Source organism: Budorcas taxicolor, chromosome 25 (assembly GCF_023091745.1).
Source record: "Budorcas taxicolor isolate Tak-1 chromosome 25, Takin1.1, whole genome shotgun sequence".
Classification (NCBI taxonomy): domain Eukaryota; kingdom Metazoa; phylum Chordata; class Mammalia; order Artiodactyla; family Bovidae; genus Budorcas; species Budorcas taxicolor.
In genome coordinates this window covers 42,768,222-42,912,400 of record NC_068934.1, presented here as the reverse complement: position 1 = coordinate 42,912,400, position 144,179 = coordinate 42,768,222, and the positions used below count along the sequence as shown (strand labels likewise).

At 42.5% G+C, this 144,179-nt stretch overlaps 3 protein-coding genes across 3 annotated transcripts; 2 read left to right on the top strand and 1 right to left on the bottom strand.

Moving 5' to 3' along the window:
- Positions 1–28,558: 28,558 nt before the first annotated feature.
- Positions 28,559–34,361, top strand: ZFTA (zinc finger translocation associated). Its single transcript, XM_052661890.1, has 5 exons — positions 28,559–28,709; positions 30,841–31,338; positions 31,885–32,286; positions 32,660–33,208; positions 33,374–34,361. Exons 1-5 carry the CDS (start codon positions 28,559–28,561, stop codon positions 33,844–33,846), a joined length of 2,073 nt encoding a protein of 690 aa, XP_052517850.1. The 3' UTR covers positions 33,847–34,361.
- Positions 34,362–37,152: 2,791 nt separating this feature from the next.
- RTN3 (reticulon 3) lies at positions 37,153–96,517 on the bottom strand. The gene is made up of 7 exons (XM_052661650.1): positions 96,250–96,517; positions 44,361–44,568; positions 42,324–42,462; positions 41,682–41,751; positions 41,180–41,226; positions 40,335–40,393; positions 37,153–39,271 (listed from the first exon to the last, which is right to left on the bottom strand). The coding sequence occupies exons 1-7, from the start codon at positions 96,392–96,394 to the stop codon at positions 39,226–39,228; spliced, it is 714 nt and encodes a 237-aa protein (XP_052517610.1). The 5' UTR covers positions 96,395–96,517; the 3' UTR covers positions 37,153–39,225.
- Positions 96,518–114,488: 17,971 nt separating this feature from the next.
- ATL3 (atlastin GTPase 3) lies at positions 114,489–143,293 on the top strand. The gene is made up of 13 exons (XM_052661882.1): positions 114,489–114,564; positions 117,316–117,530; positions 117,669–117,812; positions 124,309–124,413; positions 124,915–124,965; positions 127,698–127,754; positions 128,582–128,674; positions 129,631–129,769; positions 139,674–139,801; positions 140,397–140,453; positions 141,532–141,603; positions 141,966–142,397; positions 143,151–143,293. The coding sequence occupies exons 1-13, from the start codon at positions 114,489–114,491 to the stop codon at positions 143,235–143,237; spliced, it is 1,656 nt and encodes a 551-aa protein (XP_052517842.1). The 3' UTR covers positions 143,238–143,293.
- Positions 143,294–144,179: the final 886 nt, after the last annotated feature.

The following is a 144,179-nucleotide window of genomic DNA, read 5'->3' as shown; positions in this document are numbered from 1 at the left end:
GGTTCCATTTCTCCATGTCCTCATCAACACTTATTTCCTTTTTTTGTTTGCTTGTTTGTTAGCAGCCGTCCTAATGGGTGTGAGGTGGTGTCTCACTGTAGTTTTTATTTCCATTTCCCTACTCATCGGTGGTGTGAGCCACTCTCACAGTTTCTGTCCTTTGCTTAGTTCCTTTAGACCACTGACATGCAAAAGCGGTTACTGGCATAGTTGTATTCATATGTACCGTATTTGCTACTGTTTCCTCCTTATTGCCCTCCTTCTTTATTCCTGTTTTTATATTCCATTCTTCTCTTACCTTTCATGATTTTTAACTGAGCATTTTATGATTCCAGTTTCTCTCCTTTCCCAGCATAAAGAAAAGTCTTTTTTTTCTTTAGTTTTTTAGTGGTTGCCCTAGAGTTTGCAATATCCATTTACAACTAATCCAGGTCCATTTTCTTTTTTAAAAATTTCATCTAGTTAGCTTTGTTCCTAGTTGCACTGGGTCTTGGTTGCTGGGTGCGGGCTTTCTCTAGTTGCGGTGAGAGGGCCTAGTCTTCGTTGCAGCGCGCTGGCTTCTCATTGCAGTGGCTTCTCTTGCTGAGGGGCACAGGCTCGAGTTGCAAGGGCTCAGTAGTTGTGGCAAACGGACTTAGTTGCTCCATGGCGTGCGGACTCTTCCTGGACCAAGGATTGAACCCATGGCCCCTGCATTAACAGTCAGATTCTTATCCACTGCACCACCAGAAGTCCGGGTCCACTTTCTAATAACACTGTACAACCTCAAGGGTAATGAGTTTTTCTTTTTCCTTTTTTTTTTTTAGTATTTTTTTAATTTGGCTGTGCCAGGTCTTAGTTGTAGCATTCGGGATCTCCAATCTTCACTGAAGCATGTGGTATCTAGTTCCCTAAGGATCGAAACCCAGGCCCCCTGCCTTAGGAGCCTGGAGTCTTAACTGTTGGACCACCAGGAAGTCTCGGTAACCAGTTTCCTATAAAATCAGAATAATCATAACTTCTCTCCTGTTCCTTCATTGTCATTCATGTCACGTGTATATAAACATATATTATGTCTGTGTGTGTGTATACACTATTAATTTGAGCAAACTGTTATCTGTTAGATCAATTAAGAATAAGAAAAATGAAAGTTTTAATTTTACCTTCATTATTCTTTCTTCCATACTCTTCCTTTCTGTATGTAGATCCAACTTTCTGACCTATATTATTTCCCTTTTCTCTGAAGAACTTCTTTAAACATTTCTTAAAAATGGCAAGTCTACTGGTTTGGAATCTGACATTCATTTGGGGAAAGTCATTGCTGTTTCCAGTATTTCTTCTGCTCCTTTCACTCTTTCTCCTTTTTCTAATATTCCCATTCAGTTCAGTCACTCAGTCATGTCTGACTCTTTGCCAGGCTTCCCTGTCCATCACCAACTCCCGGAGCTTGCTCAAACTCATGTCCGTTGAGTTGGTGATGCCATGGCCTTCCACCCTGAACTGCTAGCGATTCATCAGCTACACTTCAGGTTTCCTTGCCTGGCGTGGGTAGGGCTTCAGCTCGTGGGTTTCTGCTCTGTATTCGCCTGACTGTCTCTCCACCTTGGGGCGTGTCATTTTGCTGCCCTCACTTCTGTGACCTCACTGTCACAGGTCCCTGGCCCTCTGTGACCTTCCGTCACTTGCTGTGACCTCACTTCTTTTACACTTCTAAGAAGAGTTGCTCGTTTCTCAGCTTGCTCAGCTTTCTATTTGCTGTTAGCACAGACTAGCAACTTCCCAAAGGACCATGAACTTTGATACAGATGATCTTATCCTCCACTAGAGGATGTTCTGCATTCACCCTGTGGGGCTCCTGCACCAAGACTGCTCACATTTAGTTAGTTAAGGATTAACTGAATTGGGGATACATTTCAGTTTTATGAATATTCTATCTACTTTTGTTTCATCCTCGTTTCTTAGGCATGAGCATTCTGGGCTTTCGTTTCTGTTCATTATTTTTATTTTTAAAGACTTAATTATATTAAAAAAAAAACTACTTATTTGACTGTGTTGGGTCTTAGTTGCAGCGTGTGGGTTCTCTAGTTGCCCACACCAAGTTAGTTGCCCCACAACATGTGGGATCTAATTCCCTGACCAACACCCTCTGCGTTGTAAGGTAGATTGTTAACCATTGGACCACCAGGGAATTTTCCATTCTGGGGCTTTTGAATGAGACCCTGGAAGGTCTCTGTCTTGGTCTTTGGGCTGTGGGATGTTTTATTCTGCCATTTGGAAGTTTTGAGCTTTAACTCTCCCACTTCCAACAACAACAACACCCCTCTCCCGCCCCACACATCTTTACAACATAGCAAGTGCCCTTTGTTTCAGGCAGTCCCTCTTTCTCTAATTTAGGAGTCTCATGGTCTCCTAAACATATGAGACTGCTGAAGACTTCACTCCCAAGTTTAGGACTTCCAGGAATCTCCAGTTCCTCGTGACCACCAAAAGCTCTGCTGGCTTCTCTTCCTCCCAGAAGTGTTCCTTTGCCTGAGCTAAGCTTTTGTGCCCAGAATTGGCAAATCCCTCCAGAGAGGAATATTTGACCTGTGACTCTCAGCCAAATTAGGAATGAAGGTTCATGTCTGGCATCTTTATCTCATTCATTCATAGCTTTGTGTTCATAACTGCTGATTTCAAAAACATGATTCTTGCAATTTTCTTGTTTTTTTTTTTTTATTTTTCTTCTAATTTCTGCAGTGGGAGCATTGGCCTGCTGAAAATTTCTATATCCTGGTTGCAAACAGAATTCTTTTGATCTTTTCTTATATTCTGTAAATTTACTTTCATTATCTCTTCAAATATTTTTTTCTCCAACTTTATATTTCTCTTTCTGAAATCCTATTATCTGGATATTTTTACTTCTAATTTTACTAACTAAAAATATATATTTTCAATTTTTAAAACCTCTCCCATCTGGGAAAGTTATTCAATCTGGTCTTCCTGTTCACTATCATTTTCTTCAGCAGTATTCACTCTATTTATCCCAACTACCTGGACTGATCAGCACTTCTTGTTTTGAAGAGATACTAAGAATTAATGATTGCTATATTCATTCATTCACATATTCATCAAATATTCACTGAATGCCTACCTTATGCCAGGCTTGGTTTTAGGCATGCGGAATTCAATTACCATCTGTGCAAAGTAGACTTACTAATTTAAACCTCTAGCTCAGATTCACATGTGCACCCAGATACTTGACATCAGAGGCAACTCAACATGTCCAAAATTGAACCAGAGACCTTCCCCTAATCAGCATTCCCTTGGTGGCAAGTCACAGAACTCCAGGTCACATTAATTTAAGCCATAAACCAAAGTTAATGGCTCAGTTAACCGAAGAGTCCAGAGGAAGAATGGCTTGAGGCCTGGCTGATTGATATTAAAAGTTCAATGATATTGACAGGTCTCAGTATCTGTTTTTCCATCTCTTGCTTCATCTTTTTTCTCTGCTGACTTCACTTGTGGGATCTTCCGTCCTGGACCAGAGATTGAACACAGTCCCTCTGCGGTGAAATGCAGAGTCCTAACCACTGGACTGCCAGGGAATCCCCTCTGCTGACTTAACGTCTACGCTTACCCTCCCTCACATGGGGGTGAGATAATCACCAGCAGCAACAGCCTTCCATGCTTCCAGCTCAGCATCTCCAGCAGACAGACAGAGATTTCTCTATCCTGATGATTCCATCATCAGCTCCAGGCTTGCGTCTTGTTGACTCTGCTTGGGTTTGTGCCTAGTTACAACCCAATCATTGTAATTTGGAGAAGGAATCTTTAGACAGGCCAGATCTAGGTCTGAAGCTCACTTTTGCAGCTGAAGTTATGTTCTGCTAGCTTTGCAACCCAGTACAATTTAAAAAGCCTCCTCCCTGAGTGCTCCATCAAATGTTTGAAGGAGGACTCTCATCAGCCTGGCTAGGACTCACGGTCTATTCCAAACCAATGTCTGTGTCCCATTGGTAGGCCTGGATCTGGAGTTCCCAGATTTAGTGAATAAAAATATGAGTATAAAGAAGATCTGGTACATATATACAGTGGAATATTGCTCAGCCATAAGAAGAATCAAATAACATTTTCAGCACCATGGATGGACCTAGAGATTGTCATACTGAGTGGAGTAAGTCAGACAGAGAAAGGATAATATCATAGGATATCTCTTCTATGCAGAGTCTAAAAAGAAATGATACAAATGAACTTATTTATAAGACAGAAACAGACTCACAGTCTTCCAGAAGGAACTTATGGTTGCTGGGGGTAAGGATGAGGGGAATGAATAGTTAGGGAGTTTGGAATGGACAATGTACACACTGCTATATTTAAAATGGATAACCAACAGGGACTTACTGTATAGCAAGGGAACTCTGCTCAATATTATGTGGCTGCCTGGATGGGAGGGGAGTTTCGAGAATAGATACATGTGTATGTATGACTGAGTCGCTCTGCTGTGCACCTGAAACGATCACAATATTGTTAATTGGGTATCAGTTCAGTTCAGCTCAGTCGCTCAGTCGTGTCCGACTCTTTGAGACCCCATGAATCACAGCACGCCAGGCCTCCCTGTCCATCACCAACTCCCGGAGTTCACTCAGACTCACGTCCATCGAGTCAGTGATGCCATCCAGCCATCTCATCCTCTGTCGTCCCCTTCTCCTCCTGCCCCCCTGCCCTCAATCCCTCCCAGCATCAGAGTCTTTTCCAATGAGTCAACTATTTGCATGAGGTGGCCAAAGTACTGGAGTTTCAGCTTTAGCATCATTCCTTCCAAAGATATCCCAGGGCTGATTTCCTTCAGAATGGACTGGTTGGATCTCCTTGCAGTCCAAGGGACTCTCAAGAGTCTTCTCCAACACCACAGTTCAAAAGCATTAATTCTCTGGGGCTCAGCCTTCTTCACAGTCCAACTCTCACATCCATACATGACCACTGGAAAAACCATAGCCTTGACTAGATGGACCTTAGTCGGCAAAGTAATGTCTCTGCTTTTGAATATACTATCTAGGTTGGTCATAACCTTTCTTCCAAGGAGTAAGGGTCTCCTAATTTCATGGCTGCAGTCACCATCTGCAGTGATTTTGGAGCCCCCCAAAATAAAGTCTGACACTGTTTCCACTGTTTCCCCATCTATTTCCCATGAAGTGATGGGACCGGATGCCATGATCTTTGTTTTCTGAATGTTCAGCTTGAAGCCAACTTTTTCACTCTCCTCTTTCACTTTCATCAAGAGGCTTTTTAGCTCCTCTTCACTTTCTGCCATAAGGGTGGTGTCATCTGCATATCTGAGGTTATTGATATTTCTTCCGGCAATCTTGATTCCAGCTTGTGTTTCTTCCAGTCCAGCGTTTCTCATGACGTACTCTGTATATAAGTTAAATAAGCAGGGTGACAATATACAGCCTTGACGGACTCCTTTTCCTATTTGGAACCAGTCTGTTGTTCCATGTTCAGTTCTAACTGTTGCTACTCCAGTATAAAATAAAAAGTTAAAAAAAATGAGACATTCAGGACTTCCCTGATGGCGCAGTGGATAAGAATCTTCCTGTCAATGCTGGGGACATGGATTTGATCCCTTGTGCAGAGTCTAAAAAGTTCCATGTGCAGCCAAGCAGCCAAGCCCATGTGCCACAGCTACTGAGCCCGTGCACCGGGAGCCCAAGCTCTGCGACAAGAGAAGCTCCCACAATGGGAATCCCGTGCACCGCAACTAGAGAATAGCCTTGCTGTTCACCACAAGAGAAAGCCCACATGCAGCCATGCAGACCCAGCACAGACAAAAAATAATAAATAAACAGTGTGTACATGTCAATTAAAAAATTGAAAAATGAGACATTCAGCTGCATTTGAATTTTAGATAAATAATGAATAAAATGTGAAGATCCATATGTCCCAAGTTCGCATCCTGTGCTGGCGACCTCACCTGGGCCACACACCAACCCCACGATGTGGCGGATGAGATCAGCCACACCCAACCACTTAGTTTGGGTATGAGAAGCACAATCTCAAAAGAAAAAGTGGAAGTGCTCTTTCCAGAAAGAAGCATGGATGTGAGCTGCACAGATGATAGCTGACCTTGACACTGTGCACATCCAGTTCACTGTGACCCCAGTAGCCCTCCCCCAGCTCCTTTATGGGCTCCCTTGATTTTAGGAATACAGGCTCTGCCCTCAGCCCTGGGGGATAAATTATGATTACTCTAAACTACCAATGAGATATATATATACCTATATATATATATATATATATATATATTTTTTTTTTTTTTGCCAAATGATTGATGTTAAAGGAAAAGCCATTCATTACATTTGTTGGTGATCATCAGGCGCACTTTTCCAAGGAGCTACTACAATGAGGGTTTGTATTAGGGGTCAACTTCAAACACAATAAAGAAAAGTAGGGATTTATAGCCAAGGATCAGGGTAGGGGTCAGTGGGTGGAAAATTACTAAGTGGAAAACTCAAGGGGTAAGGTCAAGATTCTGGCGAGACCAACCCAACATATTCTTGTTAAAACTGAGCGAAGCAGAGATGAACACAGAAGTCCAAAAGTCAGGGCACAGCTGAGAAGAGGCTTCAAAGGAACTTGATTAGAGTTTGTCAAGGAAGACTTTTTGTCACCAATACAGATCTTCCTAGCTCCCTTTGTGTTCAGCGATGGTCAGGCAGCCAGTTCTGGCCCATGAGAGGCAATGGGAAATTTGATGGGGAGTTTTTGAAGATCTTGCCTTCCAGATAAAAAGACAGAGCCCCTGTACCTCACTTCCTACTTGTAATGCTGGTGTGAGCACATGATATTTGGAGCTAATGTCAGTCATGAGACAACAAACACAGAACTAAAAAACCAGCCCGCAAGAACGGACGGAGCTGAACGGTGGGAAGAGTCTGGGAAAACTCAGGAAACTAATCTCTGGGCTTCTTTTGTAAACAATAGACAGTCTTACAGTTCAGCCTCTGCCTTCTGGTGCTTGCAGACACATGCTCCCCAGTTGATCTGCCCCTCCTCGGTCCCCTCCCCAGCCCCAGGCAGCTTTTCTCCTGATGTCCCAGGGCTCAATGAATAATACCAGCACCTTTCTTTTCCTGCAAACCAAAATTTCAGTGTCATCACTGGAGCCTCCCTCTCCTCCCCCAGTCCTTCCTCGGTTTTGGTTCAATATCCTCAGGGGCTGTGGACTCTGCCTCCTTTTTACATTTCCATGTGTGTTGTTCTATTGCTGGCAGCTCCTCAGTTCTCTCTTGGTCCCATTCAAAGGCTTTCTATCTACCTCCTGCCTCTACTCTTTTTTTCCCTGCAATATATTTTCACAGTTGTCTTTTCAAAATATAAATCTGATAATGTCAACCCCTGCCCCACCCTGACCCCCCGCGAATGTTTAAAACCTCCTCTTGTTGCAGCGAGAGCTTCCCTGGTGGCTCAGAGGTTAAAGCGTCTGCCTGCAATGTGGGAGACCAGGGTTCGATCCCTGGGTCGGGAAGATTCCCCTGGAGAAGGAAATGGCAACCCACTCCAGTATTCTTGCCTGGAGAATCCCATGGACAGAGGACGGTGGGCTACAGTCCACAGGGTCGCAAAGAATTGGACACGACTGAGCGACTTCACTTTCACTTTCTTGTTGCAGCAAGGGGGGTCTCAAAGGGGGCTCATTTCCACTGGGAAATGGATTGTCCAAGGAGATACATGTGCTGACCAAGCAAGAGACTTTATTGGGAAGGGGTCCCTGGGCAGAGAGCAGGAGAGTAAGGCAACCCAGGAGAACTGCTCTGCCGTGTGGCTCATAGTCTCAGGTTTTATATTGATGGGATTAGTTTCCAGGTTGGCTCTGGCCAAGCATTCTGAGTCCTTGATGTTGCGCACGTGGCTCAGCCAAGATGGATGCCAGTGAGACGGATTCTGGGAGGAGGTAGGACATGTGGAGTCTCCTTTTGACTTCTTCCGGATTCTTCCAGTAGGTGGTGGCTTATTATTTCCTAATAGTTTGGAGTTCCTTACCAGGACCTCCTGTTGTAAAATAACTCTTGCAGATGGTGCCTAGTCTGGGTGGGCAATTTCAGTCAGTGTATTTCCCCTAACACTCTTGCTCTTAGGAAAAAGACTAAAATACTTAACAAAGTCTTTAAGACCCTGCGTGCCTAGCCGTGTCTCAAGCCACACCTCACCCATGCTACTTCCCTCTTATATGAGTCTGTCCCCTTCTACTACAGAACCTTTGTACATGCTGGGATGCCTAGAATGGTCTTTTCCACCTCCATTCCCCTTACCCACTCCTGCCTTGCCTTCAGATCTCTCTATTACCCTTGCTTTTCAGGTGAGACTTTTCCTGTCCTCAGAGACCCTCCCATTGCTCTCAACACCTAGGAGATGTTAACAGGTAGTCAGGTATGGATGTGAGAGTTGGACCATAAAGAAAGCTGAGCGCCGAAGAATTGATGCTTTTGAACTGTGGTGTTGGAGAAGGCTCTTGAGAGTCCCTTGAACTGCAGGGAGATCCAACCAGTCCATCCTAAAGGAAATCAGTCCTGAATATTCATTGGAAAGACTGATGCTGAAGCTGAAGTTCTAATACCTTGGTCACCTGATGTGACGAGCTGACTCATTGGAAAAGTCTCTGAGGCTGGGAAAGATTGAAGGCAGGAGGAGAAGGGGACGACAGAGGATGAGATGGTTGGATGACATCACTGACTCAGTGGACATGAGTTTGAGTGAACTCCGGGAGTTGGTGATGGACAGGGAGGCCTGGTGTGCTGTAGTCCATGGGGTCACAAAGAGTCGGACACAACTGAGCAACTGAACTGATAATGAACTGATTTCTTCCCTGCTTCCCCTGGAATCCCACCAGGATTCTCTTCAACAGTTGAGATCCCTCCCCTCTGGAACAATCACGCCACCTTGCTTCTGTGAACCCAAGTCTTCAAATCAGTGACCTGCTAATTCTTCCATAGCAGTGAGAACAAAAGACAAATTAACATTTCAGGACTCGAAAAGAGCACAGGACTCACGACTGAGCATGCACAGGCCCATGGAAATCATCCCAGATGTGGGAGGTCCTTGAACTGCCCTGCTTAGTCACTCAGCCATGTCCAACTCTTCTGTTACTCCGTGGACTGTAGCCCGCCAGGCTCCCTGTCCATGGGATTTCCCAGGCAAGAATACTGGAGTGGGATGCCAGGTCCTTCTCCAGGGATCTTCCAGACACAAGGATCAAACCTACAACTCTCTCCTGAATTGGCAGGCGGATTCTTTACCACTGAGTCACCTGGGAAGCCCAGGGCTTCCCTGGTGGCTCAGAGGTTAAAGCGTCTGCTTGCAATACAGGAGACCTGGGTTCGATCCCTGGGTTGGGAAGATCCCCTGGAGAAGGAAATGGCATCCCACTCCAATATTCTTCCCTGGAGAATCCCATGGATGGAGGAGCCGGGTGGGCTACAGTCCACGGGGTCGCAAAGAATCAGACACGACGGAGTGACTTCATTTTCACCTTCACTTTCACCTGGGAAGCCCTAAAGAATGAGGACGTTGGAATCAGGACAGAGGGAGAAACGCACTCCAGGCAGAGGGCGCTAGCCTCCTCCTTGAGGGGTCCTGGAGTGCTGGTGGTGAGAGACCAGAATAAGGGGTAAGATGGGCTGTGAAGCAGTGGATTCTGATTCTGAGGGCAATGGGAAGCCAGTGGGGGGCTTTAAGCAAGGGAGATACTGCACCAGATTTGCTTTAGGAAGATCATTCTAATGCTGAGTGGAGAGTGGGTTGCAGGGGACGACACTGGGGTAGGGAGACAGAGGAGGACAGATGATGGCGTTAAACGAATTCAACAGGGAGGCCATTAGACTGAGGGGGCTCTAACGCTACACCATCTAAGGAAAGTGAAGTGAGAGTGAAACTCACTCAGTCATATCCAACTCTTTGTGACCCCATGGACTATATGTAGCCCATGGAATTCTCCAGGCCAGAATATTGGAGTGGGTAGCCTTTCCCTTCTCCAGGGGATCTTCCCAACCCAGGGATCGAATCCAAGTCTCCCACATTGCAGGCGGATTCTTTACCAGCTGAGCCACGAGGGAAGCCCACATCATCTACGGAAGCAAAGCCAAATCTAAGCCTGTGAATACATCAAGGTTATGAAAGCAGAACCCAAGGACAAAGAGCCAACTACATTTCAAATTACAGCCAATCGATACTTTGCTTACTTTGCTTCCAGTTTTTCTCTATAAAAGCTTTTCTTCAGCTCCTATCAGCAGAGCACTTCTAACGGCTTCCAGTTTGGCACGGCCTTATTTGAATATATTTTTGCTCAAATAAATTCTCTAAAAATTTAGTATGCCTCAGTTTATCTTTTAACTGTTCTGGTGTCAGAGGTGGGATCCAAAGGAGATGCCAAATTGCCCCAGGAGCAAACAACCAGACAGTTACCCCCTGAGCCCATTGGGCTCACTGCTTTCTTGCTACCTCTGGAAGTTGTAGGTAAGTTACTTTCCCATTTGAGCTTTGCAGTTTTTGTGTCTGAAAGAACTCTCTGAATTTATTTGAAGATTTCTTTCTCTGGACTAGGCCTGGGGATCAGCTGACTTAAAAGGAACTGGACTGGGGGAGTCTTCCCTGGTAGTCCAGTGGTTAAGACTCCTTGCTTCCACTGCAGGGGGCACAAGTTTGATCCCTGGTTGGAGAACTAAGACTCTGCATGCCACATGTCATGGACAAAACATAAAAGAAAAAAAGAGAAAGAGAGAAAGAAAGAAAATTTTCCTTGCGTCTCAAAAATCTGGGACCTCCACATGTGGTCCTGGATATGTATACAATTATGGGCCTTATATTATCTTATCAAAGACAACCTTGAATTACAGTGGCTATAGCAGGAAATTTTTAACATAGATAAGCATATCTTTACAAGGTGCTCCAGAGAAAAAAGAGCTCCCAAAACAGTGTGGTTCATTTTTTTTCACTGGTATTTAGAAGCTTCTTAGAAATGAAAGGAATCAAAATTACCTCTTTAAAAGGTTCTTTACAAGACGCAGTTGAAAACTTTAAGCAACAAGTTGGTGGTGACTCTAAAAAGAAATGCATACTGCCTGACTTGACTCTACTGTTCTTTCTGGTAGCCCTCCCCTCCCGAAATTTCCTGAACCTACTAATCCCTTTACTCAGTTGCCTTCTATTTTCTAAATGTATTTATTTATTAGGCTGCTTCCCTGGTGGCTCAGTGGTAAAAAATCCACCTGCCAACACAGGAGATGGTCCGGAAGATTCTCGGAGAATGAAATGGCAACCCACTTCAGTATTCTTGCCTGGGAAATCCCATGGAGAGCAGAGTCTTGTGGGCTACCGTCCATGGGGTCGCAAAAAGACTCAGACACAATTTAGAGACTAAACAACATCAGCATCAATGTCATGCAGGGAACCGGTCCAGGATTAGGATACATTTATGCCCAGTAGTCTATAGCCTCCTTGGAAGCAAGGGCCGCGTCTATCTTTCTTTTGGGCTTCCCAGGTGGCCCAGTGGTAAAGAATCTGCCTGCCCAACAGAAGATGTGGGCTTGATTCCTGGGTTGGGAAGATCCCCTGGAGGAGGGCATGGCAACCCATTCCAGGATTCTTGGCTGGAGAATTCCATGGACAGAGGAGCAGGGCAGGTTACGGTTCATGGGGTCACAAAGAGTGAGACATAACTGAGCGCGCATGCATGTATTTCTGTGGCTGCACCAGGTCTTGGCTGCGGCACATCGGATCTTTAGTTGTGGCATGGAGGATCTAGTTTCCTGACCAAGGTTTGAACTCAGGCCCCCTGTATTGGGAGCATGGAGTCTTAACCACTGGACACCAGGGAAGTCCCTCAGTGGCCTTTTTTTTAAAAATAACTACTTATTTTTGGCTGTGCTGGGTCTCTGCTGCTGCATGGGCCTTTCCCTAGTTGCAGGGGCTACTCTCTAGTTGCGGTGCATGGACTTCTCATTGCGGTAGTTTCTCTTGTGTGGAACACAGGGTCCAGGGCGCGCGCACTTCAGTAGCTGCACGTCTTGGGCTCTAGAGCACAGGCTCCGTAGTCCTGGTGCATGGGGTTAGTTGTTCCAGCTCATGTGGGATCTTTCCAGATCAAGGATCAAACCTGTGTCTCCTGCGTTGGCAGGTGGATTCTTTGCTGCTGAGCCACCAGGGACGTCCCCTCAATTACCTTTTAAAGTGAGGCCCTTTGCTAAGCCTGGAATACCAGATGTAACCATCTTTTCTCCTGGTCAAAGGCTGAATCCAGGCCATCATCAAAGTTCTTGAGACCCTCAAGAGAATCCTCAAAATTTTTATGAGGAATATAGAAGTCTAACTAGAGCCTACCATACGGGGCTCCTGGACCTCTGCCAGTTTATTTAAATGAATCAGGATGTGGCAATGTCCCAAAACGGATGACTGAAGCCAAATGGTAAGATCCTGAGACTGATGACAAAGACCTACATACAAACTGTGGTTTGCCACGGATGGCCCAGAAGGCACTAGAAAAATAGCTGAAGACCTACTTGAAAGCATGGATAAGGCATTTCCCAGAGAGACTGACTAGTCTATCAGTCTTGCAAACAAACAGGAAAAGAATGAAGCAGTCTCAGATTATAAGACAAAAATTGGAAACCCTGTGTGTGAAACATTCTTTATTAAATGCAGGTTCAGAAAACACTCTTACTTTCTTATTCATTAGGAAGCTCTGGCTGAACCAAGTAGCCTAGTTAGGAGACACAAGCTGGGCTGGGAAGCTACCTTTCTTGCTGAATTAATAGACCTAGCTAAGTATTTTGAAAAAACCTTGGAGAAAGATAAAATTCAAAAAGCCAACCAATTTATGGCCCTGAAGTTATAACAGCTCCAAGGGCCAAGGGGACCTCCACAAACACACTGCAAGCCAGAACCTAGAGATCCCCCATTCAGGAATACTCTGCTCTGAAGTGTCTGCCTGCACTGTAGAGAGCTGGTCACTGAAAAAAGCAATGCCCCCTGCAGATGTCCCCTGAATGCACTGCCCCCCTGAGCCCATTGCTTCATAGACCTCCATTTATGAATCCAGACTGCTTTTCTATTGGGGGAATTCAAAAACTTTGATTACTGAAGTAATAATAAACACTGATGGGGCTCTGAGGGGTCCTCCTGTAAGTTGCTCCCCAGGATTCTTCCAAATGAGCAAACGGAACCTAAGATAAACAGTGGAGAATACTGCACAGTATTGGGCTTTACCATTGCCACTTGATCACTATTAAAACTTCCTTTCATAAAACAGCAACTCCCTTGGAGTAAAGAGAATATTTCCATATTGGGGGTTTCTAACCAAGTGCAAAGGGTATTTGTGTCTAACCTGAACTGCACCAGATGACATTTTTGGGAAACCATACTTTCCTTCTGAGTGACATGGCCCCCCTAAGCCTGTTAGGATGAGGTTTGCTTTCTAAAAATGAAGAGTTATATAAAATTTAACTCAGAAGGCACAACGATCTTAGAATTTTCTGATCCCCCTGAACCTGAGGTGTCCTACTCTCTGCAAGAGGGAACGGATGCAACTGAGACTCTAAAGTATGAAAACCCTTAACTCTCAGAAGTGCCTGAATGCCTGTATGCTTCTTCCTCAAGTGACACAGGCAAAATTAAGAGCACTGAATCAATAAAAAATCCAAACAGAACATTCCAAACTCCTGCCTAAACCAGAAGCTATCCTAGGGCTCTCATCAAATACAGACTTAATTAAGGACGAACTTACAATTCCATGCAGTAGTCTCTGTAACACTCTGATCTTGCTCATCAGAAAACCAAATGAATGAGGCTGGAGATCTGTCCAGGGTCTGCATGCAAATAATAAAATTATGATGCCAAGTTTCCATTCCAAATCCCAAGACCTTGTTATCTAATGTAACTACAAGCTCAAAATGGTTCACAGCAGTGGACCTTAGTTCTGCTTTCTTTAGTATTCCAGGTGACAAGGATAATCAATATTTATTTGTCTTCACTTAGGAAAAACCAACACCATACCTGGACTGTAATGCCACAAAGATTCACTGGAGCCCCATCTTATTTTTCACAGGTTTTACATCAAGACTTGACAATCTTTCCTAAGAACTCTACACTCATTCGCTATGTAGATAACTAACTTATTGCTATGTTCCACTACAAAGGAGAACTCAGAAATAGATTTGAGTTATCTATTACAATAATTAGCTTGTAAAGGCCCTAAGACCTCAAGGAAAATCTCCAATTCTCAAAGGAAGTGGTCTACTATCTAGAACACAGTTGGAGTGCAGAAGGCATTTCCTTTTCACCTGAAAAAAGAGAGATTATCCACAACTCGCCCAGACCGATGACTAAACAACAAATGAGTTTCCTAGGATTTACAGGATATTGTAGATCTTGGGTTCCACATTTTTCTCTGATCACCAAGTCCCCTGTGTGAGCTTGCAAGGATCTCAATGCCAGAGCTTAACACTGGGAAGATAATCATGAGCAAGTTCATCGCCAACTAAAATTAGCCTAGCAATGAACTCCAGCCCTGGGGCCCCCAAACCTTTCAGCTTATTCGTCCATGAGTGATAACCAGGATGCAGAAACTCTAACACAAGAACGTGAAGGAAAACAGAGCTATTGCTTCCTGTAACTTACAGTTAGACCCAGTAGCCAGAGCATATTCAAATTGTTTGAAAGCAGCAGCCACAGCAGCTAAATTAGTGGAAGACTTAGGTGAATAGGTATTAGCATATGACTTATACTTTCAAGTACCTCATGGTGTTCAGTCTATTAAACTCCCATCAGACTCAACAGTTTTCAGCAAGCAGACTCTCATGAGATCCTTCTCCTTTTACTTTCCAAGCATCTTGAGCACCGCAACTTTCTCAGCTCTGCCGCTCTTGCAGATGACGGTACAGATCATGGTAACTTATAGACATGTGGTATGGTTATTTACCCCTTGCACTGACATACAGGATACATCATTAAAAAAAACAAAATTCGGTACTTGTCGCTGGGTCTTATGCTAGGAATGCAGGGGGCAAAACTCAAGCAAGATATGCCATGACAGCTCAATCGGATTTACGGCAAAGGGGAAGCCTTTCCCAATTTAACTCTTCAACCAGCAGAACTATATGCTCTCACTCGGAGTTGTCAGTTATCCAAAGGAAAATCAGTAAACCTTTATACCAACGGCAAATATGCCTTTGGGGTGGTGCATGACTGGTTTATTATGGAAACAGGTTCCTCACTACTAGTGGAAGGCTGATGAAAAATGTGCCCCTTATAAATGAAACTGCTCTCTGTCATTCTATTGTGTAACTGAATTGCAATTATTAAAACTGAGGCTCATACTAGAAAGACAAAACATGATTATCAGGCAAATGCTGTGGCAGGCTTCCTTGCTAAATCAGCCAGCGCTAAAACTGTACCAAGACACAACCTGAATGAATTCTGCAAGATCAAATCTAACCAAATTATTTATGATAATTTATATAAAAGACAAACTCAGGCATCTGAGCTGGAGCAACAATCTTGGGACCAACAAGCATGCAAATTTGACATTATACAAGAATTTACTGAGGGCCTGGACAGTTGCTTCATTCTTCCTGAATCCTTGAAAATGCCATTACTAAAAGCCCTACAATCTGCATCTCATCATGGCACAGATAAAATGATCTGAATTATGAAAAAGAATTGGTGGAATGACTACTCCAAGGTTACAAATCTGGTTTACGGCCAAGGTCTGATTTGTCAAATCCATAATCCTGGCAAGACTATTAAGGTATTAGATGGGGCATTCCTATCATCTACTAAGCAGGCCATTTGAACACTTACAAACAGATTTAATTCAATTGCTTCTCTCAATGAGTTATCAATTGTTGTTGTTCAGTTGCTAAATCATGTCCGACTCTGTATGACCCCATGGATTGAGCATGCCAGGCTCCTCTGTCCTTCACTATTTCCTGGAGTTTGCTCACATTTGTGTCCATTGAGTCGGTGATGCTGTCTAACCCTCTCCTCTGCCATCCCCTTCTCGTTTTGACTTCAGTATTTCTCAGCATCAGAATCTCTTCCGAGTCGGCTCTTCACATGAGATGGCCAAAGTACTGGAGCTTCAGTCTTAGCGTCAGTCCTTCCAATGAATATTTAGGACTGATTTCCTTTAGGATTGTCTGGTTTGATCTTCCTGCAGTCCAAGGGACTCTCAAGAGTCTTCTCCAGCACAATTCGAAAGCATCAATTCTTTGGCACTCAGCCTTCTTTATGGTCCTGCTCTCACATTCATGCATGACTACTGGGAAGACCATAGCTTTGACTATATGGACGTTTATCAATATGTTCTTGTAATTGCTTGTATGTTCTCAGGATGGACTGAAGCCTTCCTACGCAGAAAGGCTGATGCCACAACTGTAGCTGAGAAACTTATAGAAAATATATTTCCTTCATGGGGCTTCCCCAGAGAAATCTCCAATGAAAGGGGAACTCATTTCCTCAGACAAATAATTAAACAAATAAAGCACTGCTGACTCAAAGGTATTATCATTGTCCTTAGTGACCTGGAGAAGTTGAACAAATAAATGGTATCTTAAAACTAAAGCTAGCTAGGGCTTTGCTGGTGGTCCAGTGGTTGAGAATTTGCTGTGCAATGCAGGGGACAAGGGTTCAATCCCTAGTCAGGGAACTAAGATCCCACATGCTGGGAAGCAATCAAACCCCTGAGCCACAGCTAGAGTCTGGGTGCTGTAACAAAAAGATCCCATGTGCTGCAACCAAGCCCTGACACAGCTAAATAAATAAAATACACATTAAAAACATACTGAATCTAGCTAAATTAATGGAATCAATTGGACAGCCCTTGCCTAGAATTCCAGTATTGGAGATAAAGACCTTGATCTGTGATCTTGGAAGAGCTGTCTACCACCTCAAGATGTCATTTGCCTCTGGGGAGGAATCTTCTGGGCATGGTGATTAGATCAACACCTATGGGAAAGGATAAAGGAAAGCTTTATGAAATAGTAATGGGAAGACTGATACCCTTGATGATAGAATCACATCTGTCTCCTGGACTCAAATTCTGATATGATTCAGTATTGTAAAGCTTTAACGCAAATTTCCACCTGGTAAAAGAAGCTTTCCATGACTTGTCTACAGATGGTTGAGGCTTCTACATTTTAGAACCTGGAGGGTGGGTATTCTGGAAACATCTAAGAAAGACTGGCCTTGAACCTCATTAGCAGAGACAATCTATATTTGCCTCATTACCCAGATAGTAGTTACACTTCAGGGACTCTAACCCTAGGTCCACATCTCCCAGCTGTAAAGTCCCAGAGTCTTGGAACTACATTCTAGCCAGAGATGTAAAGCTAAAATTGACCAGGGAGATCCCTCCCCAGAAGCTATTGACATCTTGAGATAAACAGCTCTCTCTAGATTCAGTTCAGTTCAGTTCAGTTCAGTCGCTCAGTCGTATTTGACTCTGGGACCCCATGAATTGCAGCACGCCAGGCCTCCCTGTCTATCACCAACTCCCGGAGTTCACCCAGACTTACGTCCATCGAGTCCGTGATGCCATCCAGCCATCTCATCGTGGGTCGTCCCCTTCTCCTCCTGCTCTCAATCTCTCCCAGCATCAGAGTCTTTTCCAATGAGTCAACTCTTTGCATGAGGTGGCCAAAGTACTGGAGCTTCAGCTTTAGCATCATTCCTTCCAAAGAAATCCCAGGGCTGATCACCTTCAGAATGGACTGGTTGGATCTCCTTGCAGTCCAAGGGACCCTCAAGAACCTTCTCCAACACCACAGTTCAAAAGCATCAATTCTTCGGTGCTCAGCCTTCTTCACAGTCCAACTCTCACATCCATACACGACCACTGGAAAAACCATAGCCTTGACTAGATGGACCTTAGTCGGCAAAGTAATGTCTCTGCTTTTGAACATACTATCTAGGTTGGTCATAACTTTTCTTCCAAGGAGTAAGCTTCTTTTAATTTCATGGCTGCAGTCACCATCTGCAGTGATTTTGGAGCCCAAAAAAATAAAGTCTGACACTGTTTCTACTGTTTCCCCATCTATTTCCCATGAAGTGATGGGACCAGATGCCATGATCTTAGTTTTCTGAATATTGAGCTTTAAGCCAACTTTTTCACTTTCCTCTTTTACTTTCATCAAGAGGCTTTTTAGCTCCTCTTCACTTTCTGCCATAAGGGTGGTGTCATCTGTATTTCTGAGGTTATTGATATTTCTCCCAGCAATCTTGATTCCAGCTTGTGTTTCTTCCAGTCCAGCAATTCTCATGATGTACTCTGCATATAAGTTAAATAAGCAGGGTGACAATATACAGCCTTGACGGACTCCTTTTCCTATTTGGAACCAGTCTGTTGTTCCATGTCCAGTTCTAACTGTTGCTTCCTGACCTGCATACAGATTTCTCAAGAGGCAGGTTAGGTGGTCTGGTATTCCCATCTCTTTCAGAATTTTCCACAGTTTATTGTGATCTACACAGTCAAAGGCTTTGGCATAGTCAATAAAGCAGAAATAGATGTTTTTCTGGAACTCTCTTTTGCTTTTTCCATGATCCAGCGGATGTTGGTTGGCAATTTGATCCGTGGTTCCTCTGCCTTTTCTAAAACCAGCTTGAACATCAGGGAGTTCACGGTTCACGTATTGCTGAAGTCTGGCTTGGAGAATTTGGAGCATTATTTTACTAGCATGTGAGATGAGTGCAATTGTGCGGTAGTTTGAGCATTCTTTGGCGGCTGCAAGCCGGCTCACTAAGCGCAGCGGAGCGGAGGTACCCCACGTCCGAGGGGAGGGCCGGCAGCCGGGAGGAGCCACCCGAGGAGCGGTGGCTGCGCGGGCGCAGGAGGGCCTAGAGGAGCTATCCCACGTTGAAGGTCAGGAACGGTGGCGGTAAGGAGATACCCCTCGTCCAAGGTAAGGAACAGTGGCTGTGCTTTGCTGGAGCAGCCGTGAAGAGATACCCCATGCCCAAGGTAAGAGAAACCCAAGTAAGACGATAAGTGTTGCAAGAGGGCATCAGAGGGCAGACACACTGAAACCATATTCACAGAAAACTAGTCAATCTAATCACACTAGGACCACAGCCTTGTCTAACTCAGTGAAACCAAGCCATGCCTGCGGGGCAACCCAAGATGGGCGGGTCATGGTGGAGAGGCCTGACAGAATGTGGTCCGCTGGAGAAGGGAATGGCAAGCCACTTCAGTATTCTTGCCTTGAGAATCCCATGAACAGTAGGAAAAGGCAAAATGATAGGATACCAAAAGAGGAACTCCCCAGGTCATTAGGTGCCCAATATGCTACTGGAGATCAGTGGAGAAATAACTCCAGAAAGAATGAAGGCATGGAGCCAAAGCAAAAACAATACCCAGTTGTGGATGTGACTGGTGATAGAAGCAAGATCCGATGCTGTAAAGAGCAATATTGCATAGGAACCTGGAATGTTAGGTCCATGAATCAAGGCAAATTGGAAGTGGTCAAACAGGAGATGGCAAGGGTGAACGTCGACATTCTAGGAATCAGCGAACTAAAATGGACTGGAATGGGTGAATTTAACTCAGATGACCATTATATCTACTACTGTGGGCAGGAATCCCTCAGAAGAAATGGAGTAGCCATCATGGTCAACAAAAGAATCTGAAATGCAGTACTTGGATACGATCTCAAAAACGACAGAATGATCTCTGTTTGTCTCCAAGGCAAACCATTCAATATCACAGTACTCCAAGTCTATGCCCCAACCAGTAACGCTAAAGAAACTGAAGTTGAACCGTTTTATGAAGACCTACAAGATCTTTTAGAACTAACACCCAAAAAAGATGTCCTTTTCATTATAGGGGACTGGAATGCAAAAGTAGGAAGTCAAGAAATACCTGTAGTAACAGGCAAATTTGGCCTTGGAATGTGGAATGAAGCAGGGCAAAGACTAATAGAGTTTTGCTAAGAAAATGCACTGGTCATAGCAAACACCCTCTCTCTAGATTACAGATCAAAATATATATCTCCAATATGAAGTCTTTATCTCTTTTGCCTATTTGTTGTCTGCTTTCTCTCTATTTATGCATGGGAAGATGATACTATAATTAGGATTTCACCAACAATAGCTACTGCAGGAAACTGAACTAACTGCTAGATTTTTCATGTTAAACCAAAATCAGCCCATGAACGGAGAAACCCCTCAGTTTACCCTATAAGTAATTTCACTGGAATCCCAAATGCCACTGTGTACCTAACTTGTTCCAGAGGTCCTTTTTATAAAGTTAAAATACTAATTCCACATATTCCTGTTTCTTGCCTCAATTTAACCCAATCTTGGGATGGAAAATGAGGGTTTAGATGCTAACCAACCAATGAGTCCACAAATGATAATACTTATGGAGCAGTCCTAGGTATTCCTCCTGGCTTTGTATGCATAAGTTTTGGTATTAGCCCTCATGCTTGAGCAGCTCATTGTCTTGACAGCTGGAGAATGAAACGGCACCATGTTCTTGCTGCATTTACTATTTCATTATCCCTTTATAATACCTCAGAAACTCAACACTGGCCCACTCCCTTGAACTTATACTATAGACAGAAAAGAAGTTTGTCAGCAGATGTTAATATCTCCCGATGGGGATTATTTGGACAGTCCCTTCTTCCACGGCTCAGAGTTAGTACAAACAGACATATGATTAGAAGCTTATCTTTAACTCTGGCTGCACAACAGAAGTACCTCGGCTTTCTAGCTAAGGTGATTTCAGATAGTAAGAACTGCTTTAGATTATCTGTTGACTGAACAAAGGGACTGCACCATAGCTAATACCTCCAGCCGTCCCTGAATTAACACCTCTGGTACTGTAAAAACTCAAATACAAGAAATTAACAAACAAGCTACTTGGTTAAAATGGATTGGTACCACATCAGGTACATTCTTTGATTTATTTGATACTGGGTTCATGGGGCCCTGGCTAAGAAGTACACTTCGGTCTTTTGGTATTATCCCCTAGTAGTCATCATTATTTGTAGAAGGGAATGGCAATCCACTCCAGTATTCTTGCCTGGAGAATTCCATGGACAGAGGAACCTTGCAGGCTACAGTCCATGGGGTTGCAGAGAGTTGGATACGACTGGGCGATGAACACAGTCATCATTATAGTCTCCCTGGTGGCCTGTGTTGTGTCAGAGATCTCAAATGCATATTTGCAACCAACAGCAGCAAATCAGATGGTCTCACTGAGCTTGGAGAAACAGAAACAAGATACACAATGCGATAAACAGCAAAGGCAATTCACCTATGGATCTGACATCATTAACTTATAATAGCAATTTAACTCTCATAGTGACTGAGATCGGGGCTAACAGCAAACTCTTGTTCATCCTCTGAATGACCAAAAGGGGGAATTGTTAAATTAAACAAGGAGGCCATTGGACTGAAGTGGCTCCAATGTCTCAGCGCCTATGTAAGCAAACCAAAATGTAAACCTGTAAATACCTCAAGGTTATGTAAACAAAACCTAACAACCAATCATTAATAGCATAATACCAATCATGAATAGCATAAACTAGCATTTCAACTAGAGGCAATCGATAATTTCTTTACTTTGCTCCCACCTTTTCTCTAGAAAAGCTTTGCCCCAGCTCCCATCGATGGAGTGCTTCTAACCACTTCCACTTGACGACGACCAGTTCAAACGGATTTTTGCTCAAATGAATTTCTAAAATTTTAATATGCCTCCGTATCTTTTAACAAAGGACTGTGCAATGGGTTTGGTCAGTAGGGAAGAGAAGCTTAGGAGTTAGAATCTAAAAGCATTTGTGTGATCGAATGCTGGGGACAATTGACATTCTCCAACATTATAAAACCGGTAGGACCTCTCCCCCTCAAAGGATGTGAATGTCCCCAGTAGTTCAAGTGGCAGCTTCTAGGTATCCCTGCTCTGCCGTCAGCTTTGCACACTCGGTGAGTCCTCAATTATAGAGAAAATGACATTGGAGGGCTGCTGTTTCATAGAACTTCTTGAAAGCCACATACCAGTAATAGCAATTGGGTATATACCACAGGAGTAAGGAGAGAGATAGTCAGAAAAGTGCCTCTTTCCCTAAGAGTTGGGCGATATAACCTAATGACATACAATGACTTTTTTAGTGAACAGTTAAGGAGAAGAAAGAAAACAGATAAATAGACAGGAGGAAGCATGCCCAATGGGCAGGGTGCTGAGTGCCCAAGGGGGTAGAGTTGCCCGCCTGCCCACAAGTCAGCCCCAGTAGCCTCCCCACAGCTCCAGCTCTTCCTACTCTTCCCATTTGTCTCATAATAATATTTTATTGAATAACTTAATCCTCTGTCTTACTTTTATTACTTTTATACACATAGCTCTACCTCATTTTTTTTTACTGCCACATAATATTTATAGCATGAACATTCTCTGGCTTATTTAGCTCTTTCCCTACCAAAGGACAGTTAGGTAATTCCCGAGTTGTCATTACCTGCCATGCTGCAAGGAACACCCTTTATTCATGATTCCTGCACATGTATGTTTCTCTAGTATACAGTTGCTGGATCAGAGGATATGGGCATTTTTGCAAATAAAATTTTAAAAAATTTTGGAACAATTTTAGATTTACAGAAAAGTTGTAAGAGTATTGACAGTCCCCATATATCCTTCACCCAGTTTCCTTTAATGTTATTATCTTACATTATCATGATACATGGATCAAGACTAAGAAACCCAACATTTGCATATTACTGTGAACTAAACGCCAGGCTTTAGTTTGATTTCTTTCCTTTTTTTTTTTTTTTTTTAAATATTTATTTATGTGGCTGCACCAAGTCTTAGTGTAGCACTCGGGATCTTTTTAGTTGTGGCATGCAGGCTTTTCATGTGGGGCATGCAAACTCTTGTGGGATCTAGTCCCCTGACCAGGGATGGAACCTGGGTCCCTTGCATTAGGAGTGTGGAGTCTCAGCCACTGGGCCACCAGCGAGGTCCCTATTTGAATTCCACTAGTTGTATTATCTTCTCAGGCTGCCATAATAGAATATCATAGATTTAGGTGACTTAAGCAACATACATTTCTTTTCTCACAGTTCTGAAGGCTGAAGTCTGAGATTAGGGCGCCTCCAGGGTTGGTGTTTTATGAGGTCTCTCTCCTTGGCTTGCAGACGGCCACCTTCTCACTGCATCTTCAGATGGCTTTTCTTCTGTGCACACCTGCATGGGAAGAGTGAGCGGGCGCTTTGGTGTCTCTTCCTCTTAGAGGGCACTAGTGCCATGGGATTAGGACTCCGTCCTTACGACCTCATTGACCTTAACTACCTCTCTCAAGGTTGTATCCACACACAGTCACACTGGAGGTTAGGTCTTCAACAGATGAATTTAGGAGGGGACACAATTCAGTCCGTAGCACTGGCTTTTCCACTAATGTCCTTTATCTGTTCCATCATCCAATCCAGGATACCACGTTGCCTTTGGGAGTATGCTCATTTTTAGATTTATTAATAAATCAATTTGGCCAAATTGCTTTCCAAAGTGGCCCTACTAGTTGTCACATTCTCAGCTGGGTGTCCCCCTTTCTTCATACGCTTCCCATTTCTGATAGTATCAAACTTTAAAATATTTGCCAAGCAGATAGGTGGCTAGTAGTATCTTGCTGTTTGTTTATTTATTTACTTGCTACACTGCGCAGTATGTGGAACTTCCCCAACCAAGGATCAAATCTGTGCCCCCTGCAGGTGGACGTGCAGAGTCTCAATCATTGGAACGCCAGGGAAGTCCTCTTGCTGTTTAATCAGAAATTCGCTGAACGCAAGTAAAGCCAAGCTACTCTTAGCTGGCCACCGGTCATTCCTTGACGGTGAATTGCCTATTCTTAACCTTTGACCTTTTTTTTCTTCTTTAAACTGTATGATGGATTTTTCTTACTGTATTGTAAGAAAATTGTACTTTTGTGAGGGGAGGGGCTATGTCTTATAGTCACTGCTGGCACATAATAGGTGCTTTTTTGTTCTAAGAACCAGAAACTACTTTGAGGAAATGAAAAATGTGTCCCAGGAAACCGAAATAGGAGAGTAAGGAGGCTTCTTCAGGGTTTGGAAATGGGAAGGGTACACGGCCTCTTCTCCCCTTTCCACAGTCTAGCTCTGCTCACTCAGTTCCTCACAGTGCGAGAGGTGAGTACACCCTCTGACATCATCCAGCTGCCTGGAAATCCTGAAAAGTGTTAGGAGAGAGAATCTGATTGGCCTTGCATAGGTCGGGGTGACACTCCTGCTGGACTCCTACTTCTAGGCTCTTAAGCTGGAACGTGTGGAGGAAAGATGGTTGCTGGGAGCTCCCACTCTGGGTGGGGAGGGGTGAGCTGTGCAGATAGCCAAAGAAGAGCCAGGTCCAGCAGGACTGTGAGGGATAGAACAGGAGACATGACCCCTGCATGTGCCTTGCCCCCCAAATGTACCTCATCCTTGTCTTGCTAGTAGCTGGAATGACAGTGTATCCTCAACATGAGTGACTAGACATCTGTCATTTCCGTTGTTCAGCATCCCTTCTTTTGTTAACTTCATATGGTTTTTCTTTACGACATCTGCCCATCTCAGGCCACATGCTGATCCTCTGGGAATGGGTGTCTGCTCTCAGGCATAGGGGAATGGCACATCCCGTGGGCCACAGCGACCGGTTGAGGGATAAGTATGTGACTAAGCACGCGATCCAGTTCAGGCCAATGAGAGTTAGCCCTGAGATTTTGTTCACACTGCTGGAGAAAGGAAGATCTGTTTCTTTTCTGAGGGCCTTGGCGTGGTGAAGTCATACATCTGGAGCTGCTAGGGGCCATTGTTTGAAAGACCTGTCTGAAAGGGAACTGATCGAGGGGGAAGCAGGGTAAAAGCAAAGAGACACAGACAAACACAGAGGTCATGGTGACACTGCTGAGCCTTGGGTCAAGTCACATCTGAAGATACCTCTTCTGTAGTGGTCAGTCCCGTGAACAAATACACGCCTTCCCCTCCTTAAAAAAAATACTGATCCAATTTGTGTCTTCCATCATTTACCCCCTCAAAGTGTGCTGACTCATACTGAGACAGAATAATGAAACAGGTAGCATTTCACATCCCCCTCTGGCCCCCTGTGTGCAGTAAAGACGGCACCATGCTATGCTGCGACCCTGCTCAAATCTTTGGCTTCTTCTCCATCAGCCCTGCAGCTGCTGCCTTTCTGTGGCTGGTGTGGATGGCTCCAGCTGTGCCCAATCTCTCTCTCTTCACTCCCTCCTCCCTTGTAGTCTCAGGGCTGCCTCCTGACTGCCCAGTGCCCTGGCTCCAGGCACTTTTCAAACCTCGGGGACAAACTCAAAGGCTTGCAGCAAGGCACCCCAGGCTCTTGTCCCCGCTCTTTCCATTTCTTCTTCAGCCTTGTGAAACTTTCCTTCACCCTAGATCTTCCTTGCCTCTGTTTCTCATCCTGGCAACACGTCCTGGTCTTTCAAGACTTGGCTCAAGCCATACCTTGCCTAAAAGTCTTCCCTAGTTGGTTGGAGACCTCTTCCTTGCCACGTGTCACCCCGTTATTGTATCTAGGCTGGCTAGCCTTTGGGCACTGGGAACATAGTGCCCAGAGTCCTCAATAATCTTAGAGGGTCATGAGAATGTTTTAACGCATTTAAAAATCAGAAGAAAAAAAGCATTTTAAGGGTCAAAGAAAATGTTATTTTTTCTCACATCAGAAAAAAAAATTTGTTGGGCCCATAAAAATCCACTAAACCATTTTAAAAATTTTCTTTAGAAGATTCCCACGGAGGCAAACGCTTCCCAGGTGGTGCTAATGGTAGAGAAATCTGCCTGCCAATGCAGAAGACACAAGAGATGCGGGTTCCATCTCTGGGTCAGGAAGATCCCCTGGAGATGGAAATGGCAAACCACTCCAGTATTTTTGCCTGGGAAATTCCATGGACAGAGGAGCCTGGTGGGTTGTAGTCCATGGGGTTGCAAAGAATCAGACACGACTGAACACACACACACACTCGGAGACAAAAGTTCCTAGGCCCAACAAGAGTCATAATGTGATCGGGATTGCGTTGTCTTCCCAGAGTAGACTCAGTAGACCGAGAGCTCCTAGGAAGTGGGGAACAGAACGTTCCAGGGCTGTGTTACGTAATTTTAAAACCTCTGTATCCCTAGTCCAGTGCTTGGCACGCAGGACAGGCTCAGGCAATGCTTTCTGAATAAGTGGATAAGCAAATGAACGAATGGCCTTGAGTGAGACTCTAGACTCTGAGCCTCCATTTCTTCATCGTCTTCGTGGATGGCTGTGAGGATTAAATGTGGGTGGAAGATGGCTTGGAACCATGGACTTGGAGCTGGTCCTGAAGCTATGCTCACAAATGGGAGCAAGGAGAGGAGCCAGAGGTTGTTAAAAATGCCTCTAGGTGGTGTCCATACCTTTTTGTTGATAACAAATAAGATTATCCTATTTATACTTGGAGAAAAAGAACCAGGACATTTACCAAAAGCGTATCACAGTGGTCAGCCCTGAGCATGGGTTATCTTCATAATTAAAAAAAAAAAAAATACTTGGAGGACTTCCCTCCTGGTCCAGTGGCTCAGACTCTGTGCTCCCAATGCAAGGGACGGGGGTTCGATCCCTGGTCGAGGAACTAGAGCCCACGTGCTGCAACCAAGACCTGGCACAGTCAAATAAATAAAAATATTTACCTTTAAAAAAATATAAAATAAAAACCATACTTAGGAACAGGTGAAGGCCAGTTCGGTGTCTTATTTCACCTTTGTGTCCCTGGCCTGGCAGAGGTAAAGAACGCATGAATGAGGGAATCCCTCATCACATGGCCCCGTCTGGCACTGCATTAGCATCAGGGCCCCTGCCCTTGTGTAAGTCAGGGAGCGCAGGAAGGCCAGCAGCGGACAGAATAGCCTTGCAGGAGGGAGGCCGTGTTCACCCAAGGAGATGTCATCATGGGGAATGAGGAAGAGATGGGACGTCTCCCGCGGTGACAGCCACCTTTGAGACACTACAGAAATTTTAGTTCCCAGCCCCTCTTCACATTCAGGAGACGGGCTTCCTGTGCTGCAAGTAATTTAGAATTTCCCATGGCTCCCCAAGGGGACCGTTTTCTTTTCATAAGCCGTGGGTGCTAAGTCAGTATCAGACTTGTGGGTCTTGCTCCCTGCTGTCTGCCCAGCGCCTAGGGGCATGCTGGCACACAGTAGGTGTGGAGTGAGCAAAGGAATGTGTGTCAAGCGTGACTTTAACGGATTGCTGGGCACATCCCCGAAAAAGAGAATAAAACCCACCTCGAGATAATAAGACCCTGCACGGCCTCCCGCACCCTGTAATTTGGATCTCTAGGAATCGCCTTTGTTGTGGGCGACCAACCACAGGCAAAGAAAGCACCTGCTCCTCCAGCCGGTCCTCGAGGAAGGACCCCGGGCTGCCGAGCCCCTGGCTGCTTTTCAGGGCCCCTTTTCTCCGCTTCCCGGGACCTGGGGGCTCCGAGGCATCCCGGGGCTCGCACGCAGGGTCAGCCCCAGCGCTTCCCAGCCGTGGTGGGGCGCGTCCCCGGGTGCCGACACCTCGCTCGGGGTCAGCGTTCTTTGCCTCCTCGTGCCGGCCAGAGGGTCCAGGGCCGCGTCTGCCACCCCCAGGCCTGCGAGGGTAGGAGCCAGAGACGACCGCGGCGCAACGCCTCTCTTCCCGGCTTCCATCCTGGGGCCCCCAACGCCCAGCGGCGTCGGGCCTTGGCGCGGCCGGCTCTCCGCGGTCTCCTGCGCGCCCCCTCTCTTCGGCCTGGATCTCCGAGGCCGCGGTCCCCGCCCCGGCCAGCTCCGAGGGCGCTCGGCTCGTCCGCCCTCCAGGGCTGAAGCCTGAGCTCTCAGCGCTCCCCGGCGGCTCCCCCGGGAGGGGGCGCGGCCGCCCCCGCGGCTCCACCCTCTCCGCGGGGCCGCGGCCATCTGGGGCCCCTGCCATTCGTGTCCGCTCTGGGGCCCGCGCCGAGCTCGCGCGGGAGGCAGCCCCTGGCAGGGGCCCGGGCCTCCCCACCGGGCGACCCCCTTTGCCAGCGCGGGTGCGGGAAGCCGGGCGCTGACATGCCCCGAGGGGGCAGTGGCTGCGAGCCGAGCCTGGGTGGAAGCGCGTCGCAACGGACGCTGCGCCCCTGGCCACCTCGGTGACCCTCCAGAAGCCGGGACCCGAGCCCCGCAGGCGGCAGCGCGGGCCCGCGAGGACGGCGAGGTCCGTGCTCCTAACGTCCGCGGCGAGCGCCGGATACGGAGCCTCGGTCGGGCTCTTAGCCTCCCGACGCTCCCCCCAGCCCCCCGCGAGCTGGCAGGAGGAAATAGCGCGCGGCCCCTTTAAATTTACCCAGGAGCCCTTAAAGGAGCCCCAGGGGCCCCAGACAGGAATCCCCACCCCGGTCCAGCCCGCGCCGCCGAGCGAGCCGCCTGCCGTCCGTGCTGCCGGCCGCCCTGTGCATGCGCCCCGCGCCCCGGGGCCCCGCGCACCGAGCGCCGCGCGCCGGCCGCCGCCGGCCCCGCGGCCCCGCGCCCTGCCGCCCCGGGGCCCCGCGCCGCAGCGCAGCGCATGGAGCCTGGCGGGGACCACCGGAGCCGGAGCGGCGGCGGCGGCGGCGGCGGCAGGGGCGGCCCCGGGCCAGCAGCGGCCTCGGCACGGGGCCGACGGCTGCCGCCCGCCGGATCGAGCGGCAGCGCGGAACCCGAGGAGGACGACGGCGGTAAGAGCTGGCTGGGGCCGGCGGCTCGGGCGGGGGCCCCGGCGTGGGGGAGGGGAGGGCTGCGGCTCCGGGCTCCGGGCCCCTCTTCGCCGCCGAACAAAGCGGGGGACGCGGGCAGGGCGGGCGGGGGCGCCACCTGGCGGGCGCGGATTGTGGCTGCAGCGCCAGCGGCGGAGCCCCCCGCCCAGCTCCCGGGCTTGGCCTGCGGGGCTCGGGCGGATCCCCTCCCCCTTAAAGGGCCCCGCGGCCCCCGCCACGGAGGCCGAGCTGGAGGGGCCCCAAAGGACCAGGCCTGGCGCCGCGGGGCGCGCGCTCTAGGCTGTTGGGACTTGCGTCCCCCGTCCCTTTCTCTTTCAGACTCCCAGGTGGTCTCCCTTAACCGGCTGTCTCTTAAAAAGTCTGCCCAGACCTTGGGTCCCTTTCCGGGGCTTCCCTCCAGAAGAACTGAGCTGGGGACTCCGCTGCTCTAAGTTGGGCTGTCTTCTCCTCTGGGGCCTCGCCTAGAGAAGGGCACCTTTTTTCTTTTTTCCCTATGTTCTCCCTGGAAGAGAGCATGGGTTGCGCCTCTTGGGGACCTATCAGTACCTTCCCCACGGGCGGGCAGTTTTTAAAGAGATGGGCTCGCCCACAATGGCATTCACTTCCCTTGTATCCGCGCGTTACCCCTCCCATCTTTTCAGAAATTTTGCCACAATTTGTCAGCTATAGCGGGACCAGCCAGTCCTCCCCGTTTGCTCTCAAAGGAGGCTGTTTCTCTATGCGGGGTCAACGGCTCAAGAGCCCTGAAGCTTTCGTCCAGGCTCTGGAGCTTCACCCCTCATGCCAGAGCTCCCCTCCTAGAAATTCCCCATCCCCTTTTGTTTTTAAAGACTCCCAGCTCCTCCCCTTTTTTCGGCTCTTAAAGGGCCAGTCCACCTTAGACTAACAGATCCGGCGCTGGAAGGATGCTGAGAGACCCGCTAGCTATCCAGTGCCTTGGCAGACAAAGACACTCAGGCCCAGAGAGCGGACATCACCTACCAAAGGTCACAGAGCAAGTTACCAGTGAAGCCCGGAGTCAAACCCAGGTTTCTGACTCTGAAACTAGCGCTTTCTTTTTCTTCTATGTACTTAAAACCAAACAAAAACCAAACAGGGTGACAGGAGCCCCCTCTGATCCTGGCTTTTGTTTTCCATACGGTGAGTTTCTCTGCTGGGAGGGTGACCACACCTGTCTATTTAGCCTATTTGGCCAGGAGACCCTTTTCTAAATGAAATACGGTCCAAACTGTAGGGAAAGTGGGAGGGACTGCTCAGGGTCTCTGTTTGGCAAAAGGGGACACCACTGGGTTGGTGGCCTCTCCACTGCCTGCCCGCTGATTGCTGGGCAGTGGCCAGCTCCGGGCCAGAGCGAAAAATAAATCCCCAGAAAGACTTAATGGATTCCAGTGGGTGGTGGCCACTGCCTGCTGCAGTATCTTCAGTAGCCACTCTGGTGGCCCTCCTGCCAGCCCCTTCCAGTCATCAGCTCTCCCAGACTCTAGTCCTAAAAACTCCTTTCTCTGGAGGTGCTGACAGCTTTATCATGGGGTTCCTTAATTTGGGGACCTGACAGTGCTTAGTACCCCTTAAAATGGGCCTCTTAGGAGGGTGTATTTGAGGCATTATTGCAGAAAGGGAAAAAGATCATCTTTGGGTGGGGCCCTCCGGGCTGGGGCCTCGGGCGGTGGGTCCTGTGTGCAGACAGATGCCCCCTTTGTTCTCTGGCCCGGCTGCCCGCTCTGCTCTGGCTATAACCGCCGCAGCAGGCTGCTGCCCTGGCTTTACCCGGACAGTGCTCATCCAGAAGGGGTGCCTTGCCGAACCTGCTGCCTCCTTGGCCTTCACGTTCGTTTTTTGAAAAAAATTAGAGCTGTGCCCTGCATTCTTTTGTTCCTGATCCTCTCTTAAAGGGGTCTCACTCTTTGTAAAGGACCAATGTTTTGACTCCCTGCTCTGCCACCTCCCTTTGACTGCTCTTGCAGTCCCTTTCCTGCCCCTGAACAGACCTCTCGCCCACCTCCATTCTCTTGCAAAATGGAAGCCCTAGGTTCTTTCCCTGGAAATCTTAGAGATTGAGAAACTGTCTCCCTTTCCCCCCCCTCCTCTTCAGGGCAAGATCTTCAGCTGGAAGGGGGTGCCTTAGGGTCCTGGGGGAGTGCCCCCCTGCCCTCCTCCAGGGCCAGGGGACCAGCATCTTCAGGCAGGAAATACTCAGACCACTGTGAGGCCCGGGCCTCGAGGCCTGGAAAAAGCCGCATTCCTGGCCGTGACCATCGTCGCTACTACCATGACCACTGGCGGCTGGAGTACCTGATGGACTTCAACCCTGCCCGGCACGGCATGGTGTGCATGGTGTGCGGCAGCTCCCTGGCCACCCTCAAGCTCAGCACCATCAAGCGACACATCCGTCAAAAGCACCCTTACTCCCTGCACTGGAGTCCCCGGGAGAAGGAAGTCATCAGCAACAGCTGGGATGCCCACTTGGGGCTGGGGGCCTGCGGAGAGGCCGAGGGGCTGGGGGCCCAGGGGCCTGAGGAGGAGGAGGACGACGAGGAGGAGGAGGAGGAGGAAGGGGCTGGCCTCCAGGCTAGCCTGCCCAAGGGCCCAGGTAATGTCCGACTTGGGGAAGCTGGGGCCTAGGTGGTGGATGGGGCCAGGTGGGGCCAGCCCGGGCTTCCTAGCCAACTAGCTGGTTTCCTGGAGCAAGCTACTGCTCCTTTTTGGGGTGAGCTCTGCTTATTGGACAGCAGTGGGTGAGGGACCGTGGGAGAAGATCTCCAGTATCATAGACAGTTTTGACATTCTGTAGTTTTAGAAGGATCCAGGGAGTGGAGGCTGGAGAGAGGCCTGGGAGCGGAGGGTACTGGAAAGGTATGACAGTGAAGTTTAGGGAAGGGGCTAGAATCTGGACCTGGGGGGAACTGGAGAATCTGGACCTGGGGGGGAGTCGGGTCGGGCTGAGGGTTTGTGTGCAGGCGGATTAGGAAATGAAGGAGTTAAGACATGAGGGGAGAGGAAGGGAAGGGCAAAGGTTAGGCACAGGGCTCAGAGTCAGAGTGAGGGAGAGGCCTGTGGCTGGAGGTCCTGGCTGTGGTGGGGGGGCTCTCCCAGAGGGCCAGCATCTCAGTCCCTTCCCTCCCTCCAACCCTTTCAGGCAAAGCCCCAGCTGGTGGGGGCAGCCGGCGCCAGAGGCGAGGGGGCCCAGGGGCACCCCGGGCTCGGCGTGGGTGCCTCTCTGCCTCCCGGAGGGCTGGGGGCAGCAGGGGGCTGGGTGCCCGGCGGCTGGAGCGGAGGCTGAAGGAGTCCCTGCAGAACTGGTTCCGGGCAGAGTGTCTCATGGACTATGACCCGCGGGGGAACCGGCTGGTGTGCATGGCCTGTGGCCGGGCACTGCCCAGCTTGCAGCTGGATGACATCCGTGCCCACGTGCTGGAGGTGCACCCCAGCTGCCTGGGGCTCCGTGGCCCCCAGCGCAGGGACCCCCAGCGTAGCGCCCTGCTGCAGGCCTGGGGTGGCCAGCCGGAGGCGCTGTCTGAGCTCACCCAGTCCCCACCAGGTGCGAGGCCCCTCCCATGGCCAGGACCCCTTCATATAAGGGCTGCAAAGTGAGGTCTGTGGCCAAAACTGGGAGGGACTCATCTCTCCCTGACTCCACATAGATACACACACACGCCCCTCCCCCTACATAGACACCCACACCTCCCAGACACAAACACACACACACAGGTTCTGGTTGGGGGGGACTCATCTCTACTCCCCCAACATAGACACACACACACCCCCCTGACGCCACCCCCATAGACACGCACACAGATTCTGGTGGGGCTTCTAGCTTAGGGCTGGGATGAGCAGCAAGGGACCCCCTCTTCGTGGGTAAGGGCAACCCAGCCAGCAAGCTGAGCCCCTCTCCCTCACCCCTTCCCCAACAGACGATGACCTCGTCCCCCAGGACCTGACCAGCAAGAGCCGGGACCCGGCCCCCGCTGCTGGAGCCCAGTCCTCTCAGGATCTCAGCCCCCCAGACGTAAAGGAAGAGGCTGGCTGGGTCCCTGAGAGGGTGCCCGGGCCGGCAGGGGAGGAGGAGCCGGAGGGCGAGAGGGTGGGGGCCCCTGGCCGATCTGCGCGGGGCCGCGACCCCCGCCGCCACTGCCCGGAGCGCTGGCGGCTGGAGTACCTCCTGGAGCTGGACGGCGGCCGGCGCGGCCTGGTGTGCTTGGCGTGCGGGGGCGCGCTGGCCTCGCTCAAGATGAGCACCATCAAGCGGCACATCCGCCGGCGCCACCCGGGCTCGGCGCGCCTGGGCGGGCCAGTCGGGGCCCTCATCGCCCAGGAGTGGAGCGAGGCCGCCCACCTGCTGGCCCTGGGGCTGCCCTGCCCGGAATCGCCCGGGGACCCCGCCGCCCCCAGCACAGCCGCAGCCTCCGAGGAGGGGGGAGGGGCAGAGGAGGAGCAGCCAGAGGAGGAGGAGGAGTGGTGGGGTGAGCTGGGTCAGAGCAGGTGGAGAGGGAGAGGGGCTAGGGGTAGAAGGCGGGTGGGCACAGTGGAAGGTCGAAGGGGAGACGGGAGGCTGGCAGCACCGGAGGGCACGGGTGGGAGGGTCACGAGGCCGGGACGCTCCAGCGTGGTCCTTTGTTCCGTCCTAGGCGACGTCCCGCTCTCCCCCGGGGAACCGTCGGAGCGGCAGGCGGAGGAAGAGGAGGACGACGAGGACGGCCCGGATCCCGGGGCGCTCGCCTTCCCTCCGCCGCCGCCGCCGCCGCCGCCGCCGCCGCCCCCCCCACCTCCTCCGCCCCGCAGCCGAGAGCAGCGGCGGAACTACCAGCCGCGCTGGCGGGGCGAGTACCTGATGGACTACGACGGCAGCCGGCGCGGCCTGGTGTGCATGGTGTGCGGGGGCGCGCTGGCCACGCTCAAGGTCAGCACCATCAAGCGGCACATCCTGCAGGTGCACCCCTTCTCCATGGACTTCACGCCCGAGGAACGCCAGACCATCCTGGAGGCCTACGAGGAGGCGGCGCTGCGCTGCTACGGTCACGAGGGCTTCGGGCCGCCCGCCCCGGCGGCGCCGCGCGACGGCGGCGCGGACCTCAAGGCGGGCGCCGTGTGTCGGGCGTAGATCACTCAAGGGGGAGGGCGGCGGTGCCGAGCCGGCTCCCCGGTTCCCCGCGGCCCTGGCTGCTGCCCACCCCCGCTGGCCGGGCAGGGTGGAGACTCGGGACTGGGGTGGGGTGGCGGGTTCAAGCTAGTGCGGTCGCCGCGGGAAGCGCGCTCTCCTCGCTCAAGGCGGCGAGTTCCTGGGAAGCCTCAGTCTGTGCACGGAGAATTTTCGGCCCCCGGTCGCACCCCGCCAGGCCAGGCTTGGGTGGGCGGGGCGCCGTCAGTATTAGGGTCCCAAGTGGGTGTAGCGGAGGGGGTGCAGAAGGGACGCGCCGGTCCCTTTTCCTTGGCTGGGGGGCGCCCAGGTTTCACAGAGGCACGCCGGCAGGCACGGCTCTCGGGGGTCGGGGCCGGCCCCCAGCCGTTCGTTACTGGCGGTCGCGGCTGCTCCGTGGCCTGGACTGCGGACGAGGGCCTTCCTCGGGGGAGGGGCAGTGGGGCCTGGGAGCCAGCCGGCCCGCGGGCGGGCGGGCGGGGCCAATCCCGAGCCCCGCCCACGGGGCGGGCTCTGTGCGGGCCGCCCCACCCTCCTTCCCTGCCACGGGCCCTTGCCACGCCCGCCGGCGCCGCGATCTTGTAAAGGGATTAGCACTTTGCTCGCCTGCTCCGAAGGTTTCCCTGTACCCCTAAGCTCAGTCAGGCGCGCCTGCTTCAAGCGCCCTCAGTCCGAGTCCGGGACACTGGAGGTCCCGGCAGTTGGCGTTCTGTTCCCGTCCCCTCCCTGCCCCCTCCCCCTTTTGTACACCGTGGACGTGCCACCCATTCGCAGCCCTCTGGGCCTGGGGCCGGGCCTCGGCCTTCCTTTCTCTCCTCTCCGCGGCAGAGCCAGGCCGCGAGGGGCCGGGAACGGGCCCCGCGATCTCCCAGGCAGGTCCGAGAGGGATGTGTACATTCATTCTCCTGTGGAGAACAGGTGGCCCCGGGATCAGGCCCATTTTGCTCTTTGTATTTTATTTTGAAACTGTATTTAATGCTTTTATATGAGAGGGGGAGGGGCGGGAAGAGAGCTGTCCGTCACCCTTATGTGCAAATGTCTTATTTATTATGCGTGTATCAGAGATAAGCTGTGAGGTGGTGGAGGAAGGACCTAAAGGTAGGAGAGAGGAGGCGCGGACGGGAGGACCCCAAACATCATAGACTAATGTGTGCCTCATCAGGTTCCTCCGAGGAGTCTCTAGTAACCCACTGGTGCTCTTCACATAGCCCGGCCGGTTCCTTTGGTCTTCAAGGCTGAGTGGGGAGATCAGCGGGTGGGGGACTTCTGGGCTGGGTCTGGAGGGGTAGCGGCTCTGGCAGCCGCCTCTGTGGATGGGAAAGCAGAGAGCAGAGAAGAAAGCCTTTCTTATCTCAGTGCTCCCAGGCCAGAGCCCAAGGTTCAAGTGCCTCAGGCCCAGTCCCCTTGACTTCTGATTGGGAATTGAATTTTATACCACGGATTTTATAGCATTTTTTTATATAACTCAAGATTGTCTGAGCTGGAAAGACCTTGGAGATCAACCAGTACCTGCCCCCACCCCTTTCACAGTTAGGTAAGATGGAGTCCAGGAACTGAAAGTATCACACACCAGGTAGGAGCAGTACTAGGACTAGAATAAAAACCTCAACTCCCAGTTCAGTGTTCTTTGCACTACACCACATGGCCTCCCCATCTCTGATAAGTTAAATTTCTTTTACGGTTAGGCCTGCCGAAGGATGGCGTGTGCAGCTGGGCTCTGCAGGCCCTCCCAGTGCAATTGTGGGCTCCTGGGAGTGGCAAAGAGCAGCACACTCCAGGAACAAGTATTCAACAGGGCAGTTCTGCCACCACTGGCTTCAGCTGGAGGGTGCCAGCAGCAGCTTTCCTGACCAGAACTGCAGAAGTAGGGCTGACTGCCACCTAGCCCAAGGCCTCCCTGCTGAGCAAAGGCTCTGGCATTGTTTTGTTGATGCCACCAGGGGTTCAGGAAATATTGCATGGGCTGTCACTCGTCTGAAAAGTTAATTCCTAGCATGTTTGAACCTCCAGGTTTTTTGAGACAGTATTAAAAGAGCAGGGATTATGGATGGCCCCAGGTTGGGTACTGCCATTCTTTTATTTTCCTTCATGCATGTTGTTTTCAGATCCAGAAGGACTGCTCTGCCACTTTTGCTACTCTATTCAAAAACAGGCAGACTGGGCAACTATCATAGTCATCCACACCCTCTGCCGAAGTTCAGGTAAGCCAGGGTGGAGAGCAGGGTGAGAATGGTTTTTGCTCTCGATAGGCAGGGAGAGGCCTTATGAGGGCAGCAGTGGATGTCTTCATTGAGAAGCAGCCCCAAGCACTCCACTGGTTCTCAAAAGTGTAGCCAACAGAAATTAGGAAGTAAGTAGGAATGCAGATTATTGGGCAGCACCTTATGGATCAGAAACTGGCGTGGAGCCTAGGAATCTGTTTTGCTAAGCCCTCCAGTGGTCACAAGGCACGCTTAAGTTCTGAGCACCAGTGAACTACGCAGTGGCACGTAGTCATCACTACTTTGCAGCCTCTTGAGTTAAGTCAGGAGATGAGGTGGTTCTCATCTCTAGGTGCCTCCTCCTTGCCTTGGGAGTCTGATATGAACAGGTGAAGTTTCTTCATGAATTTTTTTTGTTAATGGTATGCTTGCTATTATGGCCAATATGTAAATGTTACTCTGAATACATATTTATATACCATGTTAGTGACATTATTTGAACATTTGTATGCGTATTTGTGAAGTTGTTTGCATCAGTTACTTTTTAAAAATTTCAGCCTAAGTTTTCTAAGAGGTATGTTGAATAAAAAAAAATCAGCTTAAGGGTCATGGCAGCCTTAGTTTTGGGAAACAGCAAAGACCTGATGGAAAAGTTTCCATTTTCCATGGTGACTGAGTCTCATTTTAAGTACATTGTGACTGTGTGGGAGTTACAGGCTGCTTCATGTTGCAGGTGGGGGAACCCTCTTAGGTTGGTGTGAACTGGGACAACAGACCCCCCTGGCCCCTTCCACTCATCATCTTTCTCCTATGGTCACCTCTTAAGAGGGTCTCTTATTTTCTTTCAGAAACCAAATGCACAGCTTTGTTCTACTATGGAAATTCTGCAATCTTGGAAAGCATTACTAGTATCAAGTATTAGTCACTTTTTAAAGCCTCAAAAGTGGAATGGGGATGGGGGCCAGTGGAAGCCTTGTTTGGTTCTTACTTTACCCAAACTGTGTATAAAGAATAAAGTTAGCAGAATGACAGCACACACTGTTCTTTTTTCTTCTTTTTTATTAATACCACATCAATTTGCATTTTACAGGAACCAAGATTCAAGCTCCTTAAGTGCTACTGTACTTTTATGTTGCACGGACATACACGCACACAGTTCCATTAGTAATTTTTCACCTATAGATTTTTCTTAAAAAAAAAAAAAATTCCTGTGTGGCACAAAGATCTGTCCAATCAATCTGAACACAGCAGTGACAAAACAAAAGCTAGGTGTGGAGGCTTCCAGTGCAGGGAAAGGTCCTTTGGAGGGGAAGCCCAAAAAGACAATCAGTGCACTGACTTCCTGGGAGGGCAAAGGAGTGGAGATGGAGAGTGCATTTCCTACCATGACATGAAATGAGTTAAAGCATTCAAAAGGAAAGGGGGCTAAGAAAATAAGAGTGGAGTAAGGCAAGGTACCTTTTACCCATCTAAATTCCTAAGTAATTTCCTCAACAAAGTAGAAAGAAAAGGTCCTTCCACTACCTTCTACAGAGCTGCACTGCTTTGGGACCGTCAAAGATTATAGCCCTTACTTTAAAGTCACCAGTGCATATTCCGTCTGGATTATCACAACTGTCAGTTACAACCTGAAAGAATTCACAGATGATTTTCTTTCAAGTTTACTGAATTTTCATGTTGGAAGGGGAGGAAAACGTTAAGTGGGAATCAAAGATTCCCAAATGCCCTCCATCCGATATCAGCGTGAACTGTTTTGTTGTCTTAATTGCGCATGGAGCCCGCCAACACAATCTGGCCCTGCCTGGTCACCCTTACCTAAAGCTTCTTAGAAAACACTCTCAAAAGGAGGACCCTGCGCCATGGTGGTACAGGTGCTGAGACAGCTTAAGTGCCTGAAAATGGAAGGAATCCTCAAACCACACATGCCCAATAAGCTAGCCTCTAAGTTAAAACACCTGAACCGCAAAATGCACCTCCCTACACTCATCTGTGGTGTCTCAACCACAGATACAGTCTCCTCGCAAGCCAGCTCAGCTTTGGTCCTCAGGGTAAAATGATGAGCACAGGTTAAAGATGGAGTGTGCAGGGAAAAGAGAAAAAGGCCTTTGTGTTTCTGTACTTCACCTCTTGAGAATGTTTCCCCGCCACGGACTGAGACAGGATTACAATAACTCAATAACGGAGGAGCCCACATGCAGATTAATTTTTTTTTTTCTCTAACAAGGTTACAGCAGTGTACAGCAGTTACAGACATTTATTTTATAATAAGAAAAGTACAACCGTATTTATTGAACTTGAGGGTAGGAAAGAGGGAGGAAAGCACATTCAGGAATAAGCTCTCCAACTACAGCTCAGAACTGGTGTCCAGAAGAAACAACACAGACACCACCGTCCCCCATGCGGAGCCTTTCCTTCCTAAGGATGCGCGGGAGTCACAGTAGTGGTCCTGTGCACTCCTCTGTCCGACCTTCCATCTCCATTCTTGGTTATCAGATGGTATTCTGGGAATCAGGAGTCATCACTATCAACTATAAGTTATTCACAGAGTTGAAAGTTATATCATTAAATGAAGAAGAGGAAAATTAGGAGTAGCTGCTCACGTTGTGGGGCAGGAAGATGGGATCAGAGGACCGGAAAACAAAACAACAATGAACAAGGGAAGGAATCCCATTCTTGTCCCCAGATAATTTCTTCATAAGTTAATCATTATTTCTTAACTTAAAATAAGGGCAAAACTATGATGGGAAGCTATAGAAGACTGACTAGTCCTTGAAATTTGGATAAAAGAACCCAAGAGATGTTTTTATTTTTCATTTTCTCCTTTACCTCCAATTTTCCCCCTCCTTTCAAGTTACAGGTAAAAGCTCCACCATCATTAAGGTACTGATTTATCCTATTAATTTGACTCTTTCTTTATTCTTTTGGGTCTTCTAAGATATCAGTTCTTTTTTAAGTCCAACAATTCTTGTGCTTGATACTGAGGATAGAGGGAAAGGAGAGGAGAAAACACCAAATTAAAAAATAAAAAGCTTGGAATGCAGGCTCAAGCTGACACTGAGCATGTTCCTTCATGGTACAAGTAACAACGTTATAACTATTAAATGGTGTTTTAGTAACTGTTGCGTTTCTGGTTTCCATGTACTTATTCTGCCTTTTTTTTTGCGATTCCAGGGAGTTTTGCTTGGATCCTGTTGGGAAAAGGAAAGAAAAAAGTGAAAATACAGACATTAGTTCTAGATTTTTGTTTTAACACTGATCCTAGAAGACAGCTCTTGAACTTACTGGTGTCATGTGAACAACACTCCTATTTTCACTGGGCTTCCTCTAGATGAAGAGGCAGGGGCTGAGTCTGGCCTGGGATGAGCTGAAGAGAACCCCCAAGATCCACCCCCTCCCTGCCGCTGAGCCTGCTGCCTGTCCTCTTTTGCTGCCCAAACCTCCTGGCTCCCTTCACTGGGGATGACAGAGAATGAGGTATATGTAAGCACACTGCCTGCTGGCTGTGCTCTATAGGAATAAGCAACAACCATATACAAATCTGTGTGAACTGCCCTTGCCGGGCTTTAGCTCCAGTGTCTACCTAAGAAAGCAAAAAAGTAGGTAAAGATCCTGCATTAAGTCTGGGCTGTCTGGATATAGATAAGGTTTTCTCATATCAAAGCTAGAAAAAGCACTGAAATCTGGGGTGTGAAAGGTGCAGGGCGGGCACAAAGAGAATTTAACTGCTGTGATGCTTTGTTTCTTAAAAGAGTATCTGAAGAAAATATGGAAAAATATTAACTTACAGTTCCTTGATATAGGGAGTCATAAAAATTCTACCAATATTTTATTATTTGATTTAAATATGAAACTGATTAAAACAGAAGGATATATAGTCTTAGAAAAGAGGTAGTTTTGAGCTTTAATATATTTACTACAACTTTTATTTCTGAAAAGGGAAGGAAGAGTTTGGCTTAATATTGATATTTGTGAAACTAAATGGTGAGTAGACAACCACAAACATTTAAAAAACAGTTCAAAAAGGCAGAGTGGTCCTAACTCTGTTGGTCCTTTTCAGTTTAAGATACAAAGAATGCTTTACAAAAGAGCAGATGAAATTATTTCTAGTAAAATGAAACCATTAACCAAGCTTTTCCTTTTCCCCAGGATAAAATTACTTTTTTTGGCATTAGCATTTTACACAGGAGACTAAAAATAATTGGGGGAAAAAAGCTCATGTCATGATGAAATGGGGAACCTAAGTGTACTCACTTTTCAACAATCGACTTGGTCTGATCACGGGCAATGCCAACATAGTGATCAATCTGGGTCTTTAAGAAAGAAAAGTCATTCAGTTGTGGCAACACACAGATTAACAATTTTCCCGAAGGTAAGATTCTTTAGCCTAGTTTAACCATAATTTTATCAATACCAGAAACTGTGTGTCTAATCTACATTCAGTAAACACAAATATGTTCTGACTCCTGGTGAGACTAATTCATTTAATACCAAAAAGCCATGAAAATCAAGTCAGATGATGGACGACAATCTATCAAGAATAACTTCATAGCATCCAGTGCACTCGGTATAAGCCACTCTACAGTGCAGACATCTATTCACACTGATGGATTCCCACAACTCCTTTAATAGTTTGTTTCTTCTCAGATACCAGCTCTTATTTGAGCATTTTTTTCAACTTTTTTTTGGGAACAGATCCATCTGATAAAACTCAAAAGACATACAGCATGGTAACACAGTAAATTCCCTTTCTACCCTTATCTCTTCTAGACATTCAGTTTCGCTTCTTAGAGGAAACCAGTTACCAGTTTCTTGTAGGAACTTGACTTGTAAAATTAAGACTGTAAAAATGGCTAGGAAAAGATTGCTGTGAACTTTCAATGCCTAAAAAATGCACTAGGGACTTCCTTGGTGGTCAAGTGGCTAAGACTCCATGCTCCCAATGCAGGGGGCCCGGGTTCAATCTCTGTTCAGGTAACTAGATCCCACGTGCTGCAACTAAAGATCTGATGTAGCCAAATAAATAAAGAAATAAAAAAAGAACTAAAATTAGTCATACATTAACTGGCATATCTGACTCAAAACAGACAAATGCTTACCTTGTACTTCTCATAGACAATTGGAACGCTGAAAACGAGTAGTTCAGCTGTAAGAAAGAATCATAAGACATGGCAAGTGTCAATGGAGACAGTCACAAAGTCTGAGTAACAGGGATATTTTCCCTCATGAAATACAGGGAAACACAGAACTTCACCAGTATGAGAAATCCTGGCCAGAGCTCTCAACTAAGGACCGTTAGATACAGGTATATAGTCTTCCCTCTTGTACCACTAATAATTTCCAAATTATGAAGATCCTCATATTTAAACCAAATCTCGACAACTCTCCTGTATTTCTAGTTGTCTGGATGTTTCTTTATGGGTGGGACCATTTAATAAACCTGTGCCCACAAACACAGGTTCCTCCAGTACCTAGACAAGGCCTTTATGGATGTTGAAGGCTGGGCCAGTGTGAAAGGACTGGAGCCACGCTGAGCTCTCTCTGCTCTTACTCTTACCAATTACTTCATAGAGCCTGAAGACATTTTCCTTGCCACCTTACCAAGAATCAGAAGGGTGATCCCATTGAAAACGGCACCAACATAGGTCATCAGCCACATGAAGACAGCAAGCTGTGAAGGCCAACATCAGGGGGTTAAGCAGGAATAATCATGATGCAGAATTCAGGTTGGGCTGTGCTTGGTCACTCAGCTGTGTCTGACTCTTTGCGACCCCATGGACTGTAGCCCACCAGGCTCCTCTCTCCAGGCAAGAATACTGGAGTGGGTTGCCATGCCTTCCACCAGCGGATCTTACAAAATTCAGGTTATTTGATGTTATTTTTTTCTAGCTAAGTCCTCATAAATTCAGTGATGTATGCCATTAATAATTTCAACATGGTTACCTCATTTCTATTATACATTTGAGGGTGCATAAGAGAACTCAGTGGTTCTCTCAGAAGAACCAAACAGACTGTAACTGCATTTCTATCAATTACATACATTATCCTTATTCTGATGTTAGTTCTCCTGACGCAGAAAGTACCTTCTTTACTAACCCCTACTTCCATTTTTGTAGATTGATTGAGACAAGCATACATTTTGCTTTTGTCTGATAAAACCTTATTTACTGCCTTTCCTCTGAATTATAACTCAGTTCCTGGTCTTCCTCAGCCTCACCACCAAAAGCTGCAGAGGCAACTAACCTTTAAGGAGTCAACTAGATCCTCCACCAGAAAGAGACGAATGATGAGTTTCAGGGCCCTGTTGATGTGCACCATGGCAGCGTTCACGTAGTTATGGAAAGCTTCTGAGGACAGAGTGATGTCGACATCCAGGTAGGCTCTTCCAGAAGAAGAAACAACAGTCACACATCTGACATGGCAGGAGACGATCTCTTTCTGTTAGCACAGAAGTTCTTCAGAGGGTGAACTCCCCTGAAGGGTGTGTGAAATCTGCAGAGGCAGATTTTGCTAACATGGGGTGGGGTGGGGGGAACATGACTGCCATTTGGTAGGTAGAGGCAAAACTGCCCTATGTCCGCAGTGTGGGACAGTCATGTACAATAAAGAACTGCCCAATGTCCTTTTACTGTCTCATAGGATATTCATGAAGGTGAACCTCTTTATAATTATCAAGAGCCCAGAACATATAAAAACAAAGTATTTTCCCCACAATTTTGACATATCCCGAATTGTCTAAAACTGTACTTTGTTTATACTGAAACCTTAAGATTTTTTTTTTTTGCCATTTTGGAAAATCACATCTGTAAGGGAGATTATAAATGTACATGCAAGTATCTGATCTCAAGTATTTTTAGTTTCTTTTTTGGTGTAGTTATTTCTAAGAAATTAAAATATTGACTGAAATGCTAGTTGTTTTATTGTCAATGACTTTCTATTTTATCACTCCTTATAATTATGATGTTTTAAAAATTGTTTACCAGTAATATTATCTATGAATTTCATTTCAAAATGATAAAGGAGGCATTATAAAATATTTGTTAAAAAAACACAAAGACCTGCGTTCTGTTCCCAGGATGCATTATAGAACTGAGATGTAACCACCTGCTCATAATCTGTTCATTCACTCAGCACTTACTGGTGCCCATGAGTACCAGACCCTCCACTAGGTATAGGGATATCAGAAAAATAAAACTGCTTCTGTCTCAAACAGCCTACAGTCTTGCAGGAAAAGTCAGAAGAGTAATAGGCATGTTTTTCTTTCCGGTTTATTAAGGAAATATGTACTATCAAACACAAAAGTTATAAAAATTAGATGCTGTAATTAATACAATCTAGCAAAACACGTTTTATAAATATGTAACAGCATCATGTGAAAGGAGGAAAAAAAAGACTTCTACATTGCAGCTTGTGGCAAAACAGTAAAATTTATCCACTCAATCAATCAACAACTACTGATTTGTTAAAACCAATTTGCAAGTAACTTTTAAAATGCCACATATAGCTTAAATTATTCCTTCTATTTTCACCAGGAGAAAATACAAGGACCAAAGCTGCAGTCAGACACCTATTCTGTCATAGTTCTGAGAGATCACAGAAATACTTCTTTTTCCACGAGCAGGGGTTTTAAAAACCTGCTATTTGAAAATAATAAAATACTGCCATTTGTTGATGTTAAAATTTTTTTACAGGCCAAGACTTTCAAGAGGAAAGGAGTGAGGAAAACATTTGTTAAATCATAGCACAGTTGGAAAAGCTAGCAACTGGATTCTACAAATGCATGACCTACTGACTTCATCACGACTTGCCGCTGGTATTAAGGCAACTAAAGGAGAGATAGGAAGGAAATCAGTAATAAAACCAAGAATATACACACCGAGTTCTTATACTGCCAAGAATGCATTCTCAACAACAACATTCCAAGGCTGTTTTTTTTCTTTTTTTTTCAAGTCTGTTTTAAGTATTAACTATGTGGGGCTTAAACATGCACCTGGGACCCCATTTAACTGAGTGCTGTCCAGACGCTCTGCTTTCTCTACAGGATGACCCTGCCCAGGAATTCAGACAGTCCTTTTAGGTGACCCTCTAGTTTGTCAAAAAAGTTCCTGGCTCCTAACTTGGTCACTTCATAAAGTAGTCTCAAGTTGATGTTTCACGCCACTGATTAGCTGCATTAGGCCCTATAATTCCTGATTTCTAATCAGGTCTGATTTGGATCTGACCAGCCTCTGCAAACCCTTCCCTAAGTTGTAGAGCATTACTAATGATGCTTCAACTCACTTGAATGGATGGCCTTCTTCTGATTTCTGTACAGCTTGGATGACAGACTTGTAGACCCTGAAGCTGATGGTGACAGACAGAAGGGCCAGGATGAGGTAAGAAACCACACTGATGACACTGAAAGCGGCCAGGGACAGCAGCACGATCAGTGTGGTGCCAAAGACAAAGCCAGTCTTCTTCACATCTCGCCAGAAAATCAAGTCGTGCACTGCCAACAGAAAAGGGAGCGTAAGTTAGACGACCTCTCACGAGTCACAAGGCCGGGACTGTCCGCTCTGTGTTCTGCACACCTGACAAGCCTTACACTAGCGTGCGGTCACAGGTGCACCCTCCTCAAGACAGTAAATAAAAACCAAGGAGAATCCAATTACATCAGGGATGATTCACACTGCCAAAGGTTTTTCTGGTTTCTGGATAGGTTTATAGAAACTTAGTTTTTAGTCATAGCTACTCAAGTTCAATGAAATAAAGTGTCATTTACTTTAAATGTTTCAGTAGAGCAACTGTGGGAAAAGCTTGAAAACTGTTGACTAAATTAAGCAAACCAGGCTTAGTTGAGCCAACAGACTATAAAACCAAAGGTAACTTGACATATGGACCTTAGGAAGCCTCACTATGAACACAGCTAGTGGAGGTGATGCAATTCTAGCTGAGCTATTTCCAATCCTTTCAAAGATGGATGCTGTTGAAATGCTGCACTCAGTATGCCAGCAAATTTGGAAAACTCAGCAATGGACTCAGGGCTGGCAAAGGTCAGTTTTCATTCCAATCCCAAAGAATGCTCAAACTACTGCACAAGTGCACTCATCTCACATGCTAGCAAAGTAATGCTCAAAATTCTCCAAGCCAGGCTTCAACAGTATGTGAACCAAGAACTTCCAGATGTTCAAGCTGGATTTAGAAAAGGCAGAGGAACCAAAGATCAAATTGCCAACATCCGTCAGATCACAGAAAAATCAACAGAATTCCAGAAAAACATCTATTTCTGCTTCACTGACTGTGCTAAAGCCTTTAACTGTGTGCATCACCACAAACTGTGGAAAATTCTTAAAGAGATGGGAATACCAGACCCCCTACCTGCCTCCTGAGAAACCTGTATGCAGGTCAAGAATCAACAGTCAGAACCAGACAGGGAACAATGGACTGGTTTCAAATTGAGAAAGGAGTACATCAAGGCTGTATATTGTCACCTTGCTTATTTAACTTATATGCAGAGTACCTCATGCAAAACGCCGGCTGGAGGAAGCACAAGCTGGAACGAAGACTGCCATGAGAAATGTCAATAACCTCAGATATGCAGATAACACCACCCTTATGGCAGAAAGTGAAGAGGAACTCAACAGCCTCTTGATGAAGGTGAAAGAGGAGAGTGAAAAAGCAGGCTTAAAACTCAACGTTAAAACGTTAAAAGAACTAAGATCATGGCATCTGGTCCCATCACTACATGGCAAATAGATGGGGAAACAATGAAAACAGTGACAGACTTTATTTTCTTGGGCTTCAAAATCACTGCAGATGTCGACTGCAGTCATGAAATGAAAAGACACTTGCTCCTTGGAAGAAAAGCTATGACAAACTTAGATAGTGTATTAAAAAGCAGAGACATTATTTTGCTGACAAAGGTCCGTCTAGTCAAAGCTATGGTTTTTCCAGTTGTCATGTATGGATGTGAGAGCTGGACCATAAAGAAGGCTGAATGCCGAAGAATTGATGCTTTGGAACTGTGGTGTTGGAGAAGACTCTTGAGAGTCTCTGGGACTGCAAGGAGTTCAAACCAGTCAGTCCTAAAGGAAATCAATTCTAAATATTCATTGGAAAGACAAGCTGAAGCGAGAAGAAAATGGACTAGGATGGGGCAAGAGCACAGGCAGAGAGACTCCCTAGGCACAAAGGTTATATGGCAGTTTTTTGTTTGACTTCTTTAAGTCTGAAATATTTGAAAGAAAGAAAAGCTTAGAGGATAAGGCTGAGGCCTAGACAGAAAAAGACCCTGATGCATCAGAGAAGGGAAAGGCATAAAAATGCTAGCCTAAATGCAAATCTACTTTGGTGCAAATTAGAAAAAGCCTCCCTTTCTCATGAAAACTGTGACAATAAATAGTCAAATCTACAATGATAAGCACTGTCAAACCTACAATGGGCTTCTCTGATGAAAATGGACTGGGATGGGGCAAGAGTACAGGCAGAGACTCCCTAGGAGGCTAACACAAGGGTTCAAGTCAGAGATGATGGGCATTTAGATTAGGTCAGGATGGAGCGGAGTGGAAACGCAGACTATATTTTGGAGGCAGGACAGTCAGAACTTGATGATGAACTGATGTGGGAGGTGACAGAGGGAAATAAACATGGATGAGACCTAGTTTTGGGGCCTGAGCAAATAGATCGATGTGGTGTCATTTACTGAGATGAGAAAAAGCAGAGTAGAGAGCATGTTAGTTCTGGATGGATGTCTGGAGATATACACAGAGAAGGTGGTCAGATCTACCAGTATGGAGCACACAGGACAAGTCTGAGCTGGAGATGCACATAGGGAAACCACCAGCATACAAATAATATTAAAAGTCGTGAAAATGGATAAGGTTACCTAGTTTACAGGGAAGAAGGCCCAGGCTTAATTCTGAGGTGCTCCAATATTTAGTAGCTGAGTAAAAGTAGAGGAGCTGGAGAAAGGATACAGAGGAAATAACCAAGGAAGTGGGGATAACTAGGAGTATGGAGTCACAGAAGCTGACAAAGGAGTGCTTCGTGGAGAAGGGTGTGGAAACTGGCTAACTGTGCTGAGGCTGAAAAAGAGAAAAAGTCACCTTGGACTTAGCAATATGGAGATCGTTGGTGTCTGATCAGAGCAGTTCAGTGAATAGCTGGAGGGGGCTGAAGAGGAATTACTGGTGAGACAGGGAGGCAGTGTGAGAGGAAACGCTTAAGAAGTGTGGGTATGAAAGGGAGTATAACATCTGGAACCAAGGGTCTTCAAAGATGCAAACACTAAAGCATGCTTATATGCTCTGATCCCTGGGTCGGGAGAATCCCCTGGAGAAGGGAATGGCAACCCACTCCAGCACACCAAAAGAAAAAGAACAAAAGGATAAACTGGACTATATCAAAATTAAAAACCTTTGTGTTATAAACAGTACCAAGAAAATGACGAGAAAACTCATAGAATAAGAGAACATATTTTCAAATTATTTATCTAATAGGGTTAATTGAATTATAACTCAATAATAAAAAGAACAGCTTAAATGAAAACAAGTTAAAAAAATGAGAAAGGATCGAAACAGACATTTCTCCAAAGATATACAAATGGCCAATAAGTATATAAAAGAGGCTTAACATCATTAGTCATTAGTGAAATGTAAATCAAAACCACGATGAGCCCACTAAATTGGCTATAATAAAAAATATAATAACAAATATTGGCAAGGATGCGGAGAAACCTCATGCATTCCCAGTGGGAATGAAAAATGTTGCAATTGCATTGGAAAACAATTTGGCAGTTCCTCAGAAAGTTAAACATAGAATTATTGTATGATCCAGGAATTCTACTCTTAAGCAAATATGCAAGAGAAATAAAAACATACAACACAAAAATTTATGTACACCAGTGTTCACAGAAGCATTATTCATAACATGGAAAATGTAGAAACAATCTAAACATCCATCAGCTGGTGAATGGACAAATGAAACGAGCATATCCATACAATGCAATTATTATTTGGCCGCAAAAAGGAATGAAGTTCCAATACTACATATTATAACATAGATAAAATGTGAAAACATTATGCCAGCTGTAACACATCAATTATAAAATCCCACATATTATATGATTATGTTTTATATAAAACATCTGCAACTCTATAGAGAGAGGAAGTAAATGAGTGGTGGTTTAGGGCTGTGGTGATGAAGTTATGACCAACCTAGACAGCATATTAAAAAGCAGAGACATTACTTTGCCAACAAAGGTCCATCTAGTCAAAACTATAGTTTTTCCAGTAGTCATGTACAGACGTAAGAGTTGGACTATAAAGAAAGCTGAGTGCCAAGGAACTGATGCTTTTGAACTGTGGTGTTGGAGAAGACTCTTGAGAGTGCCTTGGACTGCAAGGAGATCCAACCAGTCCATCCTAAAGGAAATCAGTCCTGAATATTCATTAGAAGGACAGATGCTGAAGCTGAAACTCCAGTACTTTGGCCACATGATGTGAAGAGCTGACTCATTTGAAAAGACCCTGATGCTGGGAAAGATGAAGGCGGGAGGACAAGGGGACAACAGAGGATGCGATGGTTAGATGGCATCACTGACTCAATGGACATGAGTTTAAGTAAACTCCGGGAGTTGGTAATGGACAGGGAGGCCTGGCGTGCTGCAGTCCATGGGGTCGCAAAGAGTCGGACACGACTGAGCGACTGAGCTGAACTGGTGCTGATTAGAAATGGGAAATGACTGCTAATGGGTATGGGGTTTCTTTTCAGTGGGGGAATGAAAATATTCTAAAATTGGATAGTGGTGATGAAAAAATCATTTAGTTGTAAACCTTAATGGATGAATTGTATAGTATATGAGTTATATCTAAAAAAAGTATTAAAAAAAAAGAAATGAGACAAACTTGCAATTATAGTCAGGGATTTCAACATTCCTCTCTGAATAATGGCAAAATAAGTAGACAAAAAATCAATAGGGATATAAGACTTAAACACTATCAACTAATTTAACATTCAAAAGAACACTCTACACTTTTAACAGCAGAACATACATTCTTTCCAAGTACATGTAGAACATTTACCAAGATAAACTTAACTCTGGGCCTTGAAAAGGATTCAAGACACTTTCATGGTTTCTGACTATAAGGTAATTACATCAGAAACAATAACAGAAAGATACTGAGAAAACCAATGATAAACTTTGTATAAACTAAACAATATGCTTCTTTTTTTTTTTTAACAATATGCTTCTAAACAGCTCATAGACCAAAGGAAAAAATCAACAGGGAAATTCCAAAGTATTTTGAACTGAATGAAAATAAAAATCTGTGGTGTCCAGCTAAGTGCCTATATTATAAGAGAAGATGAGAAATCAGTGATTTCATTTTCAACCTTAAAAAGCTAGAGGAAGAAGTGATTGAATACCAACTAAACAGAAGAAAGGAAAGAATAAAAACCAGAGCAAATGTCAATGAACAGATAACAGAAAAACAACAGAAACATCAATGAAACCAAAGTTGGTTCTTTGAGAATACCAATAAAATAGATAAAACTCTAGCTAGACTGATCAAGAAAAAGTGAAAGAATATACAAATTGCCAATATCAGGAATTAGAGAGGTGACATTGCTACAGATTCTAAAGACATTAAAAAGATAAGGGGATATTAGCATCAATGTTATGCCAATAAACTAGACAATTTAGATGAAGTGGACAAATTCTCCAATGACCAGACCATCAAAGCTCACTCAAGAAATAGATAGGGTTTCCCTGGTGGCTCAGTGGTAAAGAATCCTCCTGCCAGTGCAGGAGACATGGGTTTGATTCCTGATTTGGGAAGATCCCAAATGCCACGGAGCAACTAAGGCCAGGTGCCACAACTGCTGAGCCTGTCCTCTAGAGCCCGTGAGAAGCAGCTGCTGAGTCCATGCTGCAGCCACTACGGCCTGCATGCCCTAGAGCCCATGCTACCCAACGAGTGAAACCCCCGCAATGAGAAGCCCTCACACTGCAGCTAGAGGGTAGCCCCTGCTGACCCCAACTAGAGAAATGCCCACGCAGCAACAGAGACCCAGCATAGCCAAATATAAATACCGTTTAAAAAAAAGAGTATGTCATGACCAAGTTTTTTTTTTTTTGCAAAAATGCGAGACTTAGTATTCATAAATTAGTCAATATAATTTACCACATCAGCAAACTAAAGAACCATACGATCATCTTAAGAGATATGGAAAAACAAAATCCAATGTCTTCTGATAAAACCTCTCAGCAAATGAGGTTATAGAAGGGAATTTCCTTTAGTTAATAAGAGTAATTTGCAAGAAACCTAGCGCTAACATTGTATTTAATGAAAGAAGGCAAGGATATTCTCTCTTACTACTTCTACTGGCTTTAGCCAGCACGGTAAATCAAGAAAAAGAAATTAAAAACCATCAAACGAGAAAGGATGAAGTAAAACTGTCATTATTCACGGATGGCATGTGGCCTATGTAGAAAATCTGATGGAATCTACAAAAAAGCTAATAAATTTTAGCAACGTTGCAGGATACAAAATTAATTATATTTCCATGTATTAGTATTAACTGATAAGAAACTGACCTAAAAACACCATTTAAAATAGCATGAAAATATGAAATACTTAGGCATAAATCTGACAAGAGATGTATAAGACCTGTGCTCTGAAATCTATAAAATGCTGCTGAGAGAAACTAATGGCGACCTAAATGAATGGAAAGCTACACTGTTTTCAAAGAGATGGGGAAAATGTCACTTTTATTTTCTTGGGCTCCAAAATCAATGCAGATGGTGACCATAGCCACGAAATTAAAAGACGCTTGCTCCTTGGAGGAAAAGCTATGACCGACCTAGACTATGTATTAAAAAGCAGGGACATCACTTTGAGACAAAGGTCCATATAGTCAAAGCTATGCTTTTTCCAGTAGTCATGTATGGATATGAGTGAAGTGAAGTCACTCAGTCGTGTCCGATTCTCTGTGACCCCATGGACTGTATCCTACCAGGCTCTTCTGTCCATGGGATTTTCCAGGCAATAGTACTGGAGTGGATTGCCATTTCCTTCCCCAGGGGATCTTCCCGACCCAGGGATCGAACCCCAGTCTCCCACATTGTAGACAGGCCCTTTACCGTCTGAGCCACCAGTTGGTCCATAAATAAGGCTGATCGCTGAAGAACTGACACTTTTGAACTGTGGTATTGGAGAAGACTCTCAACAGTCCCTTGGACAGCAAGGAGATCAAACCAGTCAATCCTAAAGGAGATCAACCCTGAATATTCACTGAAAGGACTGATGCTGAAGCTCCATTACTCTAGCCACCTGATGCAGAGCCGATTCACTGGGAAAGACCCTGATGCTGGGAAAAATTGAGGGCAAGAGAAGAAGGGCGCAGCAGAGGATGAGATGGTTGGATGGCATCACTGACTCAATGGACATGAGTTTGAGTAAACTCAGAGAGACAGTGATGGACAGAGAAGCCTGGAGTGCTGCAGTTCATGGGGTCACAAAGAGTCGGACATGACTTAGCAACTGAATAACAACAACAACAACAACAACATTGTTTTCATGGCTTAGAAGACTAAAAATTGCTAAATTGTTAATTTATCTATAATTCTAAGTAATTCTAGTCCGAATTTCAGTAGGTTTTTTAAAAAACAGAAATACACAAACTGATTTTAAAATTCCTATGGAAATGTGAAGGACCTAAAAGAGCCAAAACAACTTTGAAGAATAAAGTCAGAGGACTAACCCTGTCTGATTTCAAGGGTTGTATAAAGTTACTACGATCAAGACAGTATGCTGCTGCTGCTAAGTCACTTCAGTCGTGTCCAACTATGTGTGACCCCATAGACAGCAGCCCACCAGGCTCCCCCGTCCCTGGGATTCTCCAGGCAAGAATACCGGAGTGGGTTGCCATTTCCTTCTCCAATGCATGAAAGAGAAAAGCGAAAGTGAAGTCGCTCAGTCATGTCTGACTCTTCGCGACCCCATGGACCGCAGCCCACCAGGCTCCTTTGTCCATGGGCTTTCCAGGCAAGAGCACTGGAGCGGGCTGCTATCGCCTTCTCCGTCAAGACGGTACAGTACTGGCTTAAAGACAGAGCAGAGCAATAGACTGTCTACAAAGTTCAGAAATAGGCTAAATGGACAAACTATTTTTTGACAAAGCTGCTAAGACAGGTCCCTGTCTTAGCTAAGACAGGTTTCCCTGGTGGCTCAGACTGTAAAGAATCCGCCCTCAATGCAGAAGACCTGGGTTCAATCCCTGGGTTGGGAAGACCCCGGAGGAGGGCATGGCAACCTACTCCAGTATTCCTGCCTAGAGAATCCCCCGACCGAGGAGCCTGGTGGGCTACAGTCTATGGGGTCACAGAGTCAGACACGACTAAGCGACTAAGCAGAAGACTGTTCATGGTAGAACTGAGTCTTTAAGAAATGGTGTCAGAATAACAGAATATACATATGCAAAAGTCTCCAAATCTCTTTTTCTCAATACCTAGCATGATATGTAAAAATTAACACAAGAGGATCACAGACTTAAATGTAAAACTTAGTACTATATAACTACTAGAAGCAATCAAACAAAAATCTCTGTGCTGGAGATGTTCGCAGTAATAGCTTCATGGGTGTAGACATGTATCAAAACTTACCAAGTTACGTATTTTAAATATGTGCAACTTATTGCACAGCAATTAAGCCGCAATAACACATTTTTTAAAAAAGTTAAACGACCATGCTGTTGCTGCTGCTGCTAAGTCACTTCAGTCGTGTCTGACTCTGTGCGACCCCACAGGGGCTGCCCTATCCCTGAGATTCTCCAGGCAAGAACACTGGAGTGGGTTGCCATTTCCTTCTCCAATGCATGAAAGTGAAAATGACCATGAGCTAATATATATTATTTTTGGTTTTCAAGTGGTTATTCTAACAAAAACTCAGCAATGATTCATAAGACAGAGTCAGAGGAAAAGGAAGAATAATGAACAGAAAAGCCTTTTTAATTTGAAGTCTTTTACTATGAATTCAGACTTCATAATATTCCAAGCTTACCTCTGTATTGTCTGTAAGTAAAAATGTCTGATAAATAACAGAACAGTTTCCCAACCCCTTAAACTACTCAGAAGTACTATTTATAAACAACAAATGTATACATTCTTACGAAGATTAAATTTTATTTAAAAATGACCAACAAAGGAAACTTTAGCAATCTGGTTACTGTGTCATTCAGAGAGAAGCAACCTATGGTCTTGGACGCTAAAGGCAACATCAGAGATGATTATGAAAGGCATTAGTTAGATCCAGCTTTAGGTACGACAGTGAATTAAGCAACGCTTATTTTAGGTATTATTCTGCTTTCTCTTTGGAGCCCGTTCATGCTTCCTGGCTTCCACTTGGCTCCAGATCCCTACCTGGTGACACTTTATCCTCAGCTTTAGAGTCAGCACAGCCAAGAACAAACTCTACTCCAGACTGCCTGGGTTTTCATCGTCTTATATTTACTAGCTGTGTGATGCTGAGCAAGACACAATCTCTCTGTGCCTTGGGTTTCTCATCTGCAAAATGGAACAGTACAGTACCTGGTTTACAGTGATGTTGCCTCCATTAAATGGGTTAATGAGTAGAAGTGCTCAGAACACTACTGATTAGGTAGTAATACAATGTTTGCTATTATTATTATTCATTTGACTGCCAATGCCTATCATTAAAATGGAAAATGAAGAACTAAAGTTAAAATCTCCTACAAAGAAATAAAGATTTTTCTTCTCTTTGTTGCTAAATTTCCTATGAAAAAGGAGTTGCACTGTCAGCACTGATTAAAAAAGAGAATGGTGTGTGAAAAGTCAGAAGAAAGCAGAGGACAGGAGGTAAACAAAATATGACAAGGGGGCCTACAGGGTAGACTGAACTGGCATAGATGAGAGATGCCGGCATAGAGGCGGAAACCTAAAGCCATGAGAAAAGAAGACGTCACCTAGAGGCGTCTTAGAACACCTCAAACCCACTCATTCTGCCCTCCAAGCAGTAACCCCAAACAGTTACAGAAACAGGGCTCACTTCTCCTTCTCCCTCATCCCCTACACTCAAACACCATGGCCTGACAAAGCCTACCTCCTGGAATCTGTTCACGGGAAAATAGGATCCTAACTGAGCGTCAATGGCTAACAAGCTGCTACTCTAGTACACTGTCTTACTGAGACAGAATTAAGCCTTGGCTCGTCTTTTCCAGTGATAATGAACATAGCTGGGAGGCTCCCTTAGAAGTGAGGCATCCAATTCTAATTGCCCCAGTAGGAGCCCTGAAGAAGGAAATGGCAAACCACTCCAGTAGTCTTGCCTGGAGAATTCCATGGACAGAGGAGCCTGGCGGGCTACAGTCCATGGAGTCATGAAGAGTTGGACACAGCTGGGCAGCTAACACTTACACTTACTTAGCCTCTGCCAATGTTCGAAGCATCGCTAAGAACAAAGCTAGTGGAGGTGATGGAATTTCCGTCGAGCTATTTCAAATCCTAAAAGATGACGCTGTGAAAGTGCTGCACTCAAGTATGCCAGCAAATTTGGAAAACTCAGCAGTGGCCACAGGACTGGAAAAGGTCAGTTTTCATTCCAATCTCAAAGAAAGGCAGTGCCAAATAATGCTCAAACTATCACACAATAGCACTCGTCTCACACGTTAGCAAAGTGATGCTCAAAATTCTCCAAACCAGGCTCCAACAGTACGTGAACCATGAACTTCCAAAGGTTCAAGCTTGTTTAGAAAAGGCAGAGGAACCAGAAATCAAATTGCCAACATCTGTTGAATCATCGAAAAAGCAAGAGAGTTCCAGAAAAACATCTACTTCTGCTTTGTTGACTACACCAAAGCCTTTGACTATGTGGATCACCACAAACTGTGGAAAATTCTTAAAGAGATGGGAATACCAGACCCCCTACCTGCCTCCTGAGGAACCTGTATGCAGGTCAAGAAGCAGCAGTTAGAACTGGACATGGAACAACAGACTGGTTCCAGATAGGAAAAGGAGTCCGTCAAGGCTGTATATTGTTACCCTGCTTATTTAAGTTATATGCGGAGTACATCATGAGAAACGCCGGGCTGGAAGAAGCACAAGCTGGAATCAAGATTGCCGGGAGAAATTTCAATAGCCTCAGATATGCAGATGACACCACCCTTATGGCAGAAAGCAAAGAAGAACTAAAGAGCCTCCTGATACAAGTGAAAGAGGATAGTGAAAAAGCTGGCTTAAAACTCATCATTCAGAAAACTAAGATCATGGCATCTGGTCCCGCCACTTCATGGCAAATAGATGGGCAAACAGTGGAAACAGTGAGAGACTTTTTATTTTTGGGCTCCAAAATCACTGCAGATTGTGACTGCAGCCATGAAATTAAAAGATGCTTGCTCCTTGAAAGAAAAGCTATGACCAACCTAGACAGCGTATTAAAATACAGAGACATTACTTTGCTGACAAAGGTCCACCTAGTCAAAGCTATGGTTTTCCCAGTGGTCATGTATGGATGTGAGAGTTGGACTATAAAGTAAGCTGAGCGCCAAAGAATTGATGCCTTTGAACTGCGGTGTTGGAGAAGACTCTTGAGAGTCCCTTGGACTGCAAGGAGATCCAACCAGTCCATCCTAAAGGAAATCAGTCCTGAATATTCATTGGAAGGATGGATGCTGAAGCTGAAGCTCCAATACTTTGGCCACCTGACGCGAAGAGCTGACTCCCTGGAAAAGACCCTGATGCTGGGGAAGATTGAAGGCAGGAGGAGAAGGGGATGACAGAGGGTGAGATGGTTGCATGGCATCACTGACTCAGTGGACATGAGTCTGAGTAAGCTCCGGGAGTTGGCGATAGACAGGGAAGCCTGGAGTGCTGCAGTCCATGGGGTCACAGAGTTGGACACAACTGAGCGACTGAACTGAAGTGAGCCTCTTCCAAAGTCCTGAGCTAGTACAGTGGGTGCTGGGAAAAAATGAAAAAAGTCCCCAAACTACAAAGTTAGTGTTTTCCTAACTTTTCAGTTATAACTGTATTATATTATCACATAACTTAACATTTATTTTTATTTGAAAGACCCTTACTTTTTTCTAGTTATGTTTCAATCTGTTTAAAGTCTTGTGTTATACTAAGTATTTCTCAGAATCCATTTCCAGCTTCTTTGTATAAGTTTATGTAAACGAAGTCAAAAATTTCTGTTATCTTATTTTGCTAATGGCAGATTAAGCATATGACAGTGAATGTCTATATTAACCAAGAGTGTTTATGTTCCTGGCAGAATTATGAGTGGTTCATTGCTTTCTTTAATTTTCCAAATCTTCAGCATATTTTTTACTTTAAAAACTTTAAAGGATGTCTACCTTTCGCCATGGAGAAGGAAATGGCAACCCACTCCAGTAATCTTGCCTGGAGAATTTGTCCGTGGGGTTGCAAAGAGTCAGGCATGACTGAGCAACTCTAACCTTTGCCTGTATTATTTAAGGGTGCAGTAACCTTCTTACACCAAAAGAGGGCGCTAACATATCCAATGGTCATCTCAAGACTGAGGGAAAGAAATCGGCTCTTGCCAATTCCAATGAGCACAGCCTTGTTGACTCCTTGCCTATTGACTTTTATTACTAAACCGGGAAAACATCTTGGTTTGATGCCAATGTCAACCATTCCCAAAGCCATTCTCAAAGTTTACTCTCCCAAGTGTACTCCTCAAAGGAAGAAAAGAAAGGCTGCTCAAACGCTTATTCTGAAAAGGAATAAATGTGCAAAGAAATTTTAAGGTTTAGTAGCCCATAAGCTTTAACTTCATTTTCAAAAATAACTCTCTAAGTGAGGATCCATACAACATGTTCCACCTTCTAAGCACTAATTTTCCAAAATTTGTTAATACAAATCTCTAAGATTTAAAAGTGACTGCAATAACTACAAGAAAATTCATGACCACAATACGAAAACTTCTTTAACAAATGCAGAAATTGAACAGTTAAGTTTTTTATATGAATAATTATTTCTGTAAAGAAAAGTATACAGACATTTCCAGACTGATTATTTTCTTTGGTTACTTTTGTTATTAATAATTCATTATAAGTGAAGCCGTTTTTTGAGTTATAAGACATTGGATAATGCATTTATAAACATAAGAGCCAAATTCTATGGCTGCTGAAATGGGTTAATAGTCTGCTCTACTACAGATTGATCCTTAACAAAGACACTCCCTCAAGATGGCACAGAAGGGTCACTGACAGAACACAAAACTCTGTCAATGACAAACATACATACTTTTGATCATGCATACATTTGGCAGCAGGCCAAGGAAATTTGTAGGAACCCCTTTCAAGCCAGTATTCCTCTCAAAGACTGTCTGGAAAGAGTTTTTCATTTATTTAAATAATCTAACATCCTCTTCCCCCAAGCCTTCAATTTTAGATTTTAAAAGCACACAAGACAAAATGGTACTGACTACCCTTCCCCAACAAAACCGACGGATCTGAACATGTGAACTTTTGAACTGAGTCATCTAAAGAATGCAATTAAAGATAATAATTGTAGTGCTAAATCACGATGGAAAGGATAGACACAAAACCCTGGCTTTAGTTTCTTAGCTTTTTTCTTTCCTTCTAGGTCCAGTTGGTTATTTCCACATGCTTGACAACCACTTAATTCTCCAACTAAGAAAGTTTAGACTTAAGTCTGCAGAAGTTATCAGATCAAATCTAAAATTAAAACAAAACACTAGTTAATGTGAAAGCCCAATCAAACTTGAAAAGCGAGTTTATGCCCTTCGTATTTCTTTGTAATTCAATCTTCCATGCTAGTCATGTCATGGTAATGGGACATTTCCCCTATGGTTACAATACACTTGGATTTGTATGCTTCTCTGACAGTCTGTTAAGTAATGCAGGTAAGTGACAGAGTTTCAGACTAATGTAATAAGTAATAAAACTATTTTCTTCTTTAAAAAAAGCTGACACTCCCTAAAATCTTTGCCAGTAATAAGCAAAAGAAGTTTTAAACATAAAAGTACTAGGTATTATATTAATAATACACATACCCTTGACCTTTGAGATACTCCCTCCATTTTCCTTAGCTCTACTGAATGTTTCCCTCATGGGAAAACGGGCTGCAACGGCTTCCCTCCACGCTGCTTTATTTTGCACCTCCTCTCCCCCTGCCAGCATTTAATTTCCTCCCAACATACAGAAAAGCTGAAAACAGTTTAGAGTGAACACCCATATAATCACTAACTAGATTTTTACTAGCAAGGTCTTATTTTAACTTTTTTAAAACATGGTTAAGTATATGTAAGAAAATTTACCATCTCAACCATTTTTAAGTATGCAGTTCAGTGACATTAAGTACAGCCACTGTTGTGTAACTATCACCACGATCATTAATGCTTTGCTACGCTTACTTATGTATTTGTTCCTCTTATCTGTCTACTAGTCCATTTTAATTTTTTAACGTGTTCCAAAGTAAATGGCAAATATCAGGAAATCATCTTCAGTGTGCATATCATTAACAAAGTTCAATATTTATTATTTTTCTTTTGATATAAGATTTACATACAATTAAACAGACAATACATTCACTGAGTTTGGACTCATGCACTCACCCACGTAACTCTATCAAACTACATTACAGAACATTATCATTGCCCCAAGAAGTTTACTCATGTACCTTCCCAGCCAACACTCCGAGAGGTAGCCACAGCACTGATCTGATTCTTTTCCGTACACACAACAGTCTGCTGTTCTACAATTTCACATAAACGGAATTGTGCAGTGTGAACCACTGCTGTACTGCTTCTTTCACTTTTCATAGTTTCTGAGATTCATCCATAAGTGTTGCAAGCATCAAAAGCTAAGTAGCTACACCACAGGTTATCTGTTCCTTTACTGATGAATGGCTGTGATGAAGAAAACTGCTATGAACACACACAAGTGTTCGTGCGAGTGTTTTCATTTCTCTACAGCGGAGTTGCTTGGTCACAGGGCAGGTGCATGTTTAGTTCTTTAAGAAACTGGGCAACATTTCTCCAAACTATTTGTACTATTTTGCATTCTTGCCAACAGTTGGAGAGTTAGTTGTCAGTCTTTAATTTTAATCATTCACGTGGATGTGTAAATGATCTTAATTATATGAAGACTTGTGAGGGTGAACATTTTCACTGATTATAGGGTTATTTGTTTACCTTTTGTGAAGTGTCAGAATCTTTTCTGCCCACTTTATTTTATTTGCCCTTTTAATTTTGAAATGTAGTTTTAAGTATTATTCTGGATACTATTCCTTCATCAGATACATATTTTGTAAACACTTTATCCTAGTCAATAGCTGGCTTATTAGTGGTGTCTTTTAATGAGCAAGCTTTACTTCTGATGAAGTCTAAATAACTCATTGATCCTTTATGATGAGTGCATTAACGTAACAAACCTTTGGCTACCTTCAAGTCATGAAGATATTCTATGCTTTCTTCTAAAAGTTTCATGATTTTAGTTTTTATGTTCATGCCTCTGATCCATTTTCACTTCATTTTTGCACATCATATGAAGTAGGGGTTGTGGCAGGCAGAATGCTAAGATGGCCCCCAAATGTGAGCAGAACCTGTAAATATGATGGGATAGTCACTCTCGTATCCAAGTTTCAGTTATGTAAGACCCTGCAGCAGCCTGGAGAGAAATCCTCCTGACAGCTTTGAAAAATTAAGCTAGCACGTTGTGAGGGTCCGAAGACCGGGGATCTGAGCGCAGCCTCTTGGAGCTGAGCCGAGACTGCTGCCCCAACAGCCAATAAACTAGAAAATGAAATCCTGAATAGAGGATCCGGCCTAACCTGTGCTTGAACTCCTGACCCTTGAAAACTGTGAAAGTACAGTGTTGGTCATTCAGTCGTGTCTGATTCTTTGCAACCCCATGGACTGTAGCCCACCAGGCCCCCTGTCCATGGAACTTTTCAGGCAAGAATACTGGAGTGGGTCACCTATCCCTTTTGTGGGGGATCTTCCTGACCCATGGATCGAACCCAGGCTTCCCCCATTGTGGCAGATTCTTTACTGTCTAAGTGACCAGGGAAGCCCTTGACATGATAAACTTGTGTTAAGTTACCAAGTTTTTGGTAATGTGTTATTTCTGGATTCTTTGTTTCTTTATTTGTTGACTCTTCTGCAAGTTCCACAGTCTTTATTAGTGGAGTTTTATAATGTCTTGGAGGAAGTATTCCAAGTCCTCAATTTTGCCCTTTTTCAAGATTGCTTTGGGTGTTAGGTCTGTATTTCCAAAGAAATTTTAGAATAAGCTTGTCAATTTCTATTGAAAAATTCTTCTAGGACTTTGAATTGTACTCAACCCATAGGTGAATTTGGGTAGGACTGACTTCTTTACAATACCAAGGTTTCCAATCCATGAATACAGCATGGTTCTCAGACAGTTCTTTGGCTTCTTTCTGCAGTTTTGTAATTTTCAGTATAGAGGTCCTGCATATTTTTTTTAGTTACGTTTATTCCTATTTTGTGCTTTCATGTTATTGTAAATAGAACTTTAAAAGCATTTTTTGTTTTCTCATTATTTGTTGCTAGCATATAACAAATAAAACTGAATTTTGTGTATTAACCTAATATCCTGTAACTGCTGAATAATTCATTTGTTAGTCTTAGCAGTTGCTTTGAAGATCCCTTAGGATTCTTCTATGTACACAATTATATAATCTGCAAATTAAGACAGCTTTACTTTTTTTGCCAATAGTCATTCCTTTTATTTCTATTTCTTGTCTTAATGCAAAGGCAAGGATCTCCAGTATGATGGTAAACACGAATGGTGAGGGTGACATCTTTACCTGTATCCAATGTCAGGAGAAGTGTTCAATATTTTGGCATTAATTATAATGTCAGTTGTAGTTTGTTTTTTTTTTAAAACAATACATCACATATATTTACCAGACCAGAAGCGCTGACCCCGGTGAGCTTCTCGGCCCCCATCCAGGGGGACGGAGAGCCTTGCGGCCGACCACGGAGAGAGAGGAGAGAGCCTGCCCCCCCGCTCCCTGCCCCCCTTTCCCCCGGCAAGACCGACAGAGAGTGCTTTGCATAGATACAGAGTCAGAGGATCAGTTGTAGTTTTTAACAGATACCATTTATTAATAGATTACCTTCTATTCCTGGTTTGCTGAAAGCTTTTATCAGAAAAGGATGCTGAGATTTTTCAAATCTTTTCTGAATCGACTCACATACTCACCTAGATTTTCTATGTTAATGTGGCAAATTATGTTGATTGGCTTCTGATCTTAAAACAAGCTCCTATTCCAAGAACAAACCCCACTTAGCCCTGATACATTAACATTTTGATATAGTGCTGGATTTGATTTGCTGTTAATGTTTTGTGAAGGACTTCTCATTTTATTATGTTCCTGAGTGATATTAGTTTATAATTTTCTTTGTAGTGTCTTTCTCTAGTTTGTGCATCACTATAAATATACTAGTCTGAGTTGGAAAGTTGGCCTCCTTTTTCCTTAAATGCTTGAAACACATCCCACCCTGCCTCACCCCGCCCCCCAGTGAAACTGCTGGGCCTGGACTTTAATATGCAATTGTGTTAGCTTTGGTAAACTGTATTTTTCAAAGAACTTGTTTAATTTAAGCTGGCATAAAGTTCATAATATTCTACTGACCTTTTAATATCCATTGGATCTGAAATGATAACTACCTTTTCATGTTTAATATTGGTAACCTGTGTTCTTTTTTCCTGAATCAGTTAAGAAATCAATTTTGTTAATATTTTCAGGAACCAAATTTCAGCTTTGTTAATGTTATCGCATTAATTTTTGCTCTTATCTTTATGATTCCCTCCCTTCTGCTTCCTTTCGAATTACTGTGCTCTTCTTCTAGCTTAAGCTGAAACCTTCAGTTCAGTTCAGTCGATCAGTCGTTTCCGACTCTTTGCGACCCGGTGGACTGCAGCACGCCAGGACTCCCTGTCCATCACCAACTCCCAGAGTTTACTCAAAGACATGTCCACTGAGTCAGTGATGCCATCCAACCATCTCATCCTCTGTTATCCCCCCTTCTCCTCTCGTCTTCAATTTTCCCCAGCATCAGGGTCTTTCCCAGTGAGTCAGTTCTTTGCATCAGGTGGCCAAAGTATCAGAGTTTCAGCTTCAGCATCCGTCCTTCCAATGAATATTCAGGACTGATTTCCTTTAGGATGGACTGGTTGGATCTCCTTGCAGTCCAAGGGACTCTCAAGAGTCTTTTCCAACATCACAATTCAAAAGCATCAATTCTTTGGTGCTCAGCTTTCTTTATAGTCCAACTCTCACACCCATACATGACTACTGGAAAAACCATAGCCTTGACTAGATGGACCTTTGTTGGCAAAGTAATGTCTCTGCTTTTTCATATGCTGTCTAGGTTTTCATTCCAATCCCAAAGAAAGGCAATGCCAAAGAATGCTCAAATTACTGCATAAGTGCACTCATCTCACACACTAGTAAAGTAATGCTCAAAATTCTCCAAGCCAGGCTTCAACAGTACATGAACCGTGAACTTCCAGATGTTCAAGCTGGTTTTAGAAAAGGCAGAGGAACCAGAGATCAAATTGTCAACATCCGTTGGATTAATGAAAAAGCAAAAGAGTTCCAGAAAAACACCTATTTCTGCTTTATTGACTACGCTAAAGCCTTTGACTGTGTTCAGTTCAGTTTAATCACTCAGTCGTGTCCGATTCTTTGTGACTCCATGGACTGCAGCATGCCAGGCCTCCCTGTCCATCACCAACTCCCAGAGTTTACGCAAACTCATGTCCATCGAGTCAGTGATGCCATCCAACCATCTCATCCTCTGTCGTCCCCTTTCTTCCTGCGTTCAATTTTTCCCAGCATCAGTGTCTTTTCAAATGAGTCAACTCTTTGCAACAGGTGGCCAAAGTATTGGAGTTTCAGTCCTGAATGTTCATTGGAAGGAGTGATGTTGAAGCTGAAACTCCAATACTTTGATTGTGTGGATCACCACAAACTGGAAAATTTTGAAAGAGATAGGAATACCAGACCACCTGACCTGCCTCTTGAGAAATCTGTATGTAGGTCAGGAAGCAACAGTTAGAACTGGACATGGAACAACAGACTGGTTCCAAATCAGGAAAGGAGTACGTCAAGGCTGTATATTGTCATGTTGCTTATTTAACTTATATGCAGAGTACATCATGAGAAGCGCTGGGCTGGAGGAAGCACAGGCTGGAATCAAGACTGCCGGGAGACATATCAATAACCTCAGATATGTAGATGACACCACCCTTATGGCAGAAAGCGAAGAAGAACTACAGAGCCTCTTGATACAAGTGAAAAGAGGAGTGTGAAAAAGTTGGCTTAAAGCTCAACATTCAGAAAACCAAGACCATGGCACCTGGTCCTATCACTTCATGGCAAATAGATGGGGAAACAATGGAAAGAGTGTCAGACTTTATTTTTTGGGGCTCCAAAATCACTGCAGATGGTGACTGCCACCATGAAATTAAAAGACGCTTACTCCTTGGAAGAAAGCTGAAATCTCAGATGACTGAACTTATTTTTCTTTTCTAATATGTGCACTTAGAGCTATAAATTTCCCTCTTAGCACTATATGCCAAGTTTGATTATTGTATTTTCATTGTTATTCAGTTTTAAAACATTTCAATTTTTTTCTCCTGACTTCTTCTTTGAACTATAGATTATATAAAAGTGACTAGTAATTTTCAAATATTTGGGAATTTTCCTAGGTATCTTATTTTCACTGTTTGGTTGGTTGTGCTGTTCAGATCTTTGTGTGTATGCAGTTTGTTTGTCAACTGCTGAACAAGAGGTATTAAAGCCACTAATTATGATTAAAGAATGGGCTATTTCTCCCTTTAATTCCGCCAATTTTTGCTTCATTTATTTTGAAGCTGTTATGAGGTGTTATACACACAACTGTCAAGACATCCTGATATCGTTTATCATGATAACATGTCATTTTCATTTCTGGTAAAACCATTTGTCTTCCTATGCTTACTTTTGCATGGCATACATTTATATACCTTTGCCCATCCATTTACTTTCAACTAACGTGTCATTACATTTAGTGCGTATCTTTATACAGTCGGTATGTAAGTAGCTCTTGCGTTTTTATGTACTCTGTCACTCTGCTGGCTGTAGTCTTTAGCCACTAACATACTGACGACTGCATGAGGTCTCCCACATCATTACCATGTTTTCCTCTTTTCCCTCATTCTTCCTTTTTGCCTTCTTTTTGATTATTTGAAAGTTTTAATTTAAACTATATGTCTCTGCATTATTATTTTAGGAAGCACAACATTACCCTTGACTTTTCAATTGACTTAAAATGTCATACACTTTATAAAAAATGTAGACTCTCGTTCTACAGCTTAGGTTCACATACTCTTGTTATAAATTGTTCTATCAAATAAACATTACAATCCCTGCACACAGTATAATTTCTCCTTTGAAGTGACGTCGCTCAGTCGTGTCCAACTCTTTGCAACCCCATGGACTGTGGCCTATCAGGTTCCTCCGGTCCATGGGATTTTCCAGGCAAGAGTGCTGGAGTGGATTGCCATTTCCTTTTCCAGGGGATCTTCCCGACCCAGGAATCGAACCCAGGTCTCCCGCGTTGCAGGCAGACACTTTACCCTCTGAGCCACCAAGGAAGCCGCAATTTCTCCTTTAAATAGTCTTAAATATTTTCTAGAAGAGGGAAAAGAGTTAAGTTTTTTGTATTTACTCAGATATTTACCGTTTCCAATGCGCTTCACTCCTTCTGAAAGGCCTCAGTTTCTATCTGGTATCAATTCCCTTCAATCCGAAGAACTTCTTTTAGTGTTTCTTGTAGTGCAGGTCTTCTAGTGACAAATTTTCTTAGTTTTCTTTTATCTGAACATGTCTTTAATTTGCTTTCATTTTTGCAGGGTATTTTTGTTGAAAAGATAAATCTGGATTGACTATCCCCCCTGTTAGGCACTTTAGAAGGTGTTATTTCACTCTCTTGGCATCTGTGGTTTTTGATGTGCATGCATGCTCTGTTGCTTCAGTCCTGTCTGGCTCCTTGTGACCCTATGGACACAGGTCCCCAGGCTCCTCTGTCCAGGCAGGAATCCTGGAGTGGGTTGCCGCGCTCTGCCCCTGGGGCCTTCCTGCCCCGGGGCTGGAGCCTGCGTCTCTGAGGCCTCCTGTCCTGGGGCCTTCCTGCCCGGGGGCTGGAGCCCACGTGTCTCATGTCTCCTGCTCTGGCAGGCGGGTGTTTTACCACTAGCACCACCTGGGAAGCCTATGGTTTTCGGTTAAGTAAGCTCTAATTACAACTGTCATTTCTTTGTGTCATTTTCCTCCTTATCTTTCATTTCAAGCAATTTGACTAGATATACTGGGCAGGAAAGGATTAACTCAGCAGTTTTGGAATGCTCAAACCCTGCACGTGCCAAAGAAAGGTCTGTCCTCAGGACTGGGAGATGAAATCTGAGCCAGTGGCATATGTTGGCTGATAAGTGTTTCTCTGTGCCTGGGGCCTTGTGCCATGCTGCACCAGTGTGACCACTTAAGTCTGTCTGAACAATATGATTTATGGCAAACACTTGTTCCTGCTCTGGATGGCTGGGGTCTGAGTAGCTGAGGTGAGTCACGGGGGTCAGCATGCCATCCTGAATACCAAGGACTCGGTGAGCTTCCCTAGTTGGCAACACTTTGCACATGCTGTCATGGGTCATTGACGGGAGGATTAAGGACAGCTCTGTGTGCCTCTGCTGGACACCAGGAAGCTTGTACATGGTTCCTCTTGGACTTTGTCCCATGCGCCTTTTCCCCCTGCCAATTCTAATCTGTGTCCTTTTGCTGTGTACGGTTGAGTGTAACAGCTTCTGAATCCTATTGAGTCCTTCCAGCAAACCACTGAACCTGACGGTAGTCTTGGGAACCTCTGACACATGTACCAAGGTATGGTTTTCTTCATTCTTATCCTAACAGGTGTTTGCCAAGCTTCTTTAATCAGTAAATAAGTTTTTCAAAAAATTTAATTTTTTTTTTGCGATATTATCTTCAAATATGTTCTTCCTCAACTTCTCACTTTCCTCTCTTCTGGGACTCCAACTATACAAGTTAGGTCTTATAATATTGTCCCAAAGTTCCCTGAAGCTTGGTAATAAACTTTTTCTTTCTGTTCTTCAGATTGGATAGTTTTCTGTTCATCTATCATTAAGTTCACTGATTCTTCTATCATCTCTGTTTTACTATCAAGGCCACTTGGTGAATTTTAAGTTTAGCTACTATATTACAGAATTCCACTTTGTTCTTTTTTAAAAAATAACTTTACTTATTTATATTTTTGGCTGTGCTGGCTCTTTGCTGCTGTGTGGGTCAACTTTTCTCTAGTTGCAGCGAGCAGGGCCTACTCTCCAGGGGTGGTACGGGGGCTTCTCACTGTGGCAGCGTCTCCTGTGGCGGAGTAGAGGCTCTAGAGAGCACAGGTTTCAGAAGTTGCAGTGCATGGGTTTAGTTGCCCAGCAGCATGTGGGGTCTTCCTGGACCAGAGATCGAAAAAACTGCTGTCCCCTGCATTGTAAGGTGATTCTTAACCACTGGACCACCGGGAAAGCCCTAATAATAAGTCTTCTATTAAAATTTTAACCACCCTGTCAGACGCCAACTTCAGTCTTCCTCTGGCAAGAAACAGTAAAAATAGAAAATTAATTTCATGTTGTCTCTTCTTGGATGTGTCAGTCCTTTTTGGAATTGGCCCGCTTTTGCTCATTTTCCCAGTGCTTTCAGGCCTCCCTTTCTGTACCTGTGCCCTGTGGCATGTGGGATCTTAGTTCTCTGATCAGGGAAATGAACCTGTGTCCCCTGCGATGGAGGTGGAGATGCTTCTTTAAAAACAGTTTCAGTTATTTATATCCTTTGGTCTCTGTTGCTGTGCGCAGGCTTTCTCCAGTTGCGGAGAGCGGGGACGACTCCCCGTTGTGGGTGCATGGGCTTCTCACTGTGGTGGTTTCTCTGGAGCACGTGGGCTTCAGCAGCTGGGGCACAGGGGCGCGAGAGTCGTGGCTGACAGGCTCTAGAGCGTGGGCTCCGTGCTGGTGGCACATGGGCTTAGTTGTTCTGCTGCATGTGGATCTCCCTGGACTAGAGATCAAACCAGTGTCCCTGCACAGCAAGGCAGACTCTTACTGGACTTACTGGACCACCAGAGAAGTCCCAACAAAGGTCCAGTAAAAGCCTACTTGGCCACATTGCAAGAAAAATCACTGTGATCTTGTTTTTAAAAATTTACTTCAGAATCACACTGTGTGTAGGCATACAGATTCACTTATAATGACATGAAAATAAGTATTATTCCGAAAACCTTGTTTTTTAACTTGTTTTTTCTACTTCAAGTATTCATCATACAATAAAAACTCTAGTGTTAAATAATAGTTTTTATTAATAAACTATGAACATTTTTGCATAACAGAAGAAACTCCAACTTTGACAGCAAATTGATAGTAACTAGAAAAATAAAGCACATACACAGAAAGTGAAATTGATAAGCAGTGGCATATGGACCCAAGAGAAATATGTGCATATGTATAAAAACAGATGAGTACAGGATGTTAACTTCAGCAATGTCTAGTAATAGTAAAATATAGAAAATAACCCAAATATTAGTTAAAAGAAAAATAATATAGTAATAAGATGGGTTACTACACAGCTATTAAAATAAATAAAATGACAGATACCTCCACATGAAAAGAGTTAAAAAATCTAATGTTGCATGAAACAAGTTGCATAACAAAATAATATTAATTTATTTTGGGGGTGAGCTCTGCATGGTATGAAGGATCTTAGTTCCCCCACCAGGGAACTAAACCCATGCTCCTAGCAATGGAAGCACAGATTTTTAACCACCGGACCACAAGGGAAATCCCAACAAAGATAAAATTAATTCAGTTTTAAAAGCACAAAAAATACCATATATGCATACATTTAAAATGTAGTGGAGCAGAAACTAACACAACACTATAAGATAATTTCCCTCTGGGGAAATGGGTCAGATGGTAATCAAAGGGTCCTTTAGTTCGAAAGCAAATATTAATTAACAATAGAAGTTAATTCTAATATACAGAAATACAAGTGTATTTCTTTTTGTACTTCACATCAACCTATAACAACTCCAAAGGCTATATAACATTTAACGGTACAAGTATGTTACACACTCCAACAATCTTTAATTGTTAAGGCACTAAGATACCCGCCACTATTGTAAACAGCCCTACAAAGAATATCTCTATAGTTGCTTTTGCACATAAATTTCTTTTCCCCTTAGAATACATAGCTAGAAACAAAATTGCTAGGTCATTTCCAGGTCTGTTATATACTGCCATATATACCACAGAATAGCAAAAGAAAAATAAAATACCATTAATTTTTTCATAGCTTCCTTTGCCTATTTTCCCCAACAACTTTAGGCAGAATATAATTACAGAATTGGTTTTACTTTAGAAATGAAGACTGCTCAGATACACTGCTTAGAGCTAGATGCTGGTATATATTAGTAAAATTTACATCTTAAAAGATTTATTCATGATGTAAGACAATTTTAAAAGGTTTTTAATTCTGAAACCTTCAAAGGAAGAACTTTTAGCTTCTTGGTCTAATTATACTAGTTTTAATTATCATCTAAAAATGTCTATTAATCATAGAATTTGGTCAGTGACAAAATGACTTAAACTTCCATAGTCCTTTTCATCTCTCACACTAGATTAAATAACTCAGTTGAGATTTACTAATAATTAGTATTTACACAGTACTTTATTTACTATAGGATCTTCCTTGGTGGCTCAGACGGTAAAGCATCTGCCTACAGTGCGGGAGACCTGGGTTCAATCTCTGGGTCGGGAAGATCTCCTGGAGAAGGGACTGGCAACCCACTCCAGTATTCTTGCCTGGAAAATGCCACGGACGGAGAACCTGGTTAGGCTACAGTCCATGGGGTCGCAAAAAGTAACACCATGCTGCTGCTGCCGCTAAGTCGCTTCAGTCGTGTCCGACCCTGTGCGACCCCATAGACAGCAGCCCACCAGGCTTCCCCGTCCCTGGGATTCTCCAGGCAAGAACACTGGAGTGGGTTGCCATTTCCTTCTCCAATGCATGAAAGAGAAAAGTGAAAGTGAAGTCGATCAGTCGTGATCCCATGGACTGCAGCCCACCAGGCTCCTCCGTCCATGGGAGTTTCCAGGCAAGAGTACTGGAGTGGGTTGCCATTTTCTTCTTCACTATGAAGAAGGGCAAAATACCACAATATTAACAAAGCAAGATGCCAAACCGATCTGGCTAATTGTCAAAGGTCACACTAAAGCAGGGATTCGCCAGAATTAGACACTGGATTGTTACCTGATTTCTATACACCTCATCACCTCAAAAACCTATGGTTAAGAATTTGGACAAGTCATGAAGAAAACTAGTATTTACCAGGGTCAGAGAAACGGTATTGATGATCACCTACTTCAACATCCTCACTTTATAGATAAGGAAACTAAAGCCCCAAAAGGTGATATAACTTAATTGTTTAAAGTCACATTTCTAGACAGTGTAAAGCAACAATACGGATTCAGGTCTCTTTAATCCAAGTTCAACTATCTTCAACTTCTAGAGTATAACAGCTATCCTTAACTGCCATTTCACACTTTTGAGTTTATAAAAAAGCCTCAGTGTTTTCACAGATAATTATTAACAATGCATTCAGTAACAAATAATGATCCAGGACCTACTATATGCCAGGTCCTGTACTTGCTGCTAAATGAATATTTACTATATACTGGGCCCAAGGCAATGGCATCCCACTCCAGTACTCTTGCCTGGAAAATCCATGGGCAGAGGAGCCTGGTAGGCTGCAGTCCATGGGGTTGCTAAGAGTTGGACACAACTGAGTGACTTCACTTTCACTTTCACTTTCATGCACAGGAGAAGGAAATGGCAACCCACTCCAGTGTTCTTGCCTGGAGAATCCCAGGGACAGGAGAGCCTGGTGGGCTGCCGTCTACGGGGTCGCACAGAGTCAGACACGACTGAAGTGACTTAGCAGCAGCAGCAGCAGCAGGCCCTCTAAAGAAAGCTGAGCACTGAAGAATTTGATGCTTTTCAACTGCGGTGTTGAAGAAGACTCTAGAAAGTTCCTTAGACTGCCAGGAGATCAAACCAGTCAATCCTAAAGGAAATTCATCCTGAATATTCATGAGGACTGATGCTGAAGCTGAAGCTCCAATACTTTGGCCACCTGATGCGAAGAACTGACTCATTAGATAAGACCCTGATGCTGGGGAAGAATGAAGGCAGGAGAAGGGGATGACAGGATGAGATGGTTGGATGGCATCACCAACTTGATAGATATGAGTTTGATGAATCAAGGAGCTGGTGATGAACAGGGAAGCCTGGCGTGCTGCAGTCCATGGGGTTGCAAAGAGGTGGACACGACTGAGTGACTGAACTGAATGAACTGAGGCCCTTTATAACCTGCATTTATACTTTTAATCTTCACACTATTATAAAGTAAATACCATTATTATCTCTATTTTAAGGATTAAGATTTAGTAAGGTTAAATAACCTGTCCATGGTCTTTGGTAAGGAAATACCTTTATAAAATAAGAAGTAAATGGTGCCTTTCTGCCGCAGGCTATGATGGGCAGCAGTCATGGTTCTGCAGCAGCCTATGGCTGTGGACTTCAAGGGGACCCACAGATCCCAGCAGGTAACCTAACCAAGCAAGCATGTTAGCGGTACCCTGGCTGGAAGAAGTGACCGGAGGGAAGTGGCTGCAAAGGACTGAGCCTCTTCCTTATTCTGTGCAAAATAAAACCTTTACAGGGGAAAAAAAGATGGTACAACCTCATTTAAAAAGTTTCTCTTAACAAAAATCTCATTTTCTTTTAAATATTATAACTCTGTGTCTGATTGCATTTGAAAGAGGAATCTATTGTTTAAGAAGTCTGGAAAACCACAGAGCCCTGCATAGCACCTAACTCTGACCACACTGATCATACACCAAGTGCAGAACCTCATATCAGATCAGAGGTTGGGGCTTGATTCTGGAGGCTTTACAGATCTTTTTTTCATTACACTAAGACACCAGAACAGAGAGCATCTGAAGTAACTTAAATGAAGGTCAACAGCTAGGAAAGTAATCACTCAAATAAACAGAAGACAAGCAGAGGGCTTCTAGTACCATACAAAGAGTTTTGACCTGAAGAATGCCAACAAGGTCCAAAGTAGAACAATGCATGAGTTCTCCTAAAGCATCACTGGCACGACGGTACTACAGTACTGGTTACCTACTTTCAGAGCATAAAATCTCTGTGGTATAAGATCAAATTAATTAAAAGTTTCATTTATTATCTTCCCAGCAGGAATTCCTTTCTCTTTGATTGCTAAATAGATTTTACAAGGGCTAAGCAAAATACCTAAGGGCTAAGCAGTGCTACTATTACGGAGATTTTATCATAATCTGTGCAAATAAGAGCCTAGTGATAGTCTTAAAAGCAGCAATCTCCCCTACGATCAACATATAATGGAAAAACTGGACCGTGACATTTTTTTCCTTTAGGAGAATATTAATTTTAACAAGTAGTCTCCTGCTTTGGGAAACATTTGTATAAGAAAACCAAATCAAACAACCATTAAAAAAAAAATCTACCTTTCCCCATTATATAGTATATTTTATTCTAGCTATAATTTAGTGATATAAATCAGAGACTAAGAAAAATGGCCCTCTAAATAATCAATCATAGCTGAATTAACCACATGCAATATTTCTTTTTTTTCCCACATGCAGTATTTCTAACGTAAGTGGTTACCTGATACGTCTGTCAGAAGTCTTGTTAGGACAGGCTCGTTTACCGGCTCAGTCTTGCTAAGGCTGGAAATAGCCTCTACCCTAGTAGTTTCCTTGATAATAGTGGGCTTCCTGGAAATCTCAAGATCAGATCCAGTCTCGACATCTTTGTGTTCTAGGACATCAGCTGATCTCTGTGGCCAGGAAGATTCTTTAACATTTGTTAAAGTCTGTTTGAATATTTCTTCAGGAGAGTCTCCTTTATCCTGTACAGAAGCTGACTTCTCCACCTTCCTTTCACTCAGTTCTTTAAGTGCTTTGATTGTGAGCTGTTCTTGTTCTAAGTCGAGAGATGCTATTGGAGTACCTTGGGTAGGGAAAACTTCCAGAAGCTTACTCCCATTTGTTTCTTTGCTTTGTTCACTGTATTTGCTTTCTTTGTTTTTAATTTCAGAACCACCTGACTTACTCCCATGCAAAACATCTAGAGGAAGAATTGTTTTAAAGTCCTTAGTCTCCTCTGATGTTGCTTCAAAGGTATTGCCTTCACCTTTACCTACTATTCCTTTCTCTCTGGTTTCTGTAAAGGCCGCCATCAGGTCCTCTGGGGAAGAATCATCTAGATCTTTCACATTTTTTTCATGCAATGACTCCAAATAGGCAGAGCTTGTCCCACTTTGTGTGAGTTCTGTAGGAGCTGCTTCTGAAGGGAGTTTTGGGTTCTCAGCTGCAACAGGCTTTTCAGGAACAGCTTCATGCTTACTACCTGACTGCTTCACTTCTGACGTGCCATTCTTATTAGATACTAGTGAACATACTGCTTCACCTGGGCTCCTTTCAAGAGGATCAGGCCGAACTTGTCGTGGCTCAGAGTCACTGACCGACCCTTCAAATTTTTCAGATGTTCTGTCTTTCTTGTTACAACTGAGGATCTCTTTGACTTCTCCATCTGTTTTTACAACAGGACTTGGGATGGAAACAGGTTTTTCAGCCTGAATTTTGTTGCTCTCAAATGAATTATCTGCTGTGAGGTCCTCTATTACTGTGTCATCAGATTCACCAGAACTATCAGCCTCTGTCACTTCTCCCAACACAGAGGTCTGCCAGCTCATTCCACCTTTCAGGTGGCTGTCGGGTAAAACTACTTTATCTGTGGCCACTCCAGAACCAAGAGAGACACATTTCTGCAGTGGAGAGCCAGGTGACTCTGAAAGTGTGTCGTCTCTTTTCTGCACACTGTCTTGCACACCTTTGATAGTGACTTCCTGTGTGGAATCAAAATGGTCTGGCGTGGCATTTTCCTGTGGGAGAGGTGTTTCCGCCCAGTCACCTGGTGATTTAGTGTCAGTAGTGCTTCCATTAATAGAACATACAGGAATTTTCTGAGTGTTTGTTTTAAGATTTACAACAGGAATTTCTGAATTATATTCACTTGTGCCAAGTCCTGTAGTTTTTGTGTCGTACTCAGCTTTATCACTCTGCTGTTTCACTTGGGGAACCAAATCCCAAGTCAGTACTTCATTAGTAAAGTTGTGCATATCATTCACACATCTAGATACCTCCTCCAATGCTGCAGTTGTGTGTGAAAACTGCCTGGTGAGCAATGCAGAGGCCGGGTAACGCCCTGCTTCTTTCTTTCTCAGTGGAAATACTTTGTCATTAGACTCTGAAATGTCTGCAGGTGATTCTCTACTAGTATGCACTGCCCAGCTACCAAAATCATTTATGCTTTCCTTATATAAGTCTTTGAATTCTCTGTCAAATACTGCTTTGTCAATAATTACTTCAAATGGTGATTCAGGGGAATCCTTTTCCATAACACCACCTCCTGAAGCTTCAGAAGGAGACAAGGAATACGGACAAATGCCTTCTGCTTTAGGCTGCTGGGTGGCTGGCTTCTGGGCTGTCAGCACAGTAAACTTGTCATCTGCATCCAAGGCAGTTATATCATCCTTATTTGGTTCCTCATTTGGGCTCCTGGACTCTTGATCTTTATTTATCTGTTGTTCCATTTGACCAACTTCCTTTGAGAGAAAAGCAGGATGACCCAGGAAGCTGAGTGGAATGGAAGGATGGTCACAGTGAACTCCTTCTGCAGCAGAAACTGGGGAGTCTTCTGTGTCTTTACTGATCCCCAGAGGCTTTCCCATCTTTTTCCCATCTAGAAGAGCCACACAGTCTTTTTCTTCTTGGGCTACAAGAATCTGGCTGCCTAACATTTTGCTTTTTACTCCATGTAGTATTGTAAGGTCAGTGTTACATATTTCAGAAGATGAACAAGAGGAGGCAGTCATGATTTCTGAAGGTGGCTCATCAGAGCAAAGAGAGCTCAATCCCTCTACGGCCAGAATTTGAAAGAAAAACAATTGTTTACCAGGTACAATTACACATTAGCTAGTCAGGCCAAGCAGCATGCTTTTTATTTTTAAATTCACATATATATATATATACACACACAGGATGTATATATACATACACACACATAAATATGTAACAAAAACAATGATCAACAGTTATCCTATAGACATGCATAAAATTGCCAGCAGTGAAACAGAAAAGGCTTATCATGCTACAAACTGCAAATGACAAAAAATTTTCATGACAAAATACTTATCAATCTACATTTTCCCTTTAATGGTAAAGCATGAAGAAGGTTATAATAAAGACTGGATAATCTGGGGAAGTGTTTATTCCTTTTCCTTTGGTATTTAGTAGAGCTATTCAGCAGAAACAACGTGATCCATATAAAACAAACATATTATGAAGCACTGATACACTCTCATCTGTAGGTGGAACAATTCAGAACGCACCCCTTTTATAAAACCACTGGTAAGAGCCTATCTGAAGAGGAAAACAAGTGACGAGAGTTTTTCTTTCCTCAAGAGATACAGTAGACCCCCCCAGCCTGAAAATCAGGCTAGAAGTACTCCATTCTATCCACAGGAAAGGTGGGCCCCAGGTAGAGAGGGCCTTAATGTTTTAAAGGGTACTGAAAACGTTGGTCTGTTCCAAAATCTCTTGTACCAACTTGTCAACTGAAAACTGAACTGAATCTTGAACAACACTGACTCCACCCTGGTTTCCTTTATTAAGAAGAGTGAACTCCAGAAAATCTTTTAAAACAGAAAATATTCCCCTAAAAGCAATACATTAATTAGGTCTTATCGGTTTTTAATATCACAGTAGCCACTGATTTACCACTGTTCTCCAACTCTCCAACCTAGGAAGTTTTTTTAACTGTCCCAAGGGCAGCAACGATGTCACCATCGTTCTCACACACTGTTGTATCTCTGGAGCTGGAACAAAGTAGGTCTTAAACAAAGAGTTCCAAATGAATGAATCAAAGATTCAGCTTGCTCAGGTGAGCCCTCAGGACAGAAATGCCTTCCTTGAGTGTGAATGAGCAATTGGGAAGATGTGAGAGAGAAAAACTTTTGCGATTACTTTTATTCAACTTATGTTTTTTCGTTTGAGTAGCTGAGTAATAATTAGACAAAAGCAAAAGTATGACTTTATCCTATTCAAAATCATTTTATAAAGATGAAAAGAAATACTTAAATATCTTACTGCAAGAGGCAAAATTCTACTATTACAAAAATGTGTTTCCAAATGCCAGATAAAGTTCCTATATTTTAAAACATTACTGAAATCTGATGTAACAGGATCTCTGACCTTTAGCACAGTGTAACCATAATCTGGGGGAAAAGTCTTCGTAAATTGAGAAAAAAATAGTTGAAGTTTGGTGGTACAAATTGTACCCATGACATAGAAGTAAGCTATAATTTATATTTAGTTCTAACGCAGTAAACATGGCTTTGCATCTGTCATTGTACAGTATGGATACACAGCAAGATTGATTAAGGACAAATGAAGCTCACCACTGCAGGTTAAAAGGTTTCAAGACCTGAAATTTAAAGAACTATGGACTACATTAATATCAGAATATTCCAGTCTGAGCAATGTATTATTACCGAATTTACTGGTGAATGTTTCTACCAGGAAACATTTAATGAACTAAATCTGGAATAAGGTAAAACTGAGACCCCCTCCCTTCAAACGAATGGAATCTTGAACAACACTGACTCCACCTCTCACAGGGAATGCTCAGCTTATATGTTTTATAGAGACTGAGATTTCAGATGAGTTAGACTTGTCATTTTACAGACACAAGTGGACAGAAAGAATTAGTAATAATTCATGGTTAATTACTAAGTGCCACTATCATGTGCCTGACACTGTTTTAGAATCTAGATTAAAAACCAGTGAACTCAGAAAAAATTCTTGCTTTTGTGGAGCTTACAGTAGAGTGGGAGACAGAAAAGAAGCAAAGTCAACAGATAAAATGATGATGATGACGATGGTGACGATGGATTTGAAGAAATGAAAAAGAAAGCAACTGATATTGGATGCTAATGAAAGAATGCACACAGTATTAGAAACAAAAAAAAAACCACGTATGGTAGGGAGCTTCCTGGTGGTCCAGTGGTTCGGACTTGATGCTTTTCTCTGCCAGCAAGACCAGGTTGACAAACTAAGATCACACAAGCCATGTGGTGCGGCCACACACACAAAAAGAGGATGGTAGAAATGTTCTGTGCTTTGTCAGGACACAAAATTCTCAGTTTTCTAAGCCTTGTTTCTCTTCTAACTTCCTTGAACTCCTAATACTCCAGAAGTTTAGAATTAGGTATACAATAATCTGAGGTAAAAACTAGATTAGGTTCGAAATCTTATTCTCAGAATACCAAGTTCTGTACTGAATGCCGTAACTTCTTGACAGACTTCATTTTACTGAAGATTCTTTAATATGACATAGCTATTATATACACAAAAATAGCTTTATCATGTTCCCTAATGATAATGTGACAATACTTGGAGCAGACAGTGTTTTCTGAAGGGACAGGTTTAGGGGCTAAACAGAGTATGACGCTGCATTCTTTCCTCAGTAATTAGGAGAGTAATTCCTCAGCTAATAGCATCTATTAGCTATTACTCTAGATATTAGCTCTCATGACAGTCAATCAAGCTTCCCCACATGTAGCAAAGTAAGTTAGCATTTTTGCTTTAATTTTAATAATTATCTTGCTTAGAATTTCAGCAAATGGAAAGAAGTTCATTTGGCTATTTGAAATTCTAACAAACTTGAACAGAGCTGATTTGTATCAAGACATGCAAAAAACCAGTCTGGAAGTAAAGTGCTTACAACGGTAAGAAAACATTAAATAAAACAAAGACCAGAATCTAATAGGTCTTTAGAAACTAAGCTCCATTAGCAAAGACTCTTCCAATTAGTCAGTATGACACTTAATAGTCATTACTCAGAAATCTCCATTTACGTATATTATCTTAAATAAGACTAGGAAATTAAGTTGGCGGTCATACTCTAAATTTCTAGACCACTCCCAAACCCAAAAGTTGCAAAAGCCTTTCATCACACTTACTAATGGTGTGTGGCCTTGTCAAGTTGCTTAATACCATCTGAAAATTGGGATACTAAAGCACCTAACTTAAGAATAGCTATGAGGATTAAATTGAGTTAATATATTAACTCAAAATTTTGACTGGAATAAGGCAAAAGCTCCATTTGACTAGAGAATCTTGCATGGAAACTGAAAAAGTTTCCCCCCTTCTATATCCAGAGTATTTTATCTCACAGAACAAGATGTAGTTAAGGCGCTAAGTCATGTCTGATTCTTGCAATCCCATGGACTCTAGCCTGCCAGGCTCTTCTGTCCATGGGATTCTCCAGGCAAGAATATTGGAATGGGCTGCCATTTTCTCCTCCAGGGGATCTTTCAGGCCCAGGGATCAAACCAGAGTCTCTTGCATTGCAGTTGTATTCTTTACCGCTGAGCCATCAGGGAAGCCCAATCACAGGATGAAGAAACAACTTTTAACCGAATACTGTGTATGTGTCAAGTGAATACTCTGAATTGAAAAAGCCTCTTCATATACTGTTTACTCTATCCTTCAAAATATCTTCTCTTACTCTCCAAACCGTCTTTTAGAAAAGGGTTTAGTATTTTTTTATTCAAGTGTTTTGTAACTTAATAATGAAAACACAATGTGATCTAGAAACAGGTAAGCAATAATAAATATTGTATATTACACTTCTTCCTTAAAACAGTGAATAACTTGGGATTATGCTAGTTACCATTTGGTTACTACCCAGCCTCAGGAAATTCATTACTTTTAGTTGGTAATATAGAAAAAGCATACACCAGTGAAGAAAGGGTGCCAGCCTGTAGTAAGCCACTAAGTTACGTTTTCACATACATACTATGCTTATTCATACAAGGGAGGCTTGAAATATTCAGGTATAGGTTTTCCTACACTTGAATTTTCTCACGTTCACAAAACAAGAGGGAAAGACAAATAATCGTGCAAAACAGTATCAGCAATTTTCAGCCAAAGCATTAAAATAGGAAGTTAGCCAGCAGACACTTGGCAGCCAAGCTAGATCCTAAACAAAAAGTCTATTTTGTACAAAGAAAAATGTTTTGCTTTTGTAAAAAATAAAAAAAAAAAGGCTGTAACTGGCAATTTTTTTTTCCCTCAATGCTTGCCCCAAAGTTCAGTGTTTAACTTCCTATTCCATATGCCTACTGCATTACTCAAATTATTTGCAAATATACACTACTGTAAATGTGCTTCCAATTCTGGGTGGTGGATAGATCCTTCTTATAATCTTATTTTCACCCACTTTTCTTCCAATGTTTTCTACAGAAAATTGTAGTATTTTCCAGCCTCTACTTTTCATCAAAGATTTCAAAAGGAGAAACCAAATTTGATTTTGTATCTGATGGAGGGAGTACATCCCCCAGATGATACTAAATTACAACACTAACAGCAATAATACGCTTAAAATGGTCATTTCTGCCTCTTGTGTTCTCATGTTAACATGACATCCTAAAAAAACTGTAAACCTTAAAATATCACTAATACATCATCTTCACTGGAGGTAATGGTTATAATATATGGACTTCAGAGTCCTAGGTGTATCATTTACTCACTGTGTGACCTTGAACAAGTTATTTCACCATTTAAAACCCCAATTTCCTCAATTAGTAAAAGAAGCAGTACCTTTTCTCCATAAAATTGGTTGTGAGGATTAAATGAGATAAAAAAGTACTAGCCACAGTAAAACCTCAAAACAAACAAACAAAAAACAACCCATCCCAAATGACCACATAAACTACATCTATACCTCCTTATTTAACAGTACAGGAAAACGTTAAAATTTACTCCATTTTGAAATGCTCCAGGATTAAGTTGAAATTTAAATCTGCTTGATGAACTAAAAAAGGAATTAATAAGCAAAAAATTGGAAAGGACCTACTCAGGAATACAACTTACTTAAGAAGAACGGATTATTCTTGACATTCTCAACATAAATTAGTTTTCAAAAAGCTTAACAGGTTAGCTTAAGTAGTTGTATTCTTCAAAGTAGTACAACTTAATAAAGACTACACAATTTCCTTTTGAAAGATTTAACTGCCCTTTCTTCTTAGTCCAAATTAATGACAACTTTGGGAATTCCCTGGTGGTACAGTGCTTAGAACTCAACACTTTCACTACTATGGGCCCAGGTTCAACCCCTGGTCTGGGAACCAAGATCCCATGAGCTTAGCAGCATGATCAAAAAACAGAAAAAGACAAGTTTTAGTACATGCCTCTCCTTGAAGTCCAATAATGATAAATACATATTTCAATATTAAAAATGTCATTCTTAAGCATGAAAATGTCATTTTTAATTACTGCTACATATTGCTTAATATGGCTTGAATAGAGTGAAAGTGAAAGCCGCTCAGTTGTGTTCAACTCTTTGTGACCCCATGGACTGTAGCCTGCTAGGCTCCTCTGTCCATGGAATTCTCCAGGCAAGAATACTCGAGTGGGTGGTCATTCCCTTCTCTAGGGGATCTTCCCAACCCAGGGATCGAACCCAGGTCTCCTGCATTACAAGCGGATTCTTTACCAGCTGAGCCACCAGGGAAGCCCTAATATGGCTTGGATATATATAAGCAAGGCACAATTCTCCAAGGCTAAATGGCTGAGGGATATGAAAGCCAGAGACAGATTAGCTGGGTTAGTGCCAGTTATAGAATCAAAGGTACCTGCTGGCGACAGTCACTCTGAAAGGCTGCAGCTGGGTGGAACTGGTCCTTGCTATTCTCTCCAGGGGGTTTAATCCAGTTAACTAAGTCCTACAACAGCTTCCTTTCCCTTGCTTTTATTAAGGCAGACTAGAAGCTACCAGTCTTGGCCACCCTAGAACACACCTAATCACTTGCCAAAGAGTGCCCTCAAAAAACTGAATCAGCTGATCTCTAGACCTGCCAATGAAGCAGAGCACCAGCTGGGTTGCTTTTCCATTATAGGAGAGAATGCTAGTAATAGAGGCTAGATTGGAACACCTGCAGGGATATGACATTTTTAACTGCTTTTTTACAATACAATACCCTTTTAATAACAACATACTCTGAATCTGCACTGGTCAAAATAACTATAAAAGGAAGAATGATAAATCTATTTTTTTGAACAAACTCTCATAGTCACTGTGAAACTGAAACCTGCTTGAACTTTTAACTAGAAAAATCCCTTTTATTTACCTCTGATTTGAGTGTGCATATAGTTTCTCCTAATATGGATTAAAGTAATTTTTAAAACTATGACATATCTTCTCAACATTCTATATATTAGGCATGTTGTGATTAGGTTGTATTGTCACACTATTTAGACTATCAATTTTTTCTATATGAAAAAAGTGACTATGAAGAAAGTATCTTAAAAGATCTGAAATACTTTGAGAAAATATAATTATTTGTTCTATTTACACTATATTTTTAACTGACATCCTCCAGAATAGAATAAATATAATATCTATTTGCCTAAATTATTAAATTTCTCATGAGGAAAAAAATACCCTTAAAAATATAAATCTAGTTGGGTTCTAGATGTTGAGGATCAATTTGTATGTTTATTTCCTAACATTCACAAAATATCTATCTTTTAATATACACAAGTTAATTTCAAAGGTCATGATTTGACCCAGAAGATATCCAAATTCACACAGTGAGGTACACTGTAAAGGAGCTGGGGACTCTAATGCTATCAGTCTGAAATGAATGCAATAAACTGTCTATCATGTTTCCCAAGAAGCAGATCAGACTCTGAAAAAAACTTTTACTACGTTTATTTTATCCTATTAGGTTTTATATTCTTACAAGGTGAAAGTCTTCCTAATAAACCAGCATGCTCACTTTCATTCCAGCTAGGACAATAAACGCTTTGAACATGGCTTCTTAAACCTATCTAGTGAGTTTAATTATCTTTTTTAAAATAATGATTTTCCGTTGACCTAACCCTGAGGTGGAGTACAAGAGCACAAATGAAACAGCACTTTTTTAAAATGCAAATCGAAGCAGCACAAAGCATACTCTCTTCCATATAGCTATCAACTCTGATTCCCTTCCTCATTGATAGAGTAAAAACAACCCCCCAAAACACCATAATTTAATCTCCAGGAAAACAAGCCTTGCTTGCCAAAAATTCAATTGACTTATTCAGTGTTCCCAGGCAATCTGGAACTGGCCTAGCTCTTGGGACGAATCTCAGATAAGTCCACACTAAAGTATTCTAGCTAGGATGGTCTATTAGTTCAGTGGAAGCACAGTTTTATATAGTTTTCCCAAATGCACTACCTCTCCAAACAAATTAGATAACTGCAAATCAACAGGTTGAATGCATTCTGGACAAAGTGTGTTTTCTGAGCTGTAGTTCTTTCTACTCCAAGTTCTTTGGGCAAGTTTTTAATTTTTAAAATACTCAAAGTTACACCTAAAGCTTATGCTATGTTAAAGGGTCCACCCAGCCTCATTCTATTTTATTGAGCTTTACAAGAAAGTCATTAGGAGTTGCTAACTTGTATTTAGTTTTTATTTTAGGGAGTTTGGGGGCAACAGAAAACTCGTGCCTCATTTCCCCAGTTACAGCCTCTTTCTCAACATTTTTCTTTTATTAATGCACACAAAAAATGACAGACTTGCCTTGTGAGGTCGAAAATAGAGATACAGGCTGAGAGGAAGAGGAAGAAACAAAGGAATCTGAAAGAAAATATACAGCGTGAGAATTTGACAACCTCACATAGGAATTTGAGCTTTAACTTTTTTTTTTAAATTTGGCAAAGCATTGTAATTTCACTGGGTTTAAGGAAGAGGGGAAAACCCAAATCTATAATTCCAATGACTGTTTTCACTCACCTGGCAGCAAAACCTTATTTCATTTTCAAAATGCATTTCTAAAAGTTAATCAATTCAATTTTTTCTGTCAGATATTTTCACCCACAAAGGAAGAAAAGAGGAACCCCTGGAATTTTTAAATAATCTCAAGAAAGATAATGCTCCCCTGCAACTTCATGCAGGAAACAAAAAATAGGTATCTGAGTACTAACTGGTTTTGCTTAGAACAATTTTTAACTTCATTTTGAGGAGTCAGCCATGAATATAAGCATTTAAACACGTATAGTTGGCAAATATGTAAAACTGATGCTAAATACTGAAAAAAAAAAAAATTAAATCACAATTAATCCACTGGGAAAAACAGGACCAATGTAAAAAATCTCCTATCTCTAACACTGGGACTTATATTTCTCTAAATTTGGCAACATATATCAAAATTTTAAATGCATAGACTTCCCCTACCAACCCCTAAGCATATTCTTGAACTTGGTAAATATATCTGCATACATATACAAAGACATGTACATCAGGGAGGATATTCATAAGAGCGCTGATTATAAACACCGTAATAATCTAAATGACCATCGATAACAGCCTAGTTAAATAGTTACCTCCAGATAATGGAATACTTGCCGCTACAAAAAACAATGAGATACAGCTATGTATGTTGATATATTAAATTGAAAAGCAAAGTACTGAAGTTCATACAGTGTGCTTCCATTTGTTAGCTGGCAACAAAAGGAACTTTGAGGTCTAGGGCAGGAGGGAGATTTGCTTTTCATTACAACCTTTGGCCTTTAAAAAAACTAAAGAATATAAACTGCCTTCAGTAAAAATGGGAAAAAAATTAATAAAACAACATGTGAAAAACAAAACCCTGAAAAAGTACCCCTAAGTATACCGATCTTCACTTAACTCCTTTTTCCCTTGTAATTATAAAAATGTTTTCACAAATATCAGAAATAAACTTAAAATGAGGAGATTGCTTTAGAGGACTGGGCCACTGCTATATCTGCAAGCACTAATCTAAACACAACACAAGGAATATAGCCTATATTTTATAGGAACTACAAATGGAGTTTAACTTTTAAAAATTGTGAATCTTTGTATTGAACATCTGTAATTTACATAATATTGAACATGAACTATATTTCAATTAAAAAAAGAAAACTATTTAGTTGACAGAAACGGAGCACGTTAACACCAAGGCAGAACTTAGTGGACAAGAGGCAGTAATTTGGTAACTCAAGACCAGAATTTTAAAACCCACTGTTTTTTAATTATCTTAAAATGAAGCACCACATTTACTCCTACCACTGAAAAACAGTATTCTTTTCTTTCTTAAAACAAGCATTTCTATTTAATTTTTCCAAATGGGTTAATGTCTACATGCAATTATCTTCAACATTAAATCTCTGCCAACTGAATACACCTGAAAATCCAAACGCTAAGTAAGCCTGATGCTAAAAAAGATTCCATGAACCTACCTTTTCATTTCCACCTGACACCCTCCTAATGGAAAATTTCAACACAAAAATTTTTATGCAACACCATCTGTTCTGATACAGGACACAGATAATCAGAAGTAGTTTGCAACAATATTGCAAGAGCTCTTTTAACTTACAAAACCATACTGTATTCATATGCCATATTGATGCAGGCAACTGCACCCAAAAAAGGTGACCTTAATTCACAAATACTAATAATTAAATCAAATATTATCTACAAGTAACTGAGTCTAGGCACTGTAACAATGCAGAGATGATGGCTGTGCCCACAAGCAACTGAAAAAGACAAACCAGTAAAACTGTTTGCATTATGGGAAGAATGCATAGAGCAGAGGCAGAAGAGATGATGTTCATCGGATGAACAAGACAAGGGAAGGCAGTCTGGAGAGAAGGAACATCTGGCCAGATTCCAAATAGCTTTAAATATCATACAATGAAATTTGAATTGTATCATATGATGTGTAATGAGGACTCACTGAAGGTAAGGGATTGACAATACCTCACGTGTTTTAAAAACTCAGGGTAAAGTGAAAATGAAAGTTGCTCAGTCGTGTCCGACTCTGTGATCCCATGGACCATACAGTCCATGGAATTCTCCAGGCCAGAATACTGGAATGGGTAGCCTTTCACTTTTCCATGGGATCTTCCCAACCCAGGGATTGAACCCAGGTCTCCCACATTGCAGGCGGATTCTTTGCCAGCTGAGCCACATGGGAAGACCAAGTATACTGGAGTGGGTAGTTTATCCCTTCTCCAGGGGATCTTCCCCACCTAGGAATTGAACCAGGGTTTCCTGCATTCAATTTACTTGCAGGATCTTAGTTCTCCAACTAGAGTTTGAACCCAGGCCCTCAGCAGTGAAAGCCCAGAGTCCTAACTGTTGGACTGCCAGGGAATTCCCTCCTCTCTCTTTTGGGTGTGTATCTATTACAGATTTTTGGTTTGCGGTTACCACGAGATTTCTATATATGTGATTATTTTAGGTTGCTGATCTCTTAATTTCAAACAAATCTTAACAACCCTACATTTATACTCCCCTCCTCTCTCAAGTTTATGTGTTAAAACTCCATCGAACAAAGACGATGGAGAGATCCTGTCCCCATACCTCTTAACCTTTCCCTCCAGCAGTACGCTGAGTAGGTAAGCAGTGGAAAAATGGGGAGGAAAAATAGGAAAAAGGCACACCAGTGGAGGTTTCCAAATTCTTATCAAGTCTGTGTTAGATGGATTGCTCAGGGGGAGAGAAAGACAGAAAAAGCTTTGGATTGGATGTGAGAGTCAACTTTTGATTTAGATCAGGAGAAAATACACTAATAAACCTGATTGTTTGAATTTTCTAAACTGCAGTAAAAAACAGTTTCAATGAATTACTTATTTTGGTGGTATCCATTCCTTCAACACCAGCAGAATAGAGACTATACTGTTAGAGAAATAAGTTATTCCGGGAAAAACTTTGTAGAATGACTTCTATAACGTCAAAGCTTTTTCCTTTGTGCTAGTTTCTACAGATTATTAAAATTTCCTCTAGTACATAAAAAATGAAGTGTTTGAAATTTATCTAAAATTAGTATAATGAAAATAAAAAATTAATCTGTTCTTTCAAACATCTTTTCTTATTCTAATTTTAAAACAAATTATTTTTGGACTTCTCTGGTCGTGAAGTGGTAAGAATCCACCTGCCAATGCAGGGCACACGGGTTCGATACCTGGTTCAGGAGGATCCCAACTGTCCCTGCGCCACAACTACCGAGATGGCGCCTGTGCTCACCAACAAGAGGAGCCACTGCAATGAGAAGCCGATATACCACAACGCAGAGCAGCCCTCGCCTGCCTCAACTAGAGAAAGCCCTCGTACAGAAATGAAGACCCAGCACAGACAAAAATAAGTAAATTTTATCATTTAGCTACCCTTTTTGCTTTATAGCTGAGCCCCCCTACACACACAAAAGGCACTCTTTCCACTCTCATGACCACAGTTCTTTCTTTTTTAAAATTTATTTTTTCATTGAAGGATAACTGCTTTACAGAATTTTGTTTTCTGTCAAACATCAGTATCAATCAGCCATAGTTGTACACATGTCCCCTCCCTCTTGAACCTCCCTTCCATTTCCCTCCCCATCCCACCCCTCCAGGTTGACACAGAGCCCCTGTTTGAGTTCCCTGAGACATATAGCAAATTCCCATTAATTATATATTTTACATATGGTAATGTAAGTTTCCATGTTACTCTCTCCATACATTGTAGTTTTGATTTGCATTTCTCTAATAATGAGCGGTGTTGAGCATCTTTTCATGTGTTTGTTAGCTGTCTGTACATCTTTGGAGAAATGTCTGTTTAGGTCTTTTCTCCACTTTTTCAGTGGGTTGTTTGTTTTTCTGGTATTGAGTTGTATGAACTGCTTGTGTATTTTGGGAATTAATACTTTGTCAGTTGTTTCATTTGCTATTATTTTCTCCCATTCTAAGGTTTGTCTTTTTACCTTGTTTATAGTTTCCTTTCCTGTGTAAAAGCTTTTAAGTTTAATTAGGTCCCACCTGTTTACTTTTGTTTTTATTTCCATTACTCTAGGAGGTGGGTCCTAGAGGATCTTGCTTTGACTTATGTCATCGAGTGTTCTGCCTATGTTTTCCTCTAAGAGTTTTATAGTTTCTGGTCTTAGATTTAGGTTTTTACTCCATTTTGAGTTTATCTTTGTGTATAGTGTTAGAAAGTGTTGATGTAGCTGTTCAGTTTTCCCTGTACCACTAATTGAAGAGGCTATCTTTGCCCCATTGTATATTCTTGCCTCCTTTGTCAAAAATAAGGTACCCACAGGTGCGTGGGTTTATGTCTGGGCTTTCTATCTTGTTCCATTGGTCTATATTTCTGTTTTTGTGCCAGTACCATACTGTCTTGATGACTGTAGCTTTGTAGTACAATCTGAAGTCAGGAGGGTTGATTCCTCCAGCTCCATTCTTCTTTCTCAAGACTGTTTTGGCTATTTGGGGTCTTTTGTGTTTCCATATGAATTGTGAAATTTTTTGTTCTAGTTCTGGGGAAAATGCCATTGGTGATTTGATAGGGATAACAGTGAATCTGTAGATTGCATTTGGCAGTACAGTGATTTTCACAATATTGATTCTTCCTAGCCAGGAACATGGACTATCTCTCCATCTGTTTATGCGGTCTTTGATTTCTTTCATCAGTGTCTTATAATTTTCTGTATACAGGTCCTTTGTCTCTTTAGGTAGGTTTACTCCTAGATATTTTATCCTCTTTGTTGCAATGGTGAATGGGATTGATTCCTTAATTTCTCTGATTTTTCATTGTCAGGATATAGGAATGTAAGTGATTTCTGTGTATTCATTTTGCATCCTGCAACGTTGCTAAATTCACTGATTAGTAATTTTCTGATAGTATCTTTAGGGTTTTCTATGTACAGTATCATGTCATCTGTAAAGAGTGAGAGCTTTATTTCTTCTTTTCAAATCTGGATTCCTTTTCTTTTTCTTCTCTGATTGCTGTAGCTAGGACTTCCAAAACTATGTTGAATAATAGTGGTGAGTGGACACCCTTGTCTTGTTCCTGATCTTAGGGGGAATCCTTTCAGCTTTTACCACTGAGAATAACGTTTGCTGTGGGCTTACCATATATGGCCTTTACTATGTTGAGTAAGGTTCCTCTTATGCCCATTTTTGGGAAGAGTTTTAATCATAAATGTATGCTAAATTTTGTCAAAGGCTTTTTCTGCATCTATTGAGAGAATCATATGGTTTTTATCTTTCAGTTTGTTAATACGGTGTATCACACTGCAAATATTGAAGAATCCCTGCATCCCTGGAATAAACCCAACTTGATCATGGTATATGAGCTTTTTAAAGTGTTGCTGAATTCTGTCTGCTAGAATTTTGTTGAGGATTTTGCATCTATGTTCATCAGTGATACTGGCCTGTGGTGTTATTTTTTTGTGTCATCTTTGTCTGTTTTTTTCATGACCACAGTTCTTGATGGCAACTCAGGATCTCAGTAAAAACTGCTAAACTGAGCCAGTTACTGTCCTCTCCCTCATCAGAGCTCCAGGAACAGGGAGACTGATTTTCTCCCCAAACTTTATGCCATTTTTTCCTTTTTTAAAACCTTTTTGTGCTTACTAGACCTCCACTGCATTACTCATACCTACTTGCCTCTCCCCAAACAATTTCTATTTCATGATTAAAGCTTTCTCTTATTAAAAAATTATTTTAGAAAATTTTATATTTACAGAAAAGATTATTCAGCACTGTTTCTGCTGTTGTTAACATGTTATATTAGTATGGAGGTATTGATAAATGTCACAATTAAAGAACTAATATTGATACATTACTAATAACTAAAGCCCATACTTCCCTGAGATTTCAATAACTTTTCCCTAATGTTCCCTCCCTGTTTCAAGATCCCATCTAGGAAACCACATCACATTTTGTCATCATGTATCTTTAGCCTCCTTTGGACTATGACAATTTCTCAGGCTTTCTTTACTTCGATGATCTTGACAATTTTGAAAAGGACTGCTCAAGTATATTTCACAGAATGTCCCACAATTTGGGCTTGTCTGATGTTCTTCTCATTGTTAGACTGGAGTTATGAGTTTAAGAGAGGATTACCACTAAGGGGTAACCCTTCACTTAAGTAAAGGGCTGCCCTGTCATACCATATCAAGGTATGTACTATTAATATGACTTATCAGTGATGATGTTAACCTTGATCCCCTGGCTGAGGTAGAGTTTACCAAGTTTCTCCATGGTAGTACTTTTCCCCACCCTTCTATACTGTACCCTTTGGAAGCAAGTTACTAAGCATTTTCCCCACTTAAGGCATGGGGGAGAATCTACATAAACTGGCAGGCTAATTTTTAATAATTTTAATTTACTAGAGCTAACATAACTATTATAAAAATAGGCCAATTAACAATGTTTTGGCCCTCTGGAATCAATAAACCAAATAAGATCTAATATCCATTCAACTTATTTGCTATTGGAAACAAATTCCAATCGGACTGGAAGCACCTTATGGCTAAGGATCATCTTACATGTCCCTGCATCTTTCATAAGGCACAGAATATGATGGTCAGCATACAGTAGAAGACACAGGATATGGAGGCTTGAACATTTATAGAGCCTTAGCAAGAGTTTAAATTGTTATTTGAGAAACAGACTTTGAGTCTGGACATTAGCCCTACTGATGTAGTAGTTATGCATTTCACTCTAGGAGAAGTCAAGATGCTCACTCTGTTACAACACAAAAGAGCTGGAAAGCTTTCTTTGTACATATGTAGAGTAAATACTTATGCAAACTAAGAGGAAAAATAAACAGAACTCTTCTTGCAAAAGAAACAAAATTAGAAAGTCTGACAAAGAAACAAAATGAAGCATAAAAATAGTAAATCAGTTACAAATGTTTTAATAACCCAACTTCTAAGTAGTGCTATATTTACTGTTGTTAAGAGTATTTTACTCTTCTGCAAATAATGTTTAAAACATATTAAATCAAAATCTCAGATTCTGTTAGAAGATGGAAATCAGACTTATTTTAACACATTTTAAAATTCTGCCACATCATACTAGGTTACTACTGAGTAGTTAATAGAAGTGAATCTCTACTACACCAAAATGTGGCATTCAAGTGGTTATAATTTTCTGGATTTAAAGCCATTAGTGGAAAATACTAGAGTCCAGAAGTAAGTAGTAAAAGAAGACAGTCTGAAACATACAGTATATTTGGATATAGTCTTATGCACTTATATGAAAAGTCTCTCCTCAGCACCAAAATGAATATATCAATTTCCACATGCAGAAGGTTTTACAAAGTTTACAATCTGACTTTCAAAAACAAAATTTTCTTAACCTGAGGTTTATGAGTAGATTTTATAGTAGTTCATGAATCTGTGAAAGTTGACGCAATACTTCAGTTATATGCATTATTTTCCTGGGAGCAGAGGTTCTCCATCTATTCATCCATTCCATAATGATAAAGTCTTTGCTCTCATTAAAAAAATACAAAGGCCTGCTCTGTGCCAGGTTCTGACAGGCATCAGAGATAGAGCAGTGAATAAAACAGCGAAAACCTCCACTCTAATGAAACTTCTATTTTGTGGCAGGCAGACAATACACAAAATAAAGAAGTCAAAGACTGTAAGACAGATTATGACAAGTGATAAGAAAAATAAAGCAGGAAAAGGGGTTTTTCTCTTATGCAATTTTGATAAGGTAGCCAGGCAAGGATCTAAGGGTGGTGAGAAAGCGAAGAGCTGTGAGAATGTATGAGGGAAGAGCATTCTAGGCACAGTGAACAGCAAATAAGACACTGAGGGAGGTATTCCTGGTGTGGAAAACAACATCAGTGTGGCTAAAGCTAGGTGAGCAAGGGGCAGGCTGGGGCCAGATATTACAGGGCTTCATAAGCTTTCTAAGGACTTCAGCATTTAATCTGAGTGTGATCAGAAGTGACTAGAGCATATGCCAATGACTGAAATGATCTGACTTAATTTTTCACAGACTCACACCAGCTGCTGTGTGGAGAAAAGACTGAAGAGAACCAAGAGAGAAAGTCTGGAGATCAGTCAGGAGGCAATTGCAGTAATTCAGGAGAGCTATGACAATAGTCTGGACCAGGGTAGTAGTGATGGAGCTTGGGAAAACTGGTAGTCACTGTCATTTGCTGATTGCTGCGTAAAGGAAAGAGAGGAATCAAGGGCATTTAAAATGAGGAAGAGAGACTTCTCTGGCAGTCCAGTGGTTAAGACTCCATGCTTCCAACACAAGGAAGGGTTCAATCCCTGGTCAGGGAGCCAAGATCCTGCACTCCTCACAGTGAGGTTAAAAAATAAATAAATGAGAAAGAGAAGTAACCACTGGATTTAATAACATGGAAAATAACTGGTGTATTTGATGAGAGAAGTTTCTGTAGAAAAGTGGACCAAAAAGCCACCTGGCTTAGAAATCATGGGACCAGAAGTGAAGGTTTCTAAGTTAACTGAACTTGGTTAACCAATAACTGAATTTAAGAGGGTGACAGAACTATTTTTATCACATGTTGTTTCAAATTTGAAAGAGAGGCAGTGTACGTATTTGAAAGAACTGAGTTGGATCCTTAATCCCGGTTTCATCGTACCTTTAACTTCATAGCCACAATGCTTGATGTATGCTTAAATATTTGTTAAATTAAGTTAATGTACTGGCAGAAATTAAACCATAAAGCAATACACAAGTGTAAGACATAAATCAAGTATTTCTGCCTTTTATGTAAAATGAAGACAATGCCCACTGTTGAAATGCTTTCAGGTGGCTCCATGTTAGTTTTGCTAAAAATGTTTTTCAGAATACCTTTCAATATATCCTCAAGGGCAAACTGCCAGTGAGGAAGAAGTCTAGAGAGGCCTGTCTCCAACACCACGCCCCCACCCCCAGGTTATGATGATGTGCTTATGAGGAAAATTGAACCAACAGACTGGAAAAAACAGGTAAGAATGTTTCTTTGAAATTTAAAGAGACCATCACAAGAGGAAGCTAACTGCTAACAATTACTCACCCTATCACAAAATGTAAAACAGAAACACAAATCCTATAAAGTATTTACAGGGATTTTCTGCAGGAGTTCCGCAGTGGTCCACTGGTTAAGATTCAGTGCTTTCACTGCCGTGGCATGGGTTCAGTCCCTGGGTTGAGGAACTAAGATTCCTGCAAGTGGTAGAGCGCAACCAAAAACAGAAAAGAAAGAAATAAGGGGATTTTCTCTGAAATTGCAGTATTACAGAGTAACATGTCCTACTCTAGTAACAGATGTTACTAGTCACAGATATGTAGTAAAACACTGCAATGATGCAATCATAAGCACTACTGATTACAGCTAAATTTACTTAATATACATGCGAGCGTGCTAAGTCACTTCAGTTGTGTTCGACTCTTTGCAACCCCACGGACTGTAGCCTGCCGGGCTCCTCTGTCCATGGGGTTCTCCAGGCAAGAATGCTGGAGTAGGTTGCCATTCTCTTCTCCAGCGGATCCTCCCAACCCAGGGATAGAACCAGCGCCTCTTAAGTGCCCTGCATTGGCAGGCAGGTTCTTTACCACTAGTGCCATCTGGGGACTTCCCTGTGGCTTAAGACGGTAAAGAATCCATTGCCTGCAATGTGGGAGACCTAGGTTCAATCTCTGGGTTGGGAAGATCCCCTGGAGGAGGGCATGGCAACCCACTCCAGCATTCTTGCTGAGAATCCCATGGATGGAGGAGCCTGGCAGGCTACGGTCCATGGCGTTGCAGAGTCCGAACTGAACCGACACTATTGAGTGACTAAGCACAACACAGCACAGCGCCACCTGGGAAGCCCATTTAGTATACACACTTCTCAAAAACACCTGCAACATACCCCACGACCCAAAATAATTCTAGAAGCGCTGTTATAAATAAATGGGATAAAACTTCAGTCTCCTGTGCAACTCCTGAATGACTTAAATCATATGAACATAATATCAACTTGGTAATTTTCATCTAAAAAGTTATACTACAAAATTTATATTTATTTCATAAGTCTGTACAATTAAGGAGGCAGTTATAAATTCATCATTAACGATAAAGTTGGACACAGACTATAAGGTACGTACATACAACAAATACACATAGTTAATCATTTATTTGGAGCTTTTGTAATTCTGCTCAGAATTACAAAAATGGTAGTTCTAGGTTTATGGCTAGTCTAAAGAGAAGTGCCCTTCTACAGAACAATGTCTTGGCTCACACAAAACTGGAAACCTTAATGTTCCTTCTGCCCTTCAATGACACGTCACCAACTCCTTCACTACCAAGCTTCATTTACAGATGCTTATAAACTTCACAAGATTAAACAGATGACTACTGCATCAGTAAGGATATATAATTTCCTCATCACAGAAAACAGTTGGACACGAATGAGGGACTGGATAACACCACCACCACAGAATACAATAAATGTGATATTAGTTTCATTTTGTTTACAGACCATCTCTAAAATAATAAAAATAAAAACACCAATGGCTCTTACCAGCTACTACATAAACAATTCCTTAGAGATTTCAATTTAAGGAAGGTGTAAGTGTTAAACATATGTGGACTGGTTTGTTTGATCAGAATGGTTAAATTATTTGTGAATCTGACTCTAAAAGAAAACAGCATTAAAAGATATCTTCTATTCCCAGGGAATCAAAACCATTCAAATCAACAAGCATTTGTGAACCATACTACATGACCATTCTTGCCCTTTCCTGTCCTCTTGCTTCCAGTGACAGGAGTTTTATAATGTATCATAACTATACTTATGGTCAGCATGCTACAGAAAATATCTTAGCATACTGATGCCAAGCGACCTATGAAACATCTTGGCTTCACCCCCAACTTCTTTAACAGGTCAGTTAAGTGAAAGGAGTGGCAGCTCTTATAAATATGAGGGGTCAAAAGCTGAAAAAACCAATTCACTTTTATAAAGAAGAACAAAGTATAAGAGCATCCTTTACTGTGAGAAAGATTTATGATTTCTCACTTATTCAATTGTTCTTTGTATCTATATATTTTAAACCTACAAATAGATGTATCAAATACTAGGTATTGTTATTCAATAAAAGTTAGGATTTAAGGGCAGCAAATTTGTCTAGGTCACATTCCTGAGGCTCAGGATGTGCACAAGGTGATATGGTCAATAAGCATAGACAGGACTGAAATATAGGTATCTCTGGAACTCAAGTCTGTGTGTTTATCACCATATTACACACTCACTGCTAATCTGACATGTGTACAATACAGACTTCAGTGTTGAACAGTAGGTAGTCAGAGTTTTTTTTTTACTTAAGAGTTAAGACTGAATACAAATTACATAATCATGCGATTGACTGATATGTTAGAACAAAGCGTAAAAATGAAGCCATAACAAGTACATGGAACAACTCAGTTTCTCCAGTGAGGAAAGAAGTAATTAAAACAAAAACTTATGTGCATGTTTTTTTTTTTTAGTTGTCCAAGCTGTTTTTTTGCTTTGAGCTAACTTCCATGAACAGATACAAGAAATGTAGATTTATTTTGGCACCATGATTTTCAGAACAATAATAAAGAACCGTCTCTAGCAAGTTAAAGAATTTCAAAGGCTATAGACAGTAAACTATTAAACCACTTTTAAAGTTCAGGCAATAGACAGGTATCTATACTTGATATCCAGTAAGGCAACCCTCATCCTAAAAAGAATACTAATTATTTACGTATCTTTCACCTCAACCTCAAATTTCTGCCTCTGAAATCTTTGTTGTTCTTCAAAGGCAGAAATCTGGGAAGCCAATCCTGGCTCCTGACCTTCTCCAAGCATACATCACTGCCAGCTGCACTAACACTGAACGCACTGGATGAGAGAGCGCTATCACTAATGACTTTTTAAAAAATATAAATTTATTTATTTTAATTGGAGGCTAATTACTTTAAACTAATCACTTTTAATTAGAAATTAAATTTAAAAATTTTTTACTAAACAGGTAGGTCTAGACATAATTGTTTCCTGCAGGCACCAAGTGACCATCTACTCTTTTTTTTTAAACTCTTATTTTAAGTTTCTAAAACCACGAGAAGCTTGGTGAATGAAAATGAAGCTAAAGGCTGACATTAACACCTACAGATTTTTAAAACACGGTAAATTTTTAAAGAATCCATTTTATGAGTCAAATTGTGTAATAACAAACTTCATCTTATTTTCATGGTGCAAAAGCCTGAGACATTTCCTCTGAGAGATGGAGAAAACATGTGGCAAGGAGGAAGAGCTTTGGCAATGAAATTCTGACTATACACTAGTGTCTTAAGCTACACTTTTCAAGTAGTGACCTGACAAATGAGGATCTTGCACTGAACTCACTACAACTGTATTAATGATTTTTATACAATATTAATACATATTTGCAGTGGATAAGAGTTCAAGGTGGCGAAAGTATCTATTTTTCATGTGCATCAAAAATTTAAAATCAAGAAAATCAAAAGGTATGCACAAAAGGGCCAACAACGTAAGAGTAACCAATGACAAGTGATTAAAGCCAAAACACCAAGTTGCTAAGTATATAAGGAAGCTGCTGTTCATCTGGACCGTTGCCCAGAACACAAAAATTTGGAGGAGAAATGGTAGTGGTTTAAAGGGGACAGGGGTTCTAAATTTGCTGCCTCATTCCTTTATCTGGACAGCTCATCTTGGCCTTGCAGAAGCTTCCTTTGATAACTGTTTCTACTGAAATGTCCATAACCACACTGGAAAATCCGAACGGATACCAAAGCATTTATCTGGAAATCCACTGTTTGAAAAACACCTAGATAATATATTTAAAGCTAAGATAAATTTTGTTCTTTAGAGAACCAATGCAAGATTCTCGCAAAGGAGACAATGAAGCATTTTAAAACGTCTCAAAATTCTTTAAGGTAGCTAAATAAAGAGCAAAATTATCTGTACTCCCCCGAGCTTATGGTCCTTCGACAAAAAGCTTTTCTTCTTCTTCAAAGACTGAGTTCCTTTAAGAACCACCACCACCTGCTCATGGTGCCTTTTTTTTTTTTCCCCTCAAGAAGGCATCTGCACTGCAGATCTCCGCCCGAGGGGAGCTTGCCAGCCAGCCCCCACCAGCAGGCAGACGCGTATACAATGGAAACTAAAAGCGGCCTGCAGCTTTCCTCCTAGTCTTTCATAGAGATGCGAGGAGAAGGGGGTTCCACCAGCTCCTGCTTTGTCTGAATTTTCTCCCCCTCCCCCCTTTCTGCGGGAAACACCCCCTTTTGTTATCCTTCGATCAATAACAGCCGACAAAAAGCATGGAATTAAAACGTCGATTGCTTGGCATGACTCTATCTATTCTCTTCTAGAATATAAGCTGCTAACCTCGTGTCCCCACCCCCACGCCGCGCCACTGAAGAGCAGGCTGTGTTGCAGATGCAGCCACGGATCCATCTTGGACCGTCAGCAGCTCCCTCCCAAATCTTCCCTGAGCTATTCTCATCACGCCTCCTTCTACCTCCAAGCCTCTGAAAAATCGGGCATTCCGACTCAGGCCACAAAAAAATTATTAAAGGCGGATGAAAACAGTACAGAAAACGGCGTTAGTGTGTCTATTAAACTTCCTCCTTCTCCCCATGGGTAACCGAAAAAAAAAAACCACCCCATATTTTCTGGAAGACAACCATGAACGGCTGCTTCTGTCAACACCTGTCTGCAAACCTGCAATGCAACCCAACCCTTTCACCGCCATCCCCTCAAAATCCTAACAGGGCATTTCTCCTACCACCAACCTGCCCCGATCCTCTCAGTCTCTCTAATCCTCCACTAAATCACCCCGGTTCAGGGGACAGATTCGCACCCCCTCTCCACTGGTGTCTTGCGCCCACCTGCCCAGTCTCGGCGTTAACGCCCACCCGCGGGAATACCTCCCCTCCCCCAGTCTGTTTTCCCCACACCCCGTTATTTCCTCACCGCCTGCAAGACCTGTCACCCCCCTCCCCCTTAGCCCATTTTCCAGACGCTCCTTCCCGGGGGCTGAAGCCTCCAGGACGCGAGGATGATGTGCCGTCCCTGACCCCCTAGGGTCCCCCTCCCGAGGTCGGGGTCCCCCGGCGCGCCTCACCCGCACAGGAGGAGCCGCAGCTCTTCGTCCCCAGGGCGGGGCAGGCTCCCGGGCTCCCGCTGCCACCACCGGGCGCAGAGGACTCGGCCCCGGAGGACGACGAGGAGACAGACGGGGACTGAGTGGCTGCCGACGGCTCCGCCATGGCTGCGCGAGCAAAGGCGGGAGAGGGGTGAAGAGAGATGTGGGACGGGAGACAGGGAGGGGAGAGAAAATAATCCGGCAGCTGGCTCTCCAAAGTCGCCTCGCCTCTCCTACTCCGAGGACAGACTCCGACGGACTGACTGACTCAGCCGAGCGCCGCGAGAGGGCGGGAGAGCGACCGCGCAGGCGCACAAGGGCCCTCGGGCGGGGGGCGGGGGCGGAGACGGTCGCCTTGCGACCACTGACGCAGGGCGCAGGCGCAAGAACTGTCCCTCGGCGCTCCTCCAGGGAAGCGGGGCCAAAACCTGCTCCGCGCAGCGCCAAGGCCCTTGGAGAGGTGGGCGGCGCCCCTGGGGGACCTGGCGCAGGGGGCGTGGTCAAACACCAAGCTCCGCCCGCCACTGCGGCCGAAGTTGAGGGGGACCCTGCGGCTTAGTGTTTCTCCACGGATTTTTCTGTGATTGTTTTATCTTAGGCTGATTATGTGTTTTAACGATAGAAATTTCTTTTTGCTTCCATTATTGAAGCATATCTTTCCCGCAAATTCCAGAGCCGATGTTTTTTGTCTGATGCATTCCTACTCGTGACTCCGATGGTGACAACCACAGTTGTAGGCCCACTCTGCAAGGTGATTTATGGATTTTTCTGGATATATCCTAATACCCCATCACCATGAGGGACAGATGGTACGATCTCCCATTTGGTAGGTGGAGAAAGATGCTGTACAGAATGAAAAACTATTCCAATAACATTGCAATGCAGCCGCAGAACCTGCTTCACGTTCTTATGTTACTCTTCCCCAAAAGGGGTCTACCTTGGGTCCCAAGGTTGCCAGTTCCCTGTCGAATAACTAACAGAGAAGACATTCTGAATGAAAAAAAAAAAAGAGAGAGAGAGAGAAACTAATGAGAAAGAAGAGCCAGAAGATAACTGCTTGGCTGTGGTTATGGGATGGTAAAATTAGGGGTTAAAAATTGAGAATATGGCACAAAAGACATATAATTGAATTTATTCATCGCCTAAAAGGGGTCCTTAGTGGAAACTGTATTTGAAACCAGATACTATCTAATTTATACTGGATTTTACTCTTTTTGGCTTCTCTGGTTGCCTTGCAAAATTTAAAGCCCTCTACCTACAACTGGCCAAATGATTTGCAATGTGCATGATTCTTTTAAAAAAGGGAAATGTAGACTAGGAGTAATAAAAATCAAGGCTGTAGGGCTTGTTATTGCTAAAGCAGCAATCAATGACCCCAAGGGCAATTGCAGGATCAGCAGATCCTGCAAAGATGCAGCCTCATGAAGAGGGAGGTAGCCAGCCAAGCAGCCACAGAGAGGGAAAGCAATCTGACCAGTGGAAATCTTCTAGAACAGGCGGTGAACTACATCTGCCCTTGACAGAATTTAAGGTCAGGTAAAGCTGAGACAGGAGGAAAAAAAAAAAAAAGAAAAAACTTCTGGCCATTGAAACACTCTTAAAAAAAGACACAGAAGAATATTTCCCAAAATAACTTTGTGGCAAATATCTTACTCTAGCATTTAAAGCATCAGTTGATACTGCAGCAGCTTGTCCTTTGGATGACAGAGAGAAATGCAAACCAATATGATAAACCAGTTAGCTACCATTCTGATAAATATATAAATTTTAAGCATTTATATTATTAGGTGCTGGATAAAGAAATGAATGATGCTGGTCCCTAACTCTGACAGCAGTTGCTAGGATCTGCAGATCATGCCTGGAAAGGAACCCTATTTCCATATCTAGAAAGAGAGAAAAGAAGATAAGAATTGAGACGCTGATGTGGTCTTGGTGGTCTCTTTGGACCCTTCAGATTTTTCACACAAGAGGCCTTTGTGTGGGGACTTCTCTGGTGGTCTAGTGCTAAGAGTCTGTGTTAGCAGTGCAGGTGGCCCAGGTTTGATCCTTGGTCAGGAAACTAGATCCCACATGCTGCAACTAAAGATCTCATGTACCTCAACTAAGACCCAATGAAGCCAAATAAGTATGTTTTTAAAAAAAGGCCTTTGTGCTCGGTCCAGTTCCTGAAGCTGCCTTTCCTTCCTGCTCCATCTGCTGTACCAGTACGTTTTCCTGAGACTGACTCTTGGTTGGGATGTTATTTGTGTACCTGATCTGTTGCACAGATGTTTACTGGTCATTTGCTGTGTGTTTGACACTATTCTGGGAAATCTGGAGGGATCCAAAAAATATGTTTGTCCTGAGTTTACAAGCTAGGTGAGGCTTAGAACATACTCACATAAAGTTAAAACAAAATACAAATTAAATAGCAGCCAAAACAACTCCCAAACAACACAAAACTATACCACTATGATTAGATGACAAGTGATTGTATGAATTTAAGAGTAGATGGAATCACTATGGAGTTATAGTGATTTGAGGAGGTTTGATGAAGAAATTAAGCCACATAGGAGCTTGGAGTGGTAAGGAGGTCCTTAAAGGCAAGAGAGAATGGTGCAAAGCAAATCCATGGGGTGCTTTTTTGCAGGTATACAATAGACCTCCTTCTGGGCAGACCAATCACACAAAAAAGCACACTTTTCTCCCAGCCCAGTCCATGATGCACTTCAGTGCTGGCTTGTCTGGCAGCACTTGGCCTAGCTTTGATCCTCTCTTGCCCTTCCCTTCCACAGGCTGCATTAATGCAACACAAGACCCACAGCCTTTTGAGGTGACTGGAGGCTTAGAAGTGTGAGATGTTTTGGGTGTAGTTAGTCCAGGTTGGCTAGAGCCAAGGGCTTGAATTGGGGCAAAAGGGAGACAACATGGAGATGTTTCAGGGCCAGAGTATTTAGAAATAGAAGCAGAGCCCTAAAGAATGAAGGCTTATGAGGATTCAGTATAATTTTTCAGGCAGGGAAGGGCTCAGATGGAATTGCTAGCATGCTCACTGGAGTACGGCCATTTCTCAGGAGTTCTGCTGAGCAATTTTTACGGCCGAAGCACTGAGCTGGGAAAACTTGCTTGGTCCTGTCTTTATAGGACAGTATTTACAAAGCTAATTTCCCACTTCATCTTCTAGGTCATTTTAGTGTCAGTTTGTTTTCCTTGACTTTTAGGAAAAAATTTAATTAAAATTTTAATATAGTCACATCCCAGATGTTCAAGCTGGTTTTAGAAAAGGCAGAGGAACCAGAGATCAAATTGCCAACATCTGCTGGATTATCGGAAAAGCAAGAGAGTTCCAGAAAAACATCTATTTCTGCTTTCTCGACGATGCCAAAGCCTTTGACTGTGTGGATCACAATAAACTGTGGAAAATTCTGAAAGAGATGGGAATACCAGACCACCTGACCTGCCTCTTGAGAAATCTGTATGCAGGTCAGGAAGCAACAGTTAGAACTGGACATGGAACAACAGACTGGTTCCAAATAGGAAAAGGAGTACATCAAGGCTGTATATTGTCATCCTGCTTATTTAACTTATATGCAGAGTACATCATGAGAAACGCCGGACTGGAAGAAGCACAAGCTGGAATCAAGATTGCCGGGAGAAATATCAATAACCTCAGATATGCAGATGACACCACCCTTATGGCAGAAATCAAGAACAACTAAAAAGCCTCTTGATGAAAGTGAAAGAGGAGAGTGAAAAAGTTGGCTTGAAGCTCAACATTCAGAAAACGAAGATCATGGCATCTGGTCCCATCACTTCATGGCAAATAGATGGGGAAACAGTGGAAACAGTGTCAGACTTTATTTTGGGGGGCTCCAAAATCACTGCAGATGATGACTGCAGCCATGAAATTAAAAGACGCTTACTCCTTGGAAGGAAAGTTATGAACAACCTAGATAGCATATTCAAAAGCAGAGACATTAGTTTGCCAACAAAGGTCCGTCTAGTCAAGACTATGGTTTTTCCTGTGGTCATGTATGCATGTGAGAGTTGGACTGTGAAGAAAGCTGAGTGCCGAAGAATTGATGCTTTTGAACTGTGGTGTTGGAGAAGACTCTTGAGAGTCCCTTGGACTGCAAAGAGATCCAACCAGTCCATTCTGAAGGAGATCAGTCCTGGGATTTCTTTGGAAGGAATGATGCTAAAGCTGAAACTCCAGTACTTTGGCGACCTCATGAGAAGAGTTGACTCATTGGAAAAGACTCTGATGCTGGGCAGGAGGAGAAGGGGATGACAGAGGATGAGATGGCTGGATGGCATCACGGACTCGATGGACATGAGTCTGAGTGAACTCCGGGAGTTGGCGATAGACAGGGAGGCCTGGCGTGCTGCGATTCATGGGGTTGCAAAGAGTTGGACATGACTGAGCAACTGAACTGGACTGATATATGTTTATTCTCAAAAGTATATATACTATAAAGTTTTAATCTATCACTAACCTCTCTGTACCCACGGGTCTCCCCCTCTACACTCACAGAGGTAACTGCTGTCAGGAGCTTTTTTGGTGGCAAATGCAAAGGTGAATATAGCAAATCTACATTCTTATCTACCTTTTCAATGCTTCCCAGGTAGTGTATTGGTAAAGAATCTGCCTGCCAGTGTAGGAGCTGCAAGAGATGCAGGTTCGATGCCTGAGTTGGGAAGATCCCCTAGAGAAGGAAGTGGCAACCCACTCCAGTATTCTTGCCTGGAAAATCCCACGAACAGAGGAGCCTTTGGGATTACAGTCCATGGAGTCACAGAGTGAGTACACGACTGAGTGCACACACACACACACACACACACACACACCCTTTTTAACACAAAAGATAGTGCTTCCTTTCCTTAACAGCAAATTCTAGTGATCTTTTCTAGTGTCTTTTTGAGGCATTAAGACAGTTGTGCTGTTGACTGCAGTTAACAATAACGAAGCAGCTGATAGATTTAGAGGTTTTATTCTATTACTACATTGAGGGCCTGATATTCAACTTATAACAGCCTAAGAGTTAGGATTGACTTTTCTTTTGACAAACTAGGACAACAAGTTATTCCCCCATTTTATACACAAGCAAAGTAAGGTATTTAAGTGACACCCAGGAATGCCAGTTGTCCAGTCTGTCCCTTGTGAGTACCTAGACTGTTGCTTAAATGTGGATCCTGCGAGTCGGTGGTAGGAGAGGAGTCTGAAGTGTGTCCCAGCACAGTGAGTGAAGGTTATTTATTTGGCTGTCTACCCCACAAGGCTGTGAGTCTCTGGAGGACAAGAATGTGCCTTATGTATTGTGGCAGCATTACTGCCTATCACTGTGCCTGGTACATAACAAACACCCTGTTTTTGGAAAGCTTTGGAACCTGATTCACAGTAGATCTTATTGCAGAAAACAATTTTGCTATTTTTGTCCTCTGTAACATACTTTAGTATGTTGAATATGTATGACTTTGTTTTGCTTTTCCAGAATGAATATAATTACCAATTTTTGAGCACTAATCATGCATCAGTCATAATTACCAAACACATCTCATTTAACTAACTATGACAACTCTGTGGCTTGAGTATTCTAATTATTTGGCAGATGATGATGAAATGAGTTCAAAGAGATAAACTAACTCACCCAACTGTACAGCTAGTGAGCTAGAATTCAGAACCAGGTCAGTCTGACCACAAAGGCAGTGGCCTTGACCATTCAAACATATCTATATGTCACCTACTTCTTGAAAACCACAAGGAAAGCTCAGCCTCTGGTCATACTATATTGTTTATCTCCAGGGTTTTGATAACCATGAGTACTTGTGAAGGAAACAGTAATAACAAAACAGGCTTCTTGTTTACAGGAGTTGTTTTCTGAGTTGGGACTAATCCTAAAGTCTACCTATCATTTGTATTGTGTTGTTCCGAGTGCCAAAAACTTCTACAATATATGCAGAAGGCTGAGGTGCTGACATTGACCTTGATGATGTTATACTGAGCAAGATGTAATGTCAGTATTTGCTGTCACTTCCTGACAGGGTGCACTTCAATGTATCTCTATTGGGAACCCTTAAAATAGAACAGTGGAGAAGGAAATGGCAAACCACTCCAATATTCTTGCCTGGCGAATCCCATGGACAGAGAAGCCTGGCAGGCTATAGCCCATGGAGTCACAGAGTTGGACACGACTGAGTGACTAACACAAATTAGAACAGGGTATGTTGTTCAAAAGCAAAAATTAGATATTTAGTATTAAAGGAACAAAAAGAGAGAGTGGGTAATGTTATGTGTAACATGTACTTTCTTTATTTATCCTTTCATTAAGTATTTGAGTTTCTACTTTCTGCCTGGCACTGTTTGGGGGCACTGGAGATACAAGCAGTGAACACAAACAAAAATTCCTGTCTGTTTGTAAATTATGTTCTAATGGGAAGACACAAACAAAAGAAAAGTAAAACAGAAGTTAGATGTTGAGCAGTCTTATAGAGAAGGATGGGGAAGGGAAGTATAGGGGTTTTCCTGATAGCTCAGATAGTAAAGAGTATGCCTGCAATGCAGGAGACTCAGGTTCGATCCCTGGGTTGGGAAGATCCCCTGGAGAAATGGCAGCTCACTCAGGTATTCTTGCCTGGAAAATCCCATGGATGGAGGAGCCTCCTGGATGGAGGAATCCATGGGGTTGCAAAGAGTTGGATATGACTGAATGACTAACACTATATGCTCGTCACCACCATGTTCAATTTAACATCTTAAATTGTTTATTGCAATTGTGACAAGTCATTAGTCTCTGGCCCCTTTCTCTGAGCATGCCGCATATGCCTTGGATTTGTGTAACATCTTGCAGGTCCTGCTTTCTGTGCAGACAATGTGAAACCCAGGTAACCACTTGTCCTGATATTCACATCTAGTTTCTCCTTGGTCAGTTACTTTAGCTTGAATCTAGATTCGCATAAAATGCCTGGAGGAGGTATTTAAATAATCTGGAGAGTTTGCAGAGAATCAGAAGGAGCAGGGGAAAAGAAAACAAAACAGGACCTCTTTAGGTAAGTTTAGGTAGAATTATCTTTACTTCTTCACTGCTGGCCTAATCACTCTGGGAATGAAACACAGATCAAGGGCATAGCACAGCCTAGAGATGGCTGGAAGGAGGTTCTGGGTAGGTTATAAAAAGTAAGACAGAAGAAAGTGGAATTATGTGTCAAGTGAATGAAGCAAGGGTGATGCAAGAGGTGGTGCTGGTGGTGGCGACAGACACTTTAGCCTCTCATCAGCTACTTACCCCCAAGACAACTGTCCCTACCCCAACAAATCCAAAATAACAATATTCTTCAATTGTGACAACTGCCAGTTTTGCAATCACATATGAGTGTGAATAAAAGCATTTTTGGAGAACCGTGTTTTGTATTGATCTACCATACAGTTTAAGTAAGAGTGTCATTGCCAAAGCAACTTCAAGACAAGCTCCAGGAAGCCAGAGGTTTACAAAATACGGCCATAGCTTAGAAAGAACAAAGCCAGTGGAAGGACTTTCCCTAGAAGTTCTCATGTTAGCTGTTAAGAGTAGCGATGGTGGGCCATCAGGCTTGGGCAGAGACAGGAATATCGGGAGTAGCCGTAATGGTGATAATGAAGTCACGCCCTCCTCTCCTTGTGAAGTCAAAATCATTTAAAAAACCAGTGATGCTCACGTCATCCGTGGTTGAGGCCTCCCTTCGGTCCTTAGGGTAGAGTGCCGCCTACCTATGGCTCCGGCCAGCGTTAAACATCGAAACCCTCTCAAACGCGGCCGGTAGGGGTCCGATGCCGGTTCCACCGAGGCCTCGGACCTGGGCTTGGCCTCAAGACTAAGCTGGGCGGGGACCACTGGCCGGCTCGGTTCTCCCCGCATGGCCTGCTGGGAGTTGTAGTTCAGTCGTCGAAGAGCCGCGACAATCCCAGTCCCTCTCTTCCGCTTCCTCCCCGCCCCGGATGAGTTCGCCAAACGGGAACCGCTGGCGGGTAACCAGAGAACGAGGGGCTACAATTCCCAAGGGACCGTTGCTCCCAGTGCGCAGCCCCAGGTATTCCAGACCGAGTCTGACTCCAGCGCACGCGCACACGCGTCGGGCGGTGGCGGGATTTTGCCGCGTGCGCTTTCCCGCTACAGTCCGCTAGGCGCTCGCTGCGCCTCGGTCGACCCTTGCCAACGCTCTGTGTTCTCGCTCTCTCGCGGCTTCGCGCGCCCGTCCTCGCTAGTTTCTGTTCGAGCCCAGGCCACGCCCGTTTCCCGCCTCTAGGGCCTGGTTCGTTCCCGCCCCAGCCCTGCCCTTTTTGCGCCCCTGCTGCTTCTGCTGGAGGCGGAGGCTCCATGTTGTCCCCTCAGCGAGCGGCTGCATCGGGAGGAGCAGGTGAGGCGCCCGATTTCCCCCGAGCCCGCTCCGTGGCCACCTCCACCGCCCTCGCTGCTGTAGCTCCGAGGAGACCGCACGCCCGCGCCGCCGCCCTTCCTCGTCCCGGGGTTGGGACCGCGCGCCCCTCCTTGGTGTCCCTTGGCCGGCTTATTCGGGTCCAGGGGCTGCTCGCGGGGTCGGGACGGTAGGGCACGGGCGGGGCCTTGCTCGGCCGCCTTCGGAGGTCGGGCCCTGCGCTCGGGGGAGACTGTTAGTGCCCCTTGGGGCTGCTGCCGCCCGCCTGGCGCCTCCCCTCCTCGCCTGGGGCGGCCCCGAGGGTCGGTGGTCCCGGGGCGTCGTTCCGAGGCTTTGCCCCGCAGGCCCCGCCCTGGTTGAGCTGGGCGCTCTTGGCTGCGGTCCCCTTCCTTCCTGGGCGCTTCGCACACTCGCGGGCCGAGTGGCTCTGGCCTTGTTAACGGGCCCAGGGAGCTGAGAAAATACAGATGCCGTATTGTTCAACCTTTCAAAAAGCTGTGGAGGCTGCGAAGTGTCTTTGAGTTGGAAACTATTTTTATCCTAACGACCTTGAGTTACAAGAAGTATTAGGAAGGTTGATTTTCAACCCACACTTATCTCCCTAAAGGAGATAATAGAATGTGGCCTAAATTGATTTTTAAGAAGTTTTTTTAGTACGTGTGGTACAATACGTTCTTTTGCTTTCTTGAAGACATAAAGAATAGTGAAAGTATTAAATAAAAACAAATGGTCACCATAAATTCGTCGGTTTTGATTTCATCTATCATTTTACCTGACTTTATTTTTGTTTGCTGTGTGTTCTGTTGAAATGGCCAGACGTTTCATTTGCGAAATCTAAAGGCAACAACAGAACATTGAAGACTCTTCAGTAAATCTCAGCCCTGAAATTTGAACACGAAGTTGGGTAGAATGTTTTGGGAAGGAGAGAAAAGAACTAACGGACCAAAAACGGGGTTTCCCATTCTGGCTGGCTTTTGGAGAATCAAAACCTATGTAGTTTTTAGCCAAGATACGTATTCAGCATTGCAGTGTTGAATTTCAAATGAGTGCTTTTTTTTTTCAGTCCCCACAGAAAGTAGCTCATAGTGTCAAAATCTCTTTTGCTGCTTTAACACCTGTCAAGGAAACGCTTGACTGAAGATCTCTACCTAATGAGGCATTAGTTTCGCAGAGCAGGTTGTTTTATTAGCTATTGTTTACTGTCTTACTGGAGTCATAAAGTTAAGAAAAGTAGTAGCAGAAAAGAAATGTGATGATGTGTGCTAGCATAATTGTCCTAGTTTTCACTAAACAGGGCTTGTTCAGTTGCTCAGTCGTGTCCCATCCTTTGTGACCCCATAGATTGCAGCACACCAGGCTTCCCTGTTTAGAATAGGCCTTTGTAGAATTGGTTTTCTAAGGTGTAGCACATGCATTTTTTCATTTTTATGATTCCTAAGTCATAGAAGATATACTCACTAATTATTTAAAATGAAATAATGGAGACTTGTAAGAAGAAATGTAATGTCTTCTCTACCTCCCCAGTTCCTCAGTGGTAGCCATTACTCACAATTTGGTCATATAGTCTTAATATTTCTTTGAAATATTAGGGAACCCTTGGGCGTGTGAACTTGTTTGAGAATTGGTTTAAAATTCACCTCTGATGACTAGGCATGCCTTTAAAGTTTCTGTGGCCTTGTGTTTCATGTTGAGAAATTGTTTAAACAACACAGCTATAGTTTAAAGTTAGTCTGAATTTTAAAACATTTTCCTGACTTTGAGATTCTAAAAGCATATTCTCTAAAAAATATCAAGGGGGAAACATGATGGGAAAGCTTTTAGTTAAAAGGAAAAAAAAATCTTTTAGTTGCTATAGAGCTGTGGTTCCCAGCTCTGCTGCACTTTAGAATAACTTGGGTTTTTAAAAACCTGCCAATGCTTGGAGCTAACTCACAGATTCCAATTTAACTCATTGAGGAGCCAGGCAGTAGTGAAAAAGCTCCTAAAACCTAAGCAATTTAATTTTTATATTAATAGATAATCAAATTTCCCTATAGGTTGTTGCTTAATTTGAATTGATTTGTTGCATTATAGGAAGTATAGTTTGTAATGTCAGTATTTTTGTATTGAGTTGTTACTCTTCTGGGTTTCCCCAGTGGCTTGGTGGGTGAAGAATCCGATTGCCTGCAATGCAGGAGACAGGAGACGGGTTCCATCCCTGAGTTGGGAAGATCCTCTGGAGGAGGAAATGGCAACCTACTCCAGTATTCTTGCCTGAAAAATCCCATGAAAAAAAGAGCCTGGAGGGCTACAGTCCATAGGGAGGCTAAAGTATATTACAAATTAGAAAGTAGATTTTACAGACATAGTATGTAAAAAAGCAGAGAAGTAGATTAATTATGTTTTGAAATGATGAGGAATCCAAATCAAATATTGCCAGTTAAGAAAGTCTTATTCAATTGGAATACAGATAATTAAAACCTTCAGGTAACCAGGTTGATTTTGGTGGTCTTATTTTTAGGGTAAAGTCAAATAAGGTGAATATTGAATTCTTTCTATTAAAAAGATTTTTTCTCATTTTTAGATTTCAGTCTGTGCATTTCTGACATAATTGATTTTCATAAATCCATGAAGCACTGCAAAATTCTTAATTGACTAAGAAAAAGTGCTTTTGTTCAACATTCTGTGCGCTAAGCATTCTGTGGAGGCTTCTCTCATAGCTCAGTAGGTAAAGAATCTGCCTGCAGTGCAGGAGACCTGGGTTCCATTCCTGGTTGGGAAGATCCTCTGGAGAAGGAAATGGCAACCCACTCCAGTATTCTTGCCAAGAGAATTCCATGGACAGAGAAACCCGGCAGGCTACAGTCCATGGACTTGCAAGAGTTGGGCAGGACTTAGTGACCAAACCACTACCTGTGCTAAAATACAAAAATTTTCTACGACAGATGAAAATAATCTTCCTTGTAAACTTTTAATTAATTAGAATGTAAGTTTCCCCTAGTATTCTATTCAGTTGTGTTTCAATAGTATTTTCATGGAAACAACCTTAGAAATACGTTATCTACCAGTATACTACCTTGAGACAAAAGGCACTCCCACCATCAGCAAAAAGGAGCCACACCCAGGAGTTCTAGAGTTGGCTGAGAGTTTCCCAGTACCTTTGTATGTGATGATGTGTTTTCTTTGGCGTTCTTTGTGAATTGGGAACTTTAAAAGACTGCCAGCAAGAACAAGGCATGAAAATGGTATGCTTCTGTTTTTGGGTGTGTTGCTTTTGCTCTTTAGAAACTGTGGTATTTCAAAAGGAGAATGGAAAACTCAGGTCATAACTTTACCCTGAGTCATGCACGCTGCTAAGTGAAATGTTTCTTTAAGTATAGTTAGGATTCGCTTTTCAGAACTCTCTGGACAGGAAGGATGAGAACTGAGGCGCTCTCTGCCCCAGTGTTTTTTAACCCAGGGTGGTTTTGCCTGGTTGGGACACTTAGCAATGCCTGGAGGCATGTATGAGTCTCCCAATCAAGAGGGAGCACAATTGGTACCTGGTGAGAAGAGGTGAGAGATGCTGCTAAATATCCTACAGTGAGTGGGATAGTTCCCCGTAACAAAGAGTTATCCACCCAAAATACCAGTGGTGCTGAGGTTGAGAAACCCTGGTTTAAACTGTTCAATTGATCTACTAACTTCTGTCTGAATTACCTGAAATAGCAATTATTGCTTCCAAATAACTGATTTCGTTGAGTTTATCACTGTTTTCAAATATTTGAGGAGCATTTAAACTTCTTTCGCCCATAATGCTTTTCCTGATAGAACTTGTTCCTTAAAATATATGTTTCCCAGGGTTAGGAAGGCCACTTAGAATTCAGTTGTCTCATCTGCTTCTGTTTAGCCTGTGCTGCTACGTGGTCTTCTGTCCTTTAAAAATTCAGAAATCTAGGAGAACGCACTGGCACCCCACTCCAGTACTCTTGCCTGGAAAATCCCAGGGACAGCGGAGCCTGGTGGGCTGCAGTCCATGGGGTCGCTAAGAGTCGGGCACGACTGAGCGACTTCACTTTCACTTTTCTCTTTCCTGCATTGGAGAAGGCAATGGCAACCCACTCCAGTGTTCTTGCCTGGAGAATTCCAGGGACGGGGGAGACTGGTGGGCTGCTGCCTATGGGGTTGCACAGGGTCGGACACGACTGAAGCGACTTAGCAGCAGCAGGATGAATTAGCATTGTAATTTGCATAGTCTCTACAAATCTTTCCCAGTAATAATTAATTTCACTTGTTTGTCTTTCAGCCATTCTATTTGTCTGTCCTTTTGGTGAAGTTGTTCAGTTGCCTAGTTGTGTTCGGCTCTTTGCGACCTCACGGACTGCGGCATGCCAGGCTTCCCTGTCCTTCACCATTTCCTGGAGTTTGCTCAAACTCATGTCCACTGAGTCCAATTATACATCGATTAAATAAGCATATTTAAACCTAGTGGTTAATCTGGATTAAGGTGTGTATTGAAAAGGAGAGGCTAAGTCAGTGCTTTAAAAGTATTTAGAAAAAACATCCATGTCAATTATTGGAATCCTTTATAATTATCCAAATATTTTCAACATTTCTACATACTTTGAAATGATGACTGATACAGTATTACTTTGAGCTATTTACAGCACTAATAATTAGCCGTATAATAGTTTTACCACTCACCTTTTTTTTTTTAAATTAGATTTTAAGTTCACTAAACTTCAGTTTTTCCTAAACTTAGGTTTATAATGGTCTGGGAACTGGGAGGCCCCCCCCCCCAAAAAAAAAGTGTATACTGAGGCTAGGTATGACTGGTCAGGTCATATCTTTTGTATGTATATAAAATGTCACATCTGTTGTTCATGTAAGTGAACATAATAAAGCATGAACTCTTCATATACTCAACAGATATTAATTGTTCATATAAGTGAGTGTTACTCAGAAAATGTCAACCTGGAGAATGATTATTTTGCTAAGGGAGAAGGCATATAAGGTTACCACTTAAAGGTTTTTCTAGTACCATCCCTGGAGGTTAGATCTCCAGTATGATTCCAGAGAAATGGAAGTAATTTCACTGCAAATGGGATGTCTCTCTCCCTTAAAAAAAGCCTCAAGTCTTTTGTGGAGTCCTTCCTGTGCAAGTTGCTTTTTTTTTTATCATGAATTGTGATCTGTTCTTTAGCCAGGCCTATACAATTTAAGTTAAACCAAAGCATGAATAGGTTCCTTAACAAGTTTGGCCAATTTGGATATTCAGGAAGTTTTCAGTTGTTGAAGAAGCATCGAGTTTTAGAGCTGGAAAATGGCTTTACCTAACTGCCTGATTTTGTAGAAGAAACTGAGACATAGGTAAGTGAAATGATTTACTCGTGCTGTTACAGTTAGTGCGAAACTGGGCCCTGAAGTCTGGCCTTCCTGATTGTTAGGAAGGCCTCTCTCCTCTACATACTCCTTCACTTGCATAACCAAGTTTGCCAAACCAGGAGCTGAAGTTACAGAAGGAAGAAATGATAGGGTTTGGTGGTACATTGCCTATGAGTCAGGAAAGATGTGGAGGCTGAAAGGCAGAGGTTTGAAAGAGTGGAGTAGCTGACAGGATTCACTTTGATGATACCAAATGACTAATGATACTATATTCAGAGTTATAAAATGGTAGAGGTTTAATCTTGACTCATTTTACTGTTGAGACTGAAGGCTGCACATGCCTAGAATCACACGGGTGGTTAGTGGGAGAACTGGAACAGGAACTTGTCCTCTGACTCTTATACCCATTTATTTCTATACAGTACTCCTCCGAGAGTGGGCTGATGGTGGAATATCCAGGTGAATGTGTGCCTTAGGCAGTTGCACATTTGAACCCAAGTCCAGGTTAGAAATTAATGAAGTTGCATCACCAAAATAGAGGGTGTAGTGAAATTAATTAGTGGGCTTCTCTTGTGGCTCACCTGGTAAAGAATCCACCTGCAATGCAGGAGACCTGGGTTTGATCTCTGGGTTGAGAAGATCCCCTGGAGAAGGGAAAGACTAACCACTCCAGTGTTCTGGCCTGGAGGATTCCATGGACTGTACATGTAGTCCATGGGGTCGCAAAGAGTCAGACATGACTGATTTCACTAATTTCAGTGAAATTAATGAGTAGAGAGCTCAGTCAGGGAGAGGATGAGAACTGCACAAGGCTTAAGCGGCATTGGTGGGTATCACAGGCTGAAAAGAGGTTGATAAGAGGCTGGAAGGGAAGGAGGAGTGGGCGCTGTTGTAGAGTTCAAAGCTTTTAAGAAGTGTTAGAAGTTGTGGGCCAATGTGTTTTATCACAGGTTAGGGTTGAGTGGGAATCAAGAAAGGCCTATTGCATTTGGCAGGTGAGGTCACTGATGGGTTAGAGAGCGGTTTCAACAGAGAGACTGAGAGGAAAGTCAGATGGCAAGGTGATGAGAAGGGAATGAGTGCATGAAGACAGACTTGAAGGAGGCTGACAGTGACAGAAAGGAGACTGGGAGGAGGAAGGGAAGAAACTGACTTTTACCGCAATTCTTTGCACGCACTGTTAGATTTAGTGTTCACGATACTAGGAAGCTATTATTCTATGGTAGGTGCTGGGCCTGAACGTGACAGTTTCCTTACTCCCCAGGAGCTCATTATGATATAAAGTTGTAATGAGTGGAGTAATCAGTGAAGGTCACTCAGTGGTGTCTGACTCTTTGAGACTCCATGGGCAATATATAGTCCATGGAATTTTCCAGACCAGAATACTGGAGTGGGCAGCCTTTCCCTTCTCCAGGGGGATCTTCCTGACCCAGGGATCGAACCTAGGTCTCCTGCATTGCAGGCAGATTCTTTACCAGCTGAGTACAAGGGAAGCCCCAAGTAGAATAATAGTATGTGCTAGTAGTCTTTTTTAAATTAATTTATTTTAAATTGAAGGATAATAGCTTTGCAACAGTGTGTTGGTTTCTGCCATACATCAGCATGAATCAGCCATAGGTGTACATATGTCCCCTCCCTCTTCAAACCACCCCCCCCCCCCCCCCCCCCGCCACCTCCCAATAGTATTTACTAGTAGCAGAAATAGGAAGATTGAGTCCATAATGTGTGTCATACGGGCTTCACAGGTGGCTCAGTGTTAAAGAATTCACCTGCTAAGGCAGCCACAGGAGACCTGGTTTTGATCCCTGGGTTGGAAAGATCCCCTGGAGAAGGAAATGGCAACCCACTCCAGTATTCTTGCCTGGGAAATCCCATGGACAGAGGAGCATGGCAGGCTACCGCTCATGGGGTTGCAAAGAGTCGGATGTGACTGAGCACGCTCGCAGTTTGTGTCAGACACTGTTGCTTTGAGATGGTATTAATTTTAAATAAATGGAACTACAAATGGTTAGATGTTTATCCACAGTCACATTGTGACTAAGAGGTGGAGTTTGCTTCTTTATTATGCAAGTGTTGACTGGATGTCTCCTGTCTGTGGGCACTGTTCTGGTTCTTAGGGGACGATCTTACATTCTGGAGGTAAGAGAGTCAGGATTCAAGCCCTGTGGACTCTCTTGATTGCTTTTTAGTGTAAAGTGATGAGCTGTGAGAGGACTGGGTGGGAGGTCAGGCCTGAGGGAGGGTGCAGGTGAGTGATGAAGGACGAGCAAGTGTTTGCTGGAGTTGAGCGGAAGGCACATTTCAGGCCGTGGAAACAAATAGTTGAATAGGCTGTATATTTAAAATTTTGAGATTAGAACAGCATGTGGATCCTAACTTTCTCCTAGGAGGAGTATAAATTTACCTGGTAGGATGAGGAGAATAAAGAATTACAGAAACTAAGGCAGCAGGGTGAATGGTGAAAGGCTTTGACTTACAGAATTAAGATTTTAGCTTTGAGCCATCAATCCATAAAATGTTTTTGATAGTTTTGTTACGTAGTTGCTGTCATGTTATGTTTATGTACTGTAATGAAGGTGTTCAGCCCTAGGGAATGAGGTGACAATTCAAAGCAACACTCTGGAGATGTTGACTTGAATGATCAACCTGATAGGCAGGAAATGTTGGAAGCTGGCATGGCTAAAGGAGAGGGCCCTGAGGTTTTGATTAAGGGCTTTACGGGACTGGGGGGATCTGAGATGCAAAGATAAATGAACAAAGGATATTTACATGATACCTAAAAATAAGATTTTTACTTGGATGATCAATAATATAGTTTTATTGTCTTAGAAAGTGAGAGATAAAGATGGTATGGTGAAAAGTGAGCACCTGTGTTTGAATTATTGATGTGTATAGTTCAACATGGTTTTTCCGTTAAGTGGACCCAAACCAAGATCTTTTAAAGTCCTGTGTGCCTAGTGTACTGTTAGAGAGAAATGGAGGATCTCCCCAGCTCCCTCAACTAAATATAGCCTGGTTCTCTTCCTTTTCACTTTACTATAGGCAGAAAGAGGAAGAGATGAGGAAAGGTTTTATCTTTTTTTTTTTTTCAACTGTCCTTAGTGGTCTTCATCTTTTCTTGAAGTGCAGTTCATTGCATACAACTGCATATATTTCTGTCACGGAATTTTTCTATCTTGTTTGTAGTCCAGGTAACGTTATCTTCCGTGCCTGTTGCCCTGACAGTACCACCTGCATCCTTAAGGGTGGGTGGTAGCTTTTGACTGTATTACATACATATGCATTCTTATTTAACAATTGTTTATTGTGTGCCTGCTTTCTGTTGGAAATTCACATTGCTCAATAAACTTTAATGGTGAAATAGATGAGATGGAAAGACCCAGTACCATGAAGTTAATTGTGAAGTCCTGGATGACTTGGTTTGGCCGTCTCTCAGACCCTCCAAATAAGTGACTTAAACAAGGTAGACATTTTCCTTTCATGTGAAAGTGAGCCAGCAGTGGCAGTTTTGCGACACTGAAGTCCTCAGCCCTACCTCTCTGGTTGCTCTGATATTCCTGAGGTGTTACCCTCACATGCCTGGTCCAGGGTGACTTGCTCCTACTTTTGGATCCAGCCAGCAAGAAGGGGGGAAGATGCATGATCTGAAAGTTGCTGTGTCATCTCCAGTCAGAACTTAGGCACATAGTGATACCCTACATACAGGGTTGGTTTGGAAATGTGTTTCTTCTGAGTATTTATATGCCTGGCTAAAAATATTACCATAGCAGCAGGAGGAAAACGGATGCTGGGGGAGCAGCCAGCCATCTCAGGGACTTTGGTACTGCTTTGAGTATTGCACAGCACTCAACCCCGTGCCTTATCCATAAGGTGTGAATAAATTGTTCTCATTTGTTCTTTTATATGAAAGATTGAAGGTCTTCACGCCCCGGATTCACCTGCTGTTATGTCAGTAAGAACTCCAAAAGATTATTCACAAAAATGTTTTTTTATAATGGGAAATAATGGGAAAGAAAAGTGTGAGTATCTGTGTATTACAATGCCAGCATCACATTTAATCTATAGTTACAGGTTATTTTCCAGTAGTTCGCAAAAAAAGTGAAAAATGGCCAGCCTTTTGTTGCTATCTGATAATGTAAGTTTAAAAAATGAGCAGCAGTGCTTACTTCAGGGGTAGAGTCTGGCAGTCAGCCTGTTTTGTCTACTTTGCCTGCTATGATCATTCAGCCTTTCGTGCTTCCCAGATGAAAGGGTTTCTGGGACCACATGTATGATTTTGGCCATATCTAGCTATCTCTAATATGCTGAAGTAACTTAGCAGCAGCAGCTACTATGCTCAACTTAATATTTGTTTTTCAATTTATTTAAAATTCATTAGTTTTTTTTTTTAACTTAGCCTCCTTCTAAGCAGTAATCCACTAAAACATGGTTTTGTTTTCTAATTCAGTTCAGTTCAGTCACTCAGTCACGTCTGACTCTGCGACGCCATGAATTGCAGCACGCCAGGCCTCCCTGTCCATCACCAACTCCTGGAGTTCACTCAAATTCATGTCCATCGAGTCGGTGATGCCATCCAGCCATCTCATCCTCTGTCGTCCCCTTCTCCTGCCCCCAATCCCTCCCAGCATCAGGGTCTTTTCCAATGAGTCAACTCTTCGCATGAGGTGGCCAAAGTATTGGAGTTTCAGCTTCAGCATCATTCCTTCCAAAGAACACCCAGGACTAATCTCCTTTAGGATGGACTGGTTGGATCTCCTTGCAGTCCAAGGGACTCTCAAGAGTCTTCTCCAACACCACTGTTCAAAAGCATCAGTTCTTCGGCACTCAGCTTTCTGCACAGTCCAACTCTCACATCCATACATGATTACTGGAAAAACCATAGCCTTGACCAGATGGACCTTTGTTGGCAAAGTAATGTCTCTGCTTTTTAATACACTATCTAGGTTGGTCATAACTTTTCTTCCAAGGGGTAAGCGTCTTTTAATTTCATGGCTGCAGTCACCATCTGCAGTGATTTTGGAGCCCCCCAAAATAAAGTCTGACACTGTTTCCACTGTTTCCCCATCTATTTGCCATGAAGTGATGGGACCAGATGCCATGATCTTCGTTTTCTGAATGTTGAGCTTTAAGCCAACTTTTTCACTCTCCACTTGACTTTCATCAAGAGGCTTTTTAGTTCCTCTTCACTTTCTGCCATAAGGGTGGTGTCTGCATATCTGAGGTTATTGATATTTCTCCCGGCAATCTTGATTCCAGCTTGTGCTTCTTCCAGCCCAGCGTTTCTCATGATGTACTCTGCATATAAGTTACATAAGTAGGGTACAATATATAGCCTTGACGTACTCCTTCTCCTATTTGGAACCAGTCTGTTGTTCCATGTCCAGTTCTAACTGTTGCTTCCTGACCTGCATACAGATTTCTCAAGAAGCAGGTTAGGTGGTCTGGTATTCCCATGTCTTTCAGAATTTCCCACAGTTTGTTGTGATCCACACAGTCAAAGGCTTTGGCATAGTCAATAAAGCAGAAATAGATGTTTTTCTGGAACTCTCTTGCTTTTTTGATGATCCAGCAGATGTTGGCAATTTGATCTCTGGTTCCTCTGCCTTTTCTAAAACTAGCTTAAACATCTGGAAGTTCACGGTTCATGTATTGCTGAAGCCGGGCTTGGAGAATTTTGAGCATTACTTTACTAGTGTGTGAGATGAGTGCAATTGTGTGGTAGTTTGAAGATTCTTTGGCATTGCCTTACTCATTCATAATTTCCTAATATTCATTAAATACCCAGTTATGAGAATCTGCTTGCTAATGCAGGAAACATGGGTTTGATCCCTGGGTAGGAAAGATCTCCTAGAGAAGGAAATGGCAATCCACTCCAGTATTCTTACCTGGAGAGTTCCATCTAGACCGCGGGGTCACAAAGAATCGGACGTGACTTAACAACAACAGGTGTCCTTTTAACTACCTAAGAACATCTCCTTTAGTACAGGAAGTAGTGCTTTGCTTCATTTCATAGGCTCCACTGCTGCTTTTTTTTTTTTTTTTGTATACTTTCCATAAATCCACATAGCTAAGTGGCTCTGAATTTCAAAGAATATCTTTGTGCTTCTAACTCTAGAAGAGAAACTACGAGTTAGTGTTAATTTTGAGCTAAAGAATTGCTTGCCTCTAAAACCTTGACTAGGTTTTTAAGAGTGATCTGCAAGGCATAGTCCCTACAGATCTTTTCAAGTTTTCTCCAGGACTTGTTGGGACCTGTTACTTTGTAGGCCCTAGTTTCTTTATTTTTAAAATGGAGCGGTATTATTTACTTGGTAGAGTTCTAAGCATTAAGTAAAATGATGTATGTGAAAGGCTTGGCAGTGGCAGGTGCCCTTTCTGCTCTTGGTGGACTTTGGTTTATTTTCAGTTTGGGACCATTTTGAATGAAGCTGATGTGAACACTCTTGTGTGTATGTTTTTTGATGGATATACACATTCATTTCTCTTAGGTATATACCTAGGAGTGGAATTGGCTGGGTTATAGTTAGGTTTAGTTTTAGTAGTTACTGCCTAACAGCTTTTCAGAGCGGTTCCATTCCCATCAGAGTGCATGAGAATTACAGTTGTACCTTTCTGATGGGCAAGTAGTGGTATCTCCTTATGCTTTTGGTTTACATTTCTTTGTTAAGTAATGGTATAGAACCTTTTCGTATGATTATTGACCATTTGGATATCCTTTTTAAATTAAGTGCCTGTTCATACCCTTTTGCTTATTACTCTTCTTAAAGGTGGAATAGTTGTCTTTTTCTTTGGGATTTCTGTCATGATTCTGGATATGAGTCCTTTGGATTTAGGTGTTAAAATATTTTCTTTTAGCCTGTAACTTGCATTTTTACTCCCTTAATGATATCTTTTAATGAACAAAAGTCTTAATTTTAATGAAATCTAATTAATTTGTCTTTTTTTTTTAATGGTTGGGTGCTTTTTTGTGCTCTGTTTAAAAACTTTTTACTCTTCCATGCTAATGGCAACCCACTCCAGTACTCTTGCCTGGAAAATCCCATGGATGGAGGAGCCTGGTGGGCTGCAGTCCATGGGGTTGCTAAGAGTCAGACACGACTGAGCGACTTCACTTTCACTTTTCACTTTAATGCATTGGAGAAGGCAATGGCACCCCACTCTAGTATTCTTGCCTGGAGAATCCCAGGGACGGGAGAGCCTGGTGGGCTGCCGTCTGTGGGGTTGCACAGGGTCGGACACGACTGAAGCGACTTAGCAGCATGCTAAAAATACATATATTTGAAACTTTTTTTTTAAATCTCTATAACAACATAGGTGATGCTATGGAGAGTGGAAAGCCTGGTCCAGTGCAGGTTGTTTTGGTTCAGAAAGACCAACATTCCTTTGAGCTAGAAGAGAAAGCCTTGGCCAGCATCCTCTTACAGGACCACATCCGAGAGCTTGACGTGGTGGTGGTGTCAGTGGCTGGTGCCTTCCGAAAGGGCAAGTCCTTCTTTCTGGACTTCATGCTACGATACTTATATTTCCAGGTAAGGTAGAGTTACTTCATTTCAAATTGGAAAGTGGATGCTTTTGTGTCCAAAAGAGCAAACTCACCTCATGAGTTATCCTTGATGTGTAAAGTTACTTGAATAAGTTTTAATGGAAATTTCTTATTTCTCCTACAGAAGGAAGGTGGCCATTCAAACTGGTTAGGTGACCCAGAAGAACCGTTGACAGGGTTTTCATGGCGAGGGGGCTCTGACCCAGAAACCACCGGAATTCAGATCTGGAGTGAGGTTTTCACTGTGGAGAAGCCAGGTGGAAAGAAGGTAGGGAAGAAAAAGACTTAAAAACTAACAAACACAGTGAAATGAAAACTTTGATGTGTAGTCTGATACTCCAGTTAAAATGATTTTTGTCAAAATGATATAAGTTCAAGATTTAAAAATAATGCATGAATGCAGTTTAAAAGGCCAGTGGTAACGGAAGGCTTCTAACATGACCTAGTCCTCCATCTGCTCATTTTCACTTCCCAGAGGCTAAGGCTCTCAGCTGTTCAGAAGTTACTTTACACTCTTAACATCTGTCAACATTCACTCTACCCACCCCTCCGGCTGTCAGCAGCTCATCTCATGAGCCTCCTAAGCTTCAGTTGCAGAGCTTCTCCCCAGATTTCTTTGTAAGGGTCAGCTGGGGCAAGGTATATGTCTCCTCAAGTGGAAAGAGAATTTGGGGTTACGACTGTTTCTTAAATAGACTTTAACCCCTTCCTTCTGTTTTTAGTCTCACCCTAAAGCATGTTTTCACGGTTGTTTGTGCCTCTCGTTTTTTGAGTCTTTCCAAGGCTTAAGATTTCGTATCTCCCCTTCACATTGTTCAGTTTCAGCCTTTTCCTTGATGTTAAGTTATTAAATATTTTGGGAGATGGAGAATTGATGCATGACTCTTGATCACTGTTTCCACAGCTTCTGTTTTATTTTATGAATTTCCTTATTATTTCTTTAAATATTTTGTTTCTCTCTGTTTTAGTGAAGTTTCAGGAGAAAGGTATATTAGAAAACCCTCTAATTTTTTTTCAATGCTTAGATATGCATACAAAAAAATGTGTAGCAAAATAGGGAGATTTTTACACTTTTTTTTTAAAGGAAGAGAATGTAGAGGAATCCCTGGCAGTCCAGTGATTGGGGCTCTGTGTGATCACTGCCGAGTGTACACGTTCAATTCCCGGTCAGAGTACTAAGATCCCATAAGCCGTGGGGGAGAGGGGGTGGGTAGGAAGAGCCTGGAGGAGAATGAGGATTTTTTGAAATATAACGTTAGAAACTTTTGCTTGGAGGAATCTTTAGATATTATTTTATCCATATTCTTTAATTTTTTTGACAGCTTTATTAAGATGCAATTGATATTCCATTTCTCCCCTCCCAACTTTTGAGCTTTTGTCATATATTTTACTATAATAACATTGTTTTTATTTTTATTTATTTATGTTTAAATGTTCAGTTATCTTTTAAAGATATTTAAATAATAAGAAAAAAGCCATGTACTTACACACGCAGTTACCATTAACTAACTGTACTTGACTTTCTGCGTCCAGATTTCTGTTTTTTGTGTTCATTTTTCCTCCCGCTTGAAGGACTTCCTTTAATACTTCTTGTAGCGCTACCCTTCTGCTGTGGAAATCTTTTAGCTTTTGTTCTGTGTCTGAAAAGTATTTCACCTTTGTTTTGAAAATAGTTATGCTGGGTATAGAATTCTAGGATGGGAGTTTTATTCTTCAGTGCTTCTGAGATGTCAGTCCCCTGCCTTTTTGCTGACATTGTTTCTGCTGAGAAATCTGTTATTATCCTTATTTTTGTTTGTCTGTTTAATGTGTCTTTTTTTGTCTGGTTGCTTAAAAATTTTTTTTCTGTATCATTTTTTTTTAGCAATTTGATTATGACATGTCTGTGTTATTTCCCTTTATGTTTCTTGTGTTTGAATTTTTTTGAGCTTTTTCAATAGGCAGGTTTATAATTTTTATAAAAATCAAACATTTGGGGGGCCATTGCTTTTTCAAATATTTTTTTGTCCCTTATCCTCTTTGGAGAGTCCTGTTATACATGTATGTCAGTCTGCCTGAAGTTGTCCCGCAGCTCACTGATGCTCCATTCATTTAAAAAATTTTATTTCTCTGTTTCCTTTTGGATAGTTTCTGTTGCTCAGTCTTCTAGTTCACCAATCTTTTAAATCTGTTGTTAATCCCATCTAGTGTATTTTTTTCTTTAAATATCTTTTCTTTATTATTTATTTTCACTGTACTGAGTCTTAATTGTGGCTCACAGGGCCTTTGTCACGGCATGGGGGCTTCTTCGTTGCGGCAGACATGTGGTGTCTAGTTTCCTGACCGGGGATTGAACGCAGGCCCCCTGCACTGGGGGTGTGGAGTCTTACCCGCTGGACCATCAGGGATGTCCCTCATCTACTGTATTTTTCATTTCAGACATTGAGATCTTCATCTTCAGAAGTTTATTTTAGGTCTTTTTTTTTTTTTTTTTTAATGTTTTTTATGCCGCTTAACTTTTTGAATGTATGAAGTACAGGTATACAGAATACTGTTTTAGAGTCATTTTCTGTTTTAAATCTGTGACAGTGATTTTTTTCTCATTTGGGTCATATCTTTGCATGCCTGCAAACTTTTGGTTGGATGCCAGATGTGTGAATTTTAACTAGTTGGATGCTGGATATTTTTGAATTCCCATAAAATACTTAGCTTTTTATATGGGATGCATTTAAGAAACTTGGAAGCTGATGGATCCTTTTGGGTCTCGCTTTTGAAATTGAGGGTTTGTTAAATGAGACAGCTGTATTTAACCTAGAGCTATTTGTTCCTTGCTACTGAGGCAAGACTTTAGAATCACAGGGCTTTTGTAGTCTGACTGGAGGGAAGAGGTGCTGTTCTAGGCTCTAAGTGAACAGTGGGTACTCTTCCCTCTAAGCCTTTTGAATGGCTCTTCTCCAGCGTCAGGTAATTTCCTTACTCACATGAGCTTGTCAAGACTCAGCCAAACACTTGATGGGGACTCTCTGCTTTCCGTGGTGTTCTTTGTCTCTGTAGCCCTCTCCTTTCAGGTGCTGCCTAAGAGTCCCGTTGCCTTGGTCTCCCTGACTCTCAGCTGTATTTTCTCAACTCAGGGACTCTGTTGCTCTGCCTGGGTTCCCCCTCCCCGTGCCTTAGCCAGTTAGCTGTGTCACCTGCAGGGCTGACCTCATCTGTTTCCTTTCTCTCAAGGATCATTATCCTTTGTTACCTGATGCCCAGTGTTTTGCAACTGTTGTTTCATAAAGTGTTAGTTGCTCAGTCATGTCTGACTCATTGTGACCCCATGGACTGTAGCCCACCAGGCTCTTCTGTCCATGTAATTCTCCAGACCACAATACTAGAGTAGGTTGCCATTTCCTTCTCTAGGGGATCTTCCCAACCCAGAGATTGAACCCCGAGTCTCCTGAATTCAGGCAGATTCTTTATTGTCTGAGCCACCAGGGATAGTAATCATCAAATGAATATGTTGTATTTTATTTACCTGTCTCCTATTGGTGGGCATTTAGATTGTTTCTTTTTTTTCATTTTGTAATCCCTGCTATAGTGAACAACCTGAAACATGTTTTTGTGAGTAATGTGCAAGCATGCCTCCTGGCCACAGTTTTTTGAACTGTGTCCATGACCCAGTTAAGAGTAGAGAAATCAATTTATTGCTTATGACCAATTTCTTTTTTTCAGATTAGTTATTCATCTTATTTTTTAAAATTAATTAAATAATTTTAATTGGAGGCTAATTACTTTACAATACTGTGGTGGTTTTTGCCATACATTGACATAAATCAGCCATGGATGTACAGTTCAGTTCAGTTGCTCAGTCGTGTCCAACTCTTTGCAACCCCATGGACTGCAGCATGCCAGGCCTCCCTGTCCATCAAACTCCTGGAGTTTACTCACACTCATGTCCATTGAGTCAGTGATGCCATCCAGCCATCTCATCCTCTGTAGTCCCCTTCTCCCGTCTTCAGTCTTTCCCAGCATCAGGATCTTTTCAAATAAGTCAGTTCTTCGCATGAGGTGGCCAAAGTATTAGAGTTTCAGCTTTAACATTAGTCCTTCCAGTGAACATTCAGGACTGATCTTTAGGATGGACTGGTTGGATCTCCTTGCTGTCCAAGGGACTCTCAAGAGTCTTCTCCAACACCACAGTTCAAAAGCATCAATTCTTTGGCACTCAGCTTTCTTTATAGTACAACTCTCACATCCATACATGACCACTGGAAAAAACATAGCCTTGACTGGCCAGACCTTTGTTGGCAAAGTAATCTCTCTGCTTTTTAGTATGCTGTCTAGGTTGATCATAACTTTTCTTCTAAAGAGTAAGTGTCTTGTAATTTCATGGCTGCAGTCGCCATCTGCAGTGATTTTGGAGCCCCCCAAAATAAAGTCTGTCACTGTTTCCACTGTTTCCCCATCTATTTGCCATGAAGTGATGGGACCAGATGCCATGATCTTAGTTTTCTAATGTTGAGTTTTAAGCCAACTTTTTCACTCTCTTCTTTCACTTTCATCAAGAGGCTCTTTAGTTCCTCTTCACTTTCTGCCATAAAGGTGGTGTCTTCTGCATATCTGAGGTTATTGATATTTCTCCCGGCAGTCTTGATTCCAGCTTGTGCTTCCTCCAGCCCAGTGTTTCTTGTGATGTACTCTGCATATAAGTTAAATAAGCAGAGTGATAGTATACAGCCTTGATGTACTCCTTTTCCTAATTGGAACCAGTCTGTTGTTCCATGTCCAGTTCTAACTGTTTCTTCCTGATGTGCATATAGATTTCTCAAGAGGCAGGTTAGGTGGTCTGGTATTCCCATCTCTTTAAGAATTTTCCAGTTTGTTGTGATCGACACAGTCAAAGGCTTTGGCATAGTCAATAAAGCAGAAGTAGATGTTTTTCTGAAACTCTTTTGCTTTTTCGATGATCCAGCGGATGTTGGCAATTTGATCTCTGGTCCTCTGCCTTTTCTAAAACCAGCTTGAACATCTGGAAGTTCACGGTTTGCATACTGTTGAAACCTGGCTTGGAGAATTTTGAACACGGGTGTTCATGTACATGTGTCCCCCATCCCGAGCCCCCCTCCTGCCTCCCTCCCCATCTCATCCCTCTGGGTTGTCCCAGTGCACCAGCTTTGAGTGCCCTGTCTAATGCATCGAACTTGGACTATTATGACCAGTTTTTTAAAAATAAGAACTAGAAAATATTAGAGTATATATAGTACAAATGAAAATTAAGTTTCAGCTTAATACATGTGCACATTTGATTGTAATATAAAATATAATTCTTACTGTGGGTTATAGTGAAAAACATTGGAAAGTCTCTTGAAAGTGGAATTACTGGGTCTGAGAATACCCATTTCCTCTATTTCTCACTATTGTCAAACTGTTCCTGAAGGTCGTTAGGGCATTTTACTGTTCCACTACATGATACATGAATACCATTTCCCTCCAAATACCCAGCACTTTAAGTGTACATATGACTCCCACTCCTCAAAGAGCTTCTCTTTAGTATTTCTTCTTTTTCCCTCTAGTTAGCCTCCTTTTTCTTATTAGCAGATGTTATGATTTTCTTTTTCATTGAAATATAATTTGCCTACAGTAAAATCCATCCTTTCAAAGTGTGTAATTCAGTTATTTTTAGTACACTCACAAGGCTGTGCAAGTATTACCATGTAACGCCAGAACATTTTCATCACCCCCAAAAAATAACGCGGTCACATCCCTTTTCCCTCTTCTCCCAGCCCCTGGCCACAACCGATCTCCTTTCCTCGTCATGTTTGCTGTTTCATACAAATGGAACCGTGTAAATACGGGTCTTTTGTGTGACCTCTTCCAGCCAGCTCAGTGCCCTCAAGGCCCTACCATGACGTAACATGTATTGAGACTTGACTTATTTCCATGGTAAAATAATCCAGTGTATGGATATCTACTCCATTTTGCTTATCCGTTCATCAGTCAGACAACATTTAGCCTGTTTCTGTCCCTTGGTTATTGTGAGTAATGCTGCAGTGAGTGTGGGAGTACAGGTATCTTTTCAGTGATAGGAAGTTATGTAGGGATGGTAGACACTACATCTTTTTTTTTTTTTAACATTTTACATAAATCTCACTTTTAGGGTTGGACTGGGTCATTAAGTTCTTTTTGGAAAGAATGAGGCTTCATAAAACCTGGTTACATAGAGTGAATGATAGCTTTGATTCTGTTGCTTTCATTTGGCATCTGTGGTGTGGTCTCTTTTTGTAAAGATTGAAATAAATGTTTGTTTTTCTTTTATCAAATGACCAGAAAACCCTATAAATTAAAGAGAAGTATTCAGCTTTGCAGGGAAATGCCAACAAGGCCATATGTTTTATTTTTATTGGATAAAGCCTGAGTTTAAACTAAGTCAATATTTTAAATTTGTTTTTCCTCAACAAAAACATCCTCAGGACTGGCTTGGAAAGTGAGCTAATTGGCTTCAACATTTGGCTGTCTTAATTGTTAGGGTGATTTTGCTCTCTGATCATATTGCTCTGTACACCTCTGTTCTGTCAGAGCAGGTAATCTTTTCCAGCAAAGTTCTCTGGTCAGAAAAAAACCAAGGCATCTAAATACTTATCTTTATTGAAAAAAATCTGCATGTAAGTGGACCCATGTGGTTCAAACCCATGTCGTTCAAGGGTTAACTGTAATTGTGCTTTTCTGATAGAACCTGCAAGCATGTGCTTCCCCCTTCTCACTTTAACATATTTGTGTGTGTGTGTGTGTGTGTTTTATAGGTTGCAGTTGTTCTGATGGATACCCAGGGGGCATTTGACAGCCAGTCCACTGTGAAAGACTGTGCTACCATCTTCGCTCTGAGCACCATGACTAGCTCTGTTCAGGTAAAACCACTTGACTAGGAAAACATTTTGTAGAAGAAATGGGATAAAGAGGACACATCTGGTTTCAGCTCTTGTTCTGTTATCAGAATTCCTATGGTGACATGAAAATGTTCTTTTTATACTACAGCTATCAGTGAAGCTCTTATAGTTCAAGAAGCAGCCAAAATTATTAATATTTTTCCACTTTGGTCATAGTATAGTTATTCCAGGAGAAGTCTGAAAAGTGGAAATTGAAGTTAAATCAGTTGCATTATATGGGAAATGTAGACTTGGCGTAAAAAAGTAAGAAAATTGTATTTTAAACTATAAAGGAAGAATTATGCAATTTCAGCCTTATATGCGTAGTTCTCCAAAAAGACGGATAATATTACTGTTCAAACAGACCTCGTATTCTTATATGCAGACCTTTAACTGTACAAGGTTCTGTTCACTGCTTTAGACTTACTTGATACTCATCTGAAGTAGACTAGAGTAGTATCAATCTGAATTTTTTTTTTCTAGATTTATAATTTGTCCCAGAACATTCAAGAAGATGACCTTCAACAGCTGCAGGTATGTATTCCTCATAAAAAGGTTAATAATGTCATTTAGAAGTTTTAAGGCCGAGGTGCATTTTAGAACTGAGTAGTTTCAGCAGAAGATTGAAATGTGGAGGAAAGTGTGGGCTCGTGGTAATCCTTCACTCGGTGTATCTTTGATTGGAGTGGTCAGGGATGCTCTTACTGAGTTAAGCAGGGGACTGAAAAAAGTGAGCAGGTAAGTCCTGCAGATATTTTGGGGGGAAAGTGGTGCAGGGAAGGAAGCAGCAGGAAGGCAGAGCGTGAGGGGGGGTGTACTTGGTGGGGTCTGGGGACAGCACAGAGGCCAGTGGGTGGGGTTTGGAGGATGAGACATGAGACGGGCGAGTGGCGAAGTCAGAAAGGTGGGCGCTCGGCTTCCAGTGATGCCCTGCTTTGTATGGACTTGGGCTCTTCCTCTGGGTGAGATGGGAGCCATGTTTTGATCAGAGGAGTGATATTGCTTGACATGTGATGAAAGGATCATGGTGACTGTTGTGTTTATAGAGTATATTTTTAGAGGTGCAATGATGCATTCAGTGAGGCTGCTTATGAACCTACTGCAATAATTCAAGTGAGGCTAAATAAATTAATATTTATAAAAGGCATAGGGTCATTGCCTGGAAAATAGTATGTGCTTAACATGTGCTAGCTATTATTTATTAAACCTGTTACTGTTATTAGTCATTGTCCTCTCTTCTCTGTAGCAGCAGTTCTTACACGTTTTTCCTATAAAATCCTCTTCATTGGGTATCCCAGAGTTGGATGCAGTCTGGCATGCTTCTCGAATTCTACTCCTCCCACTGACATTCAAGAAATATATCAGAATATGAGAGTGAGGGTGTCATTTATTATAGAGATAACCTTGAATTAGTTTTAATTTATATTCCTTTAAAAAAAAAACTCCACAATTTTGGCTCTTAATGTTACTATTAGCAGTTACTTGTACTTCATAATTGGTGGTTCTACACCAGTGCCATGATTCGGTGGTTGAGAGCTGTTGCTCTGTGATAGGTATCCGTCAAAACTTGTGTTTGATACCTTTTCACCTGAAACTGACCCCTTTCTAAGCTCCTTTCTTTCACACTTTTTTTTTGGAATACCTAATTTGTGTGAGGGCTTCCCTGGTGGATTGGTGGTAAAGAATCCACCTGCCAGTGCAGGAGATGTGAGTTTGATCCCTGGGTCAGGAAGAGGCCCTGGAGAAGGAAATGGTAGCCCAGTCAAGTATTCTTGCCTGGGAAATCCCACAGACAGAGGAGCCTGGCGGGCTACAGTCTGTGGGGTCGCAAAGAGTCGGACTTGACTGAGCAGCTAAATGACAGCAACAGCAATTAGTGTGAGGCAGTGGGCCAGGTGCTGTAGATGCACTGGTGTGTGAGGCAGACTTAATTCCTTATGGATGTTGTGGTCCAGTCGGTGAGAGGGTGCAGAAATGACTAGGCACGAGTGATGTGTCAGGACGACTGCACACAACGTCAGAGTGCCACAACCTGGGTGGCTTAAAACAGTAGAAATGTATCATCTCACCGTTGGGGAAGCTGGAAGTGATATGTGTATATCATATATATACAGACTTCCACCCATTTCCTTAGTCATTAGCCCTGCTCCCTCACCTCCTCTTTCAGGGTAACTGGCACTTTAATTTCTGAGCCTTTCAGGGATTCTGCTCAGAGACTCTGCTTGTTACTTTTTGGCCCCTGCCTCATCGATTTCTTATTCTTAGCGGGGTGGAGAAAGCCAAAACCCAAGGCAGTTCTCATTTGTTCTCTTTCTAGAGTGTGACAACTCTTCTTTTTCATACCCTTTCTCTTCCTCTCTGTCCTGTGAGTTTATAACTTTTGCACTTCATTTTGCTATACTTTTCGGTGCAGCTGCATGAAGAAATAGAGGTAAATGTGTAAACCCTAACTTGAAAGAATTCCTTCATTGGGTCATCTGAACGGCATGCATCCTACAGGTCTGGCACATGCTGTCCTCAGTGCTGGAGGTCCCATAGTGCACAAAGCATCCCTGTCCTCATGGACTTTAAATGCTAGTAGTGAAGACAGATATTAATCAAGATGAGTGAAGGTATAGTGTGTTAGATAGACAAGTGAGAAGAAAAATTTGAAAGGACACGGGATAGGAAATACTGGGTGGAGAGGTGTAGTGTTTTTAGGTAGATGGCCATGGGAGGCTTCATTAGGAAGGAGTCATTGGAGTGAATACCTGAAGGAGTGATGTAGCTGTTCAGGTGTTTGGGGGGAAGGACGTTGCAGGCAGAAGGAGGCATCTAGGATGGCAGTGCACGCAGCAGGTTTGAGGAACATCAAGGAGGGCAGTGTGGCCAGATCACACTGCAGGGTCTGGCTTTTATTTGCAGTGAGGTTGAAGGCTTTCGAGCAGAGGCATCATGTGGTCTAACGTTGCGTATAACAGAGCCACTGTGGCCGCTGTATTGAGGAGAGTCTGTGGGGCTGACACAGTGAGAAGCTATCGCAATATTCTAAGCCATGTGGAAGTTGCACGTGGTTGGATTTTGGGTTTGCTAATGAATTGGAGTGAGGAATTTCTGAGAGAGAAATAGTCTAGATTATTTTAAGATTTGTGACTCCTGTGGGAGTGTAGAATTTTGGTCTCATGTAAGTAGTATTCAGTCTGTTAAAAGAATTATTTGCTAAAGAACAGCCATTAAAATTCTCTATGTAATATTGCCTTACAAACCATAACGCTTCTTTTTTAAAGCTCTTCACAGAATATGGTCGTCTGGCAATGGATGAAATTTTCCAAAAACCCTTCCAGGTAGGCTGTTAACTGTAAATATAAGTCACATCTTTGTTTTAGTTCATAGATGAGCAAACTATAATCCATAGGCCAGATAAGGCCAGCTGCCTGTTTTTGTATGACCTGTGAGTTAGGAATGGTTTTTTTTTTTAAATATTTTTAAATGGTTGAAAAAAAATCAAAAGAGAAATAATATTTCATGGTATGTGGAAATAATCTGAAATTTAAATGTCAGTTGGCCATAGTGAAGGCTTTATTGGAACACAGCTACACTCATTTGAATTGCCTATGGCTGCTTTTTGCTACAACAATCTGAAATATTTACTCTCTGGCCCTTTACAGAAAACGTTTGCTGACCCCAGCTTTAGTTAAATTGCTTTATGAGGATGAGAATGCACAGTAACCTCAGTAAGATTAAAGGATCTCTAAGCATTATTTTTTATTTTAGTTTTTTTTTCCTGTCTGATGTTAACAGATCTCATTTTATGATTAGCTAGCGCTCTTTTTTTTCTTGTCCTTCATCATAGTCTTCATACTTGCCTTTTGAGCAGACCCCCGAATGTAGCATTTTCCCATCAGTCTGTTTTCATCAATCTCTTCCTCTTAGCCCATGAGGACAAAAATATTAGATGGGATATACTGACCTCCCAAATGGCTTATACATGTCCTTCTAGTCTTTATAGGGTTTCTAAGACATTACAGGGTAGGATTAGGTAGATAAATCCTTTAGCACATTTTCTTGCCCCTTTTGAAGAAGGTGGCATTTTGCAAAGAAGTGCTTCAGTGGTTATTTTGAAAATACATTTATGCAGTTTTATAATGCGTTCTGCTCTTTTTCTAAATAGACACTGATGTTCCTGGTTCGAGACTGGAGTTTCCCTTATGAATACAACTATGGATTACAGGGAGGAATGTCATTTTTGGAAAAGCGTCTACAGGTAAATAGAAATATAGTCTTCTGAGGAAGTACCTAGAAGTAGTGATAACTTTCTCATTTGCCTTTAGCAAATATTTAAATACTTTGCTTCAAATATTTAAAGTATTAAAATAGTTAAATATTTTAATACTTTAGCAAAGTATTTAAAGGGATTCCCTCTTATCTCAGTTGGTAAAGAATCTGCTTGCAATGCGCAGGAGACCTGGGTTCAGTTCCTGGATCAGGAAGATCCTCTGGACAAAGAAATGGCAACCTATTCCAGTATTCTTGCCTGGGAAATCCCATGGACAGAGGAGTCTGGCTGGCTACAGTCCGTGGGGTCACAGGAGTCAGACAGGACTTAGCAACTAAACCACTCTCCACCACTGTATTTAAAGCAGATTATGGAAAGTTACATTGTGTGTTAAATACTTAGGAATATTAATTAGCACAAACTGATATTATTCATGGTAAGGTTATAGAACCTGTGTATATAACTCACAGGGATTGGAGAGAAAAACCCCAGGCAAAAGCCCAAGCTTTGATTCCAATTTCCATTTCACAATTCACATATGAGTTTATATGTGCTTTTGGTTTCTGGTGTGAATACAAACAGGCTTAGCCTGTTTTCCAAAATTAAAACACAGGGGTCCTTTGTCAGTTATTGCTCACTGGTGCCCACAAGCCTTTCCTTGTCCTTCGTGCCCACAAATCTTTCCTTATTCTTCCTTAGTGTTGTGCAGTACTCTTTTAAGAAAGTCGTTAGTACCTGTTCTTTGATAGCCCTAGGAGCCAAGCCATAGTTAATCAAATTTATGCATTTATTGCTTCTCAGGGTTCTGAGTTTTCTCATTGGACAGCACCTGGGCCACTATAATCTTTTAGAGTTGGAACGTCTTCTTCCCTTTGTCCTATACTAGTGAGTGCTGGTTAGGAAAAACACATGGTCGTTTGTAAACTGTTGGCCTTTATCGGCAGGTAAAAGAGCATCAGCATGAAGAAATTCAGAATGTCCGGAATCACATCCATTCCTGTTTCTCCAGCGTCTCCTGTTTTCTGCTACCACATCCGGGACTCCAGGTGGCCACAAGCCCTGACTTTGATGGCAAATTGAAAGGTGTGTTGCAAATGGTGTTATTTATACATGTGATTTTTATCTTTGGAATTAAAAAGAGTGACCAGAAAATATCAATTGTGAATAGTAAGTCCTTAACAGAAATACTATGTTCTTTTAGAAAGAATAGTGTTTAGAGTCTAGTTCAGTGTTTCCCTCCTGCCTTAGTGTGACCATCAGAATTATATTATCTTAGTTTCTCCATCTGAAATGGTTGTGGTAATACCCATTAATGATCTTTCTAAGAATGATGTTGTGATTCCTGGTTTACAAGAGATAAAAATGCTAGGTAAAGGAAGACTTAACGTTAGTCAGCTCATTTTTATGAAGTGAAACTAAAGTCCCAAACAAAGGTAGTATGATGCACGGCAAGGCTGTTGTTTTCATCTTACTTGTGATTATAGCAGACTTGATGCTGGGTCGTGAGTTACTATCAGGAAGTGCTAACCAGACGGTAGCTTAGGGAAATCAGAGGCGGGACTCTTGGGTTCCACTGTCTTATTTTTGATCCTTCCTCACTGAAACCTTGAGTCGTTTGATGGCTGGTCCTCAGTGTACCCATGGGTTTAACCAAGCACTTTTGTTTAGTTCAATCACTAAGTCCAGTCTGACTATTTTTGTGACGCCATGGACTGTAGCCCACCAGACTCCTCTGTTCAGGGGATTTCCTAGCAAGAATCCTGGAGAGGGTGGTCATTTCCTTCTCTAGTGGATATTTCTGATCCCCTGAGATTGAACCCATGTCTCCTGCATTGGCAGGTGGATTCTTTATCACCGAGCCACCAGGGAAGCCCATTTGAGCTTCTTAGGTTCCTAGTAAAATTGAAATAATAATAGCTGCCATTTTTAAAGGCCATTTGTATTCCCAGTGGTCAGTCTCTCCAGGCTGCTGTGACAAAATACCATAGACTGGGTAGTTTATAAAAAATAGAAATTCATTTCTCATGGTTCTGGAGGCTGGATTTCCAAGATCTGAGTGCCAGCATGATCCAGTGAGGTGGTCTTTCTGGCCTCAAAACTTCTGGTTGTATCCTCTTGGGGGGAATGGGCTGGAGAGCATGGTAGGATCTCTTTCATAGGAGCACTGATCCCACCTGGCTTCACTCCCATGACCTAATCACTTCCCAAAGGCTCCGCCTACTAATACTATCACCTTTAGGGGTTAGAATTTCAACATGTGAGTTTTGGAAGGACACAGACATTCAGACCATAGCAGCAACACTATGTGGAGTAGGAAATGGCAGCCCACTCCAGTATTCTTGTGGAGAATCCCAAGGACAGAGGAGCCTAGCAGGCTACAGTCCATGGGGTCGCAAAGAGTCAGACACAACTAGAGTGACTAGTGCCAACACTGCGCTAGTTACTTTTAGACTTAATGCTCCCAGTAATTCCATGGAACTGATATTATTGCCTTTATCTTACAAATGAAGAAACTGGCTTAGAAAAGTTACATAACTTGCTCAGAGTACTCAGCTAGTAGGTGGTGGGGCAGAGATCCACGTCCAGGTCCTTCTTGCTCAGAGCTGTAGTGTGCTAGAATAGAAGTTCTCCTGTACTGGGCAAGTCACTTAGAGGATTTACACTCTTAGTTACTAGAACTTGCCTTGTGAAGTGGAAGTTTTTTATTACTTTGTATTAAACATAAAATGCATAATTTTCAATTTATGTAACTCAGTGGATTCAAGAAAGTTAATATGCTCATTCAGCTTAAGATTTACATTCCAGCTGGTCTTATTATTGCAAAAAAAAAAATTGAGTCTGAAAGGCTTACCTTTACCTTCTATTTGCCACCTGTGTGACATTTTATGTGGTTGGCAGCTTTCCTGAGTGGGAAACTTTCACAGCCTGTAGGTTGGCAGTTCAGAAACCCAAGGTGGGGGTCTGCCTTTGGAGAGAAATCTGCTTAGGCAACACTGGTGCTGAAACAAGAGCAGCTGTGAGTGAATTCTCTGAGTTGCTGCTGCTGCTGCTAAGTCACGTCAGTCGTGTCCGACTCTGTGCGACCCCATAGACGGCAGCCCAACAGGCTCCTCTGTCCCTGGGATTCTCCAGGCAAGAACACTGGAGTGGATTCTCTGAGTTGAGTAGGTGAGAAAGTTGAGTTTGTAGGTGAGGTGTTCTTTAGGATTTTAACCCTCCATTATTAGACATGCATTTACCAAATCTGAGCTCTGGTATATTCATCACTGGTAGGGAAGCTATCCAGTGGAATCTTAACTGAAGATGTTTAAGAGAGGATGGGTGGAAGTGACTCCTCATACCTTTTGTCTTGCTTTAGGGTTGTTTCAGGTTATTGGGCATCAGTTCAGTTCAGTTCAGTTGCTCAGCTGTGTCCAACTCTTTGCAACCCCATGAATCGCAGCACGCCAGGCCTCCCTGTCCATCACCAACTCCCGGAGTTCACCCAGACTCACGTGCATCGAGTTGGTGATGCCATCCAGCCATCTCATCCTCTGTCGTCCCCTTCTCCTCCTGCCCCCAATCCCTCCCAGCATCAGGGTCTTTTCCAGTGAGTCAACTCTTCGCACGAGGTGCCCAGAGTATTGGAGTTTCAGCCTCAGCATCAGTCCTTCCAATGAACACCCAGGACTGGTCTCCTTTAGGGTGGACAGGTTGGATCTCCTTGTGAGTAACATACATAATATACAAACATGACATTCCTCCATATTATTCAACATCTAAATATTTCAGAATATTCTGTTTTAAAATTAATTTTCATCATGTTATTCTAGGGAACAGGAAGAGCCTTTTACAGTTCTGTAACCTTGACTTTTGAAATTTTCTATCACCCTTGGGTATGTATTTTATGTTAGTTTCCTAGGAACTGCTGTTAAAAAAATGCCATAAACTAGGTTTCTTAAAGAAATTCATCCGCTAACAGTTCAGGAGAGCAGAACTCCAAAATCAGGGTGTTGTCAGGCTAGGCTCCTCCTGGAGGCTCTTGAGGGGAATGAATCTGTCCTGTCCTTCTCTTGGTGGTCGCTGGCAGTCCTTGGAACCACTTGGCTTTAGTTTCATCACTCTGCTGTCTGCCTCTGTGGTTACATGGCCACCTTCTCCGTGTTCTCTCTTCTTGCAAGGACACTGCTCTTTGAATTTAGGTCCCACTTTCATCCAGTATGATCTCAACTTATCACGTCTGTAAAGCCTCTATTTTTAAATAAGATCACCTTCTGAGATTCCAGATAGACATGCATTTTAGTGGGGGACACTCCAGAGTACACAGATTTACAGGTATGAAGGGTTGTCACTAAACATTAAGGGTGCTAAGCTTCATATTATAAAATAGGGAACAAATTCTATATAAGCAACCTTTAGTCTTATAATTATTCACTATGCGTGATAAAACGATAAAACACATTTTTAGGGTTAAAATCCTCTTTTACTACATGGAAAGGCAAGTCCCAAAGGAAGAAATACAGATGGTCAAGGCATAATTCATGGAAATATGTGTTGCCTACAATAATCAAGAAAGTGCAGATGTGTTGGTACAGATTTGTATAGTCTGTACCACAGTAGCAGCATTGTAGATGTTCACAACTTTTGATCCAGTATTTCACTTTTAGGAAATTTTCCTAGGAATTTCCTAAGGAATTATGCATATATAAGTAGATAAAAATATGTGGACAAGAATAGTACCCTTGTTGCATTATTATAACAGTGAACTATTGGAAGCAACCCAAATATATATTTCTGAGGAATTGATTCAGTTACGGTACATCTCACAAAGGGCTGAAAATAAATCATTTAAAAGGAAAAAATAGATAGATGGATCCATCTGTATTTACATAGAAAGATGTTCATGATATGTTGTTAAATGTGGAAAGTGCAGAGTAGCATATATTGTATGATCCTAATGATTTAAAACTGAATATTTATGAGGTTGTTTTTAAAAAAGGAAGGTTTTGAGAAATAAAAATTTCCTTTTTTTATTTCACTTTAAAAATATGTTAATAGTTTGCCGTTGTGTGTCTGTTAAGGAAACTGTAGTCATTAGGAGGGTTGTTGATGAATTCTTGTTAGCTCTGCAAAGGTATATGTATGTGGGTATTTGTAGTTTTAGGGAACCTTTAAAACAAGATATTGAAGGGTTTTGAGTGAAGAGCAAATTGAGGATGTTACATTGCAAGTAGTGTAAGACTTGTGAATATTTGGCAAGTAAGTGCTTGGCTGAGAACCACATAAACTTTGTTGTGGGGGACCTTTAAGTAGAGTTGATAACATTTCTCTGAGTTAAAAAAATTACCTAGACATTGTATTTTCTCAAGCATATACTTGTACATTGACTTGGTTGAGATCCTGCAGCTCTGCTGTGTATAACCTGTATAAGACATTAGCCTGAGAATGTTTGGGGGTAATCCAGAAAAAGACCTTCATGTAGTTTTTGTAGAACATTTAAATTTATTAAGAACTGCATTCTGAAGCTGTTTCTGCAAATGTTCCCCTAATTACTTCAGGGATTGTTTTACTGGTCTTACTTTATTTTTTAAAAGAATAACCATTTATTCAGAGGTGAACACTTGCCAGACACAGTCTTAATTATGGTATAATCAGTGCTAAGCTGCTGCTTCCTACAGTAGTTAGCTAGGAGATTAGCTCATTTTTGAGACTCCTTTTCAACAGACACAGGATGACTGTCATCACTATAAAGAAAACTGTCTTCCTTTTTTACTAGAGCAGAGAGACGTAATACAGTAACTACTGAGATATTTAGCTAGAAATTAAACAGAAGACCTTGTAGGGAACAATCTTCTTGGACGCCATGAGATGTTGAAATTGTGTAAGTCATGCGACAGTAGTTCTTGTCTGCTCTTAAGTCTAAAACTCATATTTTGGTACAGCCTTCATAGAAACATTAATTGCTGAGAGTCTGTTAAATCTGGGTAAAACCATGGACAATACCATTTGTGATGTCTATAGATCCTGCTGTTTCTTGTGTGAAATATTTCTGAAGCTCTCAGTCTTTCAGTGTGATGACCATTGAAACCTTTAAAAAAAGTTTTTCCGAGTGGATAATGCAGTCACATGTTTTAAATCCCAAAAAGGATTAAAATGTATTCAGTGAAAAGTCTCTTTTTTGTAGGCTTCCAGAGTTTCTTTAGTATATGCAAAGCAAATATAAATGTACATAGGATAGCATATTATTAATATGCTTATTTGTTTTTCACTTCAGGGTTTTAAAGAATTTGTCCCACTTTTTGTTGAAATTTTGGGGTCCCATTTTTTCACATTATAATTTATGATCCAGTTACAGTTCAATTCTGTTCAGTCACTCAGTCGTGTCCGACTCTTTGTGATTCCATGGACAGCAGCACGCCAGGCTTCTCTGTCCATCACCAACCTCCAGAGCTTGCTCAAACTCATGTCCATCGAGTCGGTGATGCCATCCAACCATCTCCTCCTCTGTCGTCCCCTTCTCCTCCGCCATCAATCTTTCCCAGGGTCAGGGTCTTTTCCAATGATCCAGTTTGAATCCAGCTTATTTTCTGAATGACTGCCTGTGCGTCTCAACACTGTCGAAGAGTCCAGCTTGTCCTCACTGGTTGAAATGTCACCTTTATCAAATGTTAAATGTAGGGATCAACCCCTTTTTAAAGTTGATATAGGGCCATATTTTGGTTCCATCCTGAGAGGACTATGAAATTAAGGGTATTTAGATGGAGATCGGTATCTGTTTATTTAGGTATCTCATTAAAAAACAAATATGTTTTGATGTCAAGAGATCTTATGATTGATTATTTAAGATGGTGCAGAAATCAGTGATTAGAAGTATATGTTACTATTTAGAAAAAAAAATCTTATGCAGATTTCAATTTATGAGCCATAAGTAAACTCTGATAAAATTGAAAGCATGGGGAAAAATTAATTTTATTTGACCTCTGGAATTGGGGAAGGACTCTTTAAAATTAGAAGGAATAAAAGAAATTATCAAGAAAAAGTGCTATAGTTTTGAATAAATACTCTTATGCATGTTTATAAAAAGGCAAACAAAATGGAGAAAAATTTCAGTTATCATAGTATACATAAAGAACAATATATTTATTTACTTGCTGAAGAGTATCTAAGATAAAGGCCTTAAAAGTTCACTGAAAAGGTAATCAGCTGATGAACAAATATGGGAGAGAGTTTGGCCTAACAAGTAATAAAATAAATAAAAGCAAATTAAAAGAATGATCTACCGTTAAATTTTTAAATATGCTATGTGATATCCAAAAGAATGCATCAGTATTACATATAAGAAAGAATACACATAATGCGCATATGTAAGTTATGAAATATAATGAATATCATCAACCCAGTACCCAACTTACTATGAATATCTGGAACTAGAATTGGCACGCTTTCTGTAATGGACTAAACTAAATATTTTAGACTTTGTGGGCCATACAGTTACTTAGATCTACTTTGTAGCAAGAAAGCAGCCATAAACAATTGTATTAATAAATGTACATGGTTATATTTCAATAAAACTTTATTTATAAATATAGTTAGCTGTCATATTTGGCCCAGGGGCTGTAGTTTTCCAGTCTTTTATCAGGAACATTATCAGTGCTGTTTTCTATATTTGTATGCTTCTTTCCTTCTGCCTGCCTCTCCGCAGAAATAACTACCATTCTAAATTTTGCTTATGCTGTCTTGTCCTTAAATTTAAAAAGTTATTACTTGTGTGTGAAGTGAAAGTCGCTCAGTCATGTCTGACTCTTTGGGTCCGACCCCATGGACTATAGTCCACCTGGCCCTCTGTCCATGGAATTCTCCAGGCCGGAATAGTGGAGTGGGTAGCTGCTCCCTTCTCCAGGGGATCTTCCCCACCCAGGGATCAAGCCCAGGCCTTCCGCACTGAAAGCAGGTTCTTTACCAGCTGAGCCACCAGGGAGGCCCTTGTGTTTGATTCACTTAACAGTCTTTTGCTAAGTTTCTTCAATTTTTTTTTTGAACTTTCTAAAAATATAGTATGTGGCCAATTTGCATTATCACTGTGAGCTTTATTTTTTATTTTGTTTTCTTTTAAATTAATATATCTATTTTAATTGGAGGCTAATTACAATATTGTTGTGGTTTTTGCCGTACACCAGCATGAATCAACCACGGGTGTACATGTGTCGCCCCATCCTGAACCCCCTTCCCACCTCCCTCCCCACCCCATCCCTCTGGGTTGTCCCAGAGCACCAACTTTGAGTGCCCTGCTTCATGCATTGAACTTGGCACTGGTCATCTGTTTTACATACGGTAATGTACATGTTTCAGTGCTGTCCTCTCACATCATCGCACCCTCATCTTCTCCCACAGAGTCCAAAAGTCTGCTCTTCACATCTGTGTCTCTGCTGTCTTGCATATAGGGTTGTCGTCACCGTCCGTGTGTGCTTATTTTTAAGGTTGTCTGTATTATTGCATGTGATTGTAATTCATTCAGTTTCATTGTAGGATAACAGAGCCTTCTGTGAATATAACAATTTATTCTCAGTGGAAGCTTGGGCTTCTCCAGTTTTTTTTGCTATTATGAATAGCACTGCTGTGAACATTCTTGTGGATGTGGATATATGGGACTTTCCAGGTTATGTGCTTAAAAGCGGGATTGATGGATAATTGAAATACATATATCTTCACCTTAACTAATGCCGAATTGTTTTCCAAAGTTCTTATTCCAGTTTACACTCCCTTCATCAGTGTTATAAAAATTCCCATTGATCCATATCCTTGGCAACACTTGATGTTAACAGCCATCTTAGTTTTGTTAAATTAGTGATTATAGAATAGTATCTCATTGTGATCTTAAATTGCATTTCTCTGATTACTAATGGGGTTGAATGTCTTTTCATGTATTTATTTCCATTCACGTTTCCTTTCCTCTGAAGTTCTTGTCTAGTTTTCGATTGGGTGTTCTTTCTCTGCAATGTCAAGATTCTGTATGTCTGTTTTAAGTTGTGAACCTTGTATTCTGTCTTCCATATCTTAGTTTTCTTCCGATCTCTCTGTGCTGTTCTTTGTTATATTATTCAGATTTTTTTTTTTCTCCAGAGGAGATTGGATATGTGTTTGCTTCTTCAGGGAGTCAGGGGCTTACCAGCCCAGGACCATTGCAGTCCCGTTTCAGGATCCAGCTTAATTCAGGAATTATTTTTGCACAGAGTTTGTTACCCATTATAGTGAATGGCCTCAAATGAGCCACAGCTTCACATGTACTTAGCTCAGTACTCTGGTTTCAGCTCACTCCCCACCTACTCAGCCCCTTGCAGCTCTCTTTTTAGACTTTGTAGACTTCCAAGTCTACAATGGAATAGAATATATCTTTTGCAGGATTTTGTTAGGAAGAAGATCCCTTCCGATTCTCTGATGTTTAGTACTGTCAGAAGGAGAAGCTGCGAGATACGATTTTTCGCCAGTCAAGTCAGTAAAGGTTTTAAAAACAACAAAAATCTCGTGCGTTCATAGTAATGAACAAGCCTTCTCATATGTTGGTGATAGGAATATAAGTTGGTACAATCTTCTACAAAAGCAGTTTAGCAATATATAAGAGCCTTAAAAAGGAAGGGGAGAGTATTTTAAATGTGAATTTTGCTTGTCTGATGGTAGATTTTATGGATGGTTGTTATTTTTTAAATAGTTTTGAATATTTTCCAGAAATTTATATTTTTCTCACATACCTAGTAATTGCTCTTAGAAGACCCTATAATCTTTAGAGATAAAATAACCTGAAGTTTTTTTCTGCAGAGATTTTTATGGTGATCCTTGTAGCTGGAAAAAATTTAGTAAACCACTTTTGTTTTATTCAGTGCTCTGTCCCCAACTCGTACAACAATGCCTGCCACGAAAAGGTGGTGAAACTCTGTTAAATGAATGCATAAGACTCTCCATTTTGTAAACTTGGGTTATGCAGTGTTAGGAGTTCCTGCTTGTATGTGGGCTCCTGTCTGCTTTATTTTTGGCTGATAGTTTGAATTAGTTGAATTCAGTAACTTGAATTACAAAGATGCTGGATCATATAAATCAGATTCCTTGCATTTTCATACTTGGGCCAGCTAGTTCTCACTTTGAGGAAAGAGCTCTGTTTAATAGCTTCCCGAACCTTCTGTGGGAACTCTATAGTATAGAAGCTGGAAAGAAGCTGTCATGTTTGCTGAAATAGTAGTCTTTTCCCTTTGGGGTGGCCCAGAGAACCTCTCTGAGGAGAGAATAGAAAATAAATATCATGAGATTCAGGTGCTTCTACTTCCTTTCACGTTAAAAAAATGAACAAAAGTAAAGCAAATGGATAAATAGCGATTTATAATGCTTTTAAGGGGGAGAGTGAGGGTGTGGCAAAAGCCTGGCCTGGGAGAACCTGAAGGGTTGATCAGGATTTTCCTGAAGATGTGTTAATGAAATTCTTTTTTTTTTTTTTTAAGATTTTTTTTTTTTAATGTGAAGCATTTTGAAGTCTTTATTGAATTTGTTACAACACTACTTCTGTTTTATGTTTCGGCTTTTTGGCCACAAAGCACGTGGGATCTTAGTTCCCCGACCAGGGATTGAACCCCCACCTCCTGATTGGAAGGCGAAGTCCTGACCACTGAACTGCCAGAGGAGTTCCGTAAAATAAAAAGTAAAATTTCTTGGACGTGTAGGGAGTAGATGTGAATCTCGCAGAGTGAAAACCAGGGTAGCGATATTCTGCATATTCTTTATGGACTAGAGAGGACTTAATACTGCAGAAGGGAGGGAGTCCGCACAGGCACATGAGAACAGAGACCGTCAGCAGCCTGGTCATTGCCAGAAAGGGCCAGGCTCACAGTCTGGGACCCCTGCCCCTCCCTTTCAGCTAGAGATGTTAGAACAACCAGATGGACTGAAGATTGCGCTTTATGCTCCCCTTGGCTGAATAAATCTGTTTGGCTTATTGTTTCCTTTTTCTTGGTCCTGCGGACAGACATTGCCAGTGAATTCAAAGAACAGTTACAGACACTGATACTGCATGTATTAAACCCAGCCAACTTAATGGAAAAGGAGATCAATGGCTCAAAAGTCACCTGTCGGGGACTGCTGGAATATTTTAAGGTAAATATGGGGTTTTCATTATTAAAATATTTGACTTTTGGTGAAACTGATATAGGTTATGAACTAGGTATTTTAAAGCTTGGGGGAAGTTGGAAGGCAAAGCCTTTTCAGACTCCATTGTCCTTCCAGGAGTGGGCCACTGGGTGGCAGTATTGGTCTAGGCACCAAATGGATGTTCTCTGCACTCTCTTAGAGGAGTGGTTACTGTGGCTAAAGGAAGACTGTTCCTCACGGAAGATGGTGTGGAGAGGAGGTGGTTAGGATGTCGCTGTGAGTGCGAGACGGCACCTAGATGTGACACGGCTACCTCACGGCGGACGGTCACTGCCCACAGGCAGTGGTGAGGCCAGCGTGCATGGGGAGTCTGGCGGGAGCCACAGCCTTGGTAGGCGTGTGCTGCTTTGAGAATATTTTTAGTTAACTAAAAGAATGCTAACATGCACTCAGAGGTGTGCTGTGTTTTTGCTAATTCCTGGGTGTGGATCTAGGTCTTTTTGGAAAATGCAACTGTATGGTCACTGTTTCTGAAAAGTAAGCTGCAGTTAAATATGACGAATGGCGTTTTTCATAATTGTTTTTATGTTTATATTCTAAGGCATATATTAAAATTTACCAAGGAGAAGATCTCCCTCACCCCAAATCCATGCTTCAGGTAAGCAGTTCTTTGACAGTCCTGGTAGTTCCCCTTTTCTTTTTTTAAAAAACTTTTATTTCTTTTTGGCTGTGCTGGGTCTTGCTGCGCGAGGGCTTTCTGGAGCGGGGGCCGCTCTTCGTTGCAGTGACGGGGCTTCTTAGTGCAGTGCCTTCTCTCGTTGCAGGGCCTGGGCTCTGAGGCACGCGAGTTAGTTCAGTAGTTCTGGCTCACGGGCTCTAGAGCATGGGCTCAGTGGTTGTAGCACACAGGCCTAGTTGCTTTGTGGTGTGTATAATCTTCCTGGACCAGGGATCGAACCTGTGTCCCCTGCATTGGCAGACAGATTCTTCACCACTGAGCCACCAGGGAAGGTCCCTCTTTTTCATTATGCTGAGGTCTGTTCACGTTTAGCATGTTTTCAGCAGTGTGACTGCCTTCAGATGTTCTTATCTGTATTCATGGTGGTGGAGTTAGAACAGAACAGCTTCCCCCAAAAAGTATTGTATGCAGGTTAAACATGCCCCATTCCGTTAGACAAATCGTTGTCCTGTTGCCTGTTGTCTGTTTTCGTAAAATGTGTCCTGACTTATATATTTACTAATCAGGTTTTTCATTTTCAGCAAGTTTTATTGTCAACATTTTGATGTTTTTAAGATGTCATTTTGTGAATACATACGATTTCTGACTTACACGTGCTGAAGATAAGGTGGTTTATTGCCAAATGTTTATTTCTTTAGTAGACAAACGTTTTCACAAAGGGAGTTAGCGTGTGAGATTGGTATTGTAAAGATAAATTTTTTCTCTTCTGAGTTACATCTATTTCTTAACATACAAAATAGAAGCAAAGGAAATATTTTCAGAGGTTTACTTTTATGACAAAGATTCTTATGTATGAGAATTTTTTTTTGGCAGAAAATCTGGCAGAAAAGGTGTATTTTATTTAATCAGTTGGACTTTGTGGAAACCTGAAAAATAACAGAAAAATCATAAAGAAGGAAGAATGGGGAATAGAGTGAAACAAAACGTCTGTTTGGTTATTTGTGGAAGAATATGTAAAGAGACAGAATTTGTAATTTGTGGTTTCCTTTCTTAAAAGGCCACTGCTGAAGCCAACAATTTAGCAGCTGCAGCCTCTGCCAAAGATGTTTATTACAACAACATGGAAGAGGTACGTTGGACATAAGTCTTACTCTGAAATATCTAACCTGGGCAATATTTTTAACTTTGGAAGCCCAAGCTTGATCCTGCTTATCTTATGATGATGAGGCAACATTCAGGTTATCCTGGTTATTGGGGCCTTTTAATTACGACCCTTTCTAAGCAAGACTTTCTTACAGTGTCACTGCTCTCGCTGATCAATATCACCCTGGTTAGTAAGTGTGCTTTTCAGAAGAATTGAACCCAGAGTTTTATTGATCTTAGTCATCATTGTAAAGTTCGTTTCTAGTATCTTAAACTTTTCTAAGCTTTTCAGCGTTTTCACTTGTTTCTGAAGGATTCTTTACCGCGTTCTGTCTTTATTCTTGTCAGGTTTGTGGGGGAGACAAGCCTTATTTGTCTCCAGACATTCTAGAGGAGAAGCACTGCGAATTCAAACAGCTTGCTCTGGACCATTTTAAGAAGACGAAAAAGATGGGTGGGAAGGATTTTAGCCTTCGTTACCAGCAGGAGCTGGAGGAGGAGATCAAGGAACTCTACGAGAACTTCTGCAAGCACAACAGTAGCAAGAACGTCTTTAGCACCTTCCGAACCCCCGCAGTGCTCTTCACGGGCATCGCGGCTCTCTACATTGCCTCCGGCCTCACTGGCTTTATTGGTCTTGAGGTGGTGGCCCAGCTGTTCAACTGTATGGTTGGACTGCTGTTGATAGCGCTTCTCACCTGGGGGTACATCAGGTACTCTGGTCAGTATCGTGAGCTGGGCGGTGCTATTGATTCTGGTGCAGCGTATGTATTAGAGCAGGTAAGTGGTGCCAGCCCAGGAGGCTGACGGTTGATAACAGATAGATATCCATGCTTCTATTGTAAAATATCTCCATTTGGAAGAGTTCAATAGTGATAGAAGGCATGAGAAATATGCCTTTTTTTTGATAGGCCTTATGTTTTATTACTGTTCTTTAGGATGTTAATGTTTATTCCTGATGTTTTGTTTCCATGCTTAAAACCTGCTCATTAATGCAAAAAACTTTCCAAGTTAATATACATTGTGTTCTTCACGGGAAACTTTTAAATACGTGTTCATCAGACATAATTCCTGTGTGATTATCTCCTACATCCAAGGTTAGTTTGCTTCACTGAAAGTCATGAGCTTTGAAAAATATGAATTTAGCGAAATGTTCTGTTTTGAGATCTGCCAGTGGATGGCATCTCTTTCACTTAAATCGCTTCATCAGACCTGTGGCCCTTGACATTGGCGTGATCTCCAGGTTTACAGATTTGAAACTCTGCTTTGTTTTTCTGAGTAGCAGGAACAGATGAGTTAAGTTAGAAGCTTGTGGTGAAGGCTGGCGTGCTGCCCACACACTAAAGGTTCAGCTGACCTACTTTCTGGGGCATCAGCAGCTGCCACAGGCTCCCTGACTCCTGCATTTTCATTCCCTAATTTTCTGTCTCAGTGTAGACAGAGATTTTTGAAAGTTTGTCTGTAATGGCTTGCTCTTTTGACACTGAGCTGTAATTTTATTAACTGACGTGTTGAATAAATGGACTTTTGCAGGCCACCTCTCACATCGGTAATTCCACTCAGGCTGCTGCAAGGGACGCAGCTGCTGGGAGACCACCCTCGGATAAAAAAGCTCAGTAGCATCCTGATGAGAGGATCGGACGAGAACCCTTCTAGCTCCCTCTGATTTCTGGGCTTCTGCCACGGCCACAGGCCCAGGTCTCTAGGAACGCAGACCCGGGACCATCTGGGAAGAGCCAAAACACGGAACTAATAAATGAACAGACCTCTCCTGTGGTTTCAGATTCTTAAACACACTTCCATTTCTCTTGGAAGCATTTCTTTTCCTCGCTGGTGTAGATCCAAGCTTGTGTCTGTTTTCTTATTACTCTCTGCTTTGTGCACTTTATGGGGGAGAAAGCTAAAAGAACCATGGAAATGCGATTTTAAGTCCTTTATGTGCCGCTTAGTGCCTTTTAAGATTGAACCCATGCTTTCGAGGACTTAATCGGGAGGAAATTGAGGACACGCACGTGAAAGATGCTATTTTGAGATGAACTGTCAGTTTGTTTGTACCATACTCTTTTGAGAAGGATTCCTTTTTAAAAAGTTTACAAAACTTGGCAAAAGCTTCAAAACTAAAGACTGACTAAAAATGACGCTATTACAGTTTTTAAATCTTATGATATTAGAGAATTGTGTTTGCCATATAATATGGAAAAATTGTATTTAAATCTGCCGTACACTGAAATTTAAGGTCTGTTTCCTGGCAGGCTGGCAGTTTTGTTAGAACATATTCTGGTTTTTTTTGTTTGTTTGTTTTTTTGTTCATTCATTCCTATAGCTTCTTTCTAGAAAAGAGGCAAACATGCCTTGAAAAACCAGAGCTGCTCATAATAAAAGGAATGAGTTTAATACTTTAAGGAAAAAACTTGAGTTTAAATGAACCATGTGACCTCTGATAAGTCATCTGAACTTGTGCCTTGGTCAGACTCAGTGATTGTAGGTCTATAACACATATGTGTATTGTACATAACTCACACACAGTTGTCATTCATGAGAACAGAACTTTATCGAGGGCTA

What these genes read in the sequence shown, in the direction of transcription:
- ZFTA (XM_052661890.1), top strand. Translation starts at nt 28,559, where the DNA reads ATGGAGCCTGGCGGGGACCACCGGAGCCGGAGCGGCGGCGGCGGCGGC. An exon ending in ACCCGAGGAGGACGACGGCG is followed by an intron (nt 28,710 to 30,840) that starts GTAAGAGCTGGC and finishes CCTCCTCTTCAG; the next exon opens with GGCAAGATCTTCAGCTGGAA. An exon ending in TAGCCTGCCCAAGGGCCCAG is followed by an intron (nt 31,339 to 31,884) that starts GTAATGTCCGAC and finishes CAACCCTTTCAG; the next exon opens with GCAAAGCCCCAGCTGGTGGG.
- RTN3 (XM_052661650.1), bottom strand. Translation starts at nt 96,394, where the DNA reads ATGGCGGAGCCGTCGGCAGCCACTCAGTCCCCGTCTGTCTCCTCGTCG. An exon ending in CTGCGGCTCCTCCTGTGCGG is followed by an intron (nt 44,569 to 96,249) that starts GTGAGGCGCGCC and finishes TTCTGTTGGCAG; the next exon opens with TGCACGACTTGATTTTCTGG. An exon ending in GAAGAAGGCCATCCATTCAA is followed by an intron (nt 42,463 to 44,360) that starts GTGAGTTGAAGC and finishes TTCTTCTGGAAG; the next exon opens with AGCCTACCTGGATGTCGACA.
- ATL3 (XM_052661882.1), top strand. Translation starts at nt 114,489, where the DNA reads ATGAATTGCAGCACGCCAGGCCTCCCTGTCCATCACCAACTCCTGGAG. An exon ending in AGAAGCCAGGTGGAAAGAAG is followed by an intron (nt 117,813 to 124,308) that starts GTAGGGAAGAAA and finishes TGTGTTTTATAG; the next exon opens with GTTGCAGTTGTTCTGATGGA. An exon ending in GACTGCTGGAATATTTTAAG is followed by an intron (nt 139,802 to 140,396) that starts GTAAATATGGGG and finishes TTATATTCTAAG; the next exon opens with GCATATATTAAAATTTACCA.